The sequence below is a fragment of the Gymnoscopelus braueri genome (assembly GCF_963280865.1).
Source record: "Gymnoscopelus braueri genome assembly, chromosome: 1".
In the NCBI taxonomy this organism is placed as follows: domain Eukaryota; kingdom Metazoa; phylum Chordata; class Actinopteri; order Myctophiformes; family Myctophidae; genus Gymnoscopelus; species Gymnoscopelus braueri.
This window is the reverse complement of record NC_137603.1, coordinates 60,954,979-61,077,107: the sequence shown is the minus strand read 5'-3', so window position 1 is coordinate 61,077,107 and position 122,129 is coordinate 60,954,979. Positions and strand designations below refer to the sequence as shown.

At 40.5% G+C, this 122,129-nt stretch overlaps 5 protein-coding genes across 9 annotated transcripts in view; 3 read left to right on the top strand and 2 right to left on the bottom strand.

Annotated features, from left to right (window-relative positions):
* Positions 1 to 14,065: 14,065 nt before the first annotated feature.
* LOC308087257 (inositol hexakisphosphate and diphosphoinositol-pentakisphosphate kinase 2-like) lies at positions 14,066 to 73,815 on the top strand. 4 transcript variants are annotated; one of them, XM_080431014.1, is made up of 31 exons: positions 14,066 to 14,136; positions 17,352 to 17,970; positions 19,663 to 19,858; positions 20,758 to 20,848; positions 21,257 to 21,342; positions 24,235 to 24,389; positions 31,239 to 31,340; positions 31,909 to 32,070; positions 32,950 to 33,071; positions 33,586 to 33,687; positions 35,742 to 35,828; positions 35,921 to 35,996; positions 36,496 to 36,605; positions 37,920 to 38,005; positions 38,781 to 38,906; positions 43,887 to 44,008; positions 44,555 to 44,737; positions 47,347 to 47,488; positions 49,434 to 49,657; positions 50,781 to 50,908; positions 51,324 to 51,438; positions 52,898 to 53,005; positions 53,634 to 53,750; positions 54,918 to 55,058; positions 56,155 to 56,248; positions 58,155 to 58,280; positions 61,505 to 61,567; positions 65,822 to 66,001; positions 68,626 to 68,763; positions 69,114 to 69,227; positions 69,797 to 73,815. In XM_080431014.1, the coding sequence occupies exons 2-31, from the start codon at positions 17,833 to 17,835 to the stop codon at positions 70,420 to 70,422; spliced, it is 4,260 nt and encodes a 1,419-aa protein (XP_080287140.1). In that variant the 5' UTR covers positions 14,066 to 14,136; positions 17,352 to 17,832; the 3' UTR covers positions 70,423 to 73,815. The 4 variants fall into 4 exon arrangements, with proteins under 4 accessions (XP_080287140.1, XP_080287141.1, XP_080287142.1 ...); XM_080431015.1 differs by lacking the exon at positions 61,505 to 61,567; XM_080431016.1 differs by lacking the exon at positions 65,822 to 66,001.
* On the top strand, positions 25,959 to 27,239 carry LOC308082724 (ATP-dependent RNA helicase DDX19A-like; the record flags this gene model as incomplete). Its single annotated transcript, XM_080424697.1, has 1 exon — positions 25,959 to 27,239. The coding sequence occupies exon 1, from the start codon at positions 25,992 to 25,994 to the stop codon at positions 27,237 to 27,239; it is 1,248 nt and encodes a 415-aa protein (XP_080280823.1). The 5' UTR covers positions 25,959 to 25,991.
* Positions 73,816 to 75,929: 2,114 nt separating the features above from the next.
* On the bottom strand, positions 75,930 to 85,619 carry LOC308087325 (globoside alpha-1,3-N-acetylgalactosaminyltransferase 1-like). 2 transcript variants are annotated; one of them, XM_080431103.1, is made up of 11 exons: positions 85,353 to 85,619; positions 85,050 to 85,097; positions 84,699 to 84,836; positions 84,569 to 84,601; positions 83,095 to 83,229; positions 82,554 to 82,662; positions 82,106 to 82,219; positions 81,520 to 81,636; positions 80,957 to 81,090; positions 79,770 to 79,847; positions 75,930 to 77,288 (listed from the first exon to the last, which is right to left on the bottom strand). In XM_080431103.1, the coding sequence occupies exons 1-11, from the start codon at positions 85,421 to 85,423 to the stop codon at positions 77,147 to 77,149; spliced, it is 1,119 nt and encodes a 372-aa protein (XP_080287229.1). In that variant the 5' UTR covers positions 85,424 to 85,619; the 3' UTR covers positions 75,930 to 77,146. The 2 variants fall into 2 exon arrangements, with proteins under 2 accessions (XP_080287229.1, XP_080287230.1); XM_080431104.1 differs by having other exon boundaries at positions 84,699 to 84,839; positions 85,056 to 85,097.
* Positions 85,620 to 88,382: 2,763 nt separating this feature from the next.
* Positions 88,383 to 90,131, bottom strand: LOC308087305 (GPI transamidase component PIG-S-like; the record flags this gene model as incomplete). Its single annotated transcript, XM_080431082.1, has 1 exon — positions 88,383 to 90,131. One exon carries the CDS (start codon positions 90,129 to 90,131, stop codon positions 88,383 to 88,385), a length of 1,749 nt encoding a protein of 582 aa, XP_080287208.1.
* A 4,081-nt stretch (positions 90,132 to 94,212) lies between these two features.
* Positions 94,213 to 122,129, top strand: part of LOC308087316 (uncharacterized protein) — a 44,532-nt gene continuing 16,615 nt past the window's right edge. Inside the window, exon 1 of the mRNA XM_080431092.1 lies at positions 94,213 to 94,571. Within this exon, the coding sequence (XP_080287218.1) occupies positions 94,349 to 94,571 (223 nt within the window). The 5' untranslated portion in view covers positions 94,213 to 94,348. The remainder of the gene's footprint in view (positions 94,572 to 122,129) is intronic.

Genomic DNA, 122,129 nt, shown 5'->3' with positions numbered 1-122,129 from the left:
TCCCAGGACATGACATCATTCAGTCTCCTGCAAAAGAAAAAAAAGAGAAAGAAATACAAACGTGCCTTCAGAGAAGTTTCGTCTGATTTTCCATATGTCAACACACCCTGGTGGTCCACAGGGGTTTTGCCTGTGATGTACACTGTATACACTAGTCTGTGACATAATAACGCCCATGATCATGACGTCTCCATCTGTGACCCTCCAGGAATGGAGAGAATGTTGCGTTTGAGAGGTTTGTGGTTTCGGCGTGTTGGCGCAGCCGGCCAGGTGTTTGATTTGAATGTGAATAGTGTAATTGAACTACGTGGACTGAAGTTCAGAGGCAAGGCTTTGGCCATGCATGGACTTTTCCACAAAGCAAACTGGTGGCAGAAAAACTCAGTAAAATCCTCAGTGGTAATTTAACTCGGAGAGAGTGTACCAATGGGGCACACATATCACCACCAGGCCGGGTGGCCTACACTGTGAGCACTTTTTTTTTTTTTTTTGGGGCTTTTATGCCTTTATTTGACAGGAAAGTAAGCTGACAGGAAACAAGAAGAGAGATGGGGGGTTGACACACAGCAAAGGTCGTCGGGATCGGGAGTCGAACCCGCAACATGCTGTCAAGCTGGATTATTAGCATAATGGTATGCGCCTGGACCACTAGGCCAGCGAACGCCCCAGCAACTTCACTTTCTCACGCATTTGAACTGACTGAATGGACACTTTTTTGATTGGCATTGCACTGATAATAATTACTATTTGTTTGATACGGTGAGACACTTATGAAGCACTGAATGTAATTGACACTTTATTAGTTTTTACGACCGTATACCGTTGCTCTGTATTGTTGATGCTTCTTGTTTTTGTTTTTCCCTTTATTGCTGTACACAACAGCACTTTGTCTTTTCCTTAGTCCTACTCTTTACCTGTAACTCTGTAACCTTAACTGCTGTGTTGCCTCTGGGCGACTGAATTCCTCCCGCACGATAATAAAGGCATCTATCTACACAGGGCTGTGTAAAATACATATGGACAAATACATATTAATTTGGGGGTCCTTGACATGAAAATGTTTGAGAACCACTGGTTTAAAAGACATTAGGATACAAGCCCAATTAAGCAACTACATTTTAGAAACAAGGCCCCAAAAAAACGCAACCCGCAACTACCAAAATACATACAGAAAATCAAGCCCAAAGTCGCTTATAATAAGCAGACATGGCAACACTGCCACCCACCCCTCCAATGGCCGTTCGGAACGGAACATCAGAGGAGTATGATGGTTGTCTTATCAATAAGGAGCTTTAGGTGGATAATTGAGTTGGGTGGCTGGATTAAATAGGAGCATGAGGCAGAATGTGCTGCACAGCATCACCTGTACGTGTTAGGTGCTGTAATTTGAGTGCAAATGTGTTGGCCTATGATAGCGGCGTAACTTGAGTAACAGAGCTCAACGAGAATTAATACAAGTGTTTGTTATCGCAGCATTAGATGGTACAGTATAAATGCATTAGAATACAATGTCTTATAGTGTTCTTCTTCACAGCATGATCAATTACCAAACTTACATGTCTGATGGGGTGTTTTCACAGTGCATCTCCATGCTACATGGTTTATTAATTATGTTATTCTACATTTGGAGTATTTCTTAAGAGATGTCGGACAGGATGTATTTACAAACTATAGAAGTTATGCTGTATGAAGGGAGGTCCAAATAAGCGTTTAATTAAATCCCCTGCCACAGTGGCAGTGCACAGTCAAGTCTGGAGTCTGGAACTCTGAATGTGTCCACTTTCAGAACTATAACTGGGTGTATTTAAACTGCACCTACTGTAACTCCACCATTTACAAAAGAAACTGCATGTCAAGCTGAAGCTTGTTACACTCAAAGCAACCCCTTGTTTCCCACTATCTTAAGTATCCCACTTGACATAGTGATTGACATCCAGCACTAATGTGTAGATGTCAGGGTTTCAGTTTGATCTCAGGGGATTAGTAGACATTTAACTGTATTCATAAGCTCTTTGCACAACAAAGACCACATTCAGTTCACATACTGGGCAGCCCTGCATTGGGCGTTTGAACTTTGAAGTTCGTGCAATACGGTGAATCCTTCCCTTGTGGTGCTGGCAGCTCTCCCTCTCTTTCTCTCTCTTTCTCTCTCCCTCTCTGTCTCTTTCTTTCTCTCTCTCTCTCTCTCTCTCTCTCTCTCTCTCTCTCTCTCTCTCTCTCTCTCTCTCTCTCTCTCTCTCTCTCTCTCTTTCTTTCTCTCTCTCTCTCTTTCTTTCTCTCTCTCTCTCACTCTCTCTGGGGAGAGGCCTACTTTACAAAAAATAATCATGAATGCAGCATCCGATCTGCCCCAAATTTGAATCACACATTGGAGGGCCTCTAAACAAAACCGAGCCTGAGGCGATTTCACTTACATCCCATGGGGGGTGCCACAAATGCTACAGATGTCAGTTTGTTGCAGAAACATGAGTTAATCACCAAGTTGGGTACAAATGATCTTGTGAGTCATGTGACATTGACGGACAAATAGGGATGCTACATATTGTTTGCCTGTAATTTGCTTAAAAACTTACAGGGTCTATCTCTTAAAAAGCCATATACAATATTAAAGTTGCCTTGTTTGTGTACGGTGGGTGGATGTCATCGGACATCTCAAATGTGACATGCACATACAGTACGTTATATGGAGATTTTCAGCATGCAAGGCAACCTAAAAATGTCCATGTCACTGTAAGGGGTAGGACCCTAAAACGAGGTGGGCGTCCCAACATAATATGCATATGGAGACTATACGTCGACGGAGGACAGTGGACGGTGGATATCACAGGAATAAGATGCACTGATATCAGACACAACAGAAACTGTTGCCTAACAATGCCGATTTGCACATGTGGCCCCTTGGGAGCCCCATATATGGGCCTTTTGGTGGGATCGGCGGTGTGACGTAGATGTGAGGGTAGCTGGCCAAACTCTAGATGCGAGAATCGTGTTCCAATCATGCCCAAATTGGAATGGCACGTTGAGGGGCCTCTATAGAGTGCACCTCCAAAAGTGCTTTCTCTTCTGCCCATAGGTGGCGCCACACATGTGAAAACGTTCCCTCCGCAGCTTCCTCGTGTCCTGCCGGCTGCAACCCATGAATGACACAACCCTGGGTAGGCCACCCAACCCGATGAAGACCTGCGCTCCGATGAGCACCCTGTTTCTAGTTCAGTTTCAAGTTCAGCTGGGTAGGCCTACGGCACTTTGAGGGGTATTGTGTGGAGGTGTGCTGGTTCCACATTTGCATGTGTAGTGGGAAAGCAGCTGTGTGGCCCTTTTTCCATTGTGAAGGTTAAGGCTAAAGTTTAAGTGCTTTCACAGCTCTCCTTTTCACACCTCGGGGTTACTCGGAGTTAAAGGCAGTCTATTATCCTGGTGGCTCTGATGTCCAAGTCTTATATTATCCAGTGTTAAAGGGTTAGATATGTAACTACAGTCTCAATATTGTTCAAGTTTTGGATGATGAGGTAGACCTACCTCATAATGTACCTACTGTACCTATTGCCACGTGTAAACCCAGCTTCCCAGTGAAGGAAAAATCCTTGAGTTAGTTCCTGTGTGGATCTATGGGTCCCTACATACTACAGCGTCACACAAAAGCATAAAGAGTAGCAGATCTGCAAGCTCGAAACACGGCGCGAAGCGGCGCGTTTTGAGCTTGTAGATCTGCTACTTTTGCTATTTGAATCCTGAAAAGTAACAGTTTTGGAGATATGAGGTTTCCACCCGACAGAGACGATATACTTTTTGCTAGTTTTACAACACAACCTATCAGGAGCTCATGCAGATAAGTGTGTTCTCTACCAAGGGCACTCGCAGGCGCAGGGGTAAAGTACTACCCGCCCACCAATGTGGAGTCTGGGGATCGAATCCACCGCGGTGCATTCTGTTTGGCCGAGCATCTATACGAACACAATTGGCCCGAGAGAAGCCAGGCGGGGAGGGTGATCTTCGTTGCCGCACGTACTCCTGGACTAGGGCGGAGCCTGTCAGCTGGGAACGTTGAGCGAGAGGAGTAGGACAAAGGCACTATGTCCTCCCATTGGGGGCTCCTCACTGGCGGGGGAGCCAGTAGGATACAACGGCAGCGGTAACACAGACGTGAGTGGCATAATGACTATGAAGACAAGAAGACAAGAAAAATGATAAAAATGATTGGCTACTCTAAATTTAGGAAAATAAATGGTCCTCTCACCCAAGTGTCTCCCCTCTCACTCTCTCTCCCTCGCCCTATCTCACTCTGTCTCTCTGTCGCTCATTCTTTCTCTCCGTCTCGCACACGCTTTCACTCGTTCTCTGTCTCAGTTTTTCTTTCTGTCTCCCTCACACTCTCTCACTCTTTCTGTCTCCCTCACACTCTCTCACTCTTTCTGTCTCCCTCACGCTCTCTGATTCCTTCTGTGTCACTCCTTCTCTGTCTCCCTCATTCTCTGTCTCACTCTTTCTGTCTCCCTCACGCTCTTTGATTCTTTCTGTCTCACTCTTTCCATGTCTACTTACTTGGTCTCACTCTTTCTCTGTCCCCCTCATTCTCTGTCTCACTCTTTCTGTCTCCCTCACTCTTTGTCTCAAGTTGAATGTTTGCTCGGCTGTCTGAACAGCAATGTTGTCACATAAACTCACCTGAAAATATTATGGAATTATGCTAACAAGGAGAGCAATGGCAACATCATAACAGGAACACTGTTAGATGGCAGACACTTGACAAATGTATAAAACTAGAGGGTCGGGGCGCTGCGCGCCCCCCCCCCCCTATCCGCTGCGCGGTGCTTTGTGTTTGTTAGTCTCTATAATATATAAAGCCATAATAGGAGATGTTCCCAATGGAGCTATGACCAAATATGGAGTGTGTTGTCTGACCTCACTTCCTGTCCAGGGGGGGTTTGTATATATAGATAGGGGTGGCTTCAGTGGGGGACAGGAAGTGCTGACTTTTCTCAATTGTATATATAGATAGGGCTTAGTTAATGAAAGCCTTTCTTGAGAGCAGTATTGAGTTTGTTTCCTCACAAGTGGAATTATATGACTCTGTCTTTCTGTTGCTGCAGTCCCAGTTTGGAATTAGAGTTTTTTCATCCATTAACCAAAAGAGTTGGAAATAAAGGTGGTTCTGCTATAAGCTTACTCACCTTACTTGTACATTGAAACTTCTCATGGAAGATGTTACTTCTCACTCTAAAAATAAATGCGTCAGAGTAGCTCCTACTACTTACCTCATCATATTTATTTTGGAAAGGAGAATTCCGCGCAAACTTAGAGGCGTCATGGATTTAAGCGGATCAGGGCTAACAGGAAAAACAAATAGTTGCATAAAGTGACGCTTTGAAAGTGTTTAGCCTACTTTATATTCAAGCTAACAACATTATAAATCAGGCTTCTATCTCGGCCTGAATTTACGGGAACACACCGGAAAGGCATGTTTTGCAGGAACACTGCAAACGTTACGTAATAATCAAGGCAGATGATTGGTTGATGAATATAGCACATGGTGCATGCTACTTTGCGGGGAAAATTAACATACAGCATAACAGTATGATGTTGTAACGGACAGAACATAGTTAAATGGGGTGTAAAGGGGGTCTCCAGCTCTTTCGTGATTGGAAAATACATTTTCAGGTCAGGATCCTGAACCCCACGAAGATTGTTTATCAGCTTCAGTTTTATAGTGTTTCGGGTCCAATTTTGTCTGCCCGTTCTTTTGTTCAATTACAACCAATTTCATTTGTTTATTCTGTATTCTGTATGAGTTCTCTCTCCTGATTGGATAAAATTGACATTGTGACCTGAATAAGTAATTTCTATTTACTAAAGAGCTAGAGAAAGTGGGAGACCCCTGTTACTGAACAAACAACTCAATAGCAATTATTACGAAATATAGAGCTATTTAATACTAATTTTAACAAATGAATATCACCTACACCCTCTTTAAAGGTGTATAGGGTAGGGTACATATATACAATAATACTGCTATCCACCACATGCCCACATGTGTGGGATTGTATTTATCCATGCGTGCCTACTTTTGTATGCTAACGTGAATTGAATGAATGTTTATCTATCCGAGCATGTTTCAGGGGGTGTTACTGCAGGAACACTGTTTCCTTATGTCAGAGCACAGAACAGACTTTCTTCTACTTCAGCAGAGCTGCAGCTGATAAAAAAGACCCATGCTCTGCTACCCACCAGCCAGACAACTGGCAGCCTGCCTGTGGTGTAAAGTAACTAAGTACATTTACTCAAGTACTGTACTTAAGTACAATTTTGAGGCACTTTTACTCTACTGGAGTATTTCCAATTGTCTATACTTTTACTTCTACTCCACTACATCTCAGAGGCAAATATTGTACTTTTACTCCACTACAATTATTTGAAAACTTTAGTTACTAGTTACTTTGCAGATATACATTATTACGTTATAAAACATACATTAACCGTTTTAGCCCTATTTTATACCTAGGCTATTTGAAAATGGCCGATCTACAAGCTCACAACGCGTGAGCTTGTAGATCTGCTATTTTCAAACATTTTAGTACTTTTACTTTTGGTACTTTAAGTACATTTTGATACCAGTACTTTTGTACTTTTACTCAAGTACATTTTTGATTCCGGACTTTTACTTGTAACAGAGTACTTCTACATTGCAGTATTGATGCTTTTACTCAAGTAAAACATCTGAGTACATTTTCCACCACTGGCCTTTACTATAGAGCAGTGAAATCATTAACCACTGCATGCATTACAGTCATAACTCTATATAGGTGGTGTGGTGGCACACAAACATTCACCCCTCTGAAAGAAGTCTTGTACCAATGTTTTACCCTACGTATATATTGCCTATAGCGTCCCTATTCTGGGGGGGGGGGGGCGACCATTTTCGTCGAAGATATTTAGTGTAGAGAGAAAACAGGTGGGGGCCTATTCTCTAGGGGACTCTGGTCAACTAAGAATATAGAGTTTAAGAGGTTAAGCCCTATTTACTTCATCATACAATGAATAGCAGAAATAGCAGATCTACAAGCCCCACTATGCATCACAATGTGACGCGTTGTGAGCTCATAGATCTGGCATTTAAAAAAAATGTTTCAGCACATATCGTATCACACATAATGCCCAAATTAGGGACATTTAACACATTGAACTTGTTACCTGTGATTATGTTTTATTTCATCATCAATAAAGATATCAATCAAATCAATCAATCCATTTTGACAATGAGTTAAATTACAGTACCACCCCACAATTGACTGTGTAGTATCATATATTTGTCAAGGCAATGTTGGAGGGTTGGCTCAGAGACATAATGTAACAAACAGTTATAGGCCCTCTGTGAATAGGAAGTTTAGCGTTCTCATGACATGATGGGACCCCAGACGAAGCCTTCCTCTGGGCTTTGGGGCAGCAGAATCAGTACACAGTACTCTGTCTGCTCTATCATTTATTAGGGTAAAGGGTTAGATCTGACTGTGTCCCACAATGTACAAGGGTCTTTCTACTGTTGTGGCATATTGCTTGAAAAAATGTTTTGAAACAATTCATGTAGCAATCGTTGAGAGTATGCAGAGAATGTGTGTGTGTGTGTGTGTGTGTGTGTGTGTGTGTGTGTGTGTGTGTGTGTGTGTGTGTGTGCGTGTGTGTGTGTGTGTGTGTGTGTGTGTGTGTGTGTGTGTGTGTGTGTGTGTGTGTGTGTGTGTGTGTGTGTGTGTGTGTGAGGAAGCTTTTATGAACAAGGTCATTAAATACCAGCCACTTCTACATACCATCTCAGAGCTGGGCTATAGGTGCAGACTATTTGTTTTTTATATTTGGCAGCCTAGGACATATACCCATATATCATAGCCTGCCGTCCTTTCTACCTACCACGCGACTTCAGCATCGTGATTGTAGCCGTTGTTTACATTCATCCTGGAGCTAATAAGGACACAGCTATGAGGGAATTACACCAGGCGATCAGTGCACAAGAAAATCGCCACCCGGACTGCGCAGTCATCTGCCTAGGCGACTTCAACCGGACAGACTTAAAAAAGGTCTTTCCCAAATTCCACCAGCATGTCGCCTGCAGTACCCGTGGTGACAATATTCTTGACCACTGCTACACGCCCTTCAAGGATGGATACAAAGCTCTCCGCCGCCCACCGCTAGGAAGCTCTGACCACGACGCCATCCAGCTGCTACCTGCCTACAAACAGAGGCTAAAAAGGGAGCCGGTCGTTGAGAAGGAAATCCGAATCTGGTCTGAGGACACAGACGCTATGCTACAATCCTGCTTCTACCAGACTGACTGGGGGATGTTTAAGAACGCCGCTGGGAATAACATCAACGAACTCTCAGACTCAGTCACTGGCTTTATCAGCAAGTGCATAGATGACATAGTCCCAAAAAAGACAGTTCGGATCTATCCCAATCAGAAACCATGGATGGACAGCGGAGTACGTGCACATCTGCATGAACGGGACGCTGGTTTCAAATCTGGCGACGTGGAAACGCGCAACACGACGCGCGCGGGCCCTAAACAGCGCCATCAGGAAGGCGAAAAAGGCCTACACAAAAAAGATGCAAGACAAACTCAGCAGTGGCGACATCAGGAGCACATGGCAGGCAGTACACACCTTGACAGACTGCAAAACAAGAACCAGAAGCGAGGTGAACCCGCCTGCCTCCCTCCCCAACGAACTGAACACTTTCTACGGCCGGTTTGAGATCAGCTCCAACCGCGGCAGCCAAGCGGGGCCATCAGCAGCACCAGCAGAGGAGAACCCTCCTCTAACCATCTCGGAGAGAGAAGTGCGTACAGCCTTCACACGGGTCAACATCCACAAGGCAGCCGGACCTGATGGGATTCCAGGCCGGGTCCTTAAGACATGTGCAGACCAGCTGGCGGGTGTCTTCACTGACATCTTTAACCTCTCCCTCTCCCTGGCTGTGGTCCCTGCAGGGTTCAAAATGTCAACCATTGTGCCCATTCCCAAAAAGGCCAAAGTGACATGCCTGAACGACTGGAGACCTGTCGCTCTCACCCCGATCGTCAGCAAGTGTTTCGAGAAACTGGTGAGGGAATACATCAGCTCCACGCTACCTGCCTCGCTGGATCCGTGGCAGTATGCATACCGCAAAAACAGATCCACCGACGACGCTATTGCCATGGCTCTCCACACCGTCCTCTCGCACATGGACAACAAGCTGCTGAAGGACAAATATGTACGTATGCTGTTCGTGGACTACAGCTCAGCATTCAACACCATTGTCCCAGCAATACTTGACAAAAAGCTCAGACACCTAGGGCTACACCCAAGCATGTGCGACTGGATACAGGACTTCTTGTCCAACCGACATCAGGTGGTGAGAATGGGCAGCATCACATCCGACCCCCTGACCCTCAACACCGGAGCACCCCAGGGATGCGTGCTGAGCCCTCTCCTCTACTCCCTGTACACGTATGACTGCATAGCCACACATGTCTCCAACACCATCATAAAGTACGCGGACGACACGACAGTGATAGGCCGAATCGTCAACAACGACGAGTCTGACTACAGAGAGGAGATCAAATCACTGGCACACTGGTGCCGTGAGAACAACCTCTCTCTTAACGTCGACAAGACCAAAGAACTGATCGTGGACTTCAGGAGGCCGCGGAGAGACCATGCGCCCATCCTCATCGACGGTGCTGCAGTGGAAAGGGTCAGCGAGTTCAAGTTCCTCGGAGTACACATCGAGGAGGACCTCAAATGGGAGACGCACTCCACACACGTGAGGAAAAAGGCTCAGCAGCGACTGTACTGGCTCCGCCGCCTGAAGAAGCTCGGAGTAGGACGTCGCATCCTCAGGCTGTACTACAACAGTTCTGTCGAAGGCATCCTAACAGGCTGTGTCACGGCCTGGTACGGGAACTGCACTGCCCGAGAAAAGGTCAGCCTACAACGAGTAGTGCGATCGGCAGAGCGGATAATGGGAATCGAGCTCCCAGCGCTCCAGGAACTGTACAAAAAGCGGTGCGTGGCCAAAGCCAAGCGCATCATCAAGGACAAGCACCACCCAAGTCATAGACTGTTCAACCCCCTACAACGACCGCGACCGGGCAAGGGGCTCTACCGCAGTATCAAGAGTTCCACCACCAGATTTTGGTGTAGTTTCAATCCAGCCGCTGTCAGAATGCTGAATGGGGCATAAGCCTGGATGAGTTCAGCAGCCTGACAGCAGGCGGCGCAGACTTTTCTGGCTCTTCCTGAACACACCTGTGGATTATACCAGGGACAATGACTTGGACTCTAGCCCCCCCCTCGGACACACCTGTGGACTACACCAGGTACAAATGACTTTTTGTTGCACTCCCTCATGGAGCTACATGCGGATTATACTAGGGTCAGTCCACTCTAGGTGGACACGCACTGACCTTTTGCACCTTAATCCCTTGTATAACGCACTGACTTTTTTTGGGTCTTTTTATTGTGCTCCTTAAGCACCTTAACGTCCTTGTCTATCATGCACAGTATAAGTATAACATGCACAGTACAATACATTGCTGCTATGCTCAGGCACCTTAGTTTAGTTTTTTTAGTTTTATTTATTATCTCAGGTAATTTGTAAATATGTAGATAACTTGTCTGGCCTTCTGTTGCTCTCTTGTTTTTGATCTCCTTCCCACCTGCCCCCCACCCTCTTCTTCTCCCCCCCCCCTCTTCTTTCTATGGAAACTAACGTTGCGATGGGAACGATGTACAAAAAAGAATTTCACCCACTTTTTTACCTTGTAAACCTGTGATGTGACAATAAAACTGATTCTGATTCTGATTCTGATTCTGATACCCACAGATTGGTTGTTAGAGGGTTTCAACAACGTGGAATGCGCAAAAAGGAGGCAAAAAGGCTGGCAAAGTATTGTGCCGTCTCTGAATTGGCGGACATATGGCGGAGACGGTGTTACTTATACCCATACTGAGTGACATGCTTATTGTATCATGAAGACATTATGCCATGATTTTGTGAATATAACCTTACTGCACCTATAATATTTGTGTCCTTGTATATATGATCTCCTTTGTGTGGACATACATAAATGGTTAAAATGTGTGTGTGTGCGCGGGCGGACGTAGGGGCGTGCGTGGTCTACCTGTCTGTTTTCATCAGCTGGACAGTTTGACATTTTGGTGGGAAGTGGAACAAACTCTGGGAACTTTTCTCTCAACATCCTTCAATATTTAATATGAGTAGCCAGGCCAAAGGCTTGTACAGGAAACACTGAACCGATCATTGCACCAGGGACCAGGGATCAGAACAGCCAATTCGGGACCACGGTTGGCAGGGTTTACGGAGATGGGGAAATCCATATATGTATAATGAGGCTCCTTGTCCTGGCCTGACCACTGCTGTATGTTCTAGAATCTAGAGTGTTGTAGCAGCACTCCTGCTTGTGGCAAATGGAAGCCATATGTGAGCTGTTGAGGGCTGCTCAGTGCTTATAGAGGGCCTTTGTGAACTCAAGTTGTTAAGAGGTGAGAGAGAGAAGATATGAATCATAAGAACTGTGGAGTAAAATAGACTAATAGACTAGAGGAAAATTACTAATACTATTCCGGACCAAATGCACGTGTGTGTGTCTGACACTATGGAGCACTTAAGTGAGACACATCACCTAGATTAAGGGTAAATTGTGTCTAATTATGGCTAAATGACTAATACATTCAGTGAAGGGTGGAGAGGTTAAAGGTAGGGTAAGTGATTTTCTTAAAATAAGTGTTAACTAGCTCTATAATATGATAGTACTCTATAGAGTGTTTGTTCAGTAACAGGAGTCTCCATGTCTCTCTTGCTCTTTATTAAACAGAAAATGCATTTTCAGGTTGGGATACCAATTGTATCCAATCAGGATAGAGAACTAAGTCAGGATAGAGATTAAATAAGTGAAATTGGAAGTGATGACACAAAGAAATGAGCAGACGAAATGGAACTGGAACACTATAAAAATTAAGCTGATAAATGGGTACTCCCTCCTAATTGGCTGAAATTTTGTCACCTACTTGAAAATGTATCTTCTGTTTATTAAAGAGCTGTCGAGATGGGGAGACTCCTGTTTCTTTAACCTTTTAACCAAAAAAGGTTTTATTTTATTTTATTTTAAATCATTTTTATTACAGAAAAGGATTGGGTTGCATAGAAAAGACAAACTGAAATAAAAACCTTTTGTTTTAACCAAAAATATCACTTAGGCCTACTCTACCTTTGTGCACCACCAATATTTGAGCACATTAGAGCCCTCCACCCCCCAACACACACACACGCACGCACGCACGCACGCACGCACGCACGCACGCACGCACACACACACACACACACACACACACACACACACACACACACACACACACACACACACACACACACACACACACACACACACACACACACACGTGCATTCTCTCCATACTCATTTTGCTGACAGAAGAACCTTGTTTGTGCAAGTTGCTGAATGCGCTGTTTATAAGATGCTGTTTTCATCCTAAGTATATAGAGCACCAGTATGACCCCTCACAGCCACCTGGGCAGCAGTAGGAGTGGACTGGCCTGTGGTCTAAGCAGGGAAAGCTGAGAGGCTGGGTTGTTGTCCTGCATGTATGAGCTCACAGTTCCAAAATACTGAACTCAAGCCTCTTGTAGGATTTTACTAGCATAATAATAATAATGATAATAATAATGTATATTTTTTATAATTTTTTATAGTTATTGTTATTATTTGTATTATTAATATTATTTGCTATTATTATTATTATTATTATTATTATTATTATTATTATTATTATTATTATTATTATTATTATTACTACATTGGTGTTGTTACTGTTAAAATATATGTATTCAAACAATCAAAAAATATAATACTTTTTTGATTATTTGAATACTTTGTTAACAGTATGCAAAAAAAAGGCACAGTGGCACATTATTTATACAAAAGGATGCTAAAAGGATATCCCAGATAAGCCCAGGACTTGTTTCTATTAAGGTCCTGTGTATTGGTTGTAGTAATATCTATATCACGTAAATTATAACTGGTAAAAAAATATATAAATTATATTATGATCCAAATCTTATCATAATAGACACAAAGTTCCTCAGACAGTTGTTGATCTTTTTTTTTATTATTATTGTTCAACCAAGTCCATGGTGTTGGCATGCCTGATTCTGAACGGAAGAGGGCGCTAAATATCTTTTTACTTGTGGTGGGCTGTTCTTGTGGACATATAATTATAGACATCGTTACCCTATTGGCTTAAACGGTCTGGGGGCCACGCCTTCTTGAATGAGTTAGTCATTTTCAATTGGCTGAATTCCACGTTGATCTTTTCAATTCGAACCTGGGGAAGAAAAAAAAAGAAAAAGAAAAAAGAAGGTTGGTTTCACAGCAAGCTGTCAAGAGGAAAGAGAGAGAGAGACGGTGTTGCCATGTCCGCTTATTATAAGCGACTTTGGGCTTATTTTTCAGTGATGTCGCTTAGTTCGTTTTTTTTTGGGTCTTGTTTCTGAAGTGTATTTGCTTATTTGAGCTTGTTTCCCAAATGTTGTTAAACCAGTGTTTTTTTAAAAACATTTTCATGTAAAGGACCCCCAAATTAATATGTATTTGTCTTTCCGGAGACCCCCCCACCCTACAAGATTTGAGGTAAAATATTTCAAAAAATATTCCCAAATTACTAGATTTTTATTTTATTTAAACAAAATAGCAGATCTACAAGTTCACAACGCGTCCCTTGTAGATCTGCTATTTTCAAATTGCCCAAATCGGGCTTGTTTTCGTAGACCTGATTGCTTGTTTCTCTCACAATATCTGGCAACACTGAAAGAGAGAGAGGAGAGCGAGAGAGAGAGAGAGAGAGAGAGAGAGAGCGCGCCAGAGAGAGAGAGAGAGAGAGAGAGAGAGAGAGAGAGAGAGAGAGAGAGAGAGAGAGAGAGAGAGAGAGAGAGAGAGAGAGAGAGAGAGAGAGAGAGAGAGAGAGAGAGAGAGAGAGAGAGAGAGAGACTCACTCAGACAGAGCGAGAGAGAGAGAGACTCACTCAGACAGAGCGAGAGAGAGAGAACTGATGTCAACACAACAAACCGGCTCTGTAAGTAAACTGTGATTTAACATGATTTTCAGCATTTTAGTGTCTCTGTCAGTCAGACAGACGCTATGATGTACATTCCGTCTGTCTGTCAGAACATTAACAGAAGCTCCACAAACTTCACAATGAGCTTCAAAACGCTCTTAAAATGGCTCTGACTGGAAGACTTGTTTACACAGCCGACTCTATGCTAAGCTAACGTCAGCTAATGTGGCTTATTTTTTTTTCTTCCTGTGGGTAAAACTACATTTATATGATATACACATACATTTTTCTCACATGCACATAAGGTCTCTTTTATATGGAGGTTCGATATTATATTTGTATTTTTTTCTTTTCTTTTTTTTAATACATATTTTTATTAGGGAAAATTATAAGTATAGTTACAGAAGTACAGGTGTACATTTGTATTCCCTTTTTTGTTGCTTTTCCCCCCTTTATCTCTGTATACATGGAGAGAAGATAATAATATTAAAAGATGTGATTAAGATATGTGAGATATTATGTATCTTTACCAACATTGTATTTTTCATGGAAAATACATCTTTTCAAATTCATCTTCAACTTTAACATCATCTGGAGAAAGATCTTTGAGTTTTCTAATCTAATGTCTATTCAACAGTTGTGTTGTGCTGTAGTTAATTTGAGAATCTCTAATGCTGTCAGTACTGCAATCTACTAACTGTCATTAATAATACTTTTATTACATTTATTTTTCTGTGGGTAAAGTATACATTGATATGCTATACGCTTACATTTTCCCACATGCACATAAGGCCTCTTTACATGGAGGCTCGATATTGTATATCTGTACCAACAACGTCTTTTTTTTATCCTGGTTTCATGGAAAAGAATACATCATTCAAAATTCATCTTCAACATCATCTGGGGAAAAAATCTTGAGTTTTCTAATCTAATGTTGTCTATTCAACAGTTCTGATGTACTGTGGTAAATTTGAGAATATCTAATGCTGTCAGCTCTGCAATCTACTAACTGTCATTAATAATCTTACGCCTCAATCTATCATAGGCTACATCTTTCTCACTGGAAGACAAAAAGCAGGTGCAACTGCATGAATCCTTTGATCAGATCAAGCCGTAATTAATTCCAAGCCTTTTAAAAGTACCAAATGCTTGACCTGTCTGCAGTGACAGCCGGTTTAATGGCTCATAAACAGAAGGTCACGCTTTGCTCAGAGAGTGCCATGCTACCCATAGTAAACAGGTGTAATAGAGGAGGGTAAGCCTGCTGCAAAGCTGCCCAGTAATCCACTTAAGCATGGAAACAGTTTTACTTTGAATAAAGTCTGCGCCAAGATGCAGATAGAGAGATAGAGGAGACCCTGATCAAGACCTTTTATGTCGATACGCGTTGGTCATATTGTTGCCTTGCTCAAAATAAATCTGTAATATATTTTTTCATCAAAGACGGAGTGCCCTGGAATTATTTTCTTTGCAAGTCCGCAGTCCACACCATTTGGGAGTTAAGCAGTACTTCTTTGAAAACCCTTTTTTGTTCAGACAGAGAGAGGATTCCCCCGCATGAAAGATTCAAGATTCCATGATGTATTACCATTTCAATGAGACATTGATTGGAATTGTCTAACCCCATGTCGAGCATTTGGGAGGCGGTAATGTTTTATCAGCTACTTATTAGTCTGTCTGTATGTGTCTCTGTGGAACTGCTGTCGAAATGGGATGGTTAGGATACTACGGTTACTTTTGTGCTGCATATCTGTGGCATGCATTACATGGTAATATGCAGTATAATAAGAATAACACACGTTAAACTAAAACCATTTCCTGGGTTGTGTGACATAAACAAAAATTATATTGCAAAACTGTTGTAGGCTTTCTTAATCCAGTAAACAGGAAAGCATCTTAGTCATTTTATTTTTTAACCACTTTAACCATTTATTTTATACTTTGGCTATTCAAAAATAGCAGATATACAAGCTCATATTGTGGACGCGCTACAGTATATCATCCAAATGCATATCATTTTTTTTGGGGTCCTTGACTTGAAAAAGTTTGAGCACCACTGATATAGCAATATAAGTTTTTCAGAAAACTGTTTGTAAACATTAGTAGAATCGCCCTCAAGTCTTAATGGGTTCAAATGAAGAGAGTCTGCAGAGAAACAGAGCTCTATGTTTAGGAAGCTGTCTGAAACATTGTTTTCCACATGGTGACCTTTTGATGCTGTGTGTAGTAGTGGTGTTATATTCCCCAATACTATTGCTGCTCTCCATGGAGTGTTTTGTTCAGCTGTTATTTGACCCGAAGCATAGCACAACCATCTCTGTATTCGCTCAAGTCAATGTTTAGCTAGGTCCTTTTTTTAAAAAACAAAAATGTTATAATGCTGTCTAACCTACAGTGGACCAATCGGGTCACACCAAAATGTGACATCACTCTTTAAGGTGACAGGTGATCTGAATTAAAATACAATCAACAACAACAATCAATCATAAATGGGCTCAATTCATAAGTGCAAATACCACATAATTCAGCATTTCCATTTTAATAATAATTATGACAGTATGTACAGATAATAAGGGCAACATTTTCTTTCAGTAGGTTGTGGCCCTCGTCTGGTCTTCTCATACGCACCTGTCGCCTTTGTAGGTGTGCAAAAGACTTGCTTTTCATTTACACAAGCGTACAAAATCAGGAATCGGAGAACTGTGCTGGTCACATGGTGTTCTGTCGGAGCGTGTCACACCAACATTGATTTCACATTTCACAGTCACTGCACACACACTTGAGTGTGTGTGAGTGAGTGACAGATAAAACGTATTGAATCTTGAACCCCCCAAAGAACTGAATTAGAAGGCATGTCCTTCCGCATGCGTTACGCACTCGTGGTGAATCTCCTCACTGTCATGTGTGTGTTCATGTGTATGGGAGGAGACGCGTGGTTGTCTACACCCTGGCTCCGACATGATCAATTGTAGGGGTAGACAGGGAATATACATGAGAGTGGGAAAAAAAACTGGGAATAAGCATAACAACTAAATTCTAATTGGGAGTAAAGGGGGAAAAAGAAGAGGAAACGAATACAGTGAAGCAGAATAAAAACAGTGGCAATGATTGACAGAACAAAACAAGACAATGAAGCCGTTTATTTAGGAAGGGTCATCGAAACAAAGAGCCAGTGAAAATGAAATGTTATTATTAGACATAATGTTTTTCTGATGTTTGTGTTTCTTTTTTAGGACTGCTGTCATCAGATCGTTGGAGGAGTCATACCTCTCTAGCTGCTTCTGAAAGATGCTTGAGTAACCCAAGCCCGTAATATAAGATGGAACTCTGCCTGACGACGAATGAGACACCGTAGGAGCGATAGCACCCCAGAGGCCCCATTATCGGCACCATCGCTCCCCTCTCATCTCCTGTGTGAAGTTTAACCTACCGGTATATACAACCTCCTTGAATCCCTGTCAGCCTCTGTAAGCTCTCTCCTCCCCTTTTGCCTTTATCGTTTCCCCCCTCCGCTACTGGGCCCAATATCCACCTCCTCAGATTTAAACCCAGCCCCGCCCCCAAGTGAAAACCCTAAACCGCCCCCCTTCCCCTCTAACCCCCCGGGCGTCGCGCCCTTCCATCGGGCGGGCCGGACGGACCCCCCCGGCGGTCGTGTTGGCGACGTGCGATGGAGCGGTGGGATCCTGAAGGCCGCTGTCGTCGGGGACTGTGATGTCAGAGGCCGACGGGCCGGGCGAGAGCCAGCGTGGCGCTCCCAGATTCTTCGTGGGCTGCGAGGACGATGAGAGCGAGGGCCTGGAGGACAGCATGAGGACAGACATGGAGCTGTACGAGGACGACACAGACTCGGTGAGGAGGCCCTCTGTCAAGAGTTACGCCTTTTTTTTTAAATTTTCATACGGGGAAGAAGTATATATTAACCCATTTAGACCTGCTACACAGGTACAGTACGTTGTTATACATTTCAAGCTGGGGAACGCCTCTGTCTCATTTTAGTTGTTATATAATATCGCTGTTATTGGGCAGAAACCTCTTATCTCTGTATTCTAACTTCTTGTGTTTTTTCATAATTAACGCCCAACTTGATCATACTACTACAACAGATTTAAAAGGTGCGCTGCACAGAGCGCATATCTCCGCTAGCCGTTGCCTATAAAACAAGCTTGTAAATTATAATTAACTTTGTGTTCTCTCTTTGATTCAGTGCTTGAACGTATTTTTTCTTGGAATGGGCAGCATCTCTATAGCCTGGCATTCTCTTTTAGTAGGCTGCAGAATGTATAACACTCCTGGCATGAGCAGCTGTAGATGTCACTTTTGTTGAGATTGCATTTTCTCTCTCTCTCTCTCTCTCTCTCTCTCTCTCTCTCTCCCCCCCCCCGCCCCCCCTCTCTCTCTCTCTCTCTCTCTCTCACACACACAACTGAAGGCATATCTGTCTCGTCTGGTGCTGCTGTCTTTCTTGTGTTGCGGGCCGTGGGAACGCACTCGCGGCGCGTGTCATAGTTAACCGTGCTCACTGTGTGTGTGTGTGTGTGTGTGTGTGTGCGCGTTGTAAAACTGCTGTCATAAAGCAGGGGCTCTCAACCGGTGGTTCGGGACCCCCAGCGGGGTCCCCACATGATTTTGGCGGGGTCCCCAGATGACGGGGTCCCCACGTGAAGTGACAATTTAAGGACTTATAAGACCCTTTTAACACATCGACCGCCAGAGGTTAATCTCATAATGTACTCACCAGTGCCAAGGTGTTTTTGTTGTTTTTTAGTTTTTTTTTTCTTGTTAAAATCCTTAAGATTGAGCCGTACACGGTCTGTTTACATCCGCGACATCCCACTGTATCTCCCAGTGAAAACCACGTGTCAAACGGGGTATCCATGTTGTAGTTAGAGCGGATTACGTTAAACAGTGAAATGCGAGGAGAAAAAACTACAGGAAGAGAATTGAGTTTCAGTTTCGTCTGTAGAACGAGGGCGGACGTGATCGTCAAAACCGGATCCCAAATAATTCCGTTTCCGGAATATATGGGCTCCGACATGATCAATTATGGACCTGTATTTGTGCAGCCGATAGAAGCACTTCCGTATGAACGGACATCATGGGCCACTCTTTGATAATATTGTAGTCCGGAAGGTAGGGCTGTGAATCTTCTGCTATCTCACGATTCGATTCCGATTCTTGGGGTCACGATTCCGATTTTTTCAGATTTTTTCAAAACAATTGATTCTGAATCTTCTAACATGAGAATCGCGATTCGTATTCGAATCGTTTTTGTTCCCACACCTCTACCGGAAGGACAGTAGGTCTGCGGTAATGCATTCACAAAAACATGTAATAACATGAAAATATTCTGCGAGTGTATTCCTGGCTGATTGGTCTAGCGGTTTGCGAGAGTAGCTCTGGGCCTAAAAACATAAATCTCTTACCCCGCCTACCCCGCCTGTTGCTGGCGGAGATAATCATTAGGGAAGGGAATTGATAAGCTTGTATTGATAAAAGCGTGTCTGCTTCATGGCGGTGTCTCCCCTTCGCCCCTCCCCCCAGCCCCCAGAGCGGCAGATCGTGATGGGGATCTGCTGCATGATGAAGAAATCCAAGTCCAAGCCGATGACCCAGATCCTGGAGAGGCTGTGCAGGTTCGAGTACATCACTGTGGTCATCTTCCCAGAGGATGTCATCCTCAACGAGCCTGTGGACAAATGGCCTCTGTGTGACTGCCTCATCTCCTTCCACTCCAAAGGTGATGCACGCACACATGCACGCATACATGCACACACACGCACACACACACGCACACGCACACGCACACGCACACGCACACTCTTTACATAATCACAACACAGACAAATTATAACTTGGCCTGTCACACAATTATTACATAATCGTCATAATCGTCTCAATGTTGAAAAATTTTCATACATTTTCAAATATAAAAAAGCAGAAATAGTAGATCTACAAGCTTTCGTGACGTGATGTAACCTTGTAGATCAGATCAGAAGTATAAAATTATTAAATATGCCAGTAATTTCTTTATGTAAGTTATTTGTCATATCTGCCCTGCAGTTTCATAACGAAGCCTAAAAGGCAAACAGAAATAAAAAATGTATTTATAATGTTCCAATGTTCAATGCCAAGAACACAATTAAATTGCTAATCGCAGTTATTTGTGTGACAATTAATCGTCAACTTAAATGTTGTTATACTTATAAGTATTGTGCTCCCATGCATTGAGAAAAAAAAAGCACAGGCCACTGAACTGACGTTGTCACAATATAGTGTATAACACAAAGATAGTATTCAATTCTTAAACAATTGCCTGGCCATGCATGCATGCATACACACAATGTAGTGCCTGTCTGATAACGGTCTCATTCTGTCTAACTACATAATGCCTCTCTGTTTGCTTCAGGCCATTTTTACTTTTAGTGGATGTGCTGAAAGCATGAACTTTCTCACCCCTGCTGCCGTTAAGATCTAATAAAAATTTTGATCCCCTGTTTTGGCTATTTGTTGAGGCTTAATGCTAAAAAAAAAAATGAAATGGCATATTTTAGTATTTAATAGGGATATCTGTCAGGATCATGGATTAGTTTAGGGTTTTTACTAAAACACTTGAATTGTTCTGCCGCATTGTACTAGGATTCCCGCTGGATAAGGCTGTGAGTTATGCCAAACTCCGAAACCCTCTACTCATCAATGACCTAAATATGCAGTATTTCATACAGGACAGGTATGACCATAATACCATATATTTGGGTATTTTCTCTTGTTGTTTGATCTGTACCTAATTTATAATTGAACCTAATTGTACCTAATTTATTGAACCTAATTGTTCTTGATCTTTATTATATAACTAACTATTTATGAGTAGATAATTGAAAATGTTTGTATACTGTTGCTTCCAGTATAATGCACCAAGACAAATATCCTACAAACATACAGAACCTGGCAATAACAATACTTTTATTTCTGATTAGCTGTTTATTAGGCCCTACAACAGGAGATACTTTGCTCTACATCAAAATATAGAAAATAGCAGATCTACAAGCGCATTGCCACACGTTGTGAGCTTGTAGATCTGCTATTTTCGCTGAACGTTTGCACAATCACAAGCATCACTTTGTGACTTTTATTTTAGGAGGGAAGTGTACCGTATCCTGCAAGAAGAGGGGATTGATCTGCCGCGCTATGCTGTGTTGAACCGTGACCCAGATAACCCAGACGGTCAGTCAATAATATGTCATTGTTTACCAGGCATGCTATTGTTTTGGCCTTTTTGCACATACTCGCTCACTCAGCCATTTTGTTCACTCCGGGTTTTATGCACTGGGAATTCCTGAGTGTTAATTTTAAAGAGGGTATAAGGGGTTAAAAGGTGTGTTAAATAGCGCTATATTCTGAGTGTTGTTCAGTTACAGGGGTTTTCCAATTTCTCCAGCACTTTAGTAAACAGAAAATGTGTTTTCGGGTCAGTATACCAACCTCATACCGGATACAGGATAAACAAGTCAAATTGGAAGTGATGAAATAATAAGGAGGAGACAAAATTGGAAGTCGAACTCTAAGAAATTGAAGCTGATAAATTGTCTGATTGGATAAAATTGGTGCGCTGACCTGAAAATGTCATTTCTGTTAACTGAAGAACTTGGGAGATGGGGACTGGGGATACCCCTGTTATTGAACAAACGCTCTATCCGATACCAATCATTGGTATAGGGCGTATTTTCTTTTTACCAAAAAAAAGAATAAATATCACTTATATCCCCTTTAACTCATTGACTGCCAGAGTTAAAACCTCGTTCATAGCAGCCCTTGCCAGCGATTTTCGTGTTTTTTTGTTTCGTTATTTTGTTATTTAATTCACATATAGAAAGTCTAGCTTGACACTTGAATCGTTTTGATCGTTCCACCACTAGAGAGCAGCACATACCAAGCTTGATCGCCTCTCGATCACACTCGCCCCCTCCCAGACCCACTCACACAGTGAAACGAAGTGAAATGTCTCAGATTCTGTTATCGGCGAAAATTACTTTGTGATACACAACGGGGATGACTGTTCGTCACCCAGACCATAGATTATAGGAGGGGAGGTCTCCGATCGTTTTTCATAGCGTGTGAAAACCCGTTTGTTTCCCTATTATGGTCGAAAATGACTGGGGGGAAAAATGTAAAACCGAAAACGGAACCCAAGTCATGGAACCGGATGCAGTGGTGGTTGAAGTAAGTGGAACCTGAAACTTAGCCTGATTCATAACAGAATAGCGTGATCAGAGCATAAAGATCAATAAAGACCATAGATCGCATTAACGCGATCCTGGCGGCCAAGCGCGCTATTTATTAGATCGCGTTAATGCGATAATGGCGGCCAATGAGTTAAGCAGAAATCCGGAACTTTGAATTAATAATACGTTATTTCATCCAATCTGTTATGGTAGAGTAGAGAATACAATATAATTAGCATATCAGCAGTGCTCTTCCATTGAGAAATTTAGATCCTGGTGTTACTGGTTGACAAGTAGTACTGCCTGAAGCCCATAAGAGCAATATCTCTGGAGACTGCCACTTGAATGAGTGGTAGACAATTTTGGTCTCCCATGCTGGAGACCCGGGTTAAAAGTTATGGATTCCGGTTTGAACTCTCGAGTTAAATGAACACTCAGGACTCCACTGTGTGGCTAACATGGTCCAGACGAGAAAGACAATGTAAAGTTAGTCCTCACTCTTGTCGCCTTGACTTTTTGCTCTCTCAAGAGAAAACCGAGTCTGCAGAGAAAAACAGCTCACACCAGCCTTTGTCCATGCAACATCCTCCTCAAGTCCTGAAGCTATCATTAAGAAACTGTGGTTTACTCAGGTCTCGGTATAAATATAGTGTCTTAACCCATTAAGACCTGAGGCCGATTCTTACTAATGTCTTCTAAATCCTAATAGTTTTCTGAAAAACGTATGTTTCTATATCAGTGGTGCTCAAACTTTTTCATGTCAAGGACCCCCAAACTTATATGTATTTGGCCGCGGACCCCCATCTCAAAGTATTTTGTTCCAGGGGGTCCCAGAAGCAAAGATTTGAGTTAAAAATGTTCGCTTTAAAAATATATATATTCAAAGATTTGAGTTAAAAATGTTCGCTTTAAAATATATATATTCAAAGATTTGCACACATTTTCAAATTTTTTCAAAAATAGCAGATCTACAAGCTCATAGCGCGGCACTCGGTGCCGCGCTATGAGCTTGTATATCTGCTATTTTTGAATAGCCAAAGTGTAAAATAATGTTTGTTTTTTTAGCTCAAATCAAGACACATATGCGTTCCAGGTCTTAATGGGTTAATGTGGAGCAGTTACTGTATGAGCGCTACTCACTGAGTTCCGTGACATGATGGCTGTGGCATTCCACTACTGTTCGGCATGTTGCTTGAAGTCCTGCGAGGGACAGTTGACCTGTTTTTAATGTCCTCCCCCCTTTCCTTGATGGTCACAGCCGGTGAAGAAGTGACATGCAGCGCTCAAGACTAAACACAAAATGTTTAAAGTGTCATCATGTGTATATTCAGTGGTGGAGTACATGTACTCAAGTACTGTACTTAAGTACACTGTTATGGTATTTTTTTTTTTACTTTACTTGAGTGTTTCCAATGTTCTACTCCACTACACCTCTGAGACAAATACTGCTTTTTTTTACTCCACTACAATTATTTTCAAAAGATTGTTATATATTGAACTTCTGAAGTGGAATATTCTGCATAATGAGTACTTTTACTTATGGTACTTTTAAGTATATTCTAATGCCAATACTTTTGTACTTTTACACAAATGTTGAATACCGGAATTTTACTTGTAACTTGTAAGTATTTCTACATTGTGGTATTGGTACTTTTACTTCTTCCACACCACTGTGTGTCTTTATCAGAGGAAATGGAAAACGGGGAATTGTGTGGAGGGATCTGGTCTGGCTCACTGTGTGTGTGTGTGTGTGTGTGTGTGTGTGTGTGTGTGTGTGTGTGTGTGTGTGTGTGTGTGTGTGTGTGTGTGTGTGTGTGTGTGTGTGTGTGTGTGTGTGTGTGTGTGTGTGTGTGTGTGTGTGTGTGTGTGTGTGTGTGTGTGTGTGGTCTTTCAGAGTGTAACCTGGTGGAAGGAGAGGACCAGGTGGAGGTGAATGGAGACGTGTTCCCTAAGCCTTTTGTGGAGAAGCCTGTGTGTGCAGAAGACCACAACGTCTACATCTACTATCCCACCTCAGCTGGTGGTGGCAGCCAGCGTCTCTTCAGAAAGGTGTGTGCTCTGGCCATCATGGTTTCCTAAGTTAACGTAGGGCTGGGTAATATGGACAAAATCAACTATGACAATATTTTTTAGCTTGATATCAATATTGTGAAGATACTGTCATTTTTTTGGTCTGCTATTTTCACTAGTTTCTTTTTAACCCATTAAGACCTGAGGCCGATTCTACAAATGCCCTCTAAATCAGGATCAAGATTTTTCTAAAAACGTTCAAAAATAGAAGATGTACAAGCTCGCAACGTGACACAAGTCTCCATGGGGTGACTAATTGATAGAAAAAAAGTATTTTTTTCCCGGTTTACTGTCCCTTTAATATTGTCATTTTATCAACTGGCCCCTGGCCCCTTGCCATGTTTGTAATGTGGCCCACAGGTTCAGCTATTTGAGGATCCCTTAAAATAGGGCGTAAGTGATTAAAACGAGGAAAAGACAACAACACTTCTCATATTATCACAATATTACAATATCTAAAGTCCCAGGCGATATATATATATATAGTCTCACTTGTGTGTGTGTGTGTGTGTGTGTGTGTGTGTGTGTGTGTGTGTGTGTTTGCGTGCGCGCACTTGTGAGCGCAAGTATTTTTACTCAATTTAGTTTAAGTGCTTTTACTTAAATTAGTTACTTTTTACAGACTTTGATGACTTTAGTATTTTTACTCATTTTAACATCTTTTAAGTATTTTTACTCATTTTAAGTACTTTAAAGCGTTTTTACTGACTTTTACTAATTTTAACATCTATTAAGTATTTTGACTCATTTTAAGTATTTCTACTCATTTTAAGTATTTTTACTCAATTTACTAACTTTCAAGTGCGTTTACTTAGATTAGTTATTTTTTACAGACTTTGATGCCTTTTAAGTATTTTTACTAATTTTAATATCTTTTAAGTATTTTTACTAATTTTAAGTACTTTAAAGTGTTTTACTGACTTAAGCATAATTTAACTCATTTTTTACTAATTTTAAGTATTTTTACTCCTTAAGTATTTTTACTCATTTTAGGCATTAAAAGTATTTTTACTCTTTTTAAGTACTATTACTCAAATTGTAGTTCTGTCATAGTAACTCATTTGTATACACACATGGTTGTCATGGTAACTGATTTGTGTACAAAAATGGTTGTAATGGTAACTCATTTGTGTACGTACATACATGGTTGTCATGGTAACTCATTCGTGGACAATCTGACATCAGCTTCTCCGATTGGCTGACCATTGACTTGGTCAGGCATTTTGTGCTTATAAAAGCAGCAGCACGTGCTGCAAGATCACATTCTTACACAGCACCTGTGAACCTTTGACATCGTCCACTTTGTGAAGCATAGTATCTCTTACAGCACAGTCCTAACTAACTGTATTTACTAGCTAATAAACAATGGCTAATAAAGTCTTGTATCGGCCACTGACGATTGACAAGCAGGAAGCTGCTGCTCAATTGCTGGGTGGCATGCAGATCAAAGACACAGAAGCAGAAAAGGGCATTTCTTCAAGCGGAGCAACAATGAAGACGGGGGTAAAGGAGGACAGTACCATCATATCACAGGACCATCAGGACAAAGATGACAAAGCGGCTCAGTCCTTCTTGAACAAGATGATCCGCAGTAACCTGGTCACCAGCACCAACCAAGTGGAGATACTTAAACGGGATCCCACTTCTCCGCTGTACTCGGTCAAGTCTTTTGAGGAGCTTCAACTCAAGCCCCAGCTGCTTCAGGGCGTGTACGCCATGGGCTTCAACCGACCCTCCAAAGTCCAAGAGACCGCTCTGCCCATGATGCTGGCACAGCCTCCACACAATCTGATCGCCCAATCACAGTCAGGGACGGGGAAAACAGCTGCGTTTGTTCTGGCAATGCTAAGCCGCGTAGACCCCGACCAGAAATACCCTCAGTGCCTGTGTGTGTCGCCCACCTATGAGCTGGCACTTCAGACTGGCAAGGTGATCGAGCAGATGGGCAAACACTACCCAGAAGTGAAGCTGGCCTACGCTGTCAGAGGCAACAAGCTGCTCAGAGGCACAGCGCTGCAGGAGCAGGTGGTCATCGGTACCCCCGGCACCATGCTGGACTGGTGCCAAAAGTTTAGGTTCTTCGACCCCAAGAAGATAAAGGTTTTTGTCCTGGACGAGGCTGACGTCATGATCGACACACAAGGCCACAAGGACCAGAGCTTACGCCTCCAGAGGATGCTGCCCAAGGACTGCCAGATGTTGCTGTTCTCGGCCACCTTTGACGAACACGTGTGGACCTTCGCCCAGCGCGTCGTGCCCGACCCCAACATCATCAGGCTGAAGCGAGAGGAGGAGATGCTGGACAGCGTCAAGCAGTACTATGTTCTCTGTAACAGCAAGGAGGAAAAGCTGGAAGCCATCTGCAACATCTACGGAGCCATCACCATCGCCCAGGCTATGATCTTCTGCAAAACGAGGCAGACAGGATCCTGGCTGGAAGGGGAGCTGAAGAAGGAGGGCCATCAGGTGGCTCTGCTCAGTGGAGAGTTGCCCATAGAGCAGAGGGCAGAGGTCATCGAACGCTTCAGGGACGGCAAGGAGAAAGTCCTGGTCACTACGAACGTCTGCTCACGAGGAATCGACATTGAGCAGGTTTCTGTGGTGATCAACTTTGACCTGCCGGTGGACAAGAACGGTAACCCAGACTACGAGACGTACCTGCACAGGATTGGCCGCACGGGCCGATTCGGCAAACGAGGGCTGGCTATCAACATGGTGCAACATTACAGCATGGGCATCCTGAAGAGGATCCAGAAGCATTTCAATCATAAGGAAATTGAAAAACTGGGCACAGATGATCTGGATGAAATAGAGAAAATTACCAGCTAAAAGAGGGAATGAACAAGAACGCAAACCTCTTGAACACTGGCAGCCATAACTACCATCGGCAAATACATATTCATTTTGGGGTCCTTGACATGAAAAAGATTGAGAACCGGGGGCACGGTGGCACAGTCGGTAGTGCTGTCGCCTCACAGCTAGAAGGTCCTGGGTTCGATTCCCGCAGGGGGCGCTGGGGGTGTGTTCTCTCCTCCGCGTCATCAGTGCCCATACCCTAGGTGGGGTTGGCGAAAGGGCCTTTCTGTGTGGAGTTTGCATGTTCTCCCCGTGTCTCCTAGGGTAGGTACCCTCACAAAAACATGCAGTAATCCTGGTCACTATACTGCCTCCCCCTGGCCAGCCGGGGCGCCTGATGGAGGGGAAGGGAACTGGTTGGAATAACGTGTTCCTTCCACGCGCTACGTCCAACCAGGGAAACTCTCCCCTGTCAGATGACAAGAAGGTCAGTTGGCTCTCATGCATTGAAGGAGGCATGAGCTCGGCCCTGGCCTCCCTAGGTTGGCAGAGGGAAGGTAGTGCCCAGGATTACATAGACAATTGGCACTGGGTGTAAAAAATAGGGTTACAAATTGTGGGATAAAAATGTAGGTAAAAAAAAGAAAAAGATTGAGAACCACTGACATAGTAACATACGTTTTTTCCAAAAACGTTCTAAAAGGATTTAGAAGACATTTTGTAGAATCGGCCTCAGGTCTTAATGGCTTAATACAATATAACTAGTACATCTGTGTGGTTAAGTATGTTAATACAATATAACTAGTACATCTGTGTGGTTAAGTAAATTAATACAATATAACTAGTACATCTGTGGTTAAGTAAGTTAATACAATATAACTAGTACATCTGTGGTTAAGTAAGTTAATACAATATAACTAGTACATCCTGTATGGTAGAGTATGATAAACCACTTAAACCCCTCTATACTTTGTCAATTGGACATGAATTGACTCTGAGGGTTTTACATTGTAGATAGGGGTTCTCCCAGAGATAAAAATGGTTATCAAATGGGGGGTCAGTGGCCTAATGTATATCAAACCGGGGGTCCTTGAAATGAAAAAGGTTGAGAATCACTGCTCTACGCCAATGAGTGCCAAGTATTAACACTTCAGCTTTGGAGGTATGTTTCCCTACTTTTTAGAAGAGATTTTACTTGATCTCAGACATCTAGGTATTGACTAAACTTGGTCAAGAGTAATCCATGAGTTTGTCTGACTCTGGTTAAATAGGACAAAGAGTAAAATTCTTCTAATATTGAACTGTCCCTTTAAAAACTCTCTGGTTTCTTGCTTAGTTGCAATTATTATGTAATCGCCTAATCGCAATTATTTGAGATGATCGCAATTATTTTGCATTATCTATATTTGAAAATGTTCAAATATATTCAAAACATAGTGGAAATAGCAGATCTACAAGCTCACAATGAGAGCATGTAGATTGTCTATTTCAACTATTTATTTTTTATTTTGAAAGTATAAAGTTATTGTCTCCGCCAGGCCAAAGGCTATGTTTTGCACCCTGTCCGTCCGTCCGTGTGTGTCTGTCTGTGACCGCTAATCTCCGGCACCGTTGGCCTGATCACAGCAAAACTGTGCACACACAGTACACTCCTTGGATTCCAGAGCAGAAACTCTGTCCCGAATTCTTTAGATCGGCCCGTTATAGCGCCATCAAGGAAGCCGATTTTTGCAAATCACACAGATCTGTCTGATTTTTTATAGTCCAGCCTGATTGGTGAATTTCGAACCCACAATAACCTACCTGACCTGGCGGAGACCTGTGCTCCAAGGAGGCACTGTTTCTAGTTCAATATATCAGTTATCTCGTTGTATATTAAAGTTATTTGTCGTATCTGCCTTGTGGAATTTTTATTTACGAAGCCTAAAAGCCAAACAGAATGTTCCAATGTTCAATGCCGAAAACACAATTAAATAATTCATCGCAATTATTTGTATGACAATTAATCGTCAAGTAAAATGATTGATCATGAGTCATGATTGATTCGTGACAGTCCTATCCTTGCTTGCGTGTGGCTTGGCTCCGCTGTCACTACAAGATAGACAACAGAGAAGGGATGGGTGGCTGATACATTAGATAGCCAATCAGCCCAGTTAATCACACATGTTAACTGCTGCACCCGTAGCTCTCCAGTTGCAGCGGACGGTAAACCACACCCTAATGCCACACTATTGCGTTGACATAAGAAGACCTTTATTAGTGTCCACTCACGTGGAAATTGTGTCAAGCCTCACAGTAGCCAGTTAATCACTTCAACCCTATATGGTTGACCGTAGTCGCTCAGGGCCCTATACTAGTGTCTTTTCTGTTTTCTGTCATTGTGGAGAAAGCTTGTGCTGAAAATAGCCCATCGACAAGCTTACACCGCGTCACGCTGCGACGCGTTGTAAGCTTGTCGATTTGCTATTTTCTGTGAAAGCTTTCCCCACAATACGGATACTAGGGTTTAAGTGGTTAAAAACAAGCAGCCGGCCCGGGCCGCTGGCCTAGTGGTCCGGGAACTTAGGCTCAATGTAGCCTGACAGCGTGTTGCAAGTCCCGAGCCCGACAGCCTTTGCTGCGTGTCATTCCCTGTGTCTCTATCCCCGTTTCCTGTCTCTCTTCACTAATACTATCCAATAAAGGCAGAAAAAGGCAAAGAAAATCTAAAAGAAAAGAACCTCTACCAATAAAATCCTAAAAATGTTATATTACATATAATGTAATGTACTCTTATTGTCCGCTTTTTAAAATGTTTTTTTGTGGGTACTGCGGATGTAAATTAGCATCTTTGCTAAATCTGGTGTATTTACATTACATTGATTGCATTGTTCATTAACATGCGGTGTCCCGTCAAAATAAACAAATAAAAACATTAAAATAAATAAGAACATGGCTTAGGAAGGAACCAGTGAAATGGGGATGAAGGAACAGTTTTCTTTGTTGTTCTGGGCGTCTTATAGCGTCCTAAGTTTGTCCAATTCAGTAAAAAAAATTATGTGAGGGAATCGTCAACGATTTGGTTTGTTTTTCCTAGTTTGGGCCACATAATATTTAGACGGTCGACGCCGTGGCCTGCCTATTATCTTATTGGCCGTTCTTACTGCTTCTTACTGCTCGGAAATAAAACACATCAGCTAAATGCCTGGCCTCGCTAGCCTCCCTCGTAAAAACGCTCATTTTTGTACTGCTCTGCCAAGTGGGAGGAAGGACATGAGGTCATACTGTCAATTCAAACAAGGGGACACAACCTTTGGGTTGTGAATGTACACAGATTACTCCCTGAGTACAAAGCATCACATGATGCTCAATATCAGATCTGGCAGATTGAGCGGAGCTTAACCGCTTGAACCCGAGTGTCCCTATTATGTGACAAACAATCTGAGAAAATGGCAGATCTACAAGCTCACAACCTGCGACGCGTTGTGACCTTGTAGATCGGCTATTCTCGCAGATGATATTCTGTGTTGAGGGAAGAAATTGGGGGCCTTAGTAGTATTGGAGCATATGGGTATACTAGTATATGGGGTTTACTAGGGGTAACATTTTCAATGAAAGAAAAGTTAATTTTGATATAATCTTTTACTGGTATATTTTTCACTAGAACCATTCTACTTAAATGTAGTTTTGAAATGGTGCAGGCACCGGAAATGTATTTATTTATTTTAAAGTCAATGCATTGACACATTGCTTGTGTCAATGTTCTTGTTACTTTTCAAACTACCCTCTGCGCTGGGACTCTGCACTGTCTGCAGCATTCGTTTTGGAGCGGTACCTCTGCGTTTTATTTCAAACTCACTGAATTCTGGGAATCCCAGCTCTAACAGACCATAGACAGACCAGATGTGTCACCAGAATTACTACTACAGTGATTGTTACTCAGTATGACTCAGTCTATCCGGAATCCTTCCCACATGACAGCTTTTTTTTTAATGTTTGTGTTTTTTTCCCCTCCCCCTTCTCTCGCTTGGCTAACGCTGGCCGCTTGCTCAGATTGGGAGCCGTAGCAGCGTGTACTCACCAGAGAGCAACGTGCGGAAGACAGGCTCCTACATCTATGAAGAGTTCATGCCCACAGACGGTACAGACGTCAAGGTAGAGTGAACATTATGGGAGCAGAGACCATATGGTTCTCATAGAACACGCACATCACTTGTCTGGGTGTCGACTTAGGATAGGATCATGAAAAAAGAAGAATAAAAGCTGCACTAAAATGCTCCAATACATTTATTGAGCCTAGGCTCTAGGGCGCTTATTTTCTTAGCGATTATTCTATTTATTACTTTATCGATTAATCGAATAATCAAAAGCCAGATTTTATTATACATATATTTACTTTTTTTTTTCTTATTGATTTTACATAATCAACTAAATGTTTGATTAACCAATTTAAGTCCTGGTTATACTCTGTTGTACATACTGTCACACAAACCATAATGAAAATAGCCGCGCTCACAACACAACACGTTGTAAACTTAAAACTTAAATTATAACTTTTTTTTAAATAATTGATTATATCAATTAACTGTTACACCCTTACACATAAAACATGCAATAAGACACTGTGTGTGTGTGTGTGTGTGTGTGTGTGTGTGTGTGTGTGTGTGTGTGTGTGTGTGTGTGTGTGTACGTGTGTACGCACGCGCGTGTGTGTGTCCTCTAGGTGTACACTGTGGGGCCTGACTATGCTCATGCTGAGGCCAGGAAGTCCCCTGCCTTGGATGGGAAGGTGGAGCGGGACAGCGAGGGGAAGGAGATCCGTTACCCAGTCATGCTGACCGCCATGGAGAAACTGGTGGCCCGCAAGGTCTGCCTGGCCTTTAAGGTAAGCTGCTGCTGCTGCACGGAACCATTCACATGAACTACTAGACCAAGGCTTCCCAAACTTTTTCAACTTGAGACACAAAGAGAGAAATGTACATACATTTACTCAAATACATTATGAATAGGCTCTATGCGCAGCAGCCAGATTGGAAAGAAATTGAGCCTCTTCCTTACTTCCCTCACAGGTCTTACCAATGATACTGGAAGGCTATGTTCCATTTAGTGTAGCACAGTGGTTCTCAAACATTTTAATTTCAAGGACCCCCATAACTCTTGAGAGTGTAGAGTTACAAAGTTCCAAATGACCCCTTACCCGTAAGGGGTCATTTGGAACCCCCTCATGGGTCACTGGACCCCAATTTGTGACTCACTGGTGTAGCAGAGTGTTTCCAGTGAGCCGACATGCACAATGTTAGCACCCTGACTCTGTTTGACCAGAAAGGTGTCATTGGTAACACAAGGAAGTAAGGAAGAGGCCTGATTTATTTCCAATATGGCTGCTGTGCATAGAGCCTATTAACCACTTCAGCCCTACGTGAAAAACATGCCTTCTCTGGGCTGGATTTTTATGTAGGCTGGCGGAGTCTTTTATTAATTCATAATGTGTTTTTTTATGTTTGGAGAGCCCGGGAGACACCAAACTTCTCTTTTGGAACCACTTCTCCAATATTTTATCTAAATCCTATTGCTGTATCGTAAGGAGCACACAGAAAGTCTGACATACCACAAGTTATTTGTGTGCCGAGAGCTAGTCCACCACAAAGGCTCTGGAAAGACTCTGCCTGCCTATGTAAAAACATAGTCATCCGGCCCAGAGCAGGATGACTGCCAGAGTAGCACTGTTATTAATATTAAATGTCCTCACCTGTCCTCGCCGCAGCAAACCGTGTGTGGATTTGACCTTCTTCGAGCCAACGGACACTCCTACGTGTGTGATGTCAACGGCTTCAGTTTTGTGAAGAACTCCATGAAGTACTACGATGACTGTGCCAAGATTTTGGGGTACCTAACCTTTATCTAGCCTTGCTCTATCTATGTTATGCACTGGGGGATCTAACCCTGTATCTAGGCCTGTAACAGTTATTACATCAATGCCTATTACATAATTATTACATTACAGAATCATTTCCCTTAATCTGTATAAAAACAGCTGGATGAAATTAATTGAAATATCATAATTTCTATGTCACTGTCCATGCTCTTTTAACCACTTTCAACCTTTTTAAGTGAATTATTTTCAATACTCTTCACAATCTTGATGCAATGCGAGCTTAGCGTATATCTGCAATTGTTGAATGTATAAAATTATTAAATATATGGCCTGTTTTGACCATAGTACATTGTACAGTGTACATTTTCATTACAAAGCCTAAAGGTTTCAATCAATGTTCATTGCCACAAAACACAGTTAAATCATGGCAACCCTATCTGTACGCATGATGTTTCTTTGGTCTTTCTTCCTGAATGGAAGAAGGCTCTATTTATTTGACTCCATTGTTTTTCCTGTGCTCTTCAGTAACATAGTGATGCGAGAGCTGGCCCCACAGTTCCAGATTCCCTGGTCCATCCCTACAGAGGCCGAGGACATCCCCATCGTCCCCACAACCTCTGGGACAATGTGAGTAGAATCCAGTGTTAATTTTGTATTATACCTTTTTTATTTAGTTTTAGTCATAGTTTTTGAATATATTCTTATTTAGTTTTTATCACATTTTAGTCATCTGAAAGGTTTTGGTTTTAGTCTAGTTTTAGTCGACTAAATATCATAAGATTTTAGTCGACTAAATATACAGTTGATTTTGTCGCCAACATTTTTTTGGCGGTGCCTTGATGGCGTCGTAATGGCTGATTTTTACACTTGGTTGCTCCTTTGCAGTAACTGCCTTATTTGAAGCATTGCCTGCTGTCATGGCTCTGCAACTTGTTTGTTTTATCAGAATGAGCTTCATTTGAACACATACATTTCAATGAACTTACACACTAATAGACATACAGCAGAACAAGTATAAAAAGGCAAGTCAAATCCAGTCCAGTTTTGTAATAATTTAGACCCCAAGGCACTTGTATGAGTTCACCCACTTCACTTCCTCTACCTGCTTGACAACCAGTCTGTGGTTTTGCTGATATTGATCTTCACGTGGTTGTCATAGCATCATGTGATGAAGCCCTCTAACAGTCTTCTGTACTCCTGTAAAAAAAGATTAAGACCTGAGGCCGATTCTTACTTATGTCTTCTAAATCCTAACAGTTTTCTGAAAAACGTATGTTTCTATATCAGTGGTTCTCAAACCTTTTCATGTCAAGGACCCCCAAAATGATATGTATTTGGCCCCCGACCCCATCTCAAAATATTTAGTTCCAGGGACCCCCAGAAGCAAAGATTTGAGTTAAAAATGTTCGCTTTAAAAGAATATAAATATATTAATTTGCACACATTTTCTCGATTTTTCAAAAATAGCAGCTCATAGCGCAACAATCCCTGTTGATTCGATTTCTACAATTTAATCTTGCTCTGGCATACTTGTGGTCCTTCCTTTCAGGACCACAAGTTAGGACCCCTTAGGACCCCCAGAAGCAAAGATTTGAGTTAAAAATGTTTGTCGCTTTAAAAGAATAATAAATATATTAATTTACACACATTTTCTCGATTTTTCAAAAATAGCAGATATACAAGCTCATAGCGCGGCACTCGGTGCCGCACTATGAGCTTGTATATCTGCTATTTTTGAATAGCCAAAGTGTAAAATAATGCTTTTTAGCTCAAATCAAAAAATGACACAGATGCGTTCCAGGTCTTAATGGGTTAAGACAACATGGTTTCTCGCTGGAAATTGGTCACTGAAATCATACACATCAATAACTTACATTTAGCCAAGAAATACACTTGAAGGGTGGTGTAAGTGATATTTTTGGGTTCAATTAGTGTTACATAGCTCTATATTCCGATAGTAATCATTGCTATAGTGTATATTCAGTAACAGGGGTCTCTTCCTGTCTCTTTAGCTCTTTAGTAAACAGAAAATAAATGTTCACCAATAATTTGACTCAATCAGGACAGGAGAGAGAACTCCTACAAGATGAACAAGTGAAATTGGAAGTGATGAAGCAACAAAGTAGCAGAATTGGATCTGGAACACTGTACATTTTAAAAGGATAAATCATCTTTGTAGAGTTGGTTGGATAAAACTCCAACCCAACCTGAAAATGCATTTTCAGTTTATTAAAGAGCTAGAGAGACAGGGACTGAACAAACACTACATAGCAATGACTACTATCAGAATATAGAGCTTTAACCTTTCAACAAAAACTAATTAGCACAAACAAAAACAATCTCTTTTACAACAACTAATACCTTTTTATAAAATTCCTTCCAAGTTTTCCCTACATGGTGTCCTTACTCTGACAAACGTGGAGGTAAATTACAAGTGGTTGGGGGAGGCATGCAAGCTTGATGTGGTATTCCTAGTGTGTATTTGTAACTGTCTGATTTATAGAAACGTACTTTAGAGTCTACCATAGTTGTTAAATTCAGAAATTCAGAAACACGATAGATAAGTCCATTCATTCATCTTTCTTTCCGTGATGTTAAAAATAGACAATCTAATTAACAATCCCTGTTGATTCGATTTCTTCAATTTAATCTTGCTCTGGCATTGTGGTCCTTCCTTTCAGGATGGAGCTGCGTTGTGTTATTGCTATAATCCGACATGGAGACAGAACACCCAAACAGAAGATGAAGATGGAAGTTCGGAACCCCATGTAGGCTCCTCCCCAGACACTATGCCATCATTCAGTGTTTTAAACAGTGTGGGCATTGTGTGTGATTTGAACCGTGTCTCTCTTTCAATCAGGTTCTTCGATCTGTTTGAAAAATACGGCGGCTACAAAACGGGGAAGTCGAAGCTTAAGAAGCCAAAGCAACTACAGGTACCTGCAAGGGACAAAAATATTTAAACTTCATAATAGTATAGTATAGTATCCTCCGATAAATTATATTATAGTTCAAAATCTCTTTAACGACAATAGCCAATCTGCAAGCTTGTAGAGCTGCTATTTTTGTTTGCCTATTTTTGCCATAAGTTCGCCTATTATTATTATTATTATTACATTACATGCCCAGAATAGGGATGCTAGGGTTCATATGGTTAAGCCCTATTTTATACTTTCAAAGCTGTCAAAAAATAGCAAGAATAGCCTATCTTCAAGGTCGCGACACATTATGAGCTTGTAAATCGGCTGTTTTTGCCATTTTTGAAAAGTTTTGACAAATTAAAAAGAAAGTTTATATTATCGTCACAATATTATATTATATTTTGTCCATATCACCCAGCCCTAGTTGCAGCTTTTGTAAAGGCATGAGAATGGGGTAAAAGTGGTGCACGTTTCTAACCACGTGTTGCTTTGGCCCCTCTTTTGTTTTCACCAGGAGGTGCTGGACATCACTCGGCTGCTGTTAGCAGAACTGGGGCAGCACAACGACTGTGAGATCGAGGAGAAGAAGTCCAAACTGGAGCAGTTGAAAACCGTTCTGGAGATGTGAGTGACGGGTGAACTGGGTCAAGCTATTAGACGTACAAAAAGTATGCAGCATTTTCCTCTGCCTTATTCACTTCTGACCCATTTCAATATGTGTCAGAGATTCAGTATAGCAGATGGATTGCGGACGAGGAAAGGAGAATTTCGCTCAACGTTTTTCGTACTTTTTTTTTATCATGTTATGATATCCTAGGACTAGTGGTACAGTAGAAAGATTTCGGGCGCCGGAAGTCTCACTAAAGCGAGACTTACGGTGGAGCACATTCAAGACAATCACGTAGCATAGTGTTATGTCACTATAAATGTCAGATCTCACCCCCCCAAAAAAAAAAAAAAAGCTATTAAAATACGCGATTTAAAGCAAGTCCCATAGACGCAGGTTTTTAGCTGCGGCGGACCCGGGATGGAGTTATGAAATCTTTCTACTGTACCAATCGTCCTAGGATATCATAAAAATCATAAAAAAGGTAAGAAAAATGCCGGGTGAAATTCTCCTTTAAAGGAGAACCAAGCGATACTGTTAGATAACCCTCCTGGCAGGTTTCCAGAGTTCCATATGGTCCTGGCCTCTGTTATGCACACGTTTATTTTTTCTATGTTCACTTCCTGCTGTGAGCCTTACTCTCAGACTGTGCATGATTCTGTGTTGTGTATCCTGTACACAGCAGTCTACAGTCTGTCTACAGCAGTGTTTCTCAAACTTTTTCATGTCAAGGACCCCCAAATGTATTTGGCCGTGGACCCTCATCTGGGAATGTTTTGTGCCAGTGACACACTGCAGTTAAAATTTGTGTTTAAAATTGTCAATTATTCAACATTTTCAAAAATAGCAGATTGTATATCTGCTATTTTTTAATAGCCAACTTAATATAAATGGATAAAGTGGTTATACTGATTGTGACACTATATTAAATAATTTCGCTAGGCCCCCCTGGGACCTCTGGGGGTCCCTGATCCCCACTTTGAGAACCAACGGTCTACAGTAGACACACAACACAGAGTCATGCTCAGTCTCATGCTAACCATTGAGCTCCCTGCACTTGAAGTTATGGTACTTTGAAGTTATGGTGTTGCCTTTCTGTGCTACCAATGAATGGAATCTATTTATATGCATTATAATTGGAATGGCCCATAGTGCATCAAAGGAAATTCAAGTACACCAAGTCTCTCTCGCTCTGTCACCATTATTTTCATCAAGGCCATTTATATACTTGTTAATAATCATAGATTTGGGAATGCCAAAGCGGTGTTAATCTGTTAAAAGCCAGCCTGTGTGTGACTGCACTAATGGCTTTGCATGTCATTTAAATGCAGGTATGGACACTTCTCTGGGATCAACAGGAAAGTGCAGCTCACCTACCTGCCCCATGGGCAGCCCAAAACATCAAGCGAGGAGGAAGGTAGGATGAAATCAACTTAAAATGATGACATTAATAATGAGGTACATGGATTAAAGTTCTCAGTCGACTGATTTCAGTGCATCTGCGACTCATTGAGAGCTTGTAGATAGGTTATTTTTGGTTATTATTTTAAGATTAGAGCATTTATCAAACAAAAGGGAGGAGGGAGCACACCAGTATGGGTGAGGTGCTGCTGACCTTAGTAAATAAGTATAAAAGTAAAGAAAGGGCTGCACACTCGTAGCCACGATGCAGGATTTATTTATCCTTCGACCTGGAAAGGTCTTCTTCAGGGAACGGTTTCCCTGAAGAAGACCTTTCCAGGTCGAAACGTTGGTTTTCATTTAAATAAATCCTGCATTGTAGCTGCGAGTGTGCGGCCTTTTCTTTACTTTAAGATTAGAGCACATTAGGACACTTGGTCATACTAACATTTTCACTTGTGAGATTTTATTTTTGCTTTAATCCATGTGAGGTAGATGGGTAATAACTTCATTAGAGAAGAGGGAGGAGGATATCTGCACACAGGATATCTGCACACTGTTTTGAATGCTCTCAAAGTAATTATTTTTAATATTCTGACTGGTTTGTGTCAGACATATATATATATATATATATATATATATATATATATATATATATATATATATATATATATATATATATATATATATATATATATATATATATATATATATATATATATATATATATATATATATATATATATATATATATATATATATATATAACAATGAACTGTGTTGTGTGTCAGACACGCGTAAGGAGGACCCGTCCCTGCTGCTGGTGCTGAAGTGGGGCGGCGAGCTCACTCCTGCAGGGAGAGTACAGGCCGAAGAGCTGGGGAGAGCCTTTCGCTGTATGTACCCTGGAGGACAAGGTGAGGCACACACACACACACACACACACACACACACACACACACACACGTGCTAGTGTTTCCCTTGTATGCATTTATCGGCGCCCCACCTCTGTTGAAATATGACCACGCGGTGCTGGATTTTTATGTAAAGAAATTGTTATATATATCTTAACGATGGAAGACAGCTCCATCTTATGTCTTTAGAAGCTAAAGTTATTATTAGTTTGCGCTACCAGTATGGACGCTTCATATCCAGTTACACACAACAGAGAGGAGAGGACAGGGCTCCGTCCAGACCTATTGAAAGAGTTTACAACACTCTTTGATCTCGCACGATGATACGCCATCACATTACTTATGCATTCTCCTACGTACGCTTCATATTCAGGTCAATTAACTTGATGCGCATACCTGATCATCTCTTCAAATTAAAGCACCGGGTAGATGTCAACGTTGAAACAAACCAACGCTGATCATTGTTTTATCATTTGCCGAAGACAAAAAAAGAGTCCCGCACTCCATAGACTGCATCATCTCCCAAAAAGGACTTCTACAGTCTACAGTACAAGCTATCATAACATGTCACAATTCAACGTGTTGATACCTTGTAGATTTGTTCTTTTTGTCAAGCAAGCAACACCGTTACGTGATAAAGTATAAATGATCAGACGTAAACATTTTGATTGTAATGTGAAATAAACATTTGCAAGTTCCATCTTAACCCATTAAAACCAGGATAGTATCTATGTCATTTTAGATTTTAGCTACCGGTATATAGCAACATACAAAAATAACAGAAGCCTCGGTAGGCTAATTGGCCAGTGTTTTGCCTAGAGGCGGTCCACAGGGCCACCATGACTCCACGACACCTGTCAATCCAATCACCTGTCAAAGACACTTGACTTCTTACTTTGAGCACACACACAAAAATAATCTATTTAAATATTCACCACTGCTATAACTTCATCCTAGGGGAAATGGTACCAGCACACGAACACAGACACACACACACACACACACACACACACACACACACACACACACACACACACACACACACACACACACACACACACTCACACTCACACTCACTCACATATTACTATACTTGAGGACAGCAATGTTTTAGGATGGCTATCATTTGTTATAAATGTTATTTTGACCATTTTCTTTTGACATTTTTAAACCTAACCGTAACCCTAAACCGAAACCCTAAATGCCTAACCCTGACCCCATCCGGATTCATTTCCTAATTGTAACCTTAGCTCTCTCTCTCTTAACTCTCTAAAAATCTTTTATCTTGTGGGGTCCAGGAAAGTAGTCATTACAAGGTCGATTTCTCAAGTTCTGCTATAATTGTGGCGACAACCTGGCCCTCATAAGTATAGTAATACCTGACACACACACACACACACACACACACACACACACACACACACACACACAAGCGCGCGCACACGCGCACACACACGACTGTATGTTCCCAGCAATGACAATTGAAGTCATTCTGTATTGTAATAATGGGGTGTGACGACATTGTGGTGTATGCACATCACTGCTGTTAGAGGTACCCATAATCACAGTACAAAAACATCCTCAGGGCTATTATAGCTGTTATGTAATAGTTAACTGTAGCAGCTGTGGGCTCCAGCTGGACTTATTTTTAGAAATATGCGTAACACTTAACCAACAGGAGAACACAAAATTGCTGACTAGCTCCCCAGTTAGCAATCCAGAGTTGGCATACAGTACCATCCAGTGAAGCTTGCATAAAAACATGCTCTAAAATGCAGTGTCATGATTGTGTGTTTTTTCCTAAAGCACTGATGTGATTAAAATGCACGAGGATGTCTTGTCTGTGTATTATCACTGTCCCATTGTAAGCTGGGAGCTTCTCTGGCAAACGGGCAAATAGGAACACACTGGACGTCTGGTGTATCAGGACCATGTACCTCCCATCGCATCGACTTTATATTGCATTGCATCGCAAAAAAAGGAAATGTGAAAGTATTACAGAGAATTTGGATCAGAATCAGAATCAACTTTATTGTCACATCACAGGTTTACAGGTGTAAAACAGTGGGTGAAATGTGTTTTTGTGCAAGCTCCATCGTATATCTGATATGCTATTACTGTAATATTTTAAATGTTTGACATTTATGAAAAAAATTGAATGCCTAAAATAATGATGCCAGGTTGAAATGGTTAACCACTTGCAACCCTATTCCGGGAGTAACGTACGGTAAAAATGGCAGATATACAACCTTGTGAGCTTGTAGATTGGCCATTTGGTGTAGACGGAAAAAGGCCGTCCAACTACTACAGTTGTAACTCAGGTCCGTTTCACTAAGACTAGTGGGTTTAAGTGGTTACCCAAAAACCTAGTACATAAATTCCATTGGAAACGTTCAGTAAGAGCCCATGGTGGTGTGTTGGACTGGCATCTTGCCTGTTGCACTCTTATTATGCCATCACACTCGGTGCTGAGAGCAGCCACTCATCCATATAAGGTCAAACTCATCAGTAGGAAGCGAGACTGGAGGGAGTGGGAGGGAGAACGTCAGGGACGTGGGCCAAAAATGCCATTACAGTTGCGATCTTCTGTCGTAACGCACTTCTATTAGATCCACAGAAAGAAATGTTGATAAATTGGTTTATTTATTTAATTGACTCATTGCAGCACACAGTGGAGCAAAGTAAGGCTGCAGCTATTGATTATTTTCTTAGCTATTCTTAGATTCTTAGATTTCTTAGTTATTCTATTGATAACTTTTTCGATTAATCAAATATTTGAGAAGCACATTGTTTGATCTTTTTTTAAATATATTTTTCAACGAATCGATGCTAAATGATGCATTTACTGTATATAGTGCTATCTAAAGTGCCTTAGACTGTGCATTCCATTCGCCCTCACACTCCCGACGGCGGAGGAAACCATGCAAGGCACCAACCTGCTCATCGGAAGCAATTAGGGGTTCAGTGTCTTGCTCAAGGGCACTTCGACACTAACCCAGGGTGGAGACAGGGACCAAACCGAAAACGTTTTGATTCCCAAGTGGCCACTCTACCTCCTGAGCCACTGCCAAATAGTATTCTTGGGGGAATTGTATATCGGCTATTTTTGGTGTACATGTCCGTTTTACAAAGAATAGAGGTTTTAGATTAGATTATCAAAATAGATATATATTTTTTTTACAATAGGTTAAATCGACTGGTTCAGTTAACTGTTGCACCCTTAGAGCAAAAGCATCCCTCAGGTATGTCATATCAGGTTCCAGTTTGTGTTTTGATCTCCAATGGTCTTAATGGAGTAGTTCACCCAAAACATGACTTATTTTCAATCAATTACACACCCTGTGAAGCCTTGAATTCATAGGGATTTGTTAGTTCTTGTCGCATTCCTGAGCCAATAATTTGATGACCGGGTCATTGGTTAGTAGGAGACTCAGTAGGAGACTTTTTTGAGTCTGTTTGAAGACTCTTCGAGACTACGCCGGTCATCAAATTATTGGCTTAAAGGTAGGGTAAGTGATATTTTTGGGTTAAAACAAAAAGTATTTTGTTAAAAGGTTAAAGCACTATATTCTGATAGTAATCATTGCTATAGAGTGTTTGTTCAGTAACAGGAGTCTCCCTGTCTCTCCAGCTCTTTAATAAACAGAAAATACATTTTTCGGTAGGTGTCAAAATCTCAGCCAATCAGGAGAAAGTACCCATTTTTAAGCTTAATTTGTATAGTGTTCCAGTTCCAATTTTGTCTGCTCATTTCTTTGTGTCATCACTTCCAATTTCACTTGTTTAATCTGTATCCTGATTGAGTTCTCTGTCCTGGTTGGATAAAATTGGAGAGACAAGGAGACTCCTAATACTGAACAAACGCTCTATAGCAATGAGTACTATCAGAATATAGAGCTATTTAACACTTCTTTTAACAAAAGCAAATCACTTACCCTACCTTTAAGAATGAGACAACAACTAAAAAGTCTCCATGGCTTCATAGGGTGTGTAATTGATTGAAAATAAGTCATTTTTTGGGTGAACTTCCGCCACCCGAGACATTTGCAGTACAAACACACACTCACACAAACAAACCTCCCTCTGCACCGCTGTTATCAATCATCCTCTCACACAAACACACACCTCCCTTTGCACCGCTGTTAGAATTCTCTCACCAACGTCACTTGCTTCCCACCGCACAGCTGACTCACTCACCCAAGAACTGGCCTGATCCGAGTTGCCGTAGCAACGAGACAAAAGACAAAAACACGTTCCTGTGTATGGCGGTGGAAAGTCAAGGTCAAGTTTATGAATATGTCCCAAACTGGGCAGTTTATGCTACAGCGGATAATAAGAACTCTAAAACACATTAAACATACATAAACAAGAACATACAGTAGACATAGACATGGTCACAAGATCCAGATAGTAATAATAATAAGTATTAGTGTCCCCCAGCAGCAAGGCAACAACAACCACCCTCCCTCCCAACCACCCACCTCCATAGTCGTAGACAGCAGACCACGACCATAACCAAGTACATTTACTCAAGTACTGTACTTGAGTAACATTTTTAGGTACCGTACATTTCTTTTACTTGAGTATGTCCATTTTCTGTTGCTTTATACTTCTACTCTACTACATCTCAGAGGCAAATATTGTACTTTTTACTCCCCTACAATTATTTGAAAGCTTTAGTTACAAATTACTTTGTAGATTTTGATTATTATTACAAAACATATGTTAACCAATTAAGCCCTATTTTATATTTCGTCTATTTGAAAACAGCTTGTAGATTGGCTATTTTCGAAAACGTTTATATTGGTGCTGTAAGTATTTCTTGATGCCTTTTACTGAAGTGAAATGTTGAACACAGGCCTTTTACTTGTAACAGGGTATTTTTATATTGTGTACGGTAATACTTTTATTCATTAAAAAAAATCTGAGTACTTCTTCCACCACTGGCTAATGGTGTTGTTTGGTGTGTGTGTCCTGGTATAGGAGACTATGCTGGCTTCCCAGGCTGTGGGCTGCTACGGCTGCATAGCACCTACAGACACGACCTCAAGATCTACGCCTCTGAGGAAGGCAGGGTGCAGATGACTGCAGCAGCCTTCGCCAAGGTAGACAACAAGTCGCCCATCATATTGCAAACCACATGGATTAAGGTTCCCAGGCGCCATGACTGACTTCAGTCATTTGGATTCCATATACTGTTGTCAGCATGGCTTCTATGGAAGCGTGTCACTCACCGAAAATATGCACAAATCGACAAGCTACAAGCGTCTGTTTGTAGATCTGCTATTTTCACTACAGTATGTTTGAGATATTGATATTTTTAGACTCATTCACACTAAACAACCTTAGTTCAGTGTCAGTCTGATATCTTTATACATCCATGGCCCCAGTTGTTCAACTGTTGTGTACAGTATTTCGTCTGTCGGGTGTAAACCTCCAAAACTGTAACTTTACAGGATTCTAATTCAAAAGCATCAAAGGTACCGTAACAGATCTACAAGGCCAAAGCGTGTTGCTTCACGCCGTGTTTGGAGCTTGCAGATCGGCTACATTTGAAGCTCATGTGTGAGGCTGTAGTGTGATAAAGTAGGGCATTAATAAAAAAAAAAGTTCAAATATGGAGATAAGAGGTTTCTCTGTGTGTGATACAGGGTCTGCTGGCTCTGGAGGGTGAGCTGACTCCCATCCTGGTCCAGATGGTGAAGAGTGCCAACATGAACGGGCTGCTGGACAACGACAGTGACCAGCTGACCAGCTGCCAGCACCGCGTCAAGGCCCAGCTCCATGAGATCATGCAGAAAGACCGCCCGTTCACAGAGGAGGACTATGACAGGGTGACTAGTCTCCACAAGTCTCTTAACTAGTGTCTAGTGGCCTAGTATCCTAACCCCATGGATTAAAGTTCTCAGTCGCCACCACTTATTTCAGTCATTTGGATTCCATAGAAGTCAGCATGTCTTCTGTGGAAGCGTGTTATGCAGCGAAAATAGCCGATCTACAAGCTCTTGTAGATAGAGCTTGTAGATGGGCTATTCTCTGTTATTATTTTAAGATTAGAGCATTTTAACCCATTCAATCCTGGAAGGCATCTGTGTCATTTTAGATTTTTTGGGGCTATTCAAAAATGTGTGCAAAACATGTTTTTTAAAGCGAACATTTGTAACTCAAATCTTTGCTTCTGGGGGGGTCCCTGGAACAAAACATTTAGTCTAAAAATGTTTTCTAAATCCTAACAGTATGTTGCTATGCAGTGGTGCTCCAACTTTTCCATGTCAAGAACCCTCAAAATGATATGTATGGAACAATATTACTTAAACATCATAATTTTACATATTGCGTTAATTGTTTAGGAAACGTCCCCTTTCAAACTGTTTCACAAATCGCCGTAAGGACTTGGCCATACAAAGTTTTTCAGTGGTGAGACTTTATTTTGCTTCAGTCCATGCTATCCACCAACAGCTGTGTGTCATCAGAACTATAGTCTCTCGTCCAAAGTCTCCTGGGTCTCATCTCTCTGGTACAGGGAGGAAAGTGCTGCATCATTAGTTCTTTCTTTTTTGCAGGTGTGAGACTGTGTTCTTGGAACTGCAGATTCAGTTCAGCCTCAACCACTTAAAAACCCTATATACTTCCTGACCGGGGTCCCCCAGGGGTCTATACCTGATCCCCTCCTTTTTGTCTCTCTGCACCAAATCTCTTCACCAAAAATAGCCCATCTACAAGCTATTTTCAGAGATTGTTTTGCCTTGTTTCAATGGGATGCTAGGGTTCATGTGATTAAGTCAGACTATCTAGAAAGAGAACGTGACGTCACCCCATTGAAAGTAATAGCGAAAACCTCTCAAGATGGTGCCACTTGTCCATTGAACTCCATTGAACGGTTCCTCAAGCTATATACTGTCTAATGTATATAGCTAATGGAAAGTATACCACTGTGCTCACATTCCCTGGTCATTTAGATTAGCTTAAAGTGGTAGTTATGTAATGATTATGTAATAATGTATCATTCTTTTTGAAACCTACAAATCAATATCAGTTTCACTTCAGGGTTACTAGCTGACCTGTACACATTAGAAATTAAGCTGGCTTGTGCATTTACCAACTAACATTTCTCTTTATCCATAATTATTAAGGTAAAATTACTGCTTGAATAGGCCAACATATGCATCTCAGAGCTTTTTTTTTTTTTTACATAGCCAGCCATGCATATACATAATGTTGTTACATCACTTTGAATTCATACAGTAACACAGCCAAGACAGTAGAGGGTATTTCTGAAAAATACAAACACTTTTCAGAATCTGCTGTTTAAATCTGCAGAACAGCAGAGAGAATGTACGTCAGAGAAATGAATGACTCGTTCAGAAGCAATTAGTGGGTGTAAGTGATATGTTTTGGTTAAAATAAGTGTTAAATAGCTCTATATCTCTGTAACTGTAAAGGTCCTTACACACCGGCGAATATGCGAATATACGCAAAATTCGGAGTCGTTCCGAATAATTAAAAGACGCTTTTTCGCTTCGCGAAACTGATGTGGACGCTTGCATTGACTTTATAAGGTTTTTAAAAAACGTATTTATTCGCATGAAGAATTCGCCCCGGTGTGTAAGGACCTTAAGAGTTCTCTCTCCTGATTTGAAAACAAATAGATTTCCGGACCTGAAATTGTATTTTCTGTTTACTAAAGAGCTGGAGAGACGGGGATACCATATTAATGAACAAACACTCTATAGCAATGATTACTATTGGATTTTTGGAATAGCTTGAACTTCTTTTTGTTTTACTAAAACATATCACTTACAGTACATTACCTTTAGAGTGTGTGTGTGTGTGTGTGTGTGTGTGCGTGTGCGTGTGCGCGTGCGCGCACGAGTGCTGGTGTTTGTGCAGAAGGCTCTGTCAGGTTGTTGGTGTAAATAAGAATGTGTCCTCAGTCAACATGAGATTGAATGTTGTCCAGAGAGTGACAGGTTGATTGAGGACACGTCTGGGTAATAATATTATGCTCTATAACAATATGCCCTTTGATCATGCAGAGGGTTAGTATTAACTTAAGGTCTCCAAGAAATCACTGGGTAATTGGGTATGTCATTATAAGCAAATCTGCAAGCTCACAAGGCATTGCGTCTTCACGATGCAACGCTGCAACGATTTTTGTACGACGAAGTATAAAACAGTGCTTAAGCGCTGAGGCTAATTGTTCACAGGGGTATAATCACCTCTGTTCTTTTAAAAGCAATTCAAATGGAAAAGCAGCTTATTTGTTAGCAGCCAGTGAGATCTCTGGATTAGTGACCCCCCAGAGCTTTTGATCCTTCCTGTGTCATGTACAAAAATATTCAGGTTTCTTTCATTGTGCATTTCTGTAAAATGTGTCCTTTGTAATGTTCAGTTCATTATGATGAGTTGTCTTGTTTTCTTTTCTTTTCTTTTTTCCCTCCAGCTGGCGCCGACCTGTTGTGCGTCTCTGGTGAACTCCATGAAGATAGTCCAGAACCCAGTGGCCACGTGTGACCAGGTCTACACCCTCATTCAGAGTCTCACGTCCCAGATCCGCAAAAGAATGGAGGACCCTAAATCTGCTGGTGGGGGAAATTCCTCTCTCGCATAACCCATTAAAACCGGGAAAGCATCTGTGTAACCACTTTAACCATTATTTTATACTTGGCTATTCAAAAATAGCAGATCTATAAGCTCATAGTGCGTCACTTGGTGCTGTGCTATGAGCTTGTAGATCTTTTGAAAAATCTTGAAAATGTTTGCAAATCATATAATATATATATTTTTTAAAGTGAACATTTTAAACTCCAATATTTGCTTCTGGGGGTCCCTGGAACAAAATATTTTGAGATGGGGTCCGCGCCCGCGGCCAAATACATATAAATTTAAGGGTCAATTGACATGAAAAAGTTTGAGCACCACTGATATACAGTAGCAACATAAGTTTTTCAGAAACCTGTTAGGTTTAGAAAACATCAGGTCTTAATGGGTTAAGACGGGATTAATAATGTCATGTTAACCACATGAACCCTTTACCATAAGCCCCGAACTGATAGGCAAGGCCTATCAGTTCAAATGCTGAGAAATACTGTGATAGCCTACATGTAACAGTGACACATAGGATTGTATCATTAATATGCCAGTGGAAAAAACTGTTACTGTTGCCTCCAGTAGTGCCACTGATCTGCTTCCTGCTTGAGTTGACAGTGTGTGAAACATGGGGGCGGACTCATTCCTAGGTCTAGAAAGTGTTTTATAGACTTTACAAAAGTACGGAAAAAAAAAAAACATTGTTCAGACCAAATTATGCTTGGATGACACATTTTTCATATTTGTTTTCACCCATCCATCATGTGTGATATTCATTTTCAACAATAATCTTGAGGCTAAAGCAACAACAAAATGATAATGATCGTCTGGGTGTAAAATATGAAACTTCAAATCATGTGGATCTCAGGATTGGGAATGACATGTCTCCTGTGTGGATCTCAGACTGCATGCCTGTGATGTCAGTCATCCATGACAGATCAATTACTCCACATTTTGGCAAGGTTTCAGACCGATCAGAGAGCCCCATTGACTTCCATTATAAAATTAATGGTAAATATTTCAAAACAATATAGAACATACAGTATGTGAAAACAAAATGTGTCCAAGTTCTAAGTTAGCCTACTGGCAGTTCCCCCCATCAATGTGCAGCTGATCAGTCCAGGGGTTTCCAAGATTAGCTCTGCACACACACACACACACACACACACACACACACACACACACACACACACACACACACACACACACACACACACACACACACACACACACACACACACACACACACACACACACACACACACATTGACGTTCATATACAGCTAACTGAGCCATGCCGTAGAAATAAAATTTGCCCGTGTTCTTGGGGAGGGAAGCCGGGTGGGGAGGTTGATATTCTGTCACTGCATGCACCTGTCAGCAGGGAGTGTTGGGCGGGAGGAGTAGGACAGAGACTCTACGTCCTCCCGGTGGGGGCTCCTCTCTGGCGGGTCAGTCAGTAGGATAAAACAGCAGTGACAACACACAAATGTGTGTGGGGAGGAATCAATTTTGGACACTTATTTGTGTCTCCCAAAGGTCAAATTAGCCTTCGTGATTTTGGGGGATAAACAATTACCTCAAGAACAGACAATTAGTGTATCACCTACTCCTACTGTATATGTCAATAACCCATTTGGCTGACCAACTGAAACACTTTTAAACCCTTTTATCAGTTCATCTTTCTTACGTAGTTACTGCACTTTGGCTTTGTAGGTAACTGTACAAGCTTGTACAGCTGCTATTTTTGAAATTCTTTAAAAAATCTCAAAAAACTTTTGAAAATGTTTAACCCATCTTCTCTTCTGGGGATCCCTGACACAACATATTTTCAGATGAGGTCCGCGGCCAAATACATATCATTTTGGGGGTCCTTGACATTGGAAAAAGTTTGAGAACTACTGCTTTACATTCTCCGTTGTGTACTTTGTTCCTGTGCAGACATCCAGCTGTACCACAGCGAGACCCTGGAGCTCATGCTGCAGCGCTGGTCCAAGCTGGAGAGGGACTTCCGCATGAAGAGCGGCCGCTACGACATCAGCAAGGTCCCCGACATCTACGACTGTGTGAAGTACGACGTCATCCACAACTCCACCCTGGGACTGGAGGACACGGTGGAGCTGTTCAGGCTGTCCCACGCTTTGGCTGACATTGTCATCCCACAGGTATAGATGAAGGCTGGTGTTCTTTCTCTCTCTCTCTCTTCTCTCTCTCTCTCTCTCTCTCTCTGTTTCTCCATGGATTAAAGTTCTCATTCGCCACGACTGATTGAAGTCATTTGATTTGCATTCCATAGAAGCATGTCTTCTTTGGAAGTGTGTTGCGCAGCGAAAATAGATGATCTACAAGCTCACAACACGTGGCGGTGTTGTGAGCTTGTAGATCGGCTTTTTTCGGTTAATAGTTATTTTAAGATGAAAGTGTTTTTGAAGTGGTCAAACTAGCAATAGAATACGTGTTCAGAAGCATCTTCCATGAAACATGAATGGTCTCAGAAATGTCATAAAAGCAAAAGGTTAAAGGTTTAATGACATTCACTTTTACACCACATTCAAAGTCTTTGTCATGGTCCTTCAAAAGTGTACAAAAAGTTTTAAGTGAAAATTCCATTCCAGTGATCCATGGCAGGTGTTTTTCTCTCACATTTCTAAAGCCTTTTCAACTGCAATGAAAAAAGAAATCTTTGCCTGCGGGTGTCGCTGGTGAGGGATTTTGCCTGTCAATCATCGCCTCTGCTCCGCCCCCCCCAAAGGAAAGGATAGGGGAGGGGAGGGGCAAGGAGGAGAGTGGGCGGGATTAATCGACTGTGACCTCACTGTCGAAGGGCCAAGCTCAGATTACTTTTCAGCCTAATTATTCAGAAAACCCCAGACCACAGAAAATCCACTGAATGTTCTAAGTTCAGGTTTTTTGGGTGTAATTGAGGTCATAAAACCCCAAATAAAACATTGAAAATAAAAAAAGTGAAAATGAATGTCATGATACCTTTAAAGCCTCAGCCGGTTGGCTGTATGTAGAACAACAGCAACATAGGTTTAGAATGATAATACCTAAACATCATCTTCAAATATTCAGTCATGAGATTTTATTTTGCTTTATTCCATGCATCTCTCTTTGTATCCCTCTCCATGTCTAAATCTCTTCTCTCTCTCTCTCTCTCTCTCTGTATCTCCCTCTATATATCCTTCTGTATCTCTATCTCCTCTGTCTGTCTGTTTATCTGTCTGTCTTTCATATATGGTGGTTCATATATATGGTGTCTCACAACCATTTTTTAATTTCTTCCAGGAATATGGCATTAACACAGTGGAGAAGCTGGACATAGCATACGCCTACTGCCTCCCGCTGGTGAGGAAGATCCAACTGGATCTCCAGAGGACCCATGAGGATGAGTCTGTCAACAAACTGCACCCTCTGTGAGTCTAATATGACCGGTTTGAAGTGTCCTTGAGCAAGACACCTAACCCCTCCCTAACTGCTCCGCACCCCTCTGTGGGCAGCGATTTCCCCCACGTCGGTCAATATTATTAGTATTATTATTAATAATAATTTTATATTTCTCTGTACTTTATATGATAACTTTAAAACTCTGCTGTATGACACCATTCAAAATAGGGAAACTTAGGGAGCTTTGTGAAGCATGTTTAAAGTCCTGGTAACATGTTTTTTTCTGTCATCTTTTTTTCTGTCATTTTCAGTCTGAAACGGCCTCGCAACGTTTGACACTGTAGTATTCATTTACGAAAAAACACGCAAAGTTAAAATATGGAGATAAGAGGTTTCTGCCCAACAATGACGATATGTTTTTGTGTTGTTTTTCTCTGTGGTCAGTTATTCTCGTGGAGTGATGTCCCCAGGACGCCACGTCAGGACACGCCTCTATTTCACCAGCGAGAGCCACGTCCACTCACTACTCAGCATCTTCCGCTACGGGGGCCTGCTAGATGTAAGGACTCACCCCACACAGTCCCACACAGCATAGATAGATAGATACTGTAGATAGATAGATAGATAGATACCTTTCAGGCGCCAGAGATGACACAGCAGTTTATCCAAATATGGATAAAGTATACAGATGTATACACCCTATACCAGGGGTCTTCAACAGGGGGTCCGGGACCCCTCGGGGGTCCTCAGAGATACTACAGGGGGGCTGCCAAATCTTTGCGTGATAGGGACTTTTTATTTTCTATTTTTACATTAACCACTTGAAACCTTGCATCCCTATTCCGGGAGCGAACATTAGCCGAAAATAGCAGATCTACAAGCTCACAACGTGTCTGTGACCCGTTTTTTTCCCTATTCTGGGGGCGAACATTAACCGAAAATAGCAGATCTACAAGCTGTCAGCGTGTCTGTGACGCGCTGTGAGCTTGTAGATCGACTATTTTTGGTGAAGAGGTTGCAGAACAAGAGGGACCGTCAATAAATATAAAAGTATACAGACATAATACACTGTATACAATCCTCCTGCCTGATGCAAAACATGAAAAATGTTTGCAAGGTAAGCCCATAGTTATGACATCAGCACAGACCACAGGTGACAACAGATTGAATCTTACAATAGTCACACACAGTCTTAATGCTAGTCACAGAAAGTACCGTTCCCTTTTGTGTTTGATTGATTGTTTGATTACTTTATTAACACATCGGGTGCCAAACACGGTAAAAAACGTGTTTTCAGAGAGTAGCGCTTAGGTAACATGGTAAAAACCGTGTTATCAGTCTTTTTTTTCTTTTTTTTTCCACAAGGGTGGGGCTAGCGCAGCTCTGGAATCACCCGTGGTGACTCTGAGAAGGAAGGGACAGATGGATCACCGTGCCAAAAAACATGGCTCCCCGTCCGCTCCCGTTCTATCTCCTTGATGAAAACCTCTGTATCTCCTTAACTTTTTACATTGGGGAAAACAAGTCATTTTCGATGGGCGATTACTCCGTAATGGCGACTCGCGTGAGAGATCTTATTGTTCCAGGCGTTAGCCAGGACCATCGATCGTCGTGCACGCATCCATTGTTTGCGTGCGGGTGCTCGCCGTGGAGTCCACAGCTATAAACAGCACAGCGTGTGAGATCGGTGAGATCTCTGGCACTCAAAGTAATCTGTTTTAATAAAACGCTGGCACCCGTTGTGTTAACAGTTTGCCAAAAAAAAGCACAGAAAGTACTGTTCTATACAAGGCACTTGGAGTCTGGAGTGCCTGGAGTCTGTCACACACCAGGTACACCAAGCTGAAGTGTGTGTGTGTGTGTGTGTGTGTGTGTGTGTGTGTGTGTGTGTGTGTGTGTGTGTGTGTGTGTGTGTGTGTGTGTGTGTGTGTGTGTGTGTGTGTGTGTGTGTGTGTGTGTGTGTGTGTGTGTGTGTGTGTGTGTGTGTGTGTGTGTGTGTGTGTGTGTGTGTGTGTCAGGAGGAGAAGGACCAGCAGTGGAAGCGAGCCATGGATTACCTCAGTGCTGTGTCCGAACTCAACTACATGACTCAAATAGTAATCATGCTGTATGAGGACAACAACAAGGTACTTGTTTTTGCCTGATCTTACCTTATCTGTACCTTTGATGTTACTGTGTGCGTGTGTGTGTGTGTTTTCTGAGGAGGGCTGGGCGATATGACTTCAAATCAATATCACAATTATTTAAAACTTTAGCTCCGATTGCAACGAATGAATGATTATAATGTTTTAACTGCGAAAATAGCCGATCTACAAGCTCATGAGCCTGATCGGCTATTTTCACTATTATTGTACTCCACCATTGTACAACAAAGTATAGTTCAATGTGTAGTGGTTAATCAAACTATTATTGATATTGATATATATATATATGATTTTGTTTTTAAATAAAACTTAAACAAAAACATATCGTATCTGTCGGGGGGGAAACCTCATACAGTATGTCCAAAACTGTTACTTTTCACGATTCAAATTAAAAAATAGCAAAAGTAGCAGATCTACAAGCTCAAAACGCCGGGTTTCAAGCTTGCAGATCTGCTACTTTTGATGCATTTGTTTGACGCTGTAGTATGATCAAGTAGGGCATTAATTTACGAAAACAAAACACAAAAAGTTAAAATATGGAGATAAGAGGTTCCTGCCCGACGGCAACGATATGTTCAGTTAATTGCCCAGCCCTGCATTGTCCCCTCAGGAAGTGTCCTCGGAGGAGCGTTTCCACGTAGAGCTGCACTTCAGCCCCGGTGTTAAAGGTGTGGAAGACGAGGACAACGCACCCACTGGGTTTGGATTCAGGCCTGCCTCTTCTGAGGTAACACTTTACAATCACATAGACATACATTCATACATTTTCCATTCATGAGTACAGTAGTTCTCAACCTGGACCCCCACGGGGGTCCCACATGATGTGTTGGAGATCAGCTATTTGCACAATATTTATCTGTGGAACCGAGTCAAACTAAATGTAATGCCTCAACTCCTACAATTCCAAGTGCTTGTCAGGGTTGGGGGTCCCATGTTCAAATATGACTGTTTTGGGGGGTCACGGCCTGAAAAGGTTGAGAACCACTGCATTAGTACACACTGTGAGGAAGTAATCATGCATGCATGGGGGGCTTCTTTGACACATTTGTTAACAACGTTGTTGAATGTGGTCTCCCAGGAGTCTATACATACTTGGTCCCCTCCTTTTCTCCCTCTACACCCAATGTCTTTGGCGAAAATATCCAATCTACAAGCTCAGCTATTTTCAGCAAAGGTTTGTCTATTTTCGCCAGATTTTCATCTATTGTGGTTTGTGACATAATAATGAATCAGATTTATATAGCTCTATTCTAGGTACTCAAAGTTTCTTTACAGAAAACAAAACAAACCACTTTATTAAGACAAAAGAACAAATAAGAGAAAATAGGGTCTTGGGAAAAAAAGGGGGGAGCAAGGTTGTCGAGGGCATAGAGCACCAAAGTCTGACATCACTGCCGCTAGAGAGCACTATCCCCCTGTGGGTCACAGATTATTGTCCTAATAGAAATTCCCCATAGAGAAATCTTAGATCACGTCATATAAGAGCAGTGTTCCAAAAATAAACAAATCATCCAGCCGATTTTACTCATATGGATAGGAAGCATCAACTGGCGGTGAAAAAGTACTAATTCATCCAAAGCCGGGATGATTTGTTTATTTTTTAATCTTATATGACGCGATCTAAGATTTCTCAAAGGGGAATTTCTATGGGGAAAATACTTACGCGAGGGGGTAGAGGGAGTGACGTCTACAGGGGTAGTGGGAGTGACGTCTACAGGGGTAGAGGGAGTGACGTCTACAGGGGTAGAGGGAGTGACGTCAGGACCTTGGTACTCTGTACACAGAAGTACAGAAGTGTATGACCTATCTATGCCGTCATATGGTTCATCCATAAACAGCTATTGCCATAGCCTTGTACTTTGTGTTTGTTGTTGTTGTCGTGGGTCAATTTTAGAACGGGCAGAAGCGCACTGACCGCGGCAGCCTGGAGAACCTATCGTGTGACGAAACAGACAGGGCCGTTCCGCTCTCCGAACCAATCAGCATACAGAGGCGGTCCCCGCTGGTTCGCAATCGCAAGACCGGTTCTATGGAGGTAAGACCAGATGACACCACCGTTGAAAGCAATGTACGCCATAATTCACACTCTAACTTCTCACATGAATTATATCATTCAGAAACCCTGCCTTTTTGAATGATAGTTACTTTATGATGTCATTTTACGGTACAGTGTGCTGTCACTTGATTTAAATCTAAGGAGATCTGTTTCATCTCTTCAGAGCAGCCTCCTGACCACACATGTTCATGAACATCTGTCCTGTGGCGAAAGGGCCTTTCTGTGTGGAGTTTGCATGTTCTCCCCGTGTCTCCTAGGGTAGGTACCCTCACAAAAACATGCAGTAATCCTGGTCACTATACTGCCTCCCCCTGGCCAGCCGGGGCGCCTGATGGAGGAGAAAGGAACTGGTTGGAATAACGTGTTCCTTCCACTCGCTACGTCCAACCAGGGAACCTCTCCCCTGTCAGGTGATTAGAAGGTCAGTTGGCTCTCATGCATTGAAGGAGGCATGAGCTCGGCCCTGGCCTCCCTAGGTTGGCAGAGGGAAGGTAGTGCCCAGGATTACATAGACAATTGGCACTGGGTGTAAAAAATAGGGGTTACAAAATCGTGGGATAAAAATTCAACTTATTTTGTTCAGAGATGGAAACACAGGTGGTTGCGATCACAATGCCCTGGTTTGACCTCTGATATTGTCCAAGGTCATATTTCAAGGTTCAAGGTTGACAGTCTGTGGTGGGGACAATGTATGATGTCAGACACTCCACATTAACCTTTTCCCACTGTCTGTAGGTTGGTTGTGTTTGAATAAGGGCTGGGCAATATTTTCTATTATTCTTTCTACTATTTTTGACAATAAATGTGAAGCCTTGTGAGCTTGTAAATCTGCAATTTCTTTTAACATTTAATTTTTTTTTATAAGAAAATGTATATTACCGTCAGAATTTGATATTGTTGTCATAATAACACCGATATCGAGGTATCTGGTAAAAAATATTGTGATATGAACATAACCCAGTGCCTAGTTTGAATGTATTTGCATTAGTCTTCTTTCTGTCTTGCGTGTGCGTGTGCGTGTGTGTGTGTGTGTATGTGCGCGTGTGCGTTTGTGACGTGTAAATAAATGCCTCAGGTCCTGTCGGAGACGGCGTCCTCCAAGTCGGCCAGTTACCGTCTCTTCCCGTCCTGCTCACGTCAGTCCCCTGAGATGAAGCAGAGTGGTCTAGGTAGGTCATCTGTGTTTAGTCTGTGCTGTCAACCATAGCAACTGTGCTCATAAGTGGCTGTGTTACGCCTCATTTATGCTCCGTCATATGGTGTCATGCACTGAAAATAGCCGATATACAAAAGCTCATAGTTCGTGGCGCCTGTTTCTGATCTGTGAGGTACCGAAGAGGCCTGGACCGACACTGTCCTTACTTATATGACCGGCAAGGTAATCTGAATCTGTGGAAGGGCGCTTATTTCCTATATATTCATTATTCTATGGGCCATAATCATTTAAAGGAACAAGAAATCCAAACAATCCAAACAATACAAACAATACAAAAAAATAGAATATGTTCCAACGGTCATGGGTTTATTTTCGCCAGAAAAGTGAGGTTTCGAGCTGGTTGGCTCTTCCTCAGACATTTTTGGTGGTAATAAACCCATTACCTTTACAGCATATCGTTGCTGTCGGTGTCGGGCAGAAACCTCCTATCTACATATAATTTTCTTTTTTTTTAAGCGTTTATTCGTAAATGAATGCCCTACTTGATCATACTACAGCGTCACACAAAAGCATCAAAAGTAGCTAGATCTGCTCCTTTTGCTATTTCTGAATTTGAATCCTGGAAAGTAACAGTTTCAGACTGTTACGACAGAGACTATATTCCAGTGTGCGCTCTCTATTTTCCTACCATGAGTATTTAAACTCAACAAGAAGTATAGGCTGCAGCAGCATACTCCTTGCGGAAACAAAGTTTTGGTAGGTCAATAAAAACAAAAGTAGCCTATATTATGCTAGCCCATGTGTGACCTATTTTGGTCATGTCATTATAGGCAAAAACTTTCAAAATTAACTTAGTCTTATATGCTTAATTTAGTGGGAAATAGCTGCTATTTAGCCACATGACACCGGCGTACAATGAAGTACAGTATAACTCAGGCTTAAGTGTCAAAGTGCATATTAGACACAACATTGTAGACTAGAAAGTGTTATAATGACTTCGATCACCAGCAGCTCAATGTCAGCTTGTTTCTTGTTTCATGTTTTTTTTCACAAATACCATCATATACTAAGGAAGTTGTGAAAACGTTTTGATTCCATACAACCCAAACCTAATCATAGCAGGACCTTTCTGATCTGCTCTGATCTATCTTTCCATTATATAACATATAAGCCTTTCAGGCTGACTTAGAAGTGGGCTTTTTAATCCCAGAGTTCATCCTCTCAGAGAAGTGGCCCTGAGATGGAGGGTGACATTGGTATGGGTCACGTGGTCTTTCTTGGGGGGCGCCCGCAATCCTTCTCTCTCTCTTGTCCCTCTCGGGGTATAACTGAGACAGAACACAGTGTTGCCAGATTTTGTGAGATAGATAAGCAACCAGGTCTAGGAAAACAAGCCCAAAAGAAGCGACTAGGTCACTCGAGCACTTTAAACCTATACTGTATACATCGGCCATTTGAAAATAGCCGATCTAGAAGCTCACAACCCATGCGGGTTATGAGCTTTACAAAGCTTGTAGATTTGCTATTTTCAAAGAATCTTGAAATAAAATTTGGAAATTGGAAGAGTTTTGAAACACAAATCTGGTACGGGGCTCCCTGGCACAAAACATTTTCAGATGACGGTTAGGGACAAATACACACATACATTTGGGGGTCCATAACATAAAGATATTTGAGAACCACTGGTTTGAATAATAATAAAAAAAAATGGAAGCAAGCCCAAATAAACAACTACAATTTAGAAACAAGCCCCAAAAAAAACACAACCCGCAACTGCCAATATTTACAAGCAACTCAACAGAAAAAGAAGCCCAAAGTCGCTTATAATAAGCAGACATGGCAACACTGCCAGAGCATTGTTTGGATGACTGCATGCTGTGTGGCAGGGACTAACTAACCCTTCCCTCACCCCCTCACAGGCTCTCAGTGTGCCGGCCTCTTCAGTACCACTGTCCTCGGGGGGTCCTCCAGCGCCCCCAACCTGCAGGACTACGCACGAACACACCGCAAAAAATTCTCCTCCGGCAATCTGTCCTACAGAGACGGTATGTTGTTTTGAGAATCCTGTGCCATCATTTAGCCCATAGAGACACAATGCATTTACTCTCCACCCCACTTAAGAGAAGTGTTAATTTTTGGCAGCTTTTTGTATTTTTCTTTGACCATCATTTTGGCTTTTTCACTTAGCTTTTCAGTCGGTAGATGTGTGTATCCCAGTATAATGTGTTGTCGCAAACCATTTCAGCTGAATGAATGCTCCATTTCTCTCTTGTAATGTCAATTGCTCGCTGCAACAGGCCTACTGAAATGTTCCAGACATTTTGGCTAATCCCTGTGTGCCTGAGAGGATCATGTGCTACTGTCTGTCTGACAGGACTAAATTGGAGTGAAGAGAGGATAATGTTCAGGGCTGGAAGATATTTAATTATTCCCACTTATAAAAAAAAAAATCTGAATGCTAGTATTGTATCGTTGCCGTTGGGTGGAAACCTTGTATGTCCAAAACTGTTACTTTTCAGGATTCAACAATAGCAGATCCAGAAGCTCACAACGTGTCGCAGTTGTGAACTTGTAGATCGGCTATTTTCACTCTTGTATGGGCATCAATTTACGAAAAATATGAAATATGGAGATACAAGGTTTCTACCGACAGCAACTGTGTGTGTGTGTGTGTGTGTGTGTGTGTGTGTGTGTGTGTGTGTGTGTGTGTGTGTGTGTGTGTGTGTGTGTGTGTGTGTGTGTGTGTGTGTGTGTGTGTGTGTGTGTGTGTGTGTGTGTACATATATGTATATACATATATATATAAATACATACACACACAAGCATCATAGGACTTTTAGAAAAGAAAAGAAAAAAAAGAAATAGTAATCAACAAACTACAGTACAACATTTTTGAAAATACAGTAGCTGATCTACATGTTCACAACGCCTTGCAATGCGAGGCGTTGTGAATTTGTAGATCAGCTATTTGCACAATATTTATCTGTGGAACCGAGTCAATGATGCTTGTGTGTATATATATATATATCTATGATTGTCGATATATTATGTTTCATGAATTTTATGGATTTAAAATGAACGTAACAACAACAATAACAACAACTGTTGTTGTTAATGTCATAACGTTCATTTTAAATCCATAAAATTCATGAAACATAATATCGACAGTTGTTTTCTTAGATGTGAATGAAGGTGACTTGACCTTGCAGTGCTCAAGAGCAAAGCATGGTCATCACTGCTTCTAACATCAGAGAATCATGTACCATATTCTAGCATTTAAAATGATATGTAGACACGTGCTAAGCATGGAAGAATTCACATCAATCGCATCTGATATGCTCATTATTATTGTTAGATCATTGGCCAGACTGAGTCTGTAATAAATAAGGGCCTTGAGGTTTTCTACCAAGAAGGTTTTGCTGCTCTGATATGACACAGTTAAAAACTATTCTGTTAGCTGCCTGATACCTGATCTTCTCCATCGTTACGTTTTCATGTTTGTTGCATCATCCAATGTTGTGCCAATTTCTGTTAAGAATGTGTTCGCCATCAGACTATCCCATACACATCCCCAATACTTTGCATGAGCTAAGCAAGGGAATACATAGCTTACGTAAGCTTTGGGGGGAAGAAAAGGCAGGTACAAAAGCAGATGCATTGCAAAGAAAAGCAAGGCATCTTTGTACCACAAATTACCACAAACGTCAATTCGGTTTGCTCTGTTTAGTTTTCTTTAAGAAATGAATGCTTTGGGGATATAGTATCTGTCAAGTGTCAACCTTCATAAATATTCCATCATGTGGAAATTACTATTTTCCAGCGGCTAGCTTAGCTATTCCCACCCACAGTTAAATGAACACTACACTACTACGATCTACTGTCTTTATAAACCCATTGAAACCTGAGGCCGATTCCACAAATGCCTTCTATATCAGTAGTTCTCACACTTTCAAGATTTTTCAAAAATGTTTAAAATTCAAAAGAAATAGCAGATGTACAAGCTCACAGCGTGGCCTGAAGTGACGTGCTGTGAGCTTGTATATCTGCTATTTTTTAATAGCCAATGCATTGACACCCGGCAAATGACACCCGGTTTTAATCGGTTAAGCAGGATAACCATTTGCTAGCCTCCAGAATAATACTGCTAGTCATCAATAGGAGTCATAGTACTGTTTTTACATTGCGTCTGTACATTTGGCCCTTTTTGCATTTAGAAACCGTTCATAAATCGTCACAGAAATATTCAATTCAGCATTAAATGTAACAGAAACATCAGAGTTTTAACATTTTGTCTGTTGTCATATTGTCCACTAGATGTCAGTGTGGTATCATGCAGACATTTTGAGCCACCTGTTGGTTGTCTTTGCGTTGGTTGTTGTTGTCATCATCCATCTTCTTAACACCTACTGTACCATCTAAGAATCCATTGAATCATTTCAAATGTGTACCTCTGGTACCATAGTCCCTGTAGTGAATTTTGTATGATGGTATGTTTGGCGTTTGTGTTTGAATGCGAGCTGGTCTGTGAGTGTATATTGTTTGGGCATTTGTTTGTCTGCCTAGAAGCTCTAGCTTGATGGCAGCTCCAGTTTAAAACCAGTCTCGACCACTGGTGGAAATTAGTGACTGAATAGTCTATGGTACTTTTGTGCAATTCGTTAGTGGTTAAGACCCATGTGGGGAACAGAAGCAGACATGGTAATCACGCTTGTTTTTCCATTTTTTTCTCACCTTCACCTATTTCGTATTCATCTCCAAAATCAAAATCATCACCAAAACCTCTATCATTCCGTCTCATTTTGTCAAGGAGTCACATTTAATCTAATCTCATCTGGGAGGGCCCCAGAATGCCGGTCAGCCTCTCTCCTCTAAAGCCCGGCTTAGTTTCGTGCCGGTGTCGCACGCCAGAAATAGCAGATCTACAAGCTCACAATGTGTTGTGTGCCATGACGCAATGGCGAACTTAGAGATCGGCTATTTTCGGTGCACGACTCCTCACGCTCCACTAAACTATAACTCTGGCTTTATGCAACTCTTGCTGCCCTCCAAGCCAACCAGCCCCAGTAGTTTCATGCAAACAACACAACATATCAACGGTCATCTTCCTCTTTATATGACTCACTTTGTTTAGAAGCACCTTGAATGTACCTTTTCTGATCTTAGCACTTTTGTGCTTTTCATAAGACAGGAATAGCAGGCAGAAGAGACAGTTTTACCACCAGCCACTGTGACACATGGTAACACGAGTGAACTTTTTTTATTTCCTCAGAGTTGTTGTCTATGCCGGCAGTAAAACGATTTTCTGTGTCGTTTGCAAAGCATCCGACTAATGGTACGTCTGCTTCTTTCAAGTATATTTCCTCCTCTTCACCTCCCTTTGTCTTGCATGTCTTAACACTTTGTATTTTATTTCTCGTGGTTACTACCATGGCCCCTCAAGCATTCCTGGTTTTCAGTCTTTTTATTTTTGTCTTTATTTTCCCCCATAAACTTGGACTCTTAAGGCTAATTCATATTTCATTGCACGACATTTTGTGCCGCTCAACAAAAATGGCATATTTTAAACTGATGTGTACGTCGTCGTTGGCATTTGGTGTCTGCTCTGGAAAATAATCATTTCAGTTGAAAATTATTTTTGTCGAGCCACGCTCATCGAAAGTGTGTGACGAAATACACATTAGCCTTCACTCGTCTAACACTACCTCACATTCTGTTTGTAACCAGGGTTCCCACTGGTCATGGAATATGATGGAATTTTGAGACGCGTCATCCAGACAGGGACTTTTACAAAGGATTCGCTTATGAGGAATGTTTTTTCGTCCATTTTGTTTTTACACATTACATTACTTATTAGCTTTTCTTAATGCACAGTGGCTACTTAACAGGGCGATTTACTGGGGTCAGATCAAAATTCTGAACTGAAAATGTTTTCTTTTTGTTGTTTTCGAAGTACTGCTTATGAATGATCTCTATATATACTTTATATCAAGTGGGGGGAAATAAATCGCACCATTTTCGCTTTGGCGTAAACTGAGTCATCCCTGGCTGGGATACAACTTTGGACTTGTAATAAGAAATAGAAATAGATTAGAAAAAGCAAAAAAAAAGATTTCCCCTAAAACTATTTTGGTCTTTTAAAATAATGGATGGGATAAGTATATCAGTATGGAATTGTATTATTGGGCCACGGGTGGGAACCCTGTGTAACATACTGGCATAAATTTGTCTCCATCACCCAATAATGGAGTATTTTTGGGTGGATAGATGTGTGTATATATGATATCATCTGTATGTATGACCATCTTTACTGAAGATGTGAATTAAATCCATCAGTGAAAACACCACCACAGCAGCACACCATTTTAACCCTTACCCTGTTTATTTTCAAGTCAATCCTAATCTATTGGAACAACAACAGCAGTGCTGACGAAGACTCGCATCATGTATAACTGTTTGATAATTTTAACTACTTAAGCCCTATTAGGCCTATGCTTTGCCGTATGAGGAATAGCAAAAATAGCCGATTTACAAGTTCACAACGCGTCGCATCGCAGCACATTGTGAGCTTGTAGATCGACTATTTTCGCTATTATATATAAAAAATAAATTAAAAAAAGGTTTGGCTATAATGGCTTGCCCAAAATAGGGACACCAGGTCGAAAGTGGCCATCAACTGAATAAACGCTTTCTGTCATACTTAAGTCTTGATAAAACAGGGAAAGGGTTAAAGCATTGTTTGTCCCTTCACCTATGTATCTGTCTGTCATGAACTGGAATGAATGTGAACAATCTTTCCTTTTTTTGTGAAAGGCATATGCTTTTATGCTTTTCAACATTTTCAGTTCAAACAAGGGCAATTGTTGAAGTTAGTAAGTTAATGGACATTTCTGATGTTATACTGTTTTGAAACTACAGTATGTCTGCCAATGAGTAACCTCAGCACAGGACGTTTCTAATAGCGATGCATCATTACTGTTATTGACGCCTGCTCACCATACAATGTATAGTCGAAGGGTTTAAAATTATAATAAAATTCTCAGGAAAATCCGTTATTTTCAGCAAGCACAAGTAAAAAATAGGCTTGAGGCAACGCCTGTTCCCTTTGCTTCCGTCTTCTTTCAAGTTCTCCTGGAAGGTTTGCCTGCTTTGACGCCTTCTTTAACCTTGCGTACAATTGAATGGTTCAAAGGCATGCATGGGCGATGGCTGATCCATGATGGTGCATTCTGTGGATTGAATGAGACATATTGGGCAGTTCCTTTGCAGATATGGAAACACCTGTTGCTTCTTTATTCTGGCTGTGTTGGGATTCTTGTGTTGTTTTTTGCTGTTTTCACCCCGCGTTCTTCTAGCAGTCCAGTTGAATGCAGCTGCAAGAGCTGTCATAATTAGCAGAGTCTGGAACTCAGTACATCCAATGACTCCCTGATCGACTCGAAATGGTTTAAGCGTGTGAACAAAGTATTAACCTAACCTTGTCATAACGTTTTTTTTTCCATTAACGTTAGGAATAGTACCACACAGTCTTGTGGTCTTAATTGATATGACGCACACCACCCTCATTCTGATTCATATCATTCATTCTAGGAACACGAGATGATGTATTTCAATCTTGGTGGTGGACAGGTACGCCAGCTAAAGGTCACATGTCTAAAGTTCCCTCCCAACGGCGCCTGAAACGGTCGACTTGAAATCGATTTTTATGACGCGGCAACAAGCACCTTGGAACAACTTAGCGCATTTTGTCGTTATTGTTTTTGGAGTTGGAGAGTAAGGAGCAGAGAGACTCTGTTCATGTTCTGGGTTACAGTACTGTACTGTACTCTCTGTGTGTGTGTGTGTGTGTGTGTGTGTGTGTGTGTGTGTGTTTGTGTGTGTGGTCAGCACGTGTACTAGCCTCACAACCTGGTGTCACCACGTTTTCGAGAATGTGTTCACATATCTCACACTCGCTCCTCTGCGGATTCTCTGTGTCACATTGTATAAAGTGTTGTCTTGCAAATTTTGAGGCTCCCGATTTTTGTTCTATTAGCGCTAGATACTGCAGAGGCTGTGGAGGAGCGACGTGTCATGATGCAGTCTTTCTCCGTACCTGTGGCTCTGGCTTTTGCTTGTGGCAGAGAATATGTTGCAGCGGGTGCTGGTTGTTGGGGGAGGGAGGGGGGGGGGGAGGGAATGTGTAAAGAATGTGCCTTTATTTATTCGGCGTCTGGTGGTTTGGCCTGATCGTATTGGAACATGCTGTTTGATAGCTGGGATGGGGATAGCTGTGGGCTGCTTTCCTTGACTCCCCCTCCTCCCACCTCTCTCTCTCGCACACTCCCTCTCTTTCACACACACACACACACACACACACACACACACACACACACACACACACACACACACTTCATCATTTATTTATGTCCACATAAGAGATACAATACAAGGAAGGACACAAATATTACACGGTGCTGTAAAAAATATACAGCCAGCAAATCATGGACAAATACCCCCACACCCTTCAGGGGTACAAATAACAGCGTCTTTGCCATATTTGACGGCTACCGATAGTAGAAGAGATTCCACAGCACACCTAAACGCAAGCCGTTTAGCTGCTTTTTTTGGCATCTCAAGTTGTTGGAAGCCTCTTACAACCAACCGATGTACATGTCATAGGCTGCCAAAGATAAACACAAGTAGATTGCACTGATAGCCTAGCTCTGTGATGGTATGGAGGAGCGGCTGGTATTTACTGACTTTGGTCATAAAGGCTTCCTCTAAGCTAGAGTCAAAGGTGCAGTCAGGCCACTTCAAGAATGGAAACTGATCTGGAGCCTTCATTGACAACAACAACATCTGGTGTATCAGCAGAGAGATGTGCAAAGATTTCAGGATTTTCAGTACAGAGTTGAAACATGGAAGGTTTGACACAGGAATGTTTGTACATTCTCACTGACGGTGTAAAATGTTTAGATATGTCTTTAGTTATGAGATCAACTATTCTGTCGTGGCGTGCTATGTAAAGCCCTTTATAGGCATAGCAGCCATTCAGAATGTGTGACATGGTACACACACACACACACACACACACACACACACACACACACACACACACACACACACACACACACACACACACACACACACACACACACCAACCCCCTGCTCTGTCCAAATGACAGGTCCTCTCCTGCTATCCCACCTCATACCTCTTCCCCTCATCTCTATCATACCTCTCTTAAGTTCCCTCCCACCTTGCCATCAGCTTATAATCTATTGCAGTGGTTCTCAAACTTTTTTCAATTTTCTTTCAAAGCCCCCCGTAACTCTGAGAGTGTACAACTGTAACCAAATATGGACCAGAGAGAGTCCATGTTTAGGTTCAATTTGTACATTCTCAGTAACAGACCGGTAAGGATCCATTTATAGAACCCCTCTTGAGAACCACTGATCTATTGAATGTCACTGGCCCCATCATCATCATCATCATCATCATCCTATTGCTCCACCCAGCGTATGTCTCCTATCGTTTCATCTCTTTGCTCCTCCTCCATCACCTCCTTCCACTGCTCTGTCCTTCCTCGCTCTCCCTCTTCTCCCCTAGAGCCCCTGGAGGAGCACCATGTGGCCCAGCTGTTGAGGCGTTTCTCCACAGACCTCAGCCTGGGCAGGCACCTCTCGCTGGACGAGGCGCTGGCCCACCACCTCAACCAGTGCTCCTACCACCTCCGCCTCTTCCGAAACTGGCTCATCTCCGGCCAGGACCCTCTAGAGTACCCCTACGGTCAGCCCCCCTTGGCCCTCCCGCTACCCTCCATAACCGTCTTGCCTTCAAAGCCCTTTCAGAAAAGAAAAAAAAAACCCCCACTGCTCATGGTTTTTTAGTTTGGACTGTTGCTTCTGCTGCGGTTGATTCCTCTCTGCTTTGCATTTGATATTTCTGCATGCTTGCCTGACACTTTGGTTACACAGGTTGGATGGAGTCTTAGTTAGTCTTACTTTTTTTTAGCTTTTCGAGGCAGTTGCGTAGCTCTAGTGTTTGAGGTTCGTTCCCCCACTCTACGGTGTCCGCCCCCCCATACTACTAATATATTGTTGTTGTCGGGCAGAAATCTCTTGTCTTCATATTCTAACTTTTTGTGTTTTTTCCTAAATTAACGCCCAACTTGATCATACTACAGCATCACACAAAAGCATCAAAAGTAGCAGATCTGCAAGCTCGAAAAGCGGCGACGCGTTTCAAGCTTGTAGATTTTTTTAGATGCTATTTTTTCATTTGAATCCTGAAAAGTAACAGTGTTGTACATGTGAGGTTTCCACCCGACAGAGACGATTTAAACCTTCATTGGCGTGGTAGGTAGTTAGTTATTAGTTTTACTCATCATAATGGATCCTGGCAACCCGCCAGGGGAGATTTAAACTAACTTTCCTAGAAAAGCACAGCATTTTATTTTACTTTTTACTTTTGTGAGTCATCCATCCACCTGGGGCTGTGATCTGCCCGCATGCACTTTTTCTCCTCTTTCTTTCTGTCAGAAACACTCATTACTCACAGGCATATTACATGTACCCCAAGCTCCATGACGATGCCATAGCTGCTACATTGTGTTCCCCTGCAAGCTCTTTTCTCATGGGTTCATACTGCGAAAAAACATATATATATTGTCGTGGAAGGTACTGAGTTTTCCCACACTGAAAACCACTAGTCTTGCTGATGCACATTTGTTGATTGTGGATATAAACTGACATCAGGTATGGGGTAATTCTATTTTTCTCCGCAACGTTCTAATTCTTTAATTTATGGTCGGTCGTACAACGGTGTCTCACTCCTAAAATAGCAGATCTGCAAGGTCATCCGCGATGCGTTTTGAGCTGTTAGATTAGGCATTTTCAGTGCACAACACCGTCGTACAAGAAAGTATATTTCAGTCTTAAAACTGTCACATCCACAAAACTTTGGTCTGAACTCGGCTTTAGCCAGGAAGATGGAAATGTCTCTAGTATACAGTACATGAAATTATAGACAGGAGTGCTCCTAATAGTTTGAATGCTGTTTGCGCCCCTAACATAACCCTAACTGGCATGTGATTTTTGCTTGTGTTTTTGTAACCTACGTACTACTCACGTCTTGAGTGGCTTTGCAAAGTATATCCGCTTTCACATTTTTTAGATAATTTAGCTCCGAGATAGGGCTGCACAATTATGGCTCAATCATAATAAAGATTCACGATTATTAATCACATTTATTGGTAACAAGGACTTTTGGTGGAAAAACATACAATTTTCGTAATGTCTTTGTATTTCATTGTGCTTATCGGTGTAATATCCTTGGTTAAATTATTGTTATTTGTGATTTTATTGTAACTCGGAGCCTGGTGGATGGGGAGATGGGTTCTTTGTTCTGGTTATTAACCTCTTGAACCCTCTATACTTAATGAAACAGACCTGAGTTGGCTCTGTACTTGGATCTTCCACGCCAAATCTCTTCACCGGAAATAGCAGATCTACAAGCTCACAACGCCTCGGGCACTGTGAGTGTCTGTAGATCGGCTATTTCTGGCCAACGTTCCACCTAGAGTAGGGGTTCAAGTGGTTAACCCTTGTGTACTGGTGGTGAGGAGACAAGGGCAAGAACAACAGCTGCAAAAATATTGTGTTTGAAATTAACGAAACGCCACGTTTCACAATTACATAATTGTGAAACATAAAAATCACGATTTTCAAATCTTTTCGATTAATTGTGCAGCCCTACACCAAGGCATGGTTTGATGTTTTGTGGCCAAGAACAGCTCTTGGTGGTAAATGTGACATTTGCATGTACATTCATTTAAACTAACAGGAGGAAGAACCGCCTTTCAGTAAATCTATCGGACATTTGCTGTGGTAGAGACGAGCTTTGACTGCATTATGGTGCTGTTACAGCCAGGCGTGTGTGATGGCGTTTGGTTTGACTTAGAAAGGGCTGCTTGATTGAAAGACAAACGGTATGTTTGGGAGATCTGCTTGCCTTTTGTAAAAACCGAGGCTTTGACGTGTTGGAGGCTTACTGGAGTGAGGTGTGCGGACCCGCTAGCCTTTGATAATATGGTTTTAGAGGGACGTCTAGTGTGCTTTTGTGACTTGTGCCTGTGTGGAGTTGAAACCATAGCAGGGGCTGGCAGGGATCCACAAATGCGGCTAGTAATTTTGTGCAAGTCTTTGTCATGTTTTTTTCAGCAGTTCCCAAGTGGTTCTATAAGGTGAGATTCTAGATGGGGGACTAAAAAAGGTCCTTCTGTACAGGATCAGCACTGCACTGATGTGTGATGGGTGGCATTGGGGCATAAGATTCTTCCTGTTTCTCCTTGCTGTATAATGACCAGTCTTAACTGAGGGCTGGTGGGCCTGTGGCTTTCTCCTCTGATGCAGGCTTCGAGGGCTGTTCCATGGTGCCCTCCATCTATCCCCTGGAGACCCTGCACAACTCGCTCTCGCTCAAAAAGGTCAGCGACTTCCTCACCGACGTGTGCGAGAACGCAGGCGACGCGCACGCCAGGACGACACGAGGTAGGGAAGCTGGCACGAAAGAAGTGAACCTTGGCGCGCCGACCAAGCAATGCCAGATTTTTGGGTCCGATGCCTATCGTGGAGAGTCCTAGAGACCACCCATTACTAATGTTTTTGACTTACAATAGCCAATCTAAAAGCTCACAGTGTGTCACAATGTGACGCGTTGTGAACTTTTAGATTGGCTATTATCGATCTACAAGATGATTTATAATGGAGGTTGAAAGTGGCTAAAAGCGGGACACATCGGCTGCATAATAGACATTACTGATGTCTCTAGCATGCCCGGCCCGATTACAGCACTCGCTGAGTTTGGGATTTTAACGAGTGTTGCCTGGTCTTCCCTACAGCTCTCTCTGCCATGTTTGACAGCCAGAACCAGCCGTCCGTGGACTCGTACATGCCCCAGAGAGTCCTCTCTTCCTCCTGCTCCCTCCGATCGCGCACCGATAGACCACCCTGGTGTAAGTCCTCATCATCAGACAGGCATTTCCAGACTGACCTTTGGTAGCATTTATGTATCATATAAATTGCCTAATGCCTATCGTAATCTGTTCTAATCTGTCACTGATGTGTTGTCACGTCTCCTAATGATCTACCTCACTTGAATTTATGTCTTTATTTTTTTACTTGTGTTTATTGAGCACCATATTTGCATTGCTTGCTACAACATGAACAGAGAGAGGAAGAAATATATTTTTAAGTCAACAAGAAACAATAGAAAAAAAGAAAATGTACATGGTTGTTTTTTTTTTTCTTTCCTCACTTGAAATTCTAATGAATTGTGGTACTTCAGTAGCCTGGTGAACCATCCCGGTCACGTGTATTCACAGATCACAGATATTATGTGTCTTCTTCAGACCGGTCTGGCCCCAAAGCGCTGGGTGGACGTTGTGTTGGTCTTTCAATCACAGGGCTCTGAGCGCAGACGCTCTTTGGCTCTTCCACTTTTTGTTTTCCGCAAAACACCCAGATATATTACGTACAGTATATCTATACATTCTCTGTGATCATTCCTTCCTGTCCCATGCAGACAGCAGTGGTCCCTCCAGCACGGTGTCCAGTGCAGGGCCGTCTTCTCCCACCACCGCCGACACTTCACCGCGCTTCAGCTTCAGCGACAACAAGGTCACTCTCACCCCCCAGAGCAGCGAGGAGACCCACGGCTCCTCCTCCTCCTCCCAGCCTCCGGCGCCTCCTGCTTCTTCGCACGCCCCCGATCCGTCATCATGCTGCCCTGACCTCTCTGCTCCGACCAGCCCCTTAGAAGACACCCTGACACCGCGCGACCCACCGGAAGACAAGGGCGAGGAGGACCTCAATGAGGGTGTGATGGAGGCCCGCGGTGGTGGTGGCGTTGAGGTCAGTCTGCGGATACCCTGCTCGACGCTGGCCGAGCTGTCCCTGGGCCGCATGGAGGGCTACTGCGGCCCGCCCAGCTCTCTCCCCGTGCTGCTGGAGCTCAGGGAGAGCAGCAGCGAGGCGGGCTCCAGCTCTCAGACGCCCCAGTCGCCCGAGGGGCCCGACGAGTTGTTCTTTGACACTCAGGAGTTTGTGGAGCTGTGCGGGGAGGGGGGCGGCCCCGGCAGCCCGCCGCCCGATTCCGGAACACCGCTGGAGATGGGAGCCAATCACGCGGCGGATTGGCACACGTCCTAGGTCCTATAGGGCCTAGGACGTGTGCAATGCTTGAAGAACTAACAGAGAAGGCAAAGCACTTTCTAGAAGTCTACAAGCCAAGGCATACAAGTCCTCCGGTTAGTAGTTCCTCGTGATGCGAAGAACGTTTTTCTGTACTGGATTGTGAGCCGCGAGGCGTCGCGGTGCCAGGAAGTAGACAGGGTCTTTTGGAACTGACTGAACGGTACCGAGTCACGGTTCGGCACCTGAAGCTCATGCTTTCTCTACCGTACAGCTCTTTACAAGTCAGGTCCGGTGTAGAAACGTGTTCTTCTAAGTGCTGCCATTACATAACTGCACCAGTGACACCACTAGAGCCTCTAGAGCCAGTCCAGCAGGCCCTGTCCAGTTTTGTTACGTAGAGAGAGAGTCACTTGTTATAAAGTGAGGCTTTTACTGTTATATTTGCATTTAGATTATTGTATGTTGCTATTGCTCCTATGCTATTATTGCACCGTTTCCCTTGACGTCAAGTGCAGTTGGACAGTAACCTCCTGTGTCTTTCTAGGCTAATGCCCTCTCATGGACTTCTAACCCTGAAAAAGCTACATGCAGTGTAGATGGGAGTCCTGAACTTGATGCTTACCCCTCAGCGGTTTCTTTTCAGACCCAACGACATTAGTGGTGTGTGGTAGTAATGATGTATCCCCGCAACACAAGGGCAGACTTGAATCCTGTGGTTTATCCCATTTAGACCTGAGGCCGATTCTAGAAACGCTTTCTAAATCCTGAAGTTTTCTGAAAAACATCAGATTTTAATTCAAAATTTTCAAAAACAAAATATGTTGCTATATATATATAGCAGCAGCTAATGTTACACAAAGGTGTTCCCGGATTGAAAGGTATAACAACGTATACAGTAGGTTTTTCCAGGTCTAAATGGGTTATAGTGGGAGACAATGACTTGTACACTTGTATGCTGCTTTTATAGATTAGGAAGTGACTTGCAGAACAAGTGAGAAATGAAAGAGTCAGTGCAATTACACCATCGCCGACTGAAACGTACTCTACTGATTGGCCTTTCGGTTCTTTACTTTTTTTGTTTTGCAGTTGCAAGCATGTCGTTTAGAGTGCTTCTGTGGTGCTGCATGTTTACATGTCTGCCATGGCGATGTTTTAATTTGGTAAGTGTAAGAACTGTTGCATCACAACAGGTCAAGCCCTAGTACTGCCAGTAAAGGAAAAAAAAGAAAACAATTTAAAAAATAACATTACGTAGTATTCTTAATTCCAGGTTAACCATTATGTGCACTGCTTACTGCCAAAGTCCTTAAGTCTCATCTATACTTTAACCCATTAAGACATTTTTAGATTTCTTTGGCTATTCAAAAATAGCAGATATACAAGCTCATAGTGCGGCACCGAGTGCTGCGCTATGAGCTTGTAGATCTGCTATTTTTGAAAATTTGTGGCAAAATCTTAGATTATATATTTTTTAAAGCGAACATTTGTAAAATATTTACTTCCCGGAACCCCCAGAAGCAAAGATTAGATTTACAAATGTCCACCAAAAAAAAGGAAAACATTCTAATATTTGCACAACTTTTCATGATTTTTCAAAAATATCAGATCTACAAGCTCATAGCGCCGCACTATGAGCTTGTATATCTGCTATTTTTGAATAGCCCAACGAAATCTAAAAATGACGTTCCCGGTCTTAAAGGGTTAACAGAAAGAATCATTAGGAAGATATAGAAGTATATTTAATGTGAAAATCGCCTCTGGGAAATGCTTGGTCATATTTTTCTTTTGATGCTTGTCAATCAGGTAGGTCTGACATTGTATCATAGCTACTGTATATTTTTCTAAAAGGTCATGTGATTGTTGTGTAGGAGAAAAAGATGATCAACACTTGTATGACTAAACAAGACGACTGGGGCATTTTAGATCATTTTATGGAGTTTCATTGTGGTGAAACACAATAGCAAATACTGCAGTTTTTGTAGCAAGGCCATGTGAGTGGGCGGTCACGCTGAAAAATCCTCAGTGCTTATTTAACCAAGAGAGTGTAAAAATAAATGGTCCCTATAAGGTAGAGCTGGGCAATATATTGATATTATATTGATATGGTGATATAAGACTAGATATTGTGGGAATTTGCACATCGTAATATTATGATACAAGTGTTTTTCTGGTTTTAATCACTTAAGCCCTATTTTATACTATAAATTCTTTTTTCAAACATTTCCAAAAAATAGCATAAATAGCCAAACTAGCTAAATCTATTTGAGCTGTTTTTAGAGAAAGAATGTTTGTTTCATTTTATATTATTGTCACAATATCGTCAAAAATATAGTGACATCACCCAGCCCTACTATAAGGGACCAAGAGTTACATTAAAGTCATACTGTGTAACTTTTTTTCAATTAAACAACTTATTTTTGATATAATCTTTCAATGGTTTTTATTTTCTCCACAATAACCATTCCACATAAATGTGTTTTTGACAACTTCTCTTAACGCTATTTTTTAGTAACAAGTGTCTGCCCTCGACACTCGCACCAAATGACACCAGGAATGCATTTATGTATTTATTTTAACTTGAATAAATACAGTTTCTGAGGCTGTTCCAAAATATCCTCGACGCAAAGGTCCCTGCTGCGTTAGTTTTTTCGAGCGGTACTTCCGTGGTTTAGTTTCGAGCTGAATTGCGGGAATGGCAGTTGTAGTAACGGACCATAGGCAGACCAGAGGTGTTGCCAAAAAGACCACTAAACCGATTGTTACTCAGTATGACTTTAACATTTTAGGCTTTTGCTGTGCACATGCACCGTGAGGCTGCAACGTTTGGAAGAGTGAGCTGAAATGAGATTATTTTATCACCTGGACTTGATGCTTTCTTGTGTCCGTCTGTGAAAATCCACAGTAATGAAGTTAACCGCGTTCATGTTGCTGTAATCCATGACAACTCTGAAACCCTGTCACGTCAGTGAAATTGTATCTGTACTGAGTCGTGTGTCAAATGTCTTGATTCCATTGTCTACTGTTACTCGTGGGTTTGCTGTAGTGGTGCCTGATGCTGTGCAACAATTATGCTCGAAACAAAAACAAAACTGCTTCATTTTTGATTTGTGAGAAAGTTTGGGAACCCTTGATGTATAGAACGAGAGGGAAATCAATAGATAGGCTTCTTAGTGTTCTAATAAATGCCTCCCTACTGGTCTGTTGCAGTAGCAAATGAAAGCTTTGTGAATTGAAATGCACTTAGTGGGGAGTACGTTTGTTAATGTCCATTTGATTTCAGCCCCAACCTAAAGCAGAAATTGAATTAGCATAGAACGCGTCCTTGCTTTACTGTGTGCGTGTTCGACCACTCTATGCAGTTCTCTTTATAACTTTGCGATGATATTAATAAAATGTCCTCTGGAATGATCTGATTGTATGACGTTTTATTCTATGGTCATTATTAAAGTACACTGAACAGATAGATATCTGTAACTGCTTTCCATAGGCAATCTCAACCACAGGCTCCAATAACAACATGGCTTCCATGTGAATCTTTGACATGTCTTATGACATCAGTGTTCTGTGATGTCATTTATCTCCATATAGGCTATATGCACAGCAGCCATATTGGAAGGAAATTGGGCCTTCACAGGTGTTACCAATGATACTAATCAGGCTCTGTTCCATTTAGTGTAGCACAGTGGTTCTCAAACTTTTTAATTTCAAGCACTCCCATAACTCTGAGAGTGTACAAATGGAACCAAATGGACCCTTACGGGTCCATTTGGTTCCATTTGTACACTCTCAGAGTTACACACCCGTAACGGGCCATTTGGAACCCCCTCAAGGAACCATGAGGGTCCCTGGACCATACTTTGAGACCAGAATGGAACAGAGCCTTAATTAGTATTATTGGTAACACCAGTTGAGGAAGTAAGACTTTCTTTCCAATATGGCTGCTGTGCATAGAGCCTATTTGGGAAAAGTTAGACCAATCCAACTGCCTGGGGTCCAAATGGTTACATGGTCCATTTGGTTCCATTTGCACAACTAAACAGGAATTTCCAGTGTAGTGTGGGGTCCCAGAGAAGAATATCGTACCAAACGGGGGTCCGTGGCCTAATGATTGACATTGTAGGTTGTCAGTCATCAACAATCTACTACAGTGGTTCTCAAACGTTTACATTTCAGGAGGACCCGCCATAACTCTGAGAGCATACAAACTAGAACCAAATGGACTCGAAAGAGTCCATTTGGTTCTGTTTATATGCTCTCAGAGTTACAGACTTGTAAGGGTCCATTTAGAACCCCCTCAAGGAACCCTGAGGGGCCCTGGACCACACTTTGAGAACCAATGATCTACTGTATGATGTCTAGTCTACTCTAACGACAGATACTGCAATAGAAAAATGTAAGCTCTAAAAACAAATAAGCCAAAACATAATGGAATATCACAATATCACAATGCTTTGTAGATTCCTGAAGTGTATTACTTTGTCAAGTGCATTAGTCTTGCTACTGGTGTTCCATGTGTCATGGCTGCCCCCTACTGGCGAAAACGTGATTTTTTTTTGGTCAATTGTTAACATTATGATACCAAGAATGTGAAATTGTGAACATGCTCTGACGATAGTAAATACAGTTCATTTATTTTAAATGGTCAATGCTCCCTAAACGTCAGGCAATCCCTGTTGGGAATGGGATAGTGTCCCAGGAATATATCCCTTCCATCTGCTTCTATCTCCCTCTCTCTAACTTTCTGTTGCCCCAACGAGGGAAAAACCTGCTCACCTCAGCCAAGTGAGGAAGAGGAGAGGTCTGTCTGGTAATACTACACTTACTACTACTATTACTGGATCTGCTATTTTCACTACTTCTTAAACATTTTCATTTTTTTAATTCATGGAAATTGTTTGCTTTTTTGTTTTAATTCATGAAATACTTTTGAAAAATGTTGGAAATAATGGAATTGTTTACACTTCTTTAATTCGTTTTTTTTATGTAGGAAAAGAAAAAAAGAGCATATTTACCCGTGACCCATAAAAATTGGTCCGCGACCCAAACATGGGTCCCGTCTCCCGACCCACTGTCTGGGAAACAGTGGTATACTGTATATGGGATATGCATAATAACATTGCTGTCAGACAGAAACCTCTTATATCCATATTTTAACTGTTTTTTTGTAAATTAACACCCTACTTGATCATACTACAGCGTCACGCAAAAGCATCAAAAGTAGCAGATCTACAAGCTTGAAACACGCCGCGAATCCACGCGTTTTGAGCTTGAACTTTTAGCTATTTTTGAATTTGAATCCTGAAAAGTAACAGTTTTGGACATAATGAGGTTTCCGCCCGACAGACGATATATTTCTTTATCCATCTATCCTTGGGTTGTTGCAGATAAAGTGTGCCCCAATGTTTCACAACCAGAAATGACATATTATTGGAGTGAATGTGATGGAGTCCCTTCTGCGTTATAGTACATATGCACATTTGTTCAGAAGTTTAACACAGTTTATGCAAACAGTCCTCTTGCAGGATAGAGAGAATGACACTTGACTCAAATAATGTGAATAATGTGAAAACTTCCAATGTTAGCATTAGCTGTGTTCAATTAAAACTTTGAGCACAGTGTACACCAGGAATTTTGGCAGTGGTGGATAAGTAACTAAGTACATGTACTCAAGTACTGTACTTAAGTACAATTTTGAGGTACTTTTACTTCTACTCCACTACATTACTAAATATTGTACCATTACTCCACTATAATTATTTGAAAACTACTAACTACTAGTTAGATTTGGATTATTATGACAAAACATACACAAACCACTTCACCCTATTTATTTGCTATTTATAAAATAGCAGATCTACAAGCTCACAACAACACGCTTGTAATCTGCTATTTAATACATTTTAGACATAATGATAACTTGAGAAACAGGACATTCTGCATAATGAGTACTTTTACTTTTGGTACTTTTTGATTACTGGAGTACTAGAGTGTTTCTACATTACATTATTGATAGTTTTACTTAAAGTACTGTAAGTAAAAAAGAAATAGTACTTTTTCCACCACTGAATTTGGGTGAGGTGGCAGGTGCCATATTAGTGCAATTATACAAAACAAAGACAAAAAGGTGTCACAGGCTCCATTTCCATTATGCATTTCCATTCCAGAGATTTTCTGATCTTGAAAAAAGGCCAGATGGCAAAGAGATAGAAATACATTTGGAGCTGGAGTGTGCGACACACTTTTCTTCACTTCAGCCATGTGAGCATAGTATTATTAAGTCAATAACATGTGGGATTTTCTATTTTTTTTTAATCAACAAAATAAGTCATAAATAAAAAGAGTGATTTAGTGCCTTGGCATAGTAAAGAGGTTGGCACAGCATTGTTTGTGACAAGTCACTTGTCACACAAATACCAAAGTCCGAGACACTGTGCTGTTAGTCAAGAAATTAAAATCCTTTATATGGCAATCATTGACCAACGCATTGTACATTATACTTTCTTGATTACCCTTCTGGCATACATTTATGTCATTAGTCCCATTGGTTACGTTTTTGGAACAATTAAGACATACAGTATCATAATAGGACGTTTTTGTTGGAGAGTACAACCATTAAAAAAAAAAAGCATTTGCCAAACAATGACTGATGGTTAAGATGGCAATCATTCACATACTGTCAATAATTATAATTATTGACATGTCAATAATTATAATAATTATATAATCAATAAATTAAACATTATACGTTGGGTCGCACCTCAGCATAGTTCTTCACCAGCTGGGAAATACGACGCACCTTGATGTTAGCTGGTATCTGGTCATAGTCTGACCACAGGTACTCTGGAGACAGCACCTTGGTGGGCTTATTGTACAAGAAGTACCTGAATGAATAGACAGACAGACAGACAGTTCATATGTTGAACTTTTTTTGAATGGTTCCTTATTTTACATGTTCCTTACAATTATAATATATCATCGCTGTCGGGCAAAACCTCTTATACCTTTTGTGTTTTTTCGTAAAATAACGTCCTACTTGATCATACTACAGCGTCACACAAAAGTATCAAAAGTTGTAGATCTGCAAGCTCAAAACGCGGCGCGAAGCGACGCGTTTTGAGCTTGTAGATCTACTACTTTTGCTGTTTTTGAATTTGAATCCCGAAAAGTCACAGTTTTGGACATATGAGGTTTCCACCCGACAGTAACAAATTATAATATGAATGTTTAAAAAGACTTCCTTAGTGCAACATAAGTTTACAACAGTGATGATTACAATGATGACGGATAATAACCATCACATACAGTATCCAGCCTTGCCCTGGCTGAGAGGGAGCTAAGCTCGCACTCATTGGTCAGCTGCCGTATCCTCCTTATAGGGATGATACGCCAGCCGACCAACCAGTTCAAGCTGAAGTGCCGCCACTTGCTGAACTGGCCGTCGAGAGACATCAAGGAATTTAGCGTGTCAAACTAACATGGATGTCACTTGACCGCCAAACACAGCTGCTGTGACCCTGGAATTTATTTGGATCTACACAAATAAGCATCTTTGTAGTTTCTCGACATCGGCCCGGGGACTACCAGGGGGTCCAAATGGATCCTCATGGGTCTGTAACTCTGAGAGAGTGTACATGGATCCAAATGGACCCTTTACATGTCCATTTGGAGCCATTTGTACACTCAGAGTTTGGGGATTTTTAAAGTGTAGATTAGTGGTCCTAGAAAAAAAAAAAGAATTCATTAAATGTGGCTAAATGCATATCGTCTCTAAATTCTAAAATAGCAAAAGTAGCAGATCTACAAGCTCAAAACATGTCGCTTCGTGCTGCGTTCCGAGCTTGTAGATCTGCTGCTTTTGAGTGACGCTGTAGTATGATCAAGTAGGGCGTTAATTTACGAAAAAACACAAGTGTCCTGGGCATGACGTTAAACTGCCCCGTTGTAACTACCATCGTCAATGTAGTAGGTGCAATGGATGCATTTGCATCTTCTGTGAACTATGTAGCTTGCATAGAGACACACGGCCGGAAGCGGAAGGCCTACAAATCCACGCCCACTTTTGACACTCGGGGTCCGTTAGAACGATGAACTGCAGCTCTCAATGCAATCTCTATGAGAGGCATTGTAAAATACCGTCATTTCACTGGTTAACTACTGAGGCTGTAACGATTTTTTTTGTGTTCTATAATCTGTCCCATTTGTTTAATTTGTCCTTTTTAATGTCCCATATCTTTCATCTCGATATACTACCCACAATATACTATAATATACTCCATCAGTATGTCAAAATCGCTAGCATCGGAGATCTAGAGTTTAAGTGATCGCATGGTATATACGTCACGGACGCATCCCTTGAGGTTTTCAATACCCAGAAAACTGGCGAAAGTGGCCGTTTTCAATAGGTTTTGGTCATTATCTCTGGAACAGAAGGTCCAATCTGCTCAGTTCAAAGCTTGTTGGATGCGTGACTTTGAGGACATTAAGCACGCAATGACACATTTTCGGGTTCTTTTTTTTTTTTAGGGGAGGCGAGATCTTAGTTGGGCAGGCGACCGCCTCTCCTGCCTCTACAGTGGGTACGCCACTGGTCGGCGTTCGGCACTCGTAAAGACAGTGATGTCACTGAAATGCCCGTCTGCTGTCTACCCTCTGCTGTGTTAGCATTATGGGTAACTCGTTAAAGTGGCAAATTAAATGTGAAACACATCAACTATTAAGAAAACAAGAAGATATGTTGACAAAGACACTCCATACATTTGGAAACATATTTTTTTTTAAATCAATGTCGTCTTCAGTTAATGCAGGATAATTTTAAAAGTAGGCTAATTCTCATATCCTCTCATAGGGAATGCATTGGCAGCTGCAGTTCATCGTTCTAACGGACCTCGAGTAGCGGCGCTGTCTCAAAAGTGGGCGTGAAATTTGTAGTCCCCGTGTGTCTCTATACAAGAAGGCACTTCTCACCGGTGGACTCTACCAACAGCCGACGCTACCTGACGGCCCCTCCCGTGAACAGCTACCGCAAAGAAAGGCAATAGAGCCTGCGGCCTTCCAGCGGTATGTCCGTCCGCTGTTGGAATAGCAATGGGTGGACCTCCAGGCCCATAAGAACAACTACAGAGAGCGCTTTAACACCAAGCAGCAGTGCCCATAGAGTGCTGAGTGACGTGCATGTTGTATCATGAGAACATATATCCATGAGTTTGTGAATGTAACCGTTACTGCAACTAAAACATTCGTGTCCCTGTATGCTTTCCCTGCGTGTGGACATAAATAAATGGTTAAAGTGTGTGTGTGTGTGTGTGTGTGTGTGTGTGTGTGTGCGTGCGTGCGTGCGTGCGTGCGTGCGTAAACAGCTTTACTTGTTCAGATGGCTCTCTTCCTGCCACGCAGCCTCGATGTGGTTCTTGGTGTCGATCTCTGACTTTTCATGGCAGTACCTGAGGGGTCCAAACGGGGGTCACTATTGTTGTGTGCATGTGTCTACTGTGCTCCCATGTGTGCAGAAAGCGTCACTCACAAAGCATCGCTTTGACACGTTGTGAGCTTGTAGATCTGCTATTTTCACTATACTTTCGTGTGACACTCTTGTATGATGAAGTAGGACATTAATCACGTTGAAGTTGAAATATGGAGATACAAAGTTTCTGACAGTGATATCCATATCACAGCGCAACAGTGTTAACCTCTTAAGCCTGGATTATACTTTGTCGTATCACGGTGTCACGTGGCAAAATATGACAAAAATAGCAGATATACAAGCTCATCGCGGCACAAACTGCTATTTTTGAAAATAAATAAAAATATATAGACACTTTTGAATATTTGTTATAATTCTTTTACATAAATCCTCTTCTGTTGGTCCCTGGCAGATGGGGGTCCGCGGCCAAATACATTGGGGGTCCTTGATATGAAAAAGTTTGAGAACCACTGCAATATATAGGGCCTAAGTGGTTACGGCAGAAATGAAGCAATCACACATTCACATGGAGACCGGGAACACATCATTTAAGAGACAGCCAATCCTGTTGTTGAGCTTAATTTATACTGTTAGTATGACATTGTTGCTTGACAAAAATAACTGATCTACAAGCATGTTGTCTTGTAGATCAGTTCTGTTATAGCAGGTGACACCGTCCTACTATTGCAGTGGTTCCGAAACGTTTTGAGACCCAAAAGAGAAATTTGATATCTTGATACAAGCTCACAACATGTTGTAGATTTGCTATTTTCACTACTTAAGTTTAATTAATTTATGGAATTTCTTTTGGTTTTTTTTATGTATTATCTTGAAAATGTTTGAAATGTCTTTTTAGTTTCCAATTTTTCTATTCTATTTAAAAATATATATATTTAGAGTAGCCAATAATTTTTTAACCCCATTTTTTTTAAATTATTGTATTAATCAATATTTACTCACGAACCATAGAATTGGGTCCGCGACCCAAACATGGGTCTCCAGCCCAGTGTTTGGGAAACCCTGTACTACGGAGTATATAAACATTACATTATGAAGGAGACTGTAGAATATGATGAAAGCCATTTGTACCTGACCAGTTTGTACATGTCTTCAATGTAGCCTCCCCACACTGCAGCAGTGTAGTAGTAATCACCTTCACCAGCTGGGATGCAGGCCTGAGATTCTTTACGACGTTCATACGGAAAACCATCTCTGCCTGTGTTCTGATATAGAACAGAAAATATCACACATGAAGAATACTTACATGCATAGTATGTATACATGCATACATGCATGGGTATGCATACATCATATAGGCCTAAAATACCTACTGCCAACACTCTTAAGTAAACAAAGCCTATATCTGGTAACTTGATCAAAGGCAGGGAATGTATAGCTTTCAGGAGGGCATCAATAAAGCTGCATATTGAAATTGCTCACGTTACAGTATGGTGTTGGTGCCCATGAGATTTATTGAAGTGAGATCAACTATTCAACCTTTTCCAGCACTTAGCTCTCGATACACAGAGCACTGTGTATCGGGAACTAAGTGTTTTGTCCTCTCAATAGAACAATAGGATTCAGGTTTGCCCTATAACAACCTTATCAAACATAGATATGTGAATCATAAGAAGGTAAGAAAAAAGGTAAACCATGTAGTAGCCACGGTGGAGAGTAGCTGTCAGACGGCTCAGAGACTCTGCTCCAACGTGAGCGTAGAAGACACTGTCCACATCCATCATGAAGAGGTAGTCTGTCTCATTACGGATCTGAGAGAACAGAGAAAGCGGAAATTCAGCCCGGTCTCACAGCAAATTCTTATATAGATAGGAAAAAAAAGTATTTATGTTTTTTCGTATGATATGTACGAATCAAATGCGAACCATGTTGTGGAATCAACCCACTCAGCAGCATTTTTACATTAACCTACATAATCTAAAACCAAACCAAAACCCTTAGCCTTACCCCATCCAAAGTAACCAGGCCTAACTCTAATCACAGCAACTGTGCTAAAGTAAAATTGCTCTATGATACTGTATATAACCTGAGCCTAACCTCAACCAAATGTGATAACAAATCCCTAATGGAACACTTTATCTGTTAGAAGAAGATGCTATTTTAACTAATTCTGCTGGGGATGCCCTGGAACCCCCTCAAGAACCCCTGGGGGGTCCCCGGACCCCACTTTGAGAACCACTGCTCCACACTATCCCTTTTGCGAAGCCCCACAGTACCTACCTGTTGATCAATGTAGAAGGTGGCCCACTTCATTTTGGACAGGACCACTTCCTGCCAACGTTTTGCACCCGGGATCTTGATGGTTGTAATTTTCCTGTGAGCTGCTAGCTCTATCTAACAGGTTGAGGAAACTAATAAATGAATTCAAATATAATCAACTGATCTGCATTGAAATCTGAAAATGGAGGCCGTCCTTCCTGGAAGCTAACTATCAATGCAATATCTGAACATCACAATGCTGATGGCCTTTTAATTTTTAATTTTACACATTTATTTTATTTTGCCATTTACTCCCATTTATTTCTCCTTTATTTTTCTCCACATTTAGATTTTTACTCTTGCAACAGTACTTATGTTACTATTTTCTTTTTTTCAAAATAACTATTTCAAATGTTAAGCGTTATATAAGTAAATTGTAATATTATTATTATAATAATCAAATGCCCACCTTTGGAACCTCGTCCTCGTGGTCTGTTAACACGTAGTAGGTGACATGAAAGCCGACAAAGAAGTATGTCTCTGCTGTCTCTAGGAAACGCTTCAGGAAGCGTGTGTACCTGGGAGGATGCAATAAATAAATACATTAAACTCCATCAGACCCAGGACCCTAGGGTTAACATTTTGTGAAGTAATAAGCATGGATATGATTTGCTCATCTTTATAGTACTCAATTTCTCATTGAATGTGAGACTACACGTTTACAAGTTTCCTGTCTCTCTACTACAGCATGCTATCAAATGTAAATACAGCAGAAACTGCTTTAAAAAAAATAAGCATGAAATTATGAATTGTATAAATGCTGATGTCATTTTGTCTTGAATAACCTGGGGAAAACAATGCATTGTTCCATGAATAGGCAATAGTGCAGAATAGATGCAATTTGTTACAGCAGAGCTTAACCACTTAACAAAACTTGGCAAACTTTTAGTGAACATTTGGTGAAAACAGCCAATCTGCATATGTGCGTGTGTGTGTGTATGTATACCCACTTGCCAACTGCAAGCACAAGAATTGCAACTTTGGGCTCCATTCTCTTGTAGATGGCGTCTATGACCAGGGGATCAAAAGTTCCTTCCCAAACCAGAGGAGCATTCCAGGGTGTGACTGCGCTCACATCATTTCTCCTGTTAACAATCAGAATTATTTTGAAGAATTATGTCTCTCAGTGAGGTTGGTGCATTACACTGAATAAATATTTAAAACATATATGCACTCATATAGATAACTGGGTTTAAATCCAATCACATTGATGTGAGTGGATCTGAGTTGTTGTTCAATATGTCTACTTTGAAGCTCATTTAAACCTTTTTTCTGTGAACAATTGTTATTTTCAACCCTCGGCCTCCCCCATTCATTTCATTTCACCTGACAGTGATGGGTTTCACTAGGGTTTACTATAGAGGTTCGCCCCCAAGGCCAAGATCCCCTCCCTGCTAAACAGACGGCCCAATACAGCCAGTAGGAGTCATATGTGTTTCCGGTTCAAACATGCTGCCGAGCCAATCAAACAAAGCTATGGCCAACTGAACCTGAACAGTATGCCAAATTCCTGAAACCCAGTGCTACAGTTATTGTGTTCACCAGGTCATCAAGGTGCCCAGTTTATGTAAAACAGGAAAGAAGAGGAGAAATGCACAAAAGATAAAGGTATGCAGCCTTGCAGCTATGTCATTTGTTTATGAAGGCTTGGATGTAATTAATAGGCTAGTATAACACTTACTGTATATTTGTTAGCCTATAGCTACAGTATGTTGCTTGCTATTACACATTAGGGTGACCCTATTCTGTTTTCTGTCTCGCTTGAGGTGGGGGGTGTTCGCCTTGGGCGTCATGCAAGCTAGATCCGGCCCTGCTGATAGGGATTACCCAGGGAAAGAATGTACATGTACCGTATGTGTTTTTACATGAGTCATCACACTCACAGTGATACTTACACCCAGTGAGACCACCATCAGTGTTGTCTCTGAGACTGAGCACACGAGAGAGGGAGAGAGAGAGAGAGAGAGCATAATATATTTTCTATTCTATAACATTGAATTTGTGGGTCTGTCTCCATCGTCGTCTCCATGTCGGTCTGTGGGTAAACCATCCCCCTTCCGGAAATCACATTTGCATGCATGGTTTACCAGGCTAGGTCTGTCTTGTCTGTCTGGATTTTTCAAATACTTAAAAAGAAGAAAAAAAACTTTCCCTGTGTCCCTCTTCAGCCATACAGTGAGACGGTTAAACGTGAAGAGTTAATGACTTTCACCCTGGTGTCTCTATTTTAGGCAAGCAATTATGTGAACATTTCCAACACTTTCTGAAATTCCCCCAAAAATTATGAATATTTCCATCATTTTCTGAAATGTTTAATTATGTTCAAATATATCCACTCTATATGCATGTAGAGGCTATAATATTTGAATAGAGCTCAAGTTGTTAATAATGTCTTCACACTACCGGTTCTTCTGTGTAACTTACCCTATTAATGCTCTCGGCTGTGGGTATTTAAGTCTGAAAGAAAATAAGAACCATATTAGGCTTAGATACAGACACGTAAAGGCAACACAATGCGTTTAGGAACTAAGGTGATAGTTGAATGGCGTCTCACCCCTCAGACATCAGAAGGTCACCAACATGCCATGGTTCCTTGGGGGATTCCTTGGGGGGTGTCGAGGGGGTTTCCTCTGGGAGTTCCTTGGACTGGTTTGTTACTTTCTCTACTGTCTGTCTGTTTTCTTTGCAAAAGCTTGAGCGGGGAGACAGGTTATAAATCATACAGATCTTCTGCCAAACGTTTGATTTAAAAAAAGTGATTTTAAAAAAGTAGTTTTTAAAAAGCCGGTATGTTTCACTTTCATGTTGCTCACATGATTCATATTATCTGTGTGAATTTGACCCAGATGACACTGAAATATCTGTAAAAAGCCAGACAAAAACTTGAAACCAGATCTCATCTCACCTTGTTATGGCCTGGGGGCCATACACAGTTGACCACATATAGATGAACCTAAACACACAGAGCATTTTGTTACGCGCACTGCATGACAAGTGTGTGTGTGTGTTCTTATTTAACAGAATAAATAAGTGAATACATTTTTTTATACCAAATATATATATACTGTTTTCTTCTCTGACAATTGGGTTACCCCTCAATAACTAAGATTGCATTTGCATTGAATGGTGAGGACTTTCACATCAGAAAAAAATGCATTATGGAGAAATCCTCACTGAATAAAATAGTTGATGAAATAGAAAATCTTACCTTGTCAAGACAACAGTAGTAACTAAGGCGATGAGGATGTACCCATGACTCTTACAAGTCTTCAATAGCATATCGTCACTTCACACATCAGCCCCTTACGGCTGTGAGGTTACAATAGAGAGATCTAGGTCACAAAGGTAAAGAATTGCAAATGGAAAAAAATATACATTTCTTTTTACCTACGTTAAATTGGTGTTGAATTGAAGCTCCGTGCTAACAGCAGTAACAGATTGCTATCTGAAATAATAAACAGATTCACGCAGTCAGCAGCTGACTCCGGAAGGCAACGAGAAGCACGTCAAGACAGAGAGATGGGAGGGGGGTGGGTCATACATACAGTACACATGATATACTATTTCCATAAAACTACAGTTGGAACAGGTTCAACTGGTCCCAACAGTGGTTGTATTTGGAACCACCCACCCACTTCCAGCTTTGTGTGCACATCATCACCTTCAGACAGCATTCACAGAAAAATCCTGAGCCTTCATTGAACTCTGACGCCTACAAAGGGCCCATTTTTACACTGTTAAACTCACACCGACAGGGACCTTATCATGTTGTAAGCAATGCAAGAGTTTCTTATAATATTATCAAATTAGATTGGATCATATCATTTGGGGTATTTCAGGAAAAGATTCTGATATTCTGATATTTCTTTTAACCTAATTTGGTGATCCAGTACTACAGTAAATATAAAATGTAAATGTTGTTCATGTGGGTTTTTCTTTTTTCAAAATTCTGAGGTAAATATTAGGATTGTTTTAATGACAGTTAAGTTGATCCCAATAGAAGGTGGGGTATGTATAGAGTAATGTAACTAAGGTTGGGATGATGAGGGGACAGACATACATCTTAAATATAGGTTGTATATTTGTTTATATTTTATGAAATCATTAAATCTAATGGACAATACGGTACAACTTTCTGAATAACTAATACAATATAATTATGTAAGGTCATCTAATTTACATAAAATAAAAGCTACAAACTGGGTAATACTCAAAACAGGTCTGAAACATGCTGTTGCATTGCACTACAAAAGCTGGTCTGGTCAGACAAGCTGATAAAACATTCCACATATCCGACCAATAAGTATTCTAGTCCCAGACAAGTGTCAAGGCCCCATTTCTAATAACATTATTTGTCCAACAGATGGTACTAGAGCTCCATTCAAAGAATGAAAAAACCCAGATTCTGTCATCTTTATCTTGTGGCACACACTGGTATGTAGAAGTCCTCAGTCCCTCCTTCCTCTACTGGCAGATATATATATATATATATATATATATATATATATATATATATATATATATATATATATATATATATATATATATATATATATATACACATTCATTTTATTATATATATATATATATATATATATATATATATATATATATATATATATATATATATATATATATATATATATATATATATATATACATTCATTTTATTTTATATATATATGTATATATATATATATACATTCATTTTATTATATATATATATATATATATATATATATATATATATATATATGTATATATATATATATACATTCATTTTATTATATATATATATATATATATATATATATATATATATATATATATATATCTAATTTTACATTTACATACTAATTTACATTACTCTCTCTCTCTCCCTCTCTCTCTCTCTCTCTCTCTCTCTCTCTCTCTCTCTATATATATATATATATATATATATATATATATATATATATATATATATATATATGTACGTGTATAAGAGCAGAGGCAACAGAAAAATAACAAAATGGTTAATTACATAATCACAGAGCAAATGGATATACACAGGGCTCCTTAATATAAATAAAATGAATAAAGCAGAGGAGGGGACATTTTCTTATCTAATTAAGCCCTGCATACTTCATTACAATAAATAGTGAAAATAGTAGTGATCTGCTAAATGTGGGATTCCAGGGTTAATGTGGTTAACATGAAATCAAAATGCAAAACTATAATAAGTTGCAAGAGACCAGAGGATGAGGAAACTTACTCTGGGCACAGACCAGCATGAGCCAGCAAGAAGAGAAGGGGGTGACGCTTGAATGGCCCATGTTCCCATGAACCTTTTGAGTGTACAGCGAGACCTGCAACCGCAGATGAGGGACTTCAAGAAACAATACATAGACAGTCTCAAAGTACAAAGCAAGTTTATTAAAGAAAAGGGTACCCCCCTCCCTCGGCTGCTAGGGGCCGTGGATTGAGGCAAGGGCTCCCAAACTTTTCAGCCCGCGACCCCCCGAACTAATCATATTTGAACTGACAAGCACTTTGGAATTGTAGGCATTACATTTAGTTTGACTCGGTTCCACAGATAAATATTGTGAGAATAGCCGATCTACAAGCTCACAACGCCTCGCACTGCGAGGCGTTGTGGTGGCGTTGGTGGAGGGGGACCTTTAAGGGTCTGTAACTCTGATAGTGTACAGTTTATGGACCCCAATCTACACTGTATATTTCTCAGTGTTCATTTAACTCTGAGAGTGTAGAGACCTTGTAAGGGTCCGTTTGGACCTCCGGGTGGTCCCCAGACCTGATATTGAGAACCAGACGGATAGAGGAAGTAGGTACAAACTGTGGGCATCCTCTGCCTGCTCGGTCACCAATGCCAGGATACAGTTTGACTTTCTTAACCCATGATGATGTAGCGGTCGCAGAAAGGGGAACCAATACCTTTCTTATAGTTCTGAAGAAGTGGCCTCCCCGAGTGATATAGAAGTGGTACAGGGTATAAGGGCATAGGAGGACAAGGGTAATTTTGCACAACAGAAAGGCCTTGTCAGAACCTGACATCCCCCTGACGGCCCGTCTCAAACTCACAACGAGTTGTATTGCGATGCTTTAAGAGCTTGTAGATCGGCTATTTTCGGCAGATACAGTATATGGTGTACAGGAACAAAGGGAGGGGGCCCTTCATTGACCGGGAATCCGGTCAATGAGGTATATAGGGTTTAAGTGGCTAATGCTGGAATGTTCCTCAGTCCATCTTGGCATTCTTATCCTTGCGTCGCTGTCTGGCCTCAGATGCCATTTTGAGCAGTGACAGCAAAACGGGCACGCAAAACAACAGGACCAACTGTATGTAGATGGCAAACCTCTGTTCATCGGGGAAGTAGAGGAGATTGAAGACTGAGGGGTCAAAGAAAGCTGTCTCTGAAGCCAGGACTGCTGCTTTACTGTGCTGCAGAGCAGAGCCCAGCTTCCCGGCCTCCAGCTCAGCCACAGCCAGCTGCAGTGCAGTGACACCGCTTGCCAGCTGCTGGCCAATGTCCTCATCGATGACAATATCACCTATCTGCTCAAGCAGCTGTGCCAGGGAGGAGAGAGTGGTAGCTGCCGTGGCGATATTCTCCACGCTACGACTCCACATCAGGCGGTCAAGCTCCCAGTCGGCCAGTCCTGGGTAGCCACACGGCGCCACCAGGAAGCCGGGGGGACATTCCGGGGACCGCACGCCCAACATGAGCCGAAGTTGTGCCAGGAAGACTCCCATGACTTTAGCCATGTTGACGTTAATGTTGACAGGAAATTCAGTGTGTGGCCCATAGTGATCCTTGACGTTATAGACCATGATACCGCCCCACCGCGCAGAGTGAAATGCATTGGACACTACGCCCTGCTTCCCGCGGCCGTGGATGTAAAGTGGAGAGTGGCTGGCATCGGGGACGTATAACACGAAGTTCAACACCGGGTTGGAAGACACAGCATTTGAACCAAGCCTGGCTTCTACAGGGTCGATGACGTGGGCCAGGCTGTCGGTGTTGAGTATGTAGGCATTGAGGCCGCCGTCGAAGATGGAGTCTACACCCAGCGTAGCGTAGTACAAGATCTGAGAGTCGACGCTGAAGTTGGCCACAGGGACCAGTTTTGTAAGCAAAGGCTGGATGTAGCTCCGCACGGCGCTCTCTATGTCCCATTGTAGGTTGTGCGACCTTGGGTCTGGGTTCAACAGGCTGAAGGTGATGTCATATCCTGGGCTGGATTGGAAGGCTTTCGTGCTGTCAGCCGGCATGGCTGACGGCACAAAAGCCTTCAGATCCAGCCCAGGTCCCGGATTGGGTCCCGGACTGCTCGCCCTGTTGCCGGGGCGGAGACGGACTCTGTCACTAAGCGCAGCAGTGATGTCGGCGTTGCTGATCGACATCACCTGCAGCACTTGCTTGACCCGCGGCTCCAGGAGAGAGAGGAACTGTGTCAGCGTCTTGCTCGCTCTCATCTCTGCATCGATACGAAGCACGGCTGTCCGCCGCTGACCGACGTACACCTCCACATCCTCAGGCAGCACGGACGATGGTTCTGGAACGACATACACAACGATGGAACCAAATCGTCTCTCGCCGAGCATGTGTAGAGAAAGATCTGCCTCTAATGCAGTGGGCCGATTCAAAGACTCTTCCTCCGTGATCGTAGCCATACGGGACGTCGTTTCATATCTGTACTTTAAATGTGTGTTCTCATCTGCCGTGTGCTCCTCATGTTGCGTCTGCGTCAACGGAAGCTTCCTCTGCTGTTCTGGGGTCAGGGTTCCACGTGCAAACACTACCTCCACATCTACTCTGAGCCGCAGCTGAAGTTTGGACAGCTCCTTCATCTGACTGACAGGTAGCCACGCACGGTGCGTTCCGGTGGTCCACCACCACAGAGGGACCCCGACCACGATGACCACCGCTGCCATGGTCAGAGCAGCCAGCTGGCCTCGCTTGCGTTCCATTTCTGTGGTCGCCATTTGATTTAGTTTGTATATTTCCAATGCACAGATTATAGTTTTTTGATATTATACTGTTTAGACTGATGCTAGGTTCTTGGTTTAGCTATGATCCTAGATTACTGAGGCACTACACTGTCTCTCTGCATTTGATGTGTTTACCTTGTTTAAAGTATTAAGAGCGTCTGCAAAATGCCTACATTTTAAATTGTATATCTGCCATGGCGATTTTGTGCACACTGTCAATAGGCCACATAAGCACCCCCACCGCTGCTGTTCACACACACATTTATATATATTATATATAAGTATTTTACTTTACTTTTTATAACGAAATTTGCAGTCATTACGTCATAGCTATGTCATAGATGACTGACGTCACAGGCTGGCTACATCCAAGATCCACACTAGTTCCACGCCATTCTGATGTTGATCAGTTTAAGTGGTTCACTGTATCTTAGTGGTCAATTTGGTAATCTGTAATCTGGTATTATCAACTTTTTGCCCCCTCCATTGGCTCCTGGTTGCTCCCGCACTGAGTAAAAAAACACTGATGTTGGCCTTCAAGGCCTGATCCAACCCTACAACCCCTCCCGCTCGCTCAAATCAGCTTCGCTAAAACACCCTGGACAACGCTCCACATGTCCTAGACTCTTCTCCCTTCCCTAAAACACCATGGACAACGCTCCGCACATCCTAGACTCTTCTCCCTCCCCTAAAACACCCTGGACAATACTCCACACTTTCTAGAGTCTTCTCCCCTCCCTAAAACACCCTGGACAGCGCTCCACACGTCCTAGACTCTTCTTCCTTCCCTAAAACAACCTGGACAATGCTCCACACGTTATACTCTTCTCCCTTCCCCAAAACCCAACAATGCTCCACGTGCCCACATGCTTTTTTCTCCCTTCCCTAAACACCAGACTCCTTCCCCCTTTACTAAAACACCCTGGACACCAACAGAGAAGCAAAAAAAAAAGAAAACAAAAAAAGCTGAAAGCAGCTTCTTACTGGCTGCAATAGAGGGTGATGACACAATCAGTCCAATACATTACATCTCCCCAGCTGTAAATGTAATTGGCTCTCAAAGTCTTTTGTTGCTTATAAGCTAAATTGTTGATAACATACACAGTCTTACTGAATGCTCTCTATTACTGTATGTGTGGATAACTGCATGTATTCTAGGCCTATTATTATTGTGTGCAAGGCTGGGAGGGAATCACAGTGTATCGTCAGGGGGGAAAGTAGACTACACCACTGCTATGGAGATATACCTTGGTCTTGTTGTCTCCGCCGGAGGCGGAGAGTATGTTTTCGCTTCGTCCCGCTGTGTGTTCACCTCCCTTCTAGCCAAGCTAACATTGGTCAAGCTCCACGTGACACGTGTCAATATGTTGACACCAATGCCTTTGATTGGCTAGAGGGACGCATGACGAAATAAAATCCTATAAATAGGTCTGTCACTTCAAAAAGCCATTTATGTTCTTTGAAGTGAGGTAAGACAGGATCAATCAGTCTTGATTGGAACAGTACCTTCCAGTACAAATCACCCGTCCGTGCGTCTTAATACTGTAACAATTGGCCACCTTGATCAAATACATTATGTAGCGCTAGAGAAAACTGACATATCAAACACACCAATCAACTGCTGAAACTGTTCAAGACAATGAAGATGAAGAAGACAGACAAGCATTTGAACAAACCAGTCAATTACGACGACTCCCATATGACACATTGCTTCAAGAAGAACATTTTTTAGATGCAGACACTACATATTCAGTCGCCCCTGCAGAACACCAAAAACCACGCGCATTCTACCAAGACGACCCGTTCTACCAAGACGACCCGTGCTATTAAAATAGCCCGGGTCTGCTGGCGGAGACTTGTGCTCCGAGGAGCACATTTTCTTCACATGTTTTTGTTACTTAACTTTTTCTACACCACAGATGCTAACGATGTTACTTAGCATGTCGCTTCTTAGACAGATGCTAGGTTCATTGTTTACCTGGTATCCTAGTTTCTTTGAGGCATTACTCTTGAATTGAATTGATTGAATATTTTATTTTAAAAATGGGGGGGGGGGGGGGGGTGAGAGTCAAAGGAAAGGGGGGGGTCGCCTCTCTAATGGAGAAGTGATGACTATACCTCCCCTTTCGGCCTCCTGAAAGTTGAATTTTCAGGGCAGTTTTAAAAGAGGCCTGCGATCCGCATCTCTGCACTCTACTCATGTGACTATTACCATTGTTTATTGACTAGAGTTCATGCTTACTCTGGATATTCTGAACTCATGGATAAGAGAATCTGATAAATGCCTACATTGTAATTCATGTGCAGCAATATAGTACATGATGTGTCTGCAGCTCTTGTTGCTTCTTTGTGGTTACACACAGCTGCAGTGTTTAGTTTCTGTTTCCTGTTCTCTGCTGTCTCTCTCCACAGCTACCCTTCCCCTCCTTACAGCGTCATCACACCAGTGTCATCTCACCTCATCAGTATGTCTGAAGATACTGTACTGTAAATGCCATTTACTGTAAAACGTTATTTACATATCGTCTTTGTTGGGTGGGTTTCTTGTATGTCCAAAACTGTTACTTTTCAGGTAATGGTAAAAAATAACCTGTGTTCCAATGGATCCAAATGTAGCTATTATTTAGTCACAAGCTTTTGTTAATACGTTTTTTTAATAAAACCCACAGGTGCACTTAACCATTATCATTTTCACAATCACTTTCAAAATACATTTAAAAAATGGCAAAAAATAGCCAATGTACAAGCTCACAACGCATCACATGATGTTTTGTGAGCTTGTATATCGGCTATTTGTACGACACTCTTGTACGACGAAGTAGGGCAATCATTTACAAAGACAGGCCTATGGCAGGTGCCATACCTTGGCTCCAGAAACAAATTAATAAAAACAAAAACAAAAGTTATAAAAAAATACAAAAAAACATGAATAGTAGCCTAATGCAGGTAAGACCATTGTTTTTGTATTGTGTTATAGGTAAAATGCATAGTTTTCTATGCATTTCAGTGGGCTTTGGGGGGTTTAACTTTTCTAGTTACAAAGACAAAAAACGTATTGTAATCCGCCATACTTAATAATAATAATAATAATAATAATAATATTTATTCTTCCCGCAAAACTTCATCCGACAATTAAAACAAGACCAGGAGACCTGGTTCTGCCAGACCCAGACTTCACATGACGTGTCAGCCTGTGTCTATGCCCATGTATGGACGAAAGGGGGACAGACTTTTATGGCTGGGGCCTAGGACAAAGTGACCAAAACCTGTTTTTGCCCATGTATGGAGAAAACAGGTACAAAACATGCCCATGTATGGACGAAAGGGGGACAGACTTTTATGGCTGGGGCCTAAGGACAAAGTGACCAAAACCAGTTTTTTGCCCATGTATGGAGAAAACAGGTACAAAACATGCCCATGTATGGACGAAAGGGGGACAGACTTTTATGGCTGGGGCCTAAGGACAAAGTGACCATGCCCATGTATGGACGAAACAGGTACAAAGCCTCATGTAAGCCGACCCCTTGGGTCTGGCAACAAAAAAATATATATATTATTATTATTATTATTATTTGACCCCGTCAAAATCGACCACCCAAAAAACAGTTAGGAGTATGTTTCATGCCATTTGGAGTCGATTGGTGGTACTTTGTAGTGACACTATTTTGGGTCCATAACATTTCACTGAGCTAGCTATTTTTTTACCCCCCACCCCCCTCTATTTGGAGGACACTGAATCGAATGAGCTAGGTCTCGACTTTGTACGATTTTGGGATAGTGGTTAAAACAATACATTCATTTATTTGACTCTACCTCAGCTCGAACACAAGGTTGCTCAGACTTAGGGAGCTGCAGGCACACACGTGTGTGTGTGTGTGTGTGTGTGTGTGTGTGTGTGTGTGTGTGTGTGTGTGTGTGTGTGTGTGTGTGTGTGTGTGTGTGTGTGTGTGTGTGTGTGTGTGTGAGAGAGAGTGAGTGTGTGAGTGTGGTTCATGTGGGGTTTGATGTGTTTTGATGTGTTTCTCTATCAGTTTCAATGCACTTCCTTATTGCTAGAGCATTGTATAACCAGCCACAGACCGGCATAGTCACGTTTTGTTCACTCAGCACATTTGATTTATATAATGTAAACGTTTATTTTGATAAAGCCAATCAAGGCATGGGAGGGATACATGCAAGTTACTATTTGTAGTCAATAGTTAGTTTCTAAGATGGCTACAGATATCTATGCCATGCCAGACTTGAAAAAGAAGGTAAAAAAGAGAGATAGAGACAGAAGACAGAAAAGGGACACTGGGGACAGTGGACAGTCAGAGGAGGTGAGAGGACAGGAGGAGGAGACACTGGTGGACATCTATGGGAACGTGGACCATTTCAGAAGCAGTGAGGACGTCTCTGGACCACAGGAGGACACAGCAGGAAGTCAGACTCTGGGTGAGCAGGACAGGGCCGTCATTTAGCCTTCCAGGGGATGGCAACTACCACCCCCTAGCTTTTATATTTAACATCAAAATGCAGGACTTTTATGTTTCATGTTCATGTTTCCTCCACCTTATTTTTTGCTGATTAATCTGATTTTAGATGGACACTTTTGTAATGTTTTATTTCTGCAGACATACATTCATTAATCACTTTAAAACTGGCCTCCCTATTTTTGGCATGTCATTACAGATTGTATATTTTTAAATAAAATAATGTCCTTTTTGATAAATAAGAGATCTACAAGCTCACAATGCCTCGTTGTGAGCAATCTGTTGCTATTTTTGCATTGGCAAACGATAATGTGGGTGACAAAAATACGTCACGTCACGCACAACACAAGTTGCCAATGGTTGGAATCGATGTTGGTAGGGAAACACCAACCAATGACAGGACATCAGCCTTGCACAATGTCAAAGTCACAAACAATGACAGCAGTCCTTCCAACTATGGCTAAATAAACCTGCTGAGTACTGCAGCCTTTACCGTCATAATAACTCAAACAATGCAAACGGCGTGTGTTGACAGCCTCGTTGTCGTGACAGAGACAATCAGATACGTCGAAAGTAATGAACAATGAAAACTTAAAAAACATAACCAGACTGTCTTTACCACCTCAAGTGAATTAACTTATTACTTTGGAAAAGCCCATCACTTGATGCCAGTGCTGTTGACTGCATTAGTTTATATTAGAGTTGTCCCAATCACTCATTTTTAATTGATTGGAACCAGGGGAGAAAGATCAGATTTGTTTTTCTTAGATCATTATGTGATGTGTTTAGCTGCACGTCCGTTTGCAACGCATCTGTGAGGTCTCTTTCTTTCTTTTCTTTCTTTTTCCTTTATTTATTCAGGGAAACCCATTGAGAGCAAGCTCTCTTTTTCAAGGACGCCCTGATAACAAACATTTGAATCACATTACAATGTCACAACTTTGACAATAAAGCAAAAAAGAAAAGCAGAAGCATAAAACAACATTAAAACTAGAAAAAGTGCTCCTCGGAGCACAAGTCTCCGCCAGGTCAGGTAGGTTATTATGGCCTCCTGGTGGCGCTATAATAGGCCAATGTGAAAAGGGTGCCATTTATTCCTAGGCCGTGCACGGCAATCGGACACTGCATGCATGATTTGAGGCATTTTGTTCTAAAAAATTGTTTTGCTAAATTTGACCTGCTGGTGGCGCTATAACAGGCCAATGTTAAAAGGGTGGCATTTGTTCCTCAACGTAGTGCAAATGTGCATTCAAAGTTTCACCGCAATCGGACGCTGCGTTCATGATTTGCTGCATTTTGTTCAAAACGGGCCACTCCTGCAAACATTACATGTCAATGTTAGCCAATCAGGATGGAATATGAAAAATCAAACAGATCCGTCTTGATCACATGACTATAGAGATCATGTGTACTGATTTGCGTGAAATTGTGATCAAATCTGAAGGCTTAATATCAAAAATGTGTTTTACATAAGTCTGCCTCCTGGTGGCGCTACAAAAGGCAAATGGGAAAAATGCAGGGCAAAGGTTTTTCCTTGACCTCTAGAGAGTGGGCATACAAAGTTTTACACTGATCAGTGCAGTTATAGGTAAAAACACGAATCGGCCTGTTACAGCGCCACCATGAGGCTGATTTAAACATTTTCAAATGGCATTTCTTCCCCGGCCTAATGGGAAAGTGTGTGCAAAATTTCACGGAAATTGCATGCTGTGTTCATGATTTGAGGCATTTTGTTCGAAACGGAGTACTCCTGCAAACTTTGAGAGACAATTTTTGCCAATCAGGATGGAATATGAAAAATATGAAATGAGCCGTTTCTTTTAATGACTATAGAGATACTGTGTACCGATTTGGGGGATTTTTGGCCAAAATCTGTAGGAGTACTGTTCAAAAATGTGTTTTGCACAAATCGGCCTCCTGGTGGCGCTATAAAAGGCCCATGTGAAAAAAAAGGAGCAGAGGTTCTGCTCTGACATCCAGGGAGTGTGTGTGCACAGTTTCGCTGCAATCAAGCCAACGGTGCCAGAGATTAGCTGTCCACAAAATGACAGAATGACACACACACACGCGCACACACACACACACACACACACACACACACACACACACACACACACACACACACACACACACACACACACACACACACACACACACACACACACACACACACACACACGCACACACACACACACACACACACGGACGGACGGACGGACGGACGGACAGGGGGTAAAACATACTCTCTTGCCAAACCTTTCGGCCTTGCGGAGACAATAATTGCAAAAGGCGGTGAATCAGACAATACAGTGAGGACATGGATAACAACACAGAGATTTAAAAATCAGATGCAAACTAGAAAAAGTGCTCCTCGGAGCACAGGTCTCCGCCAGGTCAGGTAGGTTATTGTGGGGCAGCAATGTTCGGAATTAGCCAATCAGGATGGAATATGAAAAATTGGACGGAACCATCTTGATCACTTGACTATATGTGTACCGATTTGCATGATGTTTGAATTTGTAGGAGTAATATAAAAAAGAAAAGTGTAGCAAAATTGGCCTCCTGGTGGCGCTATAATAGGGCAATGTTAAAAGGGTGGCATTTGTTCTTCAATGTAGTGCGAATGTGCGTGCAAAGTGTCACCACAATCGGACGCTGCATTCATGATTTGTGGCATTTTGTTCAAAACGGGCCACTACTGCAAACTTTAGATGTCAATGTTAGCCAATCAGGATGGAATATGAAAATTTTAAAAGATCCATCGTGATCACATGACTATAGAGATCAAGTGTACCGATGTGCCTGAAATTTGGATTAATTCTGAAGGCTTAATATCAAAAAAATTGTTTTACATAAGTTGGCCTCCTGGTGGCGCTATGAAAGGCAAATGTGAAAAATGCAGGTCAGTTGTTTTTCCTTGGCCTCTAGGGAGTGTGCGTGCAAAGTTTCATGCAGATCGGTGCAGTTATAGTTAAAAACACAAATCGTCCATTTATAGCGCCACAGTAGTGTCCTATATGCGGCGATTCATTACACCCTAATGGCCACTGGGGGAATAGGTGGCGCTGTTGCGCACATTTCTATTTATATTAATCTATATATATATATCTATTAATATATACATAAAAATAGCCTTTCTATTAATAACATCATTATAAATAGATTTAATCCGAATAGGTATATTTAGAATTTTTTTTTTTTAATCCAATTAATTAATTCGTTCATTAATTAATGCATTCTTAAATCCTCTCTTTTTCAATCTAATTCTCTTTTTTCTCCCTTCTCTATCTCTTCTCCATATTAATCAGGGTGGTCACTGTATCTCCAGCCTTGGCAGTTCACAGCTGACAGCTGTAGCCTTTTCCAATTGACACCTGTCAAATGTTAGCTAACAGCTGACACCTGGTTATTTCTCAGCCTTTAGTTTAACCAGGGGGGTCCGGGGCCTATGGCCCCTTATACTGTAGATCTGTAATTCTATGTGTGCGACAACTTCGTATGGGTGATCCGTGATTGTGTGATGATCATAGAGTGAACCCCTCCGTTCTTATGACAGCTACTGGATGTAGGGGATCGTAATTAATCTCTGGGATGGATAATGGTAAATAGTGGTACTGCAGAATTTAAATCATTAGGGCATAAATACAAAATATAATGATATGGGGACTAAATGGTCATCAGTGGTACTGCAGGCATGCATATGTCTATCAGAATTTAAATCATCGGGGTGTAAATATAAAATACCATGATATAGGGACTAAATGGTCATCAGTGGTACTGCAGGCATACATAGGTCTATCAGAATTTACCATACATACTTCACTTGTCATATCATAGGCTTATTTTTTACTATTCTACTATTCTAAACTATTTAAGAACATTAATAACATTAAAACAACTGCCGTAGCGATGAGAGTGATTAAAGTTGGAGTCTGACTGAACCCCGCCACAGGGGGATTCTAAGCACAGGACTCAAGTTGAGGTAATTGGAAGAGAGGATATGGTTAGACACTATGCTCAAACATTATACCCCATGGTTTTAAAAATAATATACCAAAATTTACCACATTATCACTCTTCTAATGTTTTGTTACGTTAGATAAAACCTTAATGGGACACCATGCATTATCCTAAACAATATATTTGTTTTCAAAACTAACTTATTAAGCCCAAACATGCCCAAAGTTCACAAATGCATGCTGGGTGATTATATCCAACCAATGGGTGGAAGTACCTAGGGACATGGCTTGTGGTTCCTCTGACAGAGGCATTTTCACACCTGAGGTGTTTTTGGAGCATTGTTCTCTCAGAGGCCCACAGCTGTAAACAGGGAGACAGTGTATTTGATTTAATCATTAACTCTAACATATTTCATGAACACATTTCATGAAACCTATGTTATAATGGTTATAATTATACAAAAATGTAAAAATTATATGAAAATAGCAAATCTACAAGCCCAATGAGACAAGGGTTTTTGTAATAAAAACTATGAGAGGGGGATTTCCACTAGCCCCCTCCCTCCCTCCATCATTGTTCTCACCCCATCCATTGGGTTTTCACACCTACTTGCAAGTAGTGTGTTTGTTTGAATTGAATTGAATTGAATTGTTTGTTTTGTTTTTACTCCACTACAATTATTTTTTAAACTTAACTTGAAAAGTTACTAGATACTTTGTAAATATAAATGATTACATTATAAAACATATACATTAACCCCTATAGCCTTATTTTATATCTAGGCTATTTGAAAAATAGCTGATCTACAAGCTGTGTGTGTGTGAGTTGGGACAGGCAGGGCCTGTGACGTATGAAGTCAGACATCACCCCCGGCAGCCCACGGTGTGTGTGTGTGTGTGTGTGTGTGTGTGTGTGTGAGGGTGTGTGTGTGTCTCTTCAGCTCAATACTGGACAGATACTTTATCCACTATCGGTGGCATTTAGGCTAAAAAAATAGATCGGGGTTTTGTGCTGGGGGGGTTGCAGATGGTTCACATATACGTGTGATTTGTTACTTTCCCCGGGGTCTGTGAGCCAGGGAACCAATATTTGATGAGGGGGATAGGGTTAGGGTTAGGGTTAGGGTTAAGGTTGATCAAAAAAATAACAATTCTTTAATGAAGTAATGTAGATGTAGAACAATAATTTAACTATTGAGAGTGTAAAATGATTACATTAACCACTATAGCCTTATTTTATATCTAGGCTATTTGAAAAAATAGCCGATCTACAAGCTGTGTGTGTGTGTGTGTGTGTGTGTGTGTGTGTGTGTGTGTGTGAGTTGGGACAGGCTGGGGGTGAGAGTAGGTAAATATACATATATTTCACTGACCATGGGTTGTAACGGTATTGAGAGAGAGATGACCAACTCTATGTTCTATACATTTTAGGGGCATAGTGAACCACATAGACAGTAGGTTGTCTGTTTTTCAGTACAATAATACATCTAGCAGCTGCCTTCCTCATCTATATGATATATTCTAGTTCTCGAGGTGGGTGTTACAGGCACCTGGTAGGTACCCTAAAAATAACTCAGTCTCTTAGTAGTAACCAAATGGACCCGGCGGGGTGTTCTGTAAAACAATTGTTTAATATCTGACATGACTGATCATGTCTTTTTGATAGCAATATTTAGTTTAAATGGTTTAGTTCAATATATTCTATTATGACTGACATAGAATCTGACAGAAAAATCAACTGATCTGGTTTAAAATATATTCTGTACCACCATCAGAACAGTATAGAAGTTAAAGTTTTTTTAAATGGTGCAGTTTTTTTCATTACAATTGATCAGTAAATAAGTCTATCCATTAACCATTGACACATACACTTTTAACGTGTTTTAAAGTTACTCTTACTTACTACTCTTAAAATTCCCTAATGTAATATTACTCACTCACATTTCTGTGTTACAGACACAGTTTCGAAAATGATACGAAAATAGCTGATCTACAATCTCACAATACATCATGGTTCACAGCCAATGTTTTAACTGTAGCTTGTGGATGTAAATTCGTGCTATTTTATTTATTATCATGCAAAGGGTACACCATAAAATCGTAACACTTAGGCCATACACAAGGTTCTACAAGATGGCCCATAGTAACAGACATCATAAATCTTATACAATAATGCACATGAGCAGAGACTCTAGTGGTGTAGGGTACTCTAGGGGTACTAGTCTATATTACTTTTAAGGAATATGAGTTTACAAATAAATGTTTCAGGTTATTTTAAACGGTAGTACAGTTTTATGATGTAAATATGGGGTGTATAGTGACTAGGTTTTAGATTTAGTAATGTTAACGCTTTACACATTTACTATCAGGTACCCATAGTGTGGACCCAACTTATAGCTTCAGCTATAGTAGTTTAAGTACATCAGTAGCAACTCTCACAGATTATGAGATTACCTACATATATCACCAGAGTTTAAAGTATTATTCACTGTTAAGTAGTATCTAGCATGTTTTAAGTAACTTGTTATGCTTTATAACAACATTTGTATTTTTATCTAAATACTTTTGTATGCATACATGCGTTTGAAAACTATCCAACCGAAAGTACACTATATATTTTTTTTTTCTCCTAGTATCATGCAGTATCATTTCTTCTCTCAGGATATTATATGTACCAAAATGTATGTACAAAAAGGGGCAAAGTTATCTATACAATGTGTTAAATCTCACACTATAGCCAATATCCACGCTTGGCTGTTTTTTTTCTTGCAAAGTTGCCTGTTTTTTAAGAAAAGAATGTACTTAAGACTTCTGGTGACTAGTAGTTTTCATTCCCTGCCTATGTTGAATGCACTTATTGTAAGGGTATTGTAATGTAATGTACATACTCAAAACTTGATATTAACAAGCGTTTGATAAAGAAACATTTTTTTTTTTCCTGAAACACAACCCCATTTCTACATTAACCTCTGACAATGTAATCGTTGTCAGCCTATTTTAGAATGAGCAATTAACTTGAAAATATATCTCTCCAATATGACAAACCATTAGTTGTATGGGGTAAACATAGTAATTAGACAACTTATTAGTGCTTATTTCTAAGGTGTTGTGTATGCCGAATACATTATATCCTAATTGTATAGTTTTGGTTATTGTGAACCATTTAGCATTATGATTAGAACTAATGAGCCAGCCAAGTTTAGGTATACCTAGTGAGGCAATCTTCCAGGGTATGATTCCTGGGACAGTTATCCTCCTTCTAAAGAACCTGTGATTACTCACACATGATACGGTAAATTGTCACGATGTAAAACTGTTTTGTCCTTTTCTTTCTAAGGCATTTAGTTATACAGTAACTTGTAAAAACGAACAGCCTGCAATATTTTAAAATAAGTCACCATTATGGCCCTTGAATCAAGGCATATGACTCAGCAAAAGCTTTACATTTAGACAGTTTGCTGAAGGGACACTCTTTACCACAAGACATATTATGTGTTATAGGCAGTTAATATATATTAGCGGGTGCAATAATGTTTGTAAATTGGCATAGTATAGCCTGGAGGATCTGCTATTGAATGCAACATGACTATTTACCCTCCAACTACATATTCTTTCCATTTCAAATTTAAAAAGCACACACATACACATCAACAGAACTACACATCACCAGTACAACATCAACAAAACAAAACATCAGCACCACTACACCAGATATAGTTACTATTTTTCATCATTGGCTATATTTGCTAGTTTATTAAAACACGGATATAAGTTATAAGCATTCAATTATGTTTTTGAAGATATATATGTACATATTCTAGTCAAAACTGTAGCTAGAGTTTTTTCTGCACACAAATACTGCTTCGGTGTAAATCTCTGACAAAAAAAAACTATTGACAAACAACAACACAATATGTTAGTAAATGTGTTAGTTTATGCTATGCTTGTTTAAACAATGTCAAAATTTAACATGGTCATATAACCATAGTTTCCGTTGACACATGTTTTTCTAAAACGTATGTAAAACATATACTATTGAAACTGAACCAAATAGTTTAAGTTATATTCCCCAATTAGCATGGCAAAGTCACTACCTTATGGTATTCATAGTGTTATACGTATAGTGCGATCATAGGATTGTAGATATTTATCAAAACATATTTCTAATGGGCACCGATGGTCAGTAAAGTGTCATCTAGAGCTTTCCTTCCTCTCCCTCTCTCAATATTTCTCTTTCACCTATGTTAAATCTCATACTATGGCTAATATCCGTACAGGCCTGTTTTTTCAAAGATGCCTGTTTTTTAGAATAGAATGCACTTAAGACTTCTGGTGACTAGTAGTTTTTCATTCCATGCCTATGTTGAATGTACTTGTAAGTCAATGTAATGTAATGTACATACTCAAACACAGTGATTTGTAAAAAATACTATTAGTTTATCCTAAATTGTTTAAACTAGGTATATTGATATTATACAATGTGTGATAAATTGATGATTTTAAAACTGTAAATGAGCTCTTGAGCTTTTATTGTGTTTTTAACAATTTAATCACAGGAAAGAATAGCCATAATTTAGGTTATACTGTTGACAGAAGACAGGCTGGTCATTACTCAGCCATGTACTCTTTTAATCCATGGTTTTCAAAAATCTAAAATTATAATTTTGAAGTTTAGGTTAGATAAAGCTTAATGTTACACCAGAACATCTCCTAATAAATATATATTCTATTACATGACTTTAACTCTGACAAAAACTCTAACAATACTGTAACTCTAACATACTGTGAGTCTAACATGTTTTATCAAACTACTTTTGTGTGCATGCCTGCGCACACTCAGGGGTTGATGATACACTCATTTGAAAATATATATATATATTATGTTATGCACCTTGTTGTTTTACTGTAATCCTATGTATTTTTTTAGATATTTTATCAAAAAAAAACATATTTCTAGTGGTCAGTGTTGGCTTCTCTTAACACCTGTCTCTCACACCCATTCTCTTTTCCTCTCATCCCTCTAACCCTAACCCTCTTTTTTCCTCTCTCCCCTTTAACCTTAACCCTCTCGCCTCTAACCCTTTTCTCTTTTCCTCTCTTTCATTGCTAACCCATTCTCTTTTCCTCTCTTTCATTGCTAACCCATTCTCTTTTCCTCTCTTCCCTCTAACCTTAACCCTCTTAGTCTCTTCCCCAAAACCCTTTCTCTTACCACCCTTCTCTCTTTAGCCCTTCTCTCACACAATTTTTTCATTTTTTTTTTTTTTCACACCGCATATAATCTATGTTTTGTGTGTATAATCTCTATCTAACCTATATTGAGGAAAATATATTACACTGATGTATAACAAATTCTTGAATACGTACGAATATGTGTAACATAATTTTGTACTACATGTATTCTTCTGAACACTTTGTGAAATAAATGTCCAATAATTGTCAATTCAAAATGATTTTCTAGTTAGAAGACAGATAGTTAGAAGATATACCATGATGATAGTATCAATATGGATTTGTCTAGATCCATCCATATGGTATTGGTATGTTTTAACATTGTATTAGTATCATGTATGACATTAATACTGTCTGATTCTGAGGCAATGTTTTTAACATTATACTAGTATCATGTGTGACATTTAGAATCTAACCTATTTTTACCAAAATCTGTAACTATATTTCACTTTTATAATCCAACCAGACTTTTAAAGTGCTATACATGTGTATATCTGAAAATGTATTACTTAAGAATTTAGATTGAACACCTTGTGAAAACAGCTGAATTGTAACTTTTTTCCTCTCTCGCCTCGAACCCTTTCTCTTTCTCATCTCTTCCTTGCTAACCCTTTTCTTCTCCCTTTCCTCCCTCTAATCCATTCACCCACAATCTTTGTCTCTTTCTCTTTCTCTCTCCCTTCTCTCACCCATTCCCAGCAATCTTTCCTCTTTCCTCTCTTCTCTAACATCCTTTCTCGTTCTCTCTCCCTTCTCTCACCCCATTCCCAACAATCTTTCCTCTTTTCCTCTCTTAGTCTATTCCATCTCACACACCCCATTCTCACACAAACCATAATGTACGTATTTTCTCTCTTTTTTCTCCCTCAAAACCATAACCAGTAAACCCTCCAGTAATGGCTGATACGATATTGGTCAAGTAATACACCATATGACAATAAAGTTGATTATGATTCTATATACATTTACCAGTACTAACGGTAAATGCCTGAAACACCTTCAAACTAATGCACTCCAGATCACCCCATGGATACAGTATTATATACCTATGAACCAATAATTACCGCTACTCTATGTCTAAAACTCAAGTAAGATGTTTCTGCTCTAACAGACTGCTAAGTGTTAGGGGTGTTTTTAGTTCATTATTGAAGTTTCAACATTGACATGTGAATCTTGCATACCTGCATACCCTAAGATGAAAATTGTTAATAAAAGATAAACCTTATTCTAAAACAAAACTATTTGTCTATAGTATTTTATATCCGTGTGTAACATCAATACTGTCATTTAGAAATCTTACCTATTTTTTACCAAATAACTGTAACTTGTGACAATAATAATAATACATTCTAAAACTCAAGTAAGATGTTTCTGCTCTAACAGACTGCTAAGTGTTAGGGGTGTTTTTAGTTCATTATTGAAGTTTCAACATTGACATGTGAATCTTGCATACCTGCATACCCTAAGATGAAAATTGTTAATAAAAGATAAACCTTATTCTAAAACAAAACTATTTGTCTATAGTATTTTATATCCGTGTGTAACATCAATACTGTCATTTAGAAATCTTACCTATTTTTTACCAAATAACTGTAACTTGTGACAATAATAATAATACATTCATAGAAGTTATAATCCAACCAAACTTCTAAAGTTCTACTATTAATATTGGTCAGTTGTTGGTATACATATGCTATAGATATATGCAGTAAAAGGAAATATTGATACATTTTTCAGATATACAAATGTATCACTCGTGAACTTAGTATGAAGAAAATATTTTTTATCTCACAAGTAAGTGTACACAGTCATATATTTCATATTTCACATATTGTTACAAATAACCAGCATAATAAAAACATGTTCATGAATATATGTTCAATAATATTTAATATATTTCACAATAATATACTATATAGCTGATTTATAGATCTCTAGGCACTCCAAAATGTGATGAGTTCAATCAACGCATCATTTTCATTCTTGTCATAATAAGTATTAGTGGCTTCTCGGATCTTTACTGAAATATCTTCAGTGTCTTTCAATTCATGAATAATGGCTTCACAAATCCCTTGGATTCTTGAATGACTGGTTACAAAACCCTGAGTTTCCACCACACGTATGACCCCCGGGATAAATTTGTCATTCCATAGTCTTTTCACTATTTCTTTAAAATGTATGAAGACATAATATCTGGGTAGTGAACCAAGACACTGATGTTCAATTTGGCTAGGATGGTTAATTAGACATCCGAAACAATCTTCTTTCATCTGATCATTTATCGTGACATCCAACAGCCTGACGACGCATGTTTTTATAATATCCAGAAAGACCGTTCCGCACAGTCCGTCCGGTTGATCCAGAGTCAGTGGTGAATCCACTGGAGAGGGTAAGAAAAATATTGGCGATGAACATGGTGTGGAGTAGAATACAGGTGATGATGGAGGTAAAGGACATAACGCCATGGCAAAGTATTCGCCAGGCACATCACCCCAGGGGTCATCCGAGGGATCGTATGGTCCGCTACATCCATAAATAGTATCGTTAGAGAGGGTCTCTTCTGATACTTCCGCAGATCCCTCCATTTTTTTTTTTTTTTGAATAAGGAAAATCGAGAGTCTCTTATATTGTGTAAAACGAGGAGGAGGAGCTCCGTTAGAGTGTAGGTGGGTGGGGAGTGCGTAATACTTGCTATTTTGACTCGGAATCAGACTCAATGATTTACAAATCTTTTACTTAGCTATGCTATAAAAGTTACAATTCAACTGCTTTTTTCAAAAAATATTTTCTTCATACTAAGTTCACGAGTGATACATTTGTATATCTGAAAAATGTATCAATATTTCCTTTTACTGCATATATCTATAGCATATGTATACCAACAACTGACCAATATTAATAGTAGAACTTTAGAAGTTTGGTTGGATTATAACTTCTATGAATGTATTATTATTATTGTCACAAGTTACAGTTATTTGGTAAAAAATAGGTAAGATTTCTAAATGACAGTATTGATGTTACACACGGATATAAAATACTATAGACAAATAGTTTTGTTTTAGAATAAGGTTTATCTTTTATTAACAATTTTCATCTTAGGGTATGCAGGTATGCAAGATTCACATGTCAATGTTGAAACTTCAATAATGAACTAAAAACACCCCTAACACTTAGCAGTCTGTTAGAGCAGAAACATCTTACTTGAGTTTTAGACATAGAGTAGCGGTAATTATTGGTTCATAGGTATATAATACTGTATCCATGGGGTGATCTGGAGTGCATTAGTTTGAAGGTGTTTCAGGCATTTACCGTTAGTACTGGTAAATGTATATAGAATCATAATCAACTTTATTGTCATATGGTGTATTACTTGACCAATATCGTATCAGCCATTACTGGAGGGTTTACTGGTTATGGTTTTGAGGGAGAAAAAAGAGAGAAAATACGTACATTATGGTTTGTGTGAGAATGGGGTGTGTGAGATGGAATAGACTAAGAGAGGAAAAGAGGAAAGATTGTTGGGAATGGGGTGAGAGAAGGGAGAGAGAACGAGAAAGGATGTTAGAGAAGAGAGGAAAGAGGAAAGATTGCTGGGAATGGGTGAGAGAAGGGAGAGAGAAAGAGAAAGAGACAAAGATTGTGGGTGAATGGATTAGAGGGAGGAAAGGGAGAAGAAAAGGGTTAGCAAGGAAGAGATGAGAAAGAGAAAGGGTTCGAGGCGAGAGAGGAAAAAAGTTACAATTCAGCTGTTTTCACAAGGTGTTCAATCTAAATTCTTAAGTAATACATTTTCAGATATACACATGTATAGCACTTTAAAAGTCTGGTTGGATTATAAAAGTGAAATATAGTTACAGATTTTGGTAAAAATAGGTTAGATTCTAAATGTCACACATGATACTAGTATAATGTTAAAAACATTGCCTCAGAATCAGACAGTATTAATGTCATACATGATACTAATACAATGTTAAAACATACCAATACCATATGGATGGATCTAGACAAATCCATATTGATACTATCATCATGGTATATCTTCTAACTATCTGTCTTCTAACTAGAAAATCATTTTGAATTGACAATTATTGGACATTTATTTCACAAAGTGTTCAGAAGAATACATGTAGTACAAAATTATGTTACACATATTCGTACGTATTCAAGAATTTGTTATACATCAGTGTAATATATTTTCCTCAATATAGGTTAGATAGAGATTATACACACAAAACATAGATTATATGCGGTGTGAAAAAAAAAAAAAATGAAAAAATTGTGTGAGAGAAGGGCTAAAGAGAGAAGGGTGGTAAGAGAAAGGGTTTTGGGGAAGAGACTAAGAGGGTTAAGGTTAGAGGGAAGAGAGGAAAAAAGTTACAATTCAGCTGTTTTCACAAGGTGTTCAATCTAAATTCTTAAGTAATACATTTTCAGATATACACATGTATAGCACTTTAAAAGTCTGGTTGGATTATAAAAGTGAAATATAGTTACAGATTTTGGTAAAAATAGGTTAGATTCTAAATGTCACACATGATACTAGTATAATGTTAAAAACATTGCCTCAGAATCAGACAGTATTAATGTCATACATGATACTAATACAATGTTAAAACATACCAATACCATATGGATGGATCTAGACAAATCCATATTGATACTATCATCATGGTATATCTTCTAACTATCTGTCTTCTAACTAGAAAATCATTTTGAATTGACAATTATTGGACATTTATTTCACAAAGTGTTCAGAAGAATACATGTAGTACAAAATTATGTTACACATATTCGTACGTATTCAAGAATTTGTTATACATCAGTGTAATATATTTTCCTCAATATAGGTTAGATAGAGATTATACACACAAAACATAGATTATATGCGGTGTGAAAAAAAAAAAAAATGAAAAAATTGTGTGAGAGAAGGGCTAAAGAGAGAAGGGTGGTAAGAGAAAGGGTTTTGGGGAAGAGACTAAGAGGGTTAAGGTTAGAGGGAAGAGAGGAAAAGAGAATGGGTTAGCAATGAAAGAGAGGAAAAGAGAATGGGTTAGCAATGAAAGAGAGGAAAAGAGAAAAGGGTTAGAGGCGAGAGGGTTAAGGTTAAAGGGGAGAGAGGAAAAAAGAGGGTTAGGGTTAGAGGGATGAGAGGAAAAGAGAATGGGTGTGAGAGACAGGTGTTAAGAGAAGCCAACACTGACCACTAGAAATATGTTTTTTTTTGATAAAATATCTAAAAAAATACATAGGATTACAGTAAAACAACAAGGTGCATAACATAATATATATATATATTTTCAAATGAGTGTATCATCAACCCCTGAGTGTGCGCAGGCATGCACACAAAAGTAGTTTGATAAAACATGTTAGACTCACAGTATGTTAGAGTTACAGTATTGTTAGAGTTTTTGTCAGAGTTAAAGTCATGTAATAGAATATATATTTATTAGGAGATGTTCTGGTGTAACATTAAGCTTTATCTAACCTAAACTTCAAAATTATAATTTTAGATTTTTGAAAACCATGGATTAAAAGAGTACATGGCTGAGTAATGACCAGCCTGTCTTCTGTCAACAGTATAACCTAAATTATGGCTATTCTTTCCTGTGATTAAATTGTTAAAAACACAATAAAAGCTCAAGAGCTCATTTACAGTTTTAAAATCATCAATTTATCACACATTGTATAATATCAATATACCTAGTTTAAACAATTTAGGATAAACTAATAGTATTTTTTACAAATCACTGTGTTTGAGTATGTACATTACATTACATTGACTTACAAGTACATTCAACATAGGCATGGAATGAAAAACTACTAGTCACCAGAAGTCTTAAGTGCATTCTATTCTAAAAAACAGGCATCTTTGAAAAAACAGGCCTGTACGGATATTAGCCATAGTATGAGATTTAACATAGGTGAAAGAGAAATATTGAGAGAGGGAGAGGAAGGAAAGCTCTAGATGACACTTTACTGACCATCGGTGCCCATTAGAAATATGTTTTGATAAATATCTACAATCCTATGATCGCACTATACGTATAACACTATGAATACCATAAGGTAGTGACTTTGCCATGCTAATTGGGGAATATAACTTAAACTATTTGGTTCAGTTTCAATAGTATATGTTTTACATACGTTTTAGAAAAACATGTGTCAACGGAAACTATGGTTATATGACCATGTTAAATTTTGACATTGTTTAAACAAGCATAGCATAAACTAACACATTTACTAACATATTGTGTTGTTGTTTGTCAATAGTTTTTTTTTGTCAGAGATTTACACCGAAGCAGTATTTGTGTGCAGAAAAAACTCTAGCTACAGTTTTGACTAGAATATGTACATATATATCTTCAAAAACATAATTGAATGCTTATAACTTATATCCGTGTTTTAATAAACTAGCAAATATAGCCAATGATGAAAAATAGTAACTATATCTGGTGTAGTGGTGCTGATGTTTTGTTTTGTTGATGTTGTACTGGTGATGTGTAGTTCTGTTGATGTGTATGTGTGTGCTTTTTAAATTTGAAATGGAAAGAATATGTAGTTGGAGGGTAAATAGTCATGTTGCATTCAATAGCAGATCCTCCAGGCTATACTATGCCAATTTACAAACATTATTGCACCCGCTAATATATATTAACTGCCTATAACACATAATATGTCTTGTGGTAAAGAGTGTCCCTTCAGCAAACTGTCTAAATGTAAAGCTTTTGCTGAGTCATATGCCTTGATTCAAGGGCCATAATGGTGACTTATTTTAAAATATTGCAGGCTGTTCGTTTTTACAAGTTACTGTATAACTAAATGCCTTAGAAAGAAAAGGACAAAACAGTTTTACATCGTGACAATTTACCGTATCATGTGTGAGTAATCACAGGTTCTTTAGAAGGAGGATAACTGTCCCAGGAATCATACCCTGGAAGATTGCCTCACTAGGTATACCTAAACTTGGCTGGCTCATTAGTTCTAATCATAATGCTAAATGGTTCACAATAACCAAAACTATACAATTAGGATATAATGTATTCGGCATACACAACACCTTAGAAATAAGCACTAATAAGTTGTCTAATTACTATGTTTACCCCATACAACTAATGGTTTGTCATATTGGAGAGATATATTTTCAAGTTAATTGCTCATTCTAAAATAGGCTGACAACGATTACATTGTCAGAGGTTAATGTAGAAATGGGGTTGTGTTTCAGGAAAAAAAAAAATGTTTCTTTATCAAACGCTTGTTAATATCAAGTTTTGAGTATGTACATTACATTACAATACCCTTACAATAAGTGCATTCAACATAGGCAGGGAATGAAAACTACTAGTCACCAGAAGTCTTAAGTACATTCTTTTCTTAAAAAACAGGCAACTTTGCAAGAAAAAAAACAGCCAAGCGTGGATATTGGCTATAGTGTGAGATTTAACACATTGTATAGATAACTTTGCCCCTTTTTGTACATACATTTTGGTACATATAATATCCTGAGAGAAGAAATGATACTGCATGATACTAGGAGAAAAAAAAAATATATAGTGTACTTTCGGTTGGATAGTTTTCAAACGCATGTATGCATACAAAAGTATTTAGATAAAAATACAAATGTTGTTATAAAGCATAACAAGTTACTTAAAACATGCTAGATACTACTTAACAGTGAATAATACTTTAAACTCTGGTGATATATGTAGGTAATCTCATAATCTGTGAGAGTTGCTACTGATGTACTTAAACTACTATAGCTGAAGCTATAAGTTGGGTCCACACTATGGGTACCTGATAGTAAATGTGTAAAGCGTTAACATTACTAAATCTAAAACCTAGTCACTATACACCCCATATTTACATCATAAAACTGTACTACCGTTTAAAATAACCTGAAACATTTATTTGTAAACTCATATTCCTTAAAAGTAATATAGACTAGTACCCCTAGAGTACCCTACACCACTAGAGTCTCTGCTCATGTGCATTATTGTATAAGATTTATGATGTCTGTTACTATGGGCCATCTTGTAGAACCTTGTGTATGGCCTAAGTGTTACGATTTTATGGTGTACCCTTTGCATGATAATAAATAAAATAGCACGAATTTACATCCACAAGCTACAGTTAAAACATTGGCTGTGAACCATGATGTATTGTGAGATTGTAGATCAGCTATTTTCGTATCATTTTCGAAACTGTGTCTGTAACACAGAAATGTGAGTGAGTAATATTACATTAGGGAATTTTAAGAGTAGTAAGTAAGAGTAACTTTAAAACACGTTAAAAGTGTATGTGTCAATGGTTAATGGATAGACTTATTTACTGATCAATTGTAATGAAAAAAACTGCACCATTTAAAAAAACTTTAACTTCTATACTGTTCTGATGGTGGTACAGAATATATTTTAAACCAGATCAGTTGATTTTTCTGTCAGATTCTATGTCAGTCATAATAGAATATATTGAACTAAACCATTTAAACTAAATATTGCTATCAAAAAGACATGATCAGTCATGTCAGATATTAAACAATTGTTTTACAGAACACCCCGCCGGGTCCATTTGGTTACTACTAAGAGACTGAGTTATTTTTAGGGTACCTACCAGGTGCCTGTAACACCCACCTCGAGAACTAGAATATATCATATAGATGAGGAAGGCAGCTGCTAGATGTATTATTGTACTGAAAAACAGACAACCTACTGTCTATGTGGTTCACTATGCCCCTAAAATGTATAGAACATAGAGTTGGTCATCTCTCTCTCAATACCGTTACAACCCATGGTCAGTGAAATATATGTATATTTACCTACTCTCACCCCCAGCCTGTCCCAACTCACACACACACACACACACACACACACACACACACACACACACAGCTTGTAGATCGGCTATTTTTTCAAATAGCCTAGATATAAAATAAGGCTATAGTGGTTAATGTAATCATTTTACACTCTCAATAGTTAAATTATTGTTCTACATCTACATTACTTCATTAAAGAATTGTTATTTTTTTGATCAACCTTAACCCTAACCCTAACCCTAACCCTATCCCCCTCATCAAATATTGGTTCCCTGGCTCACAGACCCCGGGGAAAGTAACAAATCACACGTATATGTGAACCATCTGCAACCCCCCCAGCACAAAACCCCGATCTATTTTTTTAGCCTAAATGCCACCGATAGTGGATAAAGTATCTGTCCAGTATTGAGCTGAAGAGACACACACACACCCTCACACACACACACACACACACACACACACACACACCGTGGGCTGCCGGGGGTGATGTCTGACTTCATACGTCACAGGCCCTGCCTGTCCCAACTCACACACACACAGCTTGTAGATCAGCTATTTTTCAAATAGCCTAGATATAAAATAAGGCTATAGGGGTTAATGTATATGTTTTATAATGTAATCATTTATATTTACAAAGTATCTAGTAACTTTTCAAGTTAAGTTTAAAAAATAATTGTAGTGGAGTAAAAACAAAACAAACAATTCAATTCAATTCAATTCAAACAAACACACTACTTGCAAGTAGGTGTGAAAACCCAATGGATGGGGTGAGAACAATGATGGAGGGAGGGAGGGGGCTAGTGGAAATCCCCCTCTCATAGTTTTTATTACAAAAACCCTTGTCTCATTGGGCTTGTAGATTTGCTATTTTCATATAATTTTTACATTTTTGTATAATTATAACCATTATAACATAGGTTTCATGAAATGTGTTCATGAAATATGTTAGAGTTAATGATTAAATCAAATACACTGTCTCCCTGTTTACAGCTGTGGGCCTCTGAGAGAACAATGCTCCAAAAACACCTCAGGTGTGAAAATGCCTCTGTCAGAGGAACCACAAGCCATGTCCCTAGGTACTTCCACCCATTGGTTGGATATAATCACCCAGCATGCATTTGTGAACTTTGGGCATGTTTGGGCTTAATAAGTTAGTTTTGAAAACAAATATATTGTTTAGGATAATGCATGGTGTCCCATTAAGGTTTTATCTAACGTAACAAAACATTAGAAGAGTGATAATGTGGTAAATTTTGGTATATTATTTTTAAAACCATGGGGTATAATGTTTGAGCATAGTGTCTAACCATATCCTCTCTTCCAATTACCTCAACTTGAGTCCTGTGCTTAGAATCCCCCTGTGGCGGGGTTCAGTCAGACTCCAACTTTAATCACTCTCATCGCTACGGCAGTTGTTTTAATGTTATTAATGTTCTTAAATAGTTTAGAATAGTAGAATAGTAAAAAATAAGCCTATGATATGACAAGTGAAGTATGTATGGTAAATTCTGATAGACCTATGTATGCCTGCAGTACCACTGATGACCATTTAGTCCCTATATCATGGTATTTTATATTTACACCCCGATGATTTAAATTCTGATAGACATATGCATGCCTGCAGTACCACTGATGACCATTTAGTCCCCATATCATTATATTTTGTATTTATGCCCTAATGATTTAAATTCTGCAGTACCACTATTTACCATTATCCATCCCAGAGATTAATTACGATCCCCTACATCCAGTAGCTGTCATAAGAACGGAGGGGTTCACTCTATGATCATCACACAATCACGGATCACCCATACGAAGTTGTCGCACACATAGAATTACAGATCTACAGTATAAGGGGCCATAGGCCCCGGACCCCCCTGGTTAAACTAAAGGCTGAGAAATAACCAGGTGTCAGCTGTTAGCTAACATTTGACAGGTGTCAATTGGAAAAGGCTACAGCTGTCAGCTGTGAACTGCCAAGGCTGGAGATACAGTGACCACCCTGATTAATATGGAGAAGAGATAGAGAAGGGAGAAAAAAGAGAATTAGATTGAAAAAGAGAGGATTTAAGAATGCATTAATTAATGAACGAATTAATTAATTGGATTAAAAAAAAAAAATTCTAAATATACCTATTCGGATTAAATCTATTTATAATGATGTTATTAATAGAAAGGCTATTTTTATGTATATATTAATAGATATATATATATAGATTAATATAAATAGAAATGTGCGCAACAGCGCCACCTATTCCCCCAGTGGCCATTAGGGTGTAATGAATCGCCGCATATAGGACACTACTCGCCACCATGAGGCTGATTTGAACATTTTCAAGTGGCATTTCTTCCTCGGCCTAGTGGGAATGTGCGTGTGAAATCTCACGGAAATCGCAAGCTGCGTTCATGATTTGAGGCATTTTGTTGAAAACGGAGCAATCCTGCAAACTTTGGAAGCCAACCTTAGCCAATCAGGATGAAATATGGAAAATTGGACAGATCCGTGTTGATCACATGACTATAGAGATACTGTGTACTGATTTGCGTGATGTTTGGATAAAATCTGTAGGAGTACTGTTCAAAAATGTGTTTTGCACAAATCGGCCTCCTGGTGGCGCTATAAAAGGCCCATGTGAAAAAAAAGGAGCAGAGGTTCTGCTCTGGCATCCAGGGAGTGTGTGTGCACAGTTTCGCTGCGATCAAGCCAACGGTGCCGGAGATTAGCTGTACACAAAATGACAGAATGACGGACACACGGACGGACACACACACGGACGGACGGACAGGGGGCAAAACATACTCTCTCGCCATGCCTTTCGGCCTGGCGTAGACAATAAACAGTGTTACATGAAACAGGTACAGTCACTATGTAGTGTGTCCTCAAGAAGCACCCAATGTCTCTATTGAGACCAATCATACCAGTTTCAGAGAGTCCTGAAGTTTGTTCCATTTGTGTGGAGCATAATACATGAATGCAGTTTTTCCATGTTCACTGCTCTTACGTGGACTGGTATATCTAATGTGTGTTTGTGAACGTGTTGTTGAGTGACCAGTAACCTTTGGTTCCAAAAGCGAGGTTAGGTATAAAGGAAGTTTACCACACAAGGCCTTATAAATAAATAACATACAATGTTGCTCTCTTCGAACTGCGAGAGATGGCCAACCCACTTTATCATATAAAATACAGTGATGGGTGAGATAATCATCACCAGTAATAAAACGCAAAGCACTGTGGTAGACTGCATCCAGAGGCTTCAGTGTGGAGAGTGAAGCATGCATACAGTGTATCCCCATAATCAAATACAGACAGTATTACAGATTGAACGATAGTCTTTCTGCTGGTAAAAGAAAAACAGGACCTGTTTCTGTAAAGGAAGCCAATTTTACCTCTTAATTTTTTTATTAGGTTCTCCACATGAACCTTAAATGAGAGTTTGGCATCTAGCTAAATGCCGAGGTATTTATAAGATGTGACCAGCTCAATTTGTTCGCCTTTAAGAGTGTAAATACCAGTAAAGGGATTTATATTTGGAGACCTAGTAAATACCATGCATTTTGTTTTGTTGGAGTTTAAAACAAGCTTAAGGTTAATTAGAGCCCATTGAAACCTATTGAAGCTCTGAGTCTGAAGGTCTGAGTCTGACTCGTAGGCTACTTCTCTCATAACTGGGGAACTATGTGAAAAATCATTACGCGGTGGATACAAGCATGACGTTTGGCACTCATGTCCCTTGGGTGATTCTAAGTCTAGAAGGGGTGCCCAACAACTCTTAAATAGTGAGTTATTAACAAAATTCACCTACGCTATTGGCAATTTACTCAAAAGACAACTAAAGAATCTCATAAAAGCATGCAATTTGGCACAAATGTCCTTTGGGTGATCTTAACACATCCTAGAAGGGGAGCCCAAAATGTCTCAGCGGTTGATTCAACAGACACAGGGAATCTCATAAAAGCATAGCCTCATTCCCAGCCAGGCCAGTCTTTTCTCATCTCCCTGGAGAAAAGCCTGGTAACGACCTTTGTTTATGTTTCTTTATTAAAGGATCCCCATTAGAGTCACATGAATGAGCCTCTAGTCTTCCTGCTGGGGTCCTGAACAAAGCAAATACAATACAAATGTACAACTAAAAATACAAATAATATTAAAATTAAAAAATTTAAATAAACAATACAAATTAAAATGAATACAAAAAGACAAATTAACATTTTAAAATCAAATCCAACAATCCAGTCAAATTAAACAAATAACAGTTACATACTTGACAAGTTACTTGCAAGGTAACTTGCAAGTAACTTGCAAGTAAGTAAAATATGTTTTTTTTTTTTAAAGTAATTTTGTTATGGATTGTACATAAGATGTTTTCGGGCAGAGCATTCCAGAATTCTATTGACCTACTGTATATATACCAGTGAGTTTTAGAAAATTCGTTTTTGGTGCTGTTTTTGTTCTTAAGTTACCAGAAGCTGCTCCTCTGGTGTTGTACCCATGTTCAGAAGTCATGTGTAACTGTTTAGCCAAGCTAGACGGCTTATTGGTGCTAATAATGTTCCGCAGTAGCATTAGAAGACTCACCGATAATTTCTGTTCAACCATTAGCCATGCCAGATGTTCACGCATATAGCTTATACTTGTCCTGTATGAACATCCTAGAGCCAGACGAGACGCTTTATTCTGAGCAACCTGTATTTTTTCAAATCAGATTTTGTAGCTGACGACCAGATTACAGGGCAATATTCTAAATTAGACAGAACTAAAGAATGAATAACTGATTATGCAGTTATGCAGACCTTATGCAGAGAGTGTCTGTAAGGCGGGATGTGCCTAATTCCCCCAGAAATTGTCTGACCAATCACAACACCGGTTTCGTGCACAGGACTGTAAAGCAAGCCTCAATATAATTTCCTTGGGCGGTACTTTCACCAAATTCCAGTACTTCCGTTTAGACTCTCAACAAGTCTTGCCCAGCTTGATAATTTGGCACAAATGTCCCATCCAAATAGGGGTTAATACACAAAAACAGGTAGTGATATGTAGAATACATTCAAAATGGCCACTTTATCTATTAACATAAAGCACAAAAAGGACATCATAAAAACGTATCATTTGGTACATATTACAATATATCCTGTAAGGGGTGCCCCAAAACTATTGAGGGAAGGGACCTGTTGAAGAAATTCCAAATGGCTGTTTAAACAGTTTAAAATTGCAGTCTGCATAATATCCTTACTTATCTGCATCTTGTTTACATCGACACACTGTATCTTCTTCTTATTTATTTTACTCTCTGAATCTTCTATTTTATATAAATCTTTACATATTCTTATTTATTTTACTATCTGCATGTTATTTGTTTTACACTCTACATCTTCTTGATCATTACTGTTTAGTATTGACTCATGTGTGCCATTTGACATTCTCACTAGTACTAGACCACCCTCTACCTACTAAGCTACGGCCGCCGCAAAGGACAACTTGATATACAGTACTTCCAGCAACTACAGGCATCTAATCTATAAACTGCAAACATAGCTCTAATTCATTTGTGCACATTTCTGTGCATGTCTGTGTGTAGGGGATACAGGGAAGCTGTCAGAACCTTCCCTAAAATATCCGGGACAACGCTCCATACGACTCTACTCACTTTTGGCTCCCAAACTGTTAGAACTACAGACTCACTCCCAATTGTACGCCATAATCTGAAGACACCTCTTCAGACTCCACTTGAGCCCGTAGCACTTGACCTAGCCTTGATGACCATGCAGTCTCATGCAAAGGTTAAAATGTAATTTGTATAGTTTCAATGTACAGATCATTTATTTTTTGATATTGTACTGTTTAGACTGATGCTAGGTTCTTGGTTTACCTATGATCCTAGATTGCTGAGACACTAACTACACTGTGTCTATGCATTTGATGTACAGGTATGTGTGTACCTTGCTTATTGTAAATCACTCTGGATTAAGAGCGTCTGCTAAATGCCTAAATTGTAAATTGTAAGTCTGTTTTGCAAACCATACAATATGGTACTGCACAGGCTTATGAAACTGCTTTTTTTCACTTGATCGGAGAAAACTGAAGACAAAAGATTAAAAAAAGAGAAGTATGACTAATTTACAGAAGTGGTAAATTTTATCACCAACTTCATGTCATGGGTGGACTGGAAACAAAAGTCAGCCTGGGAATATTAATTACAGTGGCCCTCATATTTGTTATTAAAGACATAATAATACAAATTAAAGGTCCCCAGCATGATAATCTATAGGGCAAGACCCCTACGATCTGTTTTACAACCCAGTATTGTACTGCACATGGCTTATGAAACTATCTCATATTTTGACACTACTTTTTTTTACGTTAGGGGAGGAAACTGATTACAAAATAAGAGAGAAGTGACCAGTTACAGAAGTGGTAATTTTTTTTATCATAAACATCATGTTGAAATTTGTAGATCATATCTCACTCTAAATATAAGTGGTGCTAAATAGCATAGTGTGTTTGTGTGTGTATGTGTGTGTGTGTGTGTGTGTGTGTGTGTGTGTGTGTGTGTGTGTGTGTGTGTGTGTGTGTGTGTGTGTGTGTGTGTGTGTGTGTGTGTGTGTGTGTGTGTGTGTGTGTGTGTGTGCGTGTGTCCACTATGCAGAAACAAGAAGATACGTAGAAGGAAGCATGGCTGGTACAGTCTCAATAGTGCAGCAAATGTGTTGCAAATGTTCAGATGTATTGAAAAACGTATAACACTAAAACTGCAGACTATAAGCAAATGTATGAAAGATTTCCACTGAAAAAAATAATTGCAAAAAAATGCATTCTTATTCTTTTTAAGATTATTGTTGTATGGTAAATGGAATGCATTTAAAGTTATTTTTTTGTCTGTCTGGCCATTCAAATGTGCTTTATAATGTAACATTATAATTGCAGCAACAGTGTAACATGTGTAACATGCAGTGTAACCTGTAACCCGTGTGGCATGCAGTGTAACCTGTGACCTGTGTGGCATGCAGTGTAACCTAGGGTTTACGGGACGTCAGAATAATAGTCTGTCTGAATAAGGACATGGCACCGTCAGCTCTCGCTATGCAACACTTTTAATAACACACACAGCAGCAGAAGGAAATGGACAAATTTATCAGATGTGGGTGTGAACTGTGGTTTACAATATAGGAAATTATTCGAGTCACGCTCAAAAGTGTGGACTTACGGCAGTAGGTTCTGCTGACAGGCTTTTTAATGGGTTAAACTGTAAAACATTCTTAGAGCTTATCAATGAATCATTATCATTCATTTGTGTAACTTCTATATGAAGAATGCCCTGGACTGGGTCTATATTGTTTAACTTCTCTGTTTTCAAAATGTTTACTTTTTGTGACATGGCACGCCCCCTTTTAATCCTATCCTATTATAGATTAAGGAAACCTCTGTCAGTCAATCAGTCAGTCTGTCGGTTCTGCGTTTTTGTCCTAAGTGGGTTGAGCAATTGATCTGAACTTGCACACGGGCATTGACCATTAGCATATGCAGACAGTGACGAGGCCTGTTTTTCACTTTCCCCAAATGTAAGCGTTTTTTGTGTAAACACCGGAGATTCACCGTAGTGTTGTAAATAAGCGTAACATTTTAAGTCCTTATAGAGGTTAAAACAAGGCAAAACAAACAAGCTCCCAGTCAAACAGATTGCAAGATACTGATCTCCGCCTGCAAGACCCTCAAAAACCAGGCTCCCCGCTACCTCTCTCAACTCCGCCCCCTCCCGGCTCCCGCTCCCTCGGGTAATGCCAACCTCCTGGACATCCCCAAGACAAAGAAACGAACCTGGGGTGACAGGGCCTTCTCAGTGGCTGCCCCCTAACTCACTCCCAGCTCACATCAGCAGCCCCCACCCTCGTCACGTTTAAAACCACACTCAAAACCCACCTTTTCGGACTCGCATTACTTACCTAATTCTAATTCCCCTTTTCTACCTTTATTTCTATAGTTTTTAACCTTGTTTAAATTTTTTGTTTCCGTTTTGTAAAGCAACTTTGAGTACTTCGAAAAGAGTACATAGAAAAGCGCTTCATAAATTGTATGTTTTATTACTATTAAAACAACCGAAGCAGTGACATAAGGTAATGTTTTTGCCCTTAAAATAATTCAAAGGCAACAGACTATAGACTAGAGTAACATAAGGAATTGTTTTCACCTTGAAAATAATGGTATGTGGTATGTGTCTGAATGGGAAAGCTTTTTTTTAACTCACACTTGCACAATTCTTAATTAGCCAAAACAGCTAATTAAATGGCCGGGCAATGCAATCAGATATTGAAATCTCTGTCTTGTTACGGGGCCAGAGCTCAGCTCTGGACCTGTTTTAAGATTGGCAGTATTCTGTTTCTGCCACTTTTCGCAGTTCTGGCTGAACCGTGCTGTCGCTTTTTATGAAACTTGGCCATATGGTAGATGGTCATGAAAAACTATCAAGAAATAATTCTCACAATCTTTCGTCAAAAGGTGGCGCTATAGCAAAAGGCCAACTTTGAACAGGTACAACTCATGCCCTGTTTGACCTACAGCCATGAAACTTCAATACACACATGCGTCTACTCATGATGAACAACTTTCACACTCTGACTTTTGACCTCTGACCTTTAGATCTCCTCCTGGGATTTTTGAGTAATCTGCACGAAACGTTTTACACATGAACTTTGGACCTATGCCGACAAACAAGCAGCAAATATTTTCCATAAGTAAAAAAATAAAGCTTTAATGAGCCAATGAATATTGCAGTTTTATGACAATTATTCATCTGCCCCTAACACATACATGCAGACTCACATTTCTTTGAAACTTTGCGGTAATGTTGAGGGTCATTCCAAATATCACTGAAACCAATCTTACTCCAATTGGTCAAAGGGGGGCGCTATAGCGATTTTTTGAAAATGCAAACTTTAAACAGGCAAAAGTCATGCCTCGTTTGGCCGACAGCCATTAAACCTGCTTACACATGTGCCTTGACTCATGAGGAACACATGTATCACGTTGACCAGTAAGCTCCGCCCTTAGATTGTCCACAATTTTGAGCAGTTTGAAAAACACTTAAACCCAGGATTTTTCAGCTATTTGCGTGAAACTGTATCATCTGTGTGATCTCCCTTTTCACAGGTTCTTGTCTGTTGGTCCAATGGCTTCTCCCTTAAGCGAGTGCCTCATGACTGCAAGGTTGCCGGTTCAAGCCTCACTTGATGCAGACTCATTTAAGTTGAAATGCAAAAAACATGACTGTATCAATGAATACATGTGCAAACGGTAAAGATAACATGAAATGCTTATTTGAGAGTATGTTTTTTCAATGTATGACGTACTTCATTGTGAAAATAGCCGATCTACAATCTCACAACTTTTCAGATAGCAACGTTTTGTGAGCTTGTAGATCGGCTGCTTTCACTGGTTTCGGTTTCGAGGAGACATACAATTTCTCTATTGGTAAATGGTTTGTGAACGAGTGATCTTAGTGTTAGTGTTAGTGTGAATTCTTTTTTC

Bases quoted from the DNA above. Each gene is read 5' to 3' on its own strand.
- LOC308087325 (XM_080431103.1), bottom strand. From the start codon at position 85,423: ATGCTATTGAAGACTTGTAAGAGTCATGGGTACATCCTCATCGCCTTA. The intron at 84,602-84,698 runs GTGAGACGCCAT...ATTTTCTTTCAG, and splicing joins GACCTTCTGATGTCTGAGGG to ACTTAAATACCCACAGCCGA. The intron at 82,220-82,553 runs GTGGGCATTTGA...TCAACCTGTTAG, and splicing joins ACGAGGACGAGGTTCCAAAG to ATAGAGCTAGCAGCTCACAG.
- LOC308087257 (XM_080431014.1), top strand. From the start codon at position 17,833: ATGTCAGAGGCCGACGGGCCGGGCGAGAGCCAGCGTGGCGCTCCCAGA. The intron at 35,829-35,920 runs GTAGGCTCCTCC...TCTTTCAATCAG, and splicing joins ATGGAAGTTCGGAACCCCAT to GTTCTTCGATCTGTTTGAAA. The intron at 38,907-43,886 runs GTGAGGCACACA...GTCCTGGTATAG, and splicing joins TATGTACCCTGGAGGACAAG to GAGACTATGCTGGCTTCCCA.